This window comes from Quercus lobata, chromosome 11 (genome assembly GCF_001633185.2).
Source record: "Quercus lobata isolate SW786 chromosome 11, ValleyOak3.0 Primary Assembly, whole genome shotgun sequence".
Taxonomy (NCBI): Eukaryota; Viridiplantae; Streptophyta; class Magnoliopsida; order Fagales; family Fagaceae; genus Quercus; species Quercus lobata.
In genome coordinates, this window is record NC_044914.1 from 30,438,647 (window position 1) to 30,582,825 (window position 144,179).

At 37.7% G+C, this 144,179-nt stretch overlaps 5 protein-coding genes, 2 long non-coding RNA genes and 1 pseudogene across 7 annotated transcripts in view; 1 reads left to right on the top strand and 7 right to left on the bottom strand.

The window, feature by feature from the left end:
• The window catches only part of LOC115968941 (endo-1,4-beta-xylanase 5-like), a 3,676-nt gene extending 532 nt beyond the window's left edge, over positions 1-3,144 (bottom strand). Inside the window, exons 1-6 of the mRNA XM_031088483.1 lie at positions 2,837-3,144; positions 2,569-2,615; positions 1,971-2,193; positions 1,438-1,601; positions 1,219-1,317; positions 169-963 (exon numbers count right to left, since the gene is read on the bottom strand). Of these exons, the coding sequence (XP_030944343.1) occupies positions 169-963; positions 1,219-1,317; positions 1,438-1,601; positions 1,971-2,193; positions 2,569-2,615; positions 2,837-2,894 (1,386 nt within the window). The 5' untranslated portion in view covers positions 2,895-3,144. The remainder of the gene's footprint in view (positions 1-168; positions 964-1,218; positions 1,318-1,437; positions 1,602-1,970; positions 2,194-2,568; positions 2,616-2,836) is intronic.
• A 17,263-nt stretch (positions 3,145-20,407) lies between these two features.
• On the bottom strand, positions 20,408-20,980 carry LOC115966704. Its single transcript, XM_031085878.1, has one exon. It carries the CDS (start codon positions 20,978-20,980, stop codon positions 20,408-20,410), a length of 573 nt encoding a protein of 190 aa, XP_030941738.1.
• Positions 20,981-24,348: 3,368 nt separating this feature from the next.
• LOC115967320 (adenylyl-sulfate kinase 3) lies at positions 24,349-28,728 on the bottom strand. Its single transcript, XM_031086394.1, has 7 exons — positions 28,445-28,728; positions 27,614-27,754; positions 26,830-26,979; positions 26,641-26,759; positions 26,401-26,485; positions 25,202-25,248; positions 24,349-24,731 (listed from the first exon to the last, which is right to left on the bottom strand). The coding sequence occupies exons 1-7, from the start codon at positions 28,689-28,691 to the stop codon at positions 24,633-24,635; spliced, it is 888 nt and encodes a 295-aa protein (XP_030942254.1). The 5' UTR covers positions 28,692-28,728; the 3' UTR covers positions 24,349-24,632.
• Positions 28,729-45,596: 16,868 nt separating this feature from the next.
• Positions 45,597-65,103, bottom strand: LOC115966705 (annotated as a pseudogene).
• A 17,634-nt stretch (positions 65,104-82,737) lies between these two features.
• LOC115966706 lies at positions 82,738-83,391 on the bottom strand. The gene has a single exon (XM_031085879.1). It carries the CDS (start codon positions 83,389-83,391, stop codon positions 82,738-82,740), a length of 654 nt encoding a protein of 217 aa, XP_030941739.1.
• A 14,385-nt stretch (positions 83,392-97,776) lies between these two features.
• LOC115967622 lies at positions 97,777-98,578 on the bottom strand. The gene is made up of 3 exons (XR_004086499.1): positions 98,298-98,578; positions 98,129-98,198; positions 97,777-97,920 (listed from the first exon to the last, which is right to left on the bottom strand). It is a non-coding gene; the product is annotated as an uncharacterized LOC115967622 (long non-coding RNA).
• A 13,301-nt stretch (positions 98,579-111,879) lies between these two features.
• LOC115968271 (DNA polymerase kappa) lies at positions 111,880-129,484 on the top strand. The gene is made up of 14 exons (XM_031087610.1): positions 111,880-112,174; positions 112,734-112,906; positions 113,308-113,481; positions 113,662-113,785; positions 113,874-113,974; positions 114,090-114,176; positions 123,920-124,015; positions 124,182-124,302; positions 124,808-124,936; positions 125,392-125,483; positions 126,682-126,793; positions 126,943-127,274; positions 128,113-128,423; positions 129,186-129,484. Exons 1-14 carry the CDS (start codon positions 112,048-112,050, stop codon positions 129,301-129,303), a joined length of 2,097 nt encoding a protein of 698 aa, XP_030943470.1. The 5' UTR covers positions 111,880-112,047; the 3' UTR covers positions 129,304-129,484.
• Positions 129,485-132,369: 2,885 nt separating this feature from the next.
• Positions 132,370-134,230, bottom strand: LOC115969041. Its single transcript, XR_004086854.1, has 2 exons — positions 133,740-134,230; positions 132,370-132,668 (listed from the first exon to the last, which is right to left on the bottom strand). It is a non-coding gene; the product is annotated as an uncharacterized LOC115969041 (long non-coding RNA).
• Between the last annotated feature and the right edge of the window lie 9,949 nt (positions 134,231-144,179).

Below are 144,179 nucleotides of genomic sequence, written 5' to 3' on the forward strand. Positions count from 1 at the left end.
ATCGAACTAAAATCTTACTTAAATAGTAGTAAGAATAAAATTAGTTGGTTTGAAACCAAATATTTTAGTTAACACATTATTGTAGTTGTAATTTTAATCCATTTTTACTTGGGTGAACCAAGACAGTTTTGCATAAGTCTAATATTTTTTCTTTCTAAACTGGAATACCTGATCAGTGTCTTTGGCAACACCAACACTCACTTCGGTAAGCCATATGGGCAGTCCTGTGGCACCTAGAATGTCCAAAGAAGATCTCATGTAAGCTAGGTTTGGCTGGCCTGAACCAAAATTTCCTTGCAGGCCAATAGCTAGTAATATCTTCTCATTCCCTGGATATTGCAGAATCTCTTTTAGTTTTTTCTTGTAGTTGGCTGGGCTTGCTTTCTCATCCCCACCATTCATGGTACCATACTCGTTCATGAACATATTTGTGTTAGGGTCAAGTTGGTAAGCCTTGGAATAGAATACTGCAGAAGCATTTTCACCAAGCTTATCCTCAAAAAATCTAAAATGAAGATTCTCATTAACTACATCCCAAGCAATTAGCTGCCCTCTGTATCTTGATACCACTGAATTGATTCTTTTTTCTACAGCTTTCCATAAATCATCAGAAGAAAGGGATTTGACCCAATTAGGCTGATGATTGGGATTGTCCCACAATATGTTGTGACCTCTGATGGAAATGCCATTTTGTTTAGAAAATTTTACCATTGCATCTGGGACAGTATAGTTCTCTTGGCCTTGTATTTTCTCAGTGCTATACCACTTCATCTCATTGGTGAAAGTGGTAAATTTGAATCTCGATGCAAACCAGTTTTGATAATCAGTGCTTTCAAGAATATGGTAGTTCATACCACACCCAAAAGGAAAGTTTGATTTCAATTGCTTGATAGAGACTATAGCACCTTGAATTGCAGTTTTATTTGCATGAGTTACCTTGAACCTCACCTTGCTCTTACGTACCTGCAGGATTCAAATTTAACTAGAATTCTAAACACGATGGTGGAGTTCTAAAGTACTATTTAGATTGCTCATATTTGCAGCGTTTCTGATTATGTTTTTTATTCACTTAACAAAAAATTATAAATGTGAGGAATGGAGTGTGAGCCTAATTTTCCTCATGGACTTGCTATATGTTTGGTCAATTGTGTGGCAAGAGAGGGAAGTTGAAGCATATTTGTACTTGATGTGAGGAATGGACAGTGAACCTATAATTACCTTGCTGATGCTTATGTCTTGGTGGGATTTCCATTGCTCCTTAGTGAATGGCTGTAATGATACATTATCCACCCATATATCCACTTTTGTGTCCTTGCTCTACATTGATGAAAATGATGCATGAGTATATATATTCAGTTCCAAAGAAAACTAAATTAGTAAAATAAAGTTTAAAAGAAAAAAAATTATTGGAAAAACCAAACACAAGAAATATTTCACCTCGAAAAGGATCTCTACATGGGTTGAGAAATTTGCAATTATGCCACCTTTTAGCAGAGACCAACATCCATGCTCAGCAATCACCTTACCACCTCGAACCAGTTCATCAGTTGTTTTAAAGAGGACAGAAACTGTCTCTCTTCCTTCACTGATTTGAATCCAAGCTGAAAAATGTTCAACTTCAGTTGACAAAATCTCGTGAAAAGAGCAAAAGATCAAATTACATACACAGTAATGCAATTGACTATTGATGTGCTTCAGTTTGCTTAGGGGACATTGCCATTTCATGGTCAGGATTTAATAGTTAATAAATGGTGTCACATTATTTAAAATCAATTATAGTTTTTATTTAATTCAATTTATATTTAGAATTTTAAGACTAGATGTTATCATGTACACACACTTCGATTCATGAAGACTAAATATGGACATGAAATTTATTGGGATAATTCATTGCACTCACTATAAAATTTCCACAATCGAATCTATGTTACTCTGTCTTTAATTTCTTCACACAATGAAAATATTGTTACCTGAAAAACTATAGAGCTTTCCTTTCTCAAGTAGAACCTTCTGAGATAAACTGTCTAGTGGGTGTGTTCTACTGTGTACAACAATGAAGCTGTTGCCTGCCTTTGAAATTCGTTCTTCAATTTCTCCTTGTCCGAAGACGGTCCATCCCTCTAAGCTATGATTAAATTCTGGATTGACTATCATCCCTCCTCCATATTGAGCTCTCTGGGGCTCTACCAAGCACTGCTTTATCAAAATAGGGTCATCAATTGTGAAATGCATTTTCTAATTAAATATGGATTTAACCAAATTCTTTTGCATATATACGAGCGAAAGAGTGCATGAAAGTCATGCCTCTAACTCTATTCTCACATAAATAAAATGACAAATAAAAGAAACTTTATCCCCAGACACAAATTTCTGGAATTCATACATTTTTTTACAAATGAAAAAAAGCTCTTGTACACAGTGTTACACACACTTGAGTTTTTATAACTTAAAACATGATTTTAAATCATGTTTTCAGTTTATAAATTAAAAAAAAAAAAAAAAAAAAAGTGTGTGCAGTGTGAAATAGACACCCCCCATTTACAAAATGGAAAGCTTCATTTTTCTTGCCTTTGTTGTTGAGGAGTAATCGTAGGAGAAAGCACTGATATTCATCCCTGCATTAATTAGTTGAAATGAAAATGTTAGCCATCAATTATCGATAACCATTTTTTAGATTATCCTAATGAAATATAAAGGAAAAAAAATGGACATATTTATTATAAAATAATAATAATCTTTGCACTAAAACAATTTTTACTCTAAAAACAATTTGAAGAAAGAAACCGTATAGTATGTTTTAATGATAACACTCTGAGAGAGAGAGAGAGAGAGAGACCTGAAAGCAGTAAAATGCATGAGAGCCATAAGGTGCAAGTTTCTGTGAAAAGCTTCATCTCTTCAAGACAGAAACAACCTTTTGCTCAATTTGTAACACTGTAAGAAATAACAATCCAAATCCTGATATTGCAAGCAGTACGAGCGTTACATGTAAAACTAATAAAGAAACTGAAAGCAAAGAAACAAGGAAATGTCGGTAGGATGTAGATGTAGTAAACACTAAACAACAATGTCAAACCAGAAAGCCAAAAACTCTGTACTATCACATACTGACAACCTACTTTACACTAATTTACACACTGTAACTTTGCGAATTTCCATGTTGACCCGTGGATCATCTTCACTGCTACTTTATATAGAGTTGTTCAACTAGCTTGCAAATAAGCCCATTCCCACATAAAGGTTCATATGTGTGTGTGGCTGGCTTACATAAATCACATGTTTTTAAGAAGAGAGAAATGTAATAAATTATTAAACATAGAATAAAGAATAATTTTTTGAGTAAATTCACAAGTATTTGATTATTTCAAATAACTTAAGTAAATAATAATTTGTTTATATTCTTGATTCTGTGTGTAATTAGATTTGTTTTTATATTTTATTTTATTTTTTTATTCAATTATTGTTAAGGCAACTAAACTTGAAAAAGAATGTTAAATTCCAAATCAATTGTACTATCTATCATATGAATTTTAAAAAAATAAATATTATGTATCAATTCTTTTTACATGAGTGTTCTACTTTATGCCCAATCAATTGTATGGCTCATTCTTTTTCTCCTTATAAAATATAAACACAACTTAAAATGAAAGAAATTTAGACATATAATTACTGCATTTATGAGATCATAAAGTGGAAAACTAAGATAATTGATTACAATTAAACCATTAATACCGTTTAGAACTTTGTAATGTTGTAATTCAAAGAATTTTAGTCCTTTTCTTTCCTTAATGCACTGTCCCACTTCTTTTGTTTCTTTCGACTGGGAGATCAGAAATAAGATTGTATGCTACACAAATCAATATCAATATATATATATATATATATATATAAAAGCAGAGACCTTATACAGTAAAGCATAAAGTTCTGCTAAGTGACGCATTCTATGCAAAGAGAATTGAAATATTCTCAAGTGTCACATTAAAGATAAGAACAAATTAAATATAGAATTTTTGTTTCATTTGGTTTAATATTTTAAGACTTTTCTAATTAACAAGTAAATATTCTTTGTATTTATTTGGTTCAATATTTCAAGACTTTTCTAATTAACAAATAAATATTCTTTGTATCCTTTAATTCAATGTTTCAATACTTTTCATTCCTCACACATACACACAAAACTCTTTGCATTTTAATCATTTTCACCTCTTGCACTTCTACCTCTTTATATATACCTATCCATAACCCTTCATGCCATCCCATGTCAAATACACACAAACAAAAAAATGATGTCATTTACCTTTAATCTTTTGACAACACCTAACTAGCTCTAACATTGTTGTTTCATTTATCCTAACAACCCATATGAGTTGGCTACAACCAAGGAAAGAGGGCTTGCATTTTATATTGAATAACAGCGGCGGCAATTACGATTTTGATGTTAAGTTCGGACGTTGTAGATTTATGGGTTTTGTAATGATGTGATTGATTGTGGATGTTTGGAATATATATTTTGTTTTAAAATTAAGGAGAAAGAAAAAGACACATTCTATGTCAACTTATTCTATAATATTCCTCTAAATTTGTTTTTTTTTTTTTTTTTAATTTAATTTCTCATTACTTCAATTGAATAATTATAATGAATATGTGTATTCAATTTTTAATTGTTGCTTTTGATGATCAAAGGTTTGGCTTACCTTCAATACTTTTTTTAATTGAACATCTCATTTTTGTTTTAAATAACAATGACAAGTGGTTGTAGGTATTAATCTCCACATTTTATTTAGTTAGTGAGTGATGTGGCAATTTCTCATTAAAACAAAAGGAGATTACATTTTAAAAAGTACTGAAAGTAAACCAAACCCTATAATAAGCTCATTTCTAATTAAATTCTATAACAATTATACTATAATACATATATATATATATATATATATATATAACATTTTCCAAAATCATCTTATATAAAATATTACAATCTTATCCGTGTATCGCATGGGTAAACTTACTAGTTATTCCTAATGGAACAAGACAGAGTGTTTTGAACTTTGAAAGCCAAGACTGTGCCCAACCATGCACGAAGTTAAACACATCTTTCCAATGATCAGACTGCAAGTATTTACTCTAAATTCGAAATTACCATATGAGTAGGACTACAGGCACCGAATAAATACACTAAAAATTTCATACTCACTCTTATTACAAACTGAGAGAGATGGTGTCAAATCGGTTAAATATCGATGATTTTAGACTTTCTCTAACATTTTTATTTATTTATATATAAATTATTAGTTTTTTTTTTTTAGGGTGTATAAATTATTAGTTGAGAGATGATAATTTGCACCTTGAAATAACGAACCCACAGGGGGGGGGGCCAAGGGGGCCCAGGCCCTCCCTAGCCCAAGGAAAAAAAAAAATTTGGGCCCCCCTAGCCCAAAGAAAAAAAGAATTTTTTTAAGATTATATATATATATATATATATTTTTTTTTTTAATTTCTAGAGTTGCGCCTCACTCTTCCAAAAACTTAGAGTCCCTCTCTTTTAATTAGCCTAGCCCAACTAACAACTACCCAACTCAAAAACTTAACAAAAACAAAATTTTAAAAAATAAAATAAAAAGTCACAATCAGCCTAGTATTAGAGTACTAGCATTAGGTGTTCTAAATGATAAATATTTAGTATTTAGAACACCAAATACCAAAAACATTACTATACGAGACATTTCAAATGCTATATTAAAGTAACAAAAGTAAGTTTTGGTTTGTAAAAAAAAAAAAAATATATATATATATATATATATTTGCAACAGTTGATGCTCTTAAGAAACAATATTATTTTGTATTTTTTTTTTTTTATTGGTAAATGATTGCATCTTAATGTATTAAGAAACAATGATTTTGTGTATTGATCTTGATTGATAGTTTGTTAGTACTATATGGATATCTATTTGGATTTTTTTTTTTCTTCTTTTGCTTCGGCCCCCCTAACTTGAAATCTTAGGTCCACCCCTGCCTTGAATGTGTCTATTAAAAATACTAAAAAGTGTTAATTGAATTACAAGACTCTTGACACTCGATAATAATTGATATTGAGTATTCAAAATGTGATGCGACTTTTAGTAACAATATTAGGTAAGAGATATGATATATATATATATATATATATATATATATATATATTATGCATGAAATATTTAATTAAGATGAAATTGTTGAGTTTTTTCAAAAAAAAAAAAAAAAATGGAACTGTTGAGTGGCTTTATAGTTATTTTGCTTCTGGTGGGCATTTTTTTTTCTTCCCCAAGAATGAGAAAGTTATGGCCTAACGGGATTTTAGTTTTAAGTAAAATAAAAAATAAAAAAAAAAAATCCTGGGCTAGGCTTTTTTTGTTAGTTTAATTAGCTTGCACATTTAATTGTCATGTAAGTTATACTAATTTTTTTAGGTAACATTAAGCAAAGTGATTGGATATTGAAAGTTGAAACAATTCATTACTAACATAGGTTAATTATTAAAAACCGTAGTAATATGGGTTACACAGTGACAGAGCAACTTACTGAAACTGGTTTTGTCTTAGTTGTAATCGTGGCAATATTTTCATATTATTTATGGTTAGTGAAACATTGATTTACACATAGGTTCACGATTATCCGTTAACAGTTAACACCATATATTCTTGTACAATAATCACCACATGAACATACAGTCAAGGAGGGTCTTTCCCATCCTGTAAAATGACTAAGTAAAAACTATAATAAGTTAATGGCGAAAAGCACATTTTAGTCCCTACATTTTTAGGCGATTCCCATTTTAGTCTCTAAATTTTATTTTTACCGCTTTTAGTCCCTATCCTGAAAAACGTTTTTTCTTTTGGTCCCTGTCGTTACATCAGAAACGGAAAAGGCTGATGTGGCAAACGGTATGAATAAATAATATTAAATTAATGTCCCCGTGGCCTAAATTAATAATAAAAAATGTTTTTTGGCATTAAAAAATGCCACGTCAGCATTTAAATTAAAAAAATTAATTTATTAATTTTAACTAAATAAAAAAAATTAAAAACAAAAAATCACATTAATTAAGATCTGAGTGGATTTTGAACCTAAAAAATTTGAAACCCAAAAAATTATCATTTTTTTTTTCTCTTTTTTGGGAAGAATACAAAGAACTCTGAACAGAACATGAATTCATGTTCTTCAAGCTCTGGATAGCCCCAAATGGAAAAAATAAACAAAGCAAATATTATGTTGAAGAGCCCCATACTATCTCACCCGATTCAAACACAAACCAAATTTAAAGCCTCTCTCTCTTAGATCAAGACCCATGGCCTCCTCAAAGCCCCTCTCTCTTCAGATCAAGACCTAATCATCACCTTCATGGCCATGGTTTTCAGATCTCGTCTTTTCTTATCTCAAGCTCTCTTCTCACACAAACCCTCGGCTCTTTCTCTCTCTCTCTCTCTCTTTAGATTGATCTAAACCCTCGGCCGCTGTTGTATGGTGTTTGGATTTGAAAACCATAAACCAAACCCAGAAAGGATCCACTGCCGTTCGTGGCTATGGTTGTCAACGGTGAAGGATTAAAGCTTGAGGAGCTTCGGCCTAGGTTCCTCACGGTGAAACAAAAGTAGAAGATCGGATGGTTGTGATTGGTTTGAAGATCAGTGAAGGATTAAAGCTTTTGGATGTGGATGTGGTGGGTTTGAAGATTTTGGATCATTGGTTTGAGTTTAGTTTTGGATTGTTAGGTTTCAAATCGCGGATTGTTGTGATTTTGTGTTTGGATTGTTGGGTTGTTGCTGAAGATGGATTGATGAGTTTGTGTTTGTTTTCTTGCTGATTTTTGGGTATGTGTTTTCTTTTTTGTGTTTGGTTGACAAGAGAGATCTACTGCTGGGTTTGTGTTTGTGTTCTTGCTTGAGACCGGTTTGGTGTTTTTGTGTTTGGCTGACAAGAGAGATCTACTGCTGGGTTTGTGTTTGTGTTCTTGCTGGAGATCGGTTTGTGTTTGGTTGACAAGAAAGGGTAAGAAAATACTAGAAAATCTGGGCATGTGTTCTTATATTTAAAATCTGGGTTTATGGCCTTTAGTGTTCTTGTTAAAGATGAAAACAGATCTATGTTTTTTTTTTTTAAATTTCTGGGTTTGTGTTTTTGGATCTGGGTTTGTGTTCTTATTGTTCTTATTCAAAACACACTTAGATTTCAATTCATATGATTTTTAATTTTTAATTTTTTTTATTTAGTTAAAATTAATAAATTAATTTTTTTTAATTTAAATGCTGACATGGCATTTTTTAATGCCAAAAAACATTTTTTATTATTAATTTAGGCCACATGGACATTAATTTAATATTATTTATTCATACCGTTTGCCACATAAGTCTTTTCCGTTTCTGATGTAACGGCAGGGACCAAAATAAAAAGCGTTTTTCAGAATAGGGACTAAAAGCGGTAAAAATAAAATTTAGGGACTAAAATGGGAATCGCCTGAAAATGTAGGAACTAAAATGTGCTTTTCGCCTAAGTTAATTGTAATAATTAAATTGAAAATTTAAATTTAGATGAACAACAACAAACTAAAGTAAAAACTTTACTTGATTTTGTTGGCATGGCTTCCACCAATTCTCCATTAGTTTCAAATAAGATATTAATTAAAGAAAAAAAAAAGTATTTTAGTCACGTAAATTAAGAAAAAATACAAAAAAATTCTACTGCATCAAAGAAAAAGTAGTTGAACACTTGAAAGAGACTGAAGAGGAATATTATTTCAGTGGTTTTTAACATTTTCATTCATGCTTGCTGCCATTGGCAACTTCTAGTTTTCACTATCGCCCATTTTCCATTGACTGATAGTTTTCACCAATTAAAGTGACCATGGCATCTCTATATATTTGAGGAATATTATATTTCAGTGGTTTTTCACATCTTCTTCATTCATGCTACCTTGCTGCCATTGGCATCTTCTAGTTTTCACTAATACCCATTTACCAGTTTTCACTAAAAGTATCCATCTCTATTTGAGGAATATCGTCCTCTTCTTCTTTCACGTACTGATGTTAACATGTTGATCATGTTTTTGCAAAAGTTCCATGAGGCACGGCATATATAGCACCAAAAGCGAAATAAATATGTTTTCTTTTGCGGAAACTTATTTCACTAATATATTTATTATATTATCTAGCCTTGCCAAACTTTATTTCTATATATGCTACATACCCGTACCTACACGTTAGAAATTTTATTTTTCTCACTATTTATCTAATCTCCTTGTTTGTTATGTTATTTTATTGCCTAAAAAAAAACACGACAATAGTGACCAATAGTGAGCGACCTATTGATGTGAATATTAAATTTGACTACCCCAAAGGACCAGAGTCTAATGGCTAATTTATCAAAATGCAATGTGTATTACGATTACAAAAAGACCCCAACATTAATTATCACTAAATTATAAATATTAATTTGATATTTTATAAACTTATTTATACACTTGTATAATTTAATATCAAGTTTATATAAATTTATTCTTGTAATACAAGTATACATATAAAAATATAATATTATATATGTAGGGTTAAGGGCCCAAATCATGTATTGGGCCTTGGGCCTTGACCGAGGACGTGAGCAATCCGAGGACAAGTGAATGGTAATGAATGATTCAAACCCAAGATTCAATGAGCAAAATACAGATAGGAGAGTAGTCCGAGGAGGAATATCTCCTCGGATATGATAAATTCATCTCAAATACGTATTCCAACAATCACAATGACCTTCCAAGAAACTTCAGTGATAAAGATATGTCTCATGAACATTATTGAAAGAAGGAAACCTAAAAATATATAGGGAAAAACTACTACCACCGCATTAAATGCACTACAGCTACTTTTTTGGCTGCATTTATGAGGAGAAGACCTCTAAACAGTACTGTCTTGGCCACCACAACTCATAGAAAGTCAAAGAGGATATCTGATGGAACAGGTACTCAGGTAAGGGCTCAAATGATCAATAAGTGTAGGATCAAGATGGTCCAAAGGAGGCTATATAATGTGAGAGACCCTCCATGAGATAGGGATCGGAAAAATAGAGAGAAAACACTATAGCAATCTAAATTGTCTTTGTATCCAATTGTGATCAATTTATACAAGTGTGATCTCCTCGGACTTAAAGTCCATTGATATCAGAACCTCTTATTTGTGTTTGATCGTCATTTAATTCAGTATTAGCCGTTGTCCAACTCATTAGGACTTAGTTCTTTGAGTCACTCTCTACAAATTTATTATACTGGCTCATTGAACCAAGATTCTATACATATTGGGTTTGGGCTGTAAACCGTGTCCCTACAATAAATATATATATTTAAATTAAACATTTTTCTCACATGAATACTCACAAACACATTATAATGTGAGCTTAAACTTAAACTTAGCTCATTTACTGAATAAGCTAACCATAAACAAGCTGTTTCCAAGTTGAACTCAAGTTGTTTAACAACTTGGTTCGATTTTTTTTTTTTTTTCTTTCTTCTTTTATTAATTTTATTTATATTTATTCTTTTAGTTGTCCTATTTGTCTAATTTTTTTTTATAGGAAAAAGAATAAACCCAAGTTTTCTCTCTCTCTCTCTCTCTCTCTCTCTCTCTCTCTCTTTATTTAATTTTTTGCATGTGAAATACTGCGGGTCATACCAAAGTGATATAACTTGTCAAATTCTAAACAAATGTCAATATGTCATAGGTGATAGGTACTGCGACTTATTAAGCCGACAAATTCGAACCTATTCCATTAGCCAGGTCTTGTTAATAGATATTTTGATTGAACCTATAAGAAGTTCTGACCTCGCTAATGTCAGAATTTTTTTTCCCCGATTCTCAAAATCCTACTATAGGTACAGGTAAATAATGCTATCGTGGATGTGAAATCAAATGGAAGTTCAAATCACATTCCATCACTTCTCAAAACCAAAAAAGCAAAGAATAAATACCTGTGGCCTGTTGGTGTCATGAGTGGAATTCTAACTAAAAAGTCACAGGTTCGAGGTCCGGTACATGAATCTGAATCTATGGATTTTCCTCAAAGTGAAAATACCTCTCTTTTCCCGGAATCCATTTTTTATCCCTCACTAGCAATAATTCCTTTTTAAGTTATAAAGTTCAAAAATCCATTTCTCAGATTCTATTCTATTAAACCAATCCCCAGTTATCATTATACTGTTTCACATGTTATACATGGTCCCAGGGGCGGAGCTATAGCATGGCATCCCCCCTCCTCCCCAAAAAAAAAAAATTTATATTATATATAAGTATTAAAACTTTAAATATTTAGCTACATAAATAGAAGTTCCCCCCATATGTTTCAGTTAGTCTATTAATGCTCTTAAAAATCAATAGAATTTGTCAATTGATCTAGTAGTTATAGAAACAATATAGTTTTTGTTTTCTCTAATTCATTTTTTTATACATGTTTAATATCAAACTAGACAACTTTTGTATACTCATTGGAGTTTAAAAGATAATAAGTTTTCCTAAAAATTTATCTTGCGAATATATATATTTGAAAACTGTTAATTTTATATACAATATTGTAGGGACAAGATTTGGAGCCTAAGCCCAATACAATTAATTTTATAGAGTATGGGTCAAAAAACTAGGTCTAGATGAGTTGAGCAACGGCTAGCATCGAGTTAAAAATCAATCAAACACAAATAAAAGCTATTATTGTCAAAGGACTTTCGGTCCGAGGAGAACAGAATTTGACGTATATAGATCACAATATAAAGATTATTTAGCATGCTACAGTATTCTCTCTCACTCTTTCTCTACCCCCTTCTTCATAGGAGTTCTTCCGTATTATATAGCTCTTTTCTGATCATCTGGACCTTACACTTGTTGATCATCTGAATCTCTACTTAAGTACTCATCCCATCAGACGCCCCTTTCAGCCCTCTGTGAGTTATGGTAGCCAAGGCAGCACTATTCAGGGGTTTTCTACACATTAATGCGGCCAGAAAAGTAGCTGCAGTGCATTTAATGAGGTGGTGGCAACTTTTCCTTAGATATTTTGAGTTTTCTTCTCTCTCACGTGTTCAGAGAGCGCATCTCAATTGCTAAAGTGCACACCTGGTCTGCGTTTGCCGTGCCCGAGGAGGAGTTCCTCCTCGAACCTTCTTCCCTTTGTCTCCCATTGATGAGACTTGCAATGTGGATCATCTAAGTCGTGTTTTCCTCCTTGGACTTGTTAGTGTTCTCAGACAAGGCCCAAGGCCCAATACATTATTTTGGGCCCTATCCCCTACAATAGCCCCTCAAAACTCCGATTTTTCCCTTCCATTCGAGGAGAAAAGCGGGGTTTTGATTTTCTAAGAGATAGGACCAACTAATTTTTGGTTCACACATGTGGAAGTGGTTACTTCTAATGCGTCATAGATTACGAGGCGCTATTAATTACTCTAGGCGGCTTTGTGCCCCTGTCCAACAGCGAAGTGCAGATCCAACGGCTAGCATTCCTCCTAGTATTTTGAGCAGGAGCAATTTTTTCCATCTTCTCTTGCTATATAAAGCCTTGAAGGAACCCCCTTTGCCTTTCATTTTTATGAATATCCAAGAACTTCAGAGAACTTTAGCGCCCAGTCTTCATAAAATGCACCAAACTCTTGAGTTTCCGTAGTCATTTCCTGTAAGAAGCTTTTCTTTGAAAAGATCTCTGAAAGCTTCAGAGATTATTGTACGAATACCCGTAAGTTCTCATTCCCTTATATTACCCCATTTTCATCTCAACCTTCCTCCTCGGCCCTTTAGTTCATCTAGACGGGTAAATTAAAGCATTTAGTAGATACACCAGCCGTTATGGAGGCTTTTAGAGCTAGGTACTGTATTCCACAGGAGGTGGTTTTAGAATATTGCCCTTCGAATTGAGTACTGACCGATAAAGATGTGGGTCAAATCGTCATTCCCATGATCGCTTTTATAGAGGGAGGAATGATGCATCCCATGCATAGGATTACCTGAGACTACTTATTTAACCATAGGTTGACACCTTATCAGTGCACCCCCAACATAGGGTCTTAGGCGGCGTAGATACCCTGAACGAGCAGATGGGTTTAGGTCTCACATGGCAAAATATGGTTTACATGTACGAGTGCCACAAGCTTGCTAGCGCGGGATACTACCTTAAATCTCGGTCTGAGGTCGTTAGGCTAATATCCTATCTTCCGAAGTCCAATAAGGGTATGAAAGATGACTACCTGATTGCCTCAGGGGAATGGAGCGACGGTCTTCATTGTCCAACTCGGGCAGGAGATCCAGGTGTGGTACCTTTAGGATTAGTCCCCTAGGAAGGGGATTTAACCTTTTAGCTTTATTCCTTTTGCTTGGAATTTCATTTTTTTTTGGTAGAAAATATCCTTTTAGCGATCTGACCATAATTCCCTTCTCGGTTGTTTTACAGATAAAGCCCACGTTGCTCCTCAACTCAGCCATACCAACGATCAAGCCCTTAACTACCTTCTGAGGTTGGAGATTTTTGTCAGCGAGGACAAACAATTTTGTGCCGCTCATTTGATCTTGGGTTACGAGCCCCTGTCCCGCATTTTTGTGGACATCGGCTAATCAATAAGAGCTGGTAGTTCAAGGTTATCTCAGATTGACGTTTCTAAGCCAAGATTTTTGGCTCGAAGGGACCTTCTGCCGGTTACCTTGCCCATTCTATAGAATCTTCCATCAGCTACATAGCCACCTCCACAAGACCATCCCAAAGCTGCAGCATCTGTTGAAGAGGAGATTGAGTCATCTCGCCTTTCATTAGAGGAGGAGATTGACGAGTTTTATTTTGAGAAAGATAATCCAAAATCTCCTCTGATTGACCTCTCGGACGTTGTGGATGAGCCAAACAAAAACTCCGCCATTTGCACTTCTCCCCTTATGATTGCCTGCCCGGATGATTCCTCTAATGAAGAGCTAGATAACATGGCTTCGAACAAGGGCAATAAGAGCTTAAGGGAGCTTATGGTTGCTCGGGGCAAAGGGTCAACCTCGAAGGCGCCCACTAAGTCTCAAGCTCCCTCTAACCTTCCTCCTACCCCACCATAGGTCCCCGCCGACCTCGGCTTGAAGGTTAATCCTGATCTGAAGAAGAAGAGGCCGGTCGAGTCGTTTAAGGAAGGCAAGGTGGGTCCTCGTCATGGCATGAAACACCAAAAAGTGACCCGAGAGCCTTAGGACAAGAAGGCCCCGTCAGTGGAGAGTCGCGATGAGCTGGAAAGGGCTGAAGTGCGCGTGGCACAGCGTACTTGGAACCCTCGGCTCGAGGTTGATAGGGCATCAATTCCTTGGAATGCCTCAGTTCGGGAATACCAGAAGGGCTGAGCAGGGTACATCGCTGAAGCCCTAAAGCAGCCTATGCTTCTCCCTAGGGATATGGATGCTTATAGGCGTTTCTCGTAGAACGAACTCTTCCTGTCCCTGAAGAGGGACCTTGTGATGGTAAGGCAACTTATCCCTTTACAAGTATAAATACTGAATCATATTTTGTTCTAACTCATGTCGTTTTGTGATCTTTGGGCAGATTACTTAGCAGGTTTTTGTGGCCGAGGAGTGGTATCGCGATGCTCGCAAGCTGGCTGATGCTGAAGCCCTCTCTCGCATCGAGATAGAGAAAACGCTAGGGGCCATCAAGCAGGAGTAGTATGAGCTAACTGAGAAGTTGAAAAAGGCACAATCAGGTCATCTGAGCGCTGAAGCTAGCTTGAAAAATGCGGAGAAACAATCTGAGGACCAGGGCCAGAAGTTGCACGTGACTAAGATCAACCTTGCCACTGAGAAACAAGCTGTCTTAGATCTTAAAGCCACATTGCAGAAGGCCAAGGAGGAAACCCAGCTAGCCAAGGAAGCAGCCAAGGCTGAGAAGAAGGATGCCTATCAACTTGGCATGGAGGAGATGCAAGTAAGGCTTGCCGTGGAACTGTCAGAAGTATGCAGGGACTACTGCAGCGTTACATGGGATAAGGCTCTCAACGTTGCGGGCGTCCCAGCAGATTCTGCTTGGAGGCTACCTGAAAACATCTTCTACCCCCCAGAGATCCGGGAGGTCCCTGTTGATGCCCCTAAAACTTCTGAGTAACCTACGGCTATCCCAGATGCCATCCCAATAGTCGAAACTACAAAGGGACCTAGCCAAGTTGCCGACCAAGGTGAGGAAGTCGAGGGAGAGAAGGGCAGAGGCAAGGGCAAAGGGAAAAAACCATTTTCCAAATCAAAGGATCCCTCCAAGGAGAAGGTTGCAAAGGCTGAGGGTCATGGGGTTGACCCCCAAGCCAAAGACGTTCTTCCTTCTCAGTCAGAGCAAAAAGAAGATCCTCCTGCTAAAGTTTAGCCCCTAGGGTTTTTCTCTCTTTTTTTTTTAGTATCATTTTGAAGAAGAGTTGTATTTTATTTTTGCTTTCAAAGACTTCTTGTCTAATAGTATTGTATTATCTTTATTTCCTAACTTGAATGCTCTTTCTTTAATCCTTTGTTCTTTCGCTTGATGTTGTTTGGATTTTATTACATTGTTCTGAGTAAATGTAACTATGCTTTCAGTTAAAGTTTACAATAACATTTTGCCAATATAACTAAGTGTTAGGATTAGAACTATGCAATGAATCTTAGGTAGTGAAGGTTGACATGCAGACAGTCCGTATATTGCATGTAAGTGTAGGTTTAAATTTGCTTCGGGCCTGTTTAGGCTTCAAATACTGTTTAAAAATCAACATATATGCAATTTAAGATTATGAAACGCACCCACTTTAAAACCCGTTTGAGTTGTTTAACGCTTGAATAGATGTCATAAGTTATTAATTTCCCTTAAGCCTGTGATCCGAGGAGCCATGCAGGATTTAGGTTCTATTTAACACTTGGATAGATGTCATAAGTTATTAATTTCTCCTAAGCTTGTGGTCCGAGGAGCCATGCAGGACTTAGGTTCTGTTTAACACTTGAATAGATGCCATAAGTTATTAATTTCTCCTAAGCCTGTGGTCCAAGGAGCCATGCAAGACTTAGGTTCTGTTTAACACTTGGATAGATGCCATAAATTATTAATTTCCCCTAAGCCTGTGGTCCGAGGAGCCATGCAGGACTTGGGTTCTGTTTAACACTTGGATAGATGTCATAAGTTATTAATTTCCCCTAAGCCTGTGGTCCGAGGAGTCATGCAGGACTTAGATTCTTTTTAACACTTGGATAGATGCCATAAGTTATTAATTACAATAAAACATAGTGTAGGCAAAACTACTTTTATTAATAATAATACCTTCTTAGGTTATTTATATTCCATGGGCGGGGTACAGCTTTCTCATCTAAATCTTCCAAATAATATGCACCTAGGATGGGTTAGGTCCCAACTTTCCCCAGGATGGGTTCTTGGCGTTACCCAAAATTTTCCTCAGCACCAGGTCTCTTGGCGCTAGCGACCGTAGTTTTACGTTGGCATCATACCCCTGCTTGAGTTTCTGGTGGTAATAGGCCAATTGAATCATTGCCTTTTCTCTTTTTTCTTCAATTAAGTCCAAACCTCTTTCTAGCAGTTCGTCATTGTTGCTTGGAGTGAAGGTGCCCGTTTTCAATGTTGGAAAGCTAGTCTCCAGGAGGAGTACAGCTTCGGCCCCGTAAGTCATAGAGAAGGGAGTCTCTCCCGTTGACCATCGTGGCATAGTCCGATAGGTCCATAGGACGTGTGGCAGCTCTTCCACCCATCTTTCCTTCGCATCATCCAATCTCTTCTTCAACCCATTGACTATGACCTTATTTACAGCCTCGGCTTGCCCGTTTCCTTGAGGGTAGGCCGGAGTGGAATATCGGTTCGTTATCCCCAAGTCGCAACAGTATCTCCTGAAGGTCTTACTATCAAATTGAAGGCCATTGTCCAAGATAAGGGTATGAGGGACTCTGAATCAAGTAATGATGTTCCTTCAGATGAATTTTTTTGCATCCACGTCCCTAATATTGGCCAAGGGCTCGGCCTCGACCCATTTGGTGAAGTAGTCTGTGTCGACTATCAGGTATCTTTTGTTTCCTGCTGCTTTAAGGAAAGGGCCTACAATATCCAAGCCCTATTAAGCGAACGACCAAGGACTGGAGAGGGGATTGAGGACCCCTCCTGGTTGGTGGATATTTGGAACAAGCCTCTAGCACTGATCACATTTCTTGGCGTATTCTTGGGCCTCTTTCTGCATACCCGACCACCAGTATCCTTGAGTGAGGGCTCCGTGTGCCAACGATCTTCCTCCTGTATAACTCCTGCAAATTCCCTCATGCAACTCTTTGAGTAATAGCTCTGACGCTTCGGGGTGTACGCATAGCAGGTACGACCTAGAATAAGAATGTTTGTACAGCTTGTGATCCTCGGACAGTCAGAACCGAGGAGCTTTTCTTCGTATTTTCTCGGCTTCTGATTTCTCTTCTGGTAGTGCATCATTTTTGAGAAAGCTCACTATGGGATCCATCCAGCTCGAACTCACTCTAACTTGATGGATTCGAATCGTGTCCTTTTTTACTACGTTTGCCTTGTACAAGTCCTCGATGAGGATGATTCGAGGTAAACCCTACTCCAAGGATGTGGCAAGAGTGGCCAATGAATCCGCATGCGTGTTCCCACTTCTAGAGACGTGCGTCAAGTTGAAAAATTCAAAGTCCGATTGCAAGCGTCTAACCTTACTAAGGTACTCCTGCATTCTCACATCTCTGGCTTCTAGCTCACCCTTCACTTGGCCTACAACCAATTTGCACCATGGCCATTCCTTGCAATAAAGCTTCATACTCGGCTTCGTTGTTTGTAGACGAGAATCCTAGTCTCAATGACTTTTCTATGGTAATCTTCTTAGGGGATATTAGAATTAGCTCTACCCCAGATCCCCTTTGGTTTTCCGTGCCATCAACCTACACTTTCTAGCGTGAGGCTCTTTATGTAGAGATTGTGCCAACCGATTTTCCATCAATGTTTTCCTCCTTTACTATTGTTTCTATTAGGGGTTCGACAAATTCGGCTATTAAATCAGTGAGAACTTGGCCCTTGACGGAGGTCCGAGGCATGTATTTAATATCGAAAGCCCCTAGAAGCCTGCTCTACATGGCAATTCTTCCTGTGTAATCAGCACTCCAGAGTACCGACCTGAGGGGAAGCTGAGTTAGAACAACGACCGTGTGCACCTGGAAGTAGTGAGGGAGTTTTCACATAGCATGCACTACTGCCAAAATCGCTTTCTCCAATGACAAGTAACTCACTTTGGCCTCATGTAACGATTTATTCACATAGTAAATTGGCCGTTATATGCCATCGTCAATCCGTATTAACACCAAGCTCACAACATAAGGGGCCACCGCGATGTAGACGAACAAAACCTCGTCGGCCTCAGGGCTAGACATGATGGGTGGCCGCGATAGGTATTCTTTAAGTTGCTGGAAGGCTAAGGCACAGTCCTTGGACCACTCAAATCCTTTCCATTTGTTCATCAGGAGCTAGAAGGGTCGGCATCGGTCCGTAGATTAGGAAATAAACCGATTCAAAGCCACGATCATTCCAGTGAGTTTATGGATTTCTTTTGGGTTCCGAAGAGCTTGTAAATTGTGAATCATTTTGATCTAATCTGGGCTCACCTCAATTCCCCTGTGAGTTACCATATAGCCCAAAAATTTTCCAGACCTGAAACCGAATGAGCAGTTAGAGGTATTGAGACGTAGTTTGTGATTTCTTAAGATGCCAAAAATAACTCCGAGATCTCCCACATGCTCGGACACCACTATGCTCTTTACTACCATGTCGTCTATGTAGACTTCAATACTCTTACCCAGTTGTGGCTCAAACATTCTAGTCATCATCCTTTGGTAGGTAGACCCTACATTCTTCAAACCAGGCATCACTTTGTAGTGGTAGTTTCCAATAGGAGTCATAAATGCCGTTTTTTCTTGATCACCCAGGACTAGTGGTATTTGATGATAACCCTGAAAGGCATCCAAGAAGCTCATTCGAGGATGGCCTACAATTGCATCGACCAATTGGTCTATCCGTGGCATTGGGAACGGGTCTTTTAGGCACGCCCTGTTCAAGTCTGTGAAATCTACGCAAACTTGCCACTTCCCACTCTTCTTTTTTACCATTACTGTATTGGCCAACCACTCGGGGTAGAAGACTTCTTTGATAATCCCTACCTTTTTTAGCTTTGTTACTTCGCCTCTAACAGCATTGGCATGCTCTTTTGACAAGCGTCGGGGTGGTTGCTTTTTGGGAATGGTGAATGGGTTAACGTCTAGGTGGTGGCAAATGAAGCTCGGATCAATCCCTAGGGCCTCGTAGGCGTCCCATGCAAACATGTCGACATTTTTTCTAAGAAACCCAATCAATTCCTTTTTTTCTCGGAGGGGTAGTTCTGAGCCAATTTCTCTGGATCAGCGTCAATAATAACCCTCTCTAGACTTTCGCATTTCACCTCCTCGGCTGGCTCGTCAACGGGTATTGCCGAAGTGGTTGATTGCTATAAGTCCTTTCTAATAGATGCCGAGGACTCTGCATTGGATTGGCGTGAGATGGCAGACACCATGCACTGTCTAGCCATGGCCTGATTTCCCACAATCTCCTCGACTCGGCCTTCCGACGGGTATTTCACCTTCTGGTGAAGTGTAGAAGAAACGACTCCCAGAACGTAGAGCCAAGGTCTGGCCATTATAGCTGTGTAGGGCAAATAGGCGTTGACCACAATGAAATCCACTTCCACCATGTCCGAACCGGTCTGTATGGGCAGTCTAATCTGTGCCCTTAGTGTAACGGTTTTCCCTTCGAAACTCACTCAAAGGGAATCATATGTCGTTAGGTCTTCAGGCTTTAGGTTCAATTCCCTGTACATGTCAAAGTACATTACTTCCACAACACTGCCCTAATCTACCAGTACTCTCTTCACATCAAATCCCCCAATCCTGAGTGTAACTACCAGAGCATCGTCGTGGGGTTAGATGGTTCCAATCTTATCCTCGTCCGAGAATCCCAGCACAGGTGAGGCTCCCTTCTTAAACCTTTTGGACTCTCGATTGTTGTCCTCGGTGGAGAGCCGAGCCACAGACATCACTCTGGAGGGAAAAGAGCTAGTTCTTCCTAGAGCGGTAAGGATGACATTTATCATGCCCATAGGAGGTCTTAAAGATATGTCTCTCCGGGGTTATTGGTTTGTCTGACCCGGATAACCACTAGAAGGATGTAAAAGGTGCTTCAATTTCCCTTCTCGGACCAACTGATCCAAGTGGTTCCATAGGTTCTTGTAGTCTTCGGTAGTATGTCCGTGGTCTTGGTGGTACTGACAATACAGACTCTGGTTGCGCTTTGAGGAGTCTCCAGCCATCTTATTCGGCCACTTGAAGAATGGCTCATTCTTGACTTTCTCTAAAACCTAGTGTACCGGTTCTCTGAATACGGCGTTAACCGTCTGCGTGTTGGCTGATCCAAATTGCCCTGCGAAATCTCTCCTTAGATGGTTATTGTTGTATCGTTCCGACCTGAAATCATTCCTCTTATGAGGGATGGTCTTCTCCTTTCCTTTCCTTTGCAGTTGGTCATCTTCTACCCTTTTGTATTTGTCAATCCGGTCCATAAGTTGACGAACGCTGGTAACAGGCTTACCAGTCAAGGATTTCCTCAAACCATGCTCGGTGGGGAGACCACTTTTAAATGTGCTGATGGCGATGTCGTCATAGTTGCCGTCCATCTCGTTGTACATTTCCCAATATCTGTCCGAGTATGCTTTTAAAGTTTCTCCTTCGCGCATGGACAATGACAACAATGAACTCAGAGGCAGAGGAACCCTGTTGTTCGTAATGAAATGAGAGCCAAAGGCTTGAGTGAGCTGCTTGAAGGAATCTATGGAGTCCGTTTTCAAGCTGTTGAACCACCTCATCACCACTGGTCCTAGGCTGGAAGGGAAAACCTTGCACATCAAAGCCTCATTTTGAGAATGGATGGTCATTCTTTGGTTAAACTGGCTCACATGCTCCACAGGGTTCGTTCGGCCATTATAAATGGCGAACGTAGGTTGGTGGAAACGCCGAGATAGTCTAGCCCCTTCTATCTTATGCGTGAAGGGTGACTTAGAGATTTGATCCAGAGCTTTATTTATGGCATCATTACCCAGGCCCTTACCAGATGGGCTCTTGTGTCTCCATCTATGATGGTGCTCGTCTTCATAAGAGAAGGTTTCGCTTGGGAGAGTTCTTGATCTCTGCTTGTAACTGACGTCCTTTTCATCATTAGAGGATATGTCGGAGCTGGAAGGGGACCGCCTTCACTGTGCATGGCACAATCTCCTTTTCAAGTCGTCTATCTCTTGTTGCATGGCTTAACTGTTGTTTTGTCTCTGGGATACGCGATTGTCCACTTGGGAATGGCTTTGGCTCATCTGGGTGGTATGCACACTCCCTTCTCGATTCCTTTCATTGCCCCGATTTTGCTCAGGGTCAGGAAGATTACTCTGCTGTTGAGGCCCTATGGGTTTTGTCCGTTGGGGATCTGTTTGGCATGGATTTTCTTAGTGTGGACCTAATCCTACCATGTTTAACCGTCGCACTCACTAATACACAAGTTCTTTCCTATAGACGGCACCAATTGTAGGGACAAGATTTGGAGCCCAAGCCCAAATATATGGAATCTTGGTCCAATAAGCCCAATACAATGAATTTTGTAGAGTATGAGTCGAAGAACTAGGTCTAGATGAGTTAAGCAACTGCTATCATGGAGTTAAAAATCAATCAAACACAAATAAAAGCTATTATTGTCAAAGGACCTTCGGTCCGAGAAGAACAGAATTTGACGTATATAAATCACAATATAAAGATTGTTTAACATACTACAGTATTCTCTCTCACTCTTTCTCTGCCCCCTTCATCATAGGAGTTCTTTCGTATTATATAGCTCTTTTCTAATCATCTGGACCTTACACTTGTTGATCATCTGGATCTCCACTTGAGTACCCATCCCATTAGACACCCCTTTCAGCCCTCTGTGAGTTGTGGTAGCCAAGGCAGTATTGTTCAGGGGTCTTCTCCACATTAATGCTGCCAGAAAAGTAGCTGCAGTGCATTTAATGTGGTGGTGGCAGCTTTTCCTTAGATATTTTGAGTTTTCTTCTCTCTCACATGTTCAGAGAGCGCATCTCAATTGCTAGAGTGCACACCTGGTCTGCGTTTGCCGTGTTCGAGGAGGAGTTCCTCCTCAGACCTTCTTCCCTTTATCTCCCACTAATGAGACTTGCAATATGGATCATCTAAGTCGTGTTTTCCTCCTCGGACTTGTTAGTGTCCTCAGACAAGGCCCAAGGCCCAATACATTATTTTGGGCCCTAGCCCCTACAAATATATTTATAAATTATGACCTACTCTAGTATCAAAATATTAATGTTTATATTTGTGTATGTACGTTTACTTATGTGTACGATGATTTATCTTGATTCGAAATTAATATATTAATACCAAAATTTGGTCCCCCCAAACAAAAAATTCTAGCTTCGCCCCTGATGATGGTCCCTCCATATCTACCTCAAATCACTAAATGGACGTGAAAATACAAACCTGGGTATTCAGAGGAATTTCCTTTGGGGTCTTTTGAGGGGTGCTTCAAATATCCTTTGGTGGCTTGGGATAAGGTGTGTTTACCCGTTGAGATGGGTGGTTTGGGGATAAGAAATGTGGTGCCGTTTAATCAAGCTCTATTAGGGAAATGGCTATGGAGATATGGTCATGAAGTTACCCATCTTTGGTGGCATGTTATCTCCTCAAAATATGGCGAGGGTCAAGAGGGGTGGAGTACTAATGTTTGCACGAGGTCTCATGGGTGTGGCCTATTGAGAATCATTAATGATGGATGGGAGAGCTTTTCTAAGCATTTGTAGTGGGTGAAGGCATTCGTATCTGCTTTTGGCATGATAGGTGGATTGGTGACACTACTCTAAAAGATCTCTATCCTGAGCTCTATGGGTGTTCAGCGGTCAAGGATGCTTGTATCTCTGAGATTTTGTGGATTCCAGAAGGGGGTACCGTTAGAGTGTGGAATTTAACGTTTTATAGAGCTTTTGAAGATTGGGAGTTGGCTACATTGTATTCTCTTCTTCAGCTTATCCAAACTCGTATTCCTCAGGGTACTGGGAGAGATACCCTTTACTGATGACTTAAAGGCGATGGTAAGTTTGACACTCGATCTTACTTCCTTGCGATCCGGGGTGTTTTGAATTCTTTGCTTCCCTGGAAGGGGGTTTCGAAACCAAAGATTCCTAAGCGCATAGCATTCTTTCTATGGACTACTACACATGGTCGGATCCTCACTTTGGATAATCTAATGTTGAAGGGTTGCCCTTTGGCTAATAGGTTTTGTATGTGTTGTTGTGATGGGGAGTCGGTAAATCACCTTCTTCTTCATTGTCCTATGACCCATTCCCTATGGTCTTTTATGCTTCAAGCCTTTGGTATTCTTTGGGTTATGCCAGGATCGGTGGTGGGTTTGCTATCTTGCTAGTATCAGTGGCATGGGAAGCATAACTCGGACATTTGGAACTTGGTACCAGGGTGCTTAATGTGGATTGTGTGGTTGGAATGAAATCGTCAATCCTTTGAGGACAAAGAGAAGACGTTGGATGAGTTAAAGCTTTTATGCCAACATAGTCTTTTGGAGTGGTCTCGTTGTTGGGGTTTTACTGATTGTTCTTCTCTCTTTGAGTTTCTGTCCTCCCTTAGCTTAGTTTCTTGATTATCCTCTGTTTATTGTTCTATTTGCTCCTTTTTTTTCTTGTTGTTCATCATCATGAACTTCTTGTATTTCTCTTTTTTCTATCATTTATAAAAGTTTTCTGCTTACCTATCAAAAAAAAAAAAAAAATCAGTTTTGCAAACTTGAAGGTTGTGAGAGTCAGATTTGCCCTTTTCTTCAAGGGTACGGTTTGACAAATTCGGCTCGATAAATTAACACAGATATATCATAGCCCTTGAGCCAACAGTGTCTAGAGGTTCTTATGAGAGTACATGATGTTAACAATAAAAAAAAAAAACCAAATCTTCTCTGGTATACAAGATAGAGAGTTAAAAATGGCATAAGTTAAACCCTGAACACAACGTAATAACAACACCATTACCATAGAACGAAAATCATAAGCCAGTTTATGAGTTAACACTTCTATGCATAGTGATATTGCTCGAGCTTGTGTAAAAAAGATCAAAGTATCCTTCTGGATGTATGATTAACACTAAAATCTCCCTTCTGAGTCAACATGACAGAAGCCAGAACATTAACTTCCATGCTTTTAGACTGATGTATGGTATTGGTGCATGGTAAATTTCGCAAATATGGATGTATGTGGAAAAGCTATTACTTAAATAATTGACGACAACAAGTTTCGGACAAGCAATTACATCATATTGCTTAAACTCATGTACAAAAAAGGAAAACAAACTTCCAGATTGATTCAATAAAGGAAAAAAGAAGAAAAGGAAGAATAAGAATGAGGTTGGCAACTTAGCATTAATTAATTTATCAATAAAATAATGCAACAGACACTATTACAAACAAACCTCTGTTGCAGTTGTATGGTAAAAAAAAAAAACTTAGAAAGCCAGGATGGGAGAGCCACCATCTTGTTATGCCTCTAGGTACCCCTTCTCTTCCAGGTAAGAAACCACTTTTTCAGCCATTACACATGGGGAAGCACCATCTCCTCCTTTATGTTCTAATACTATCTGTGGAAGAAAACATTCCCATTTAAAATTTCCTTTAAAACAACAAAAATTGATAGATAAAAGACTCAAAAAACATAAGAAATAGCAAAACTTCTTTCGCAAAGTATTATAAATACTTGTTATTGTTGAAGTTATTATCTTCTTTTTATAATTATAGTTAAACAAGCATCAATGCCTGCAGTTGCACATACAACTGAATAAAACTAACACAGCATGAATATTTTTACAGTTTCATTGTTTAGATTTAAAAAGTCTAAAGTAATTCCTAGGACCTGATAGCACACAAATTTTATTTGAGTTTAAAAACAGCATCAAGAATCATTCTTCCTCTAAGTTTCCTTAAAAATCAGAAGAGAGTACACCGTAAGAACTCTTGTTAGAGACACATTCAAGCGTATGTGTATGTATTTACATCTCTTCATGTTGAAGCGTATCAAACGTGTTCTGCTTTCTCAAGAAAGTATACATACCTCGCAGTTTAATGGCTGCTCATATGGGTCATCAATCCCAGTAAAGCCTGCAATTTTTTTAAACTAATATCAGATTTTAACAATTAATAACAGACTAAAAGCCTAAAAATGGCCTGCATGCTACGGTTATTGACCACATTTCTTTATAAGTTTTTTGATAAGTGACCACAGATTCTTGTAAAAATGAAGAATGAAACAGTCCCCTACTTCTTGTGGGTTCTAATAGCAAATGCATAGTTACACAAGTAAATTATTTTCACACTATAGCCCCTCTAAAATATAAGTTAAGACAATCATTATTTAATCCACTAGGCCCGGTCAAAGCTGCTCATTAGCTATTAAATTACTGTAAAACTTCAAAGGGTGATTTAGTACAGTTTTCATAAAATCGAATGCACTTAACTATAGTTCCTCTTAGATCTAAATGACTGACAATGTGTTTTATTCTTTGGGGACTCATCCCACTAACCGAATAGCTTTTCTGTTACCCACATGCATATACCATTCGAGTGAGAAGATCCATAGCAACAAGTCCAAGTGAGAGGCAAAGATATTTCACTTTCCCTCATTGGTTGTAAAGCACCAGATGGCTGGGGCCTGATAACATAAAAAATTCCAAAACTCTTCACTACATAAACTTTCCAGGGTTCAAGTATATTATTGTCAAGTGAATGACAAAGACGGCTAAAAATAACAAGAATAAGAATAATATCGGGATTCATAAACAATTATGCAGATATCTCGTATCAATATACAATGCACAATGTCCATACCAATATATATAGAAACATCTTGACTTTTCGATTGGTCTCCCTTCATCTCTTCCAGACACCAAAACTAAACCTCCTTAATTTTCTCAGGATTTAAGTTCAAATTTTTTTAAAAAAATAAACATAATTGTGAGGATTTTGTCATTGTGAGGCCCTACAGTCTTTGCAGGCTTTTGTCACATGAGTCTATCTCTTTTCTCTCTCTTTGCTTCCTAATTTTCTCCTCTCTTTGCTCAACTACCTTATCACAGATGTTTAGCTAGTCCATAATTACATCAGAATAATTTCTTTAGGATATAATTAGGCACGAGTTGCTCAATCTCAAGAGGATTAAAATTAAAATTTAAAAATGAAAAAGCAGTATTATGCAGGCAGTCAAAATTCAAAAGCCATTAATCAATCAAAATTAGAAAGGATTTTTACAGTTACCTTTGATCTTTCCTGCACGTGCAAGCTTATAGAGGCCCTTTGAGTCTCTTGCCTCACAAACTTGGAGGGGCACATCCATGAAAACCTGTTATATTAAGCATTTTCAAGTTTGAGTAAAAAATAAGGATGTAGTTTTCATTTTGATTTTGTAATTTTACTAGAGTTCATTTACAGAAAATAACTGGAATAAAACTTCTGGCTCAAAGTTCAAGAGCAGTCATAAACTTGAGAGGCACCAACCTCAATAAAATCCCCATCAGGTAATAGCGCACGGCATGCATCCCGATCCCTTCTGTAGGGAGAAATCAAACTGGCAATGCAAATAACTCCAGCATCTGCAAACAGCTTTGCTACCTCCCCTGAAATTAATATATAAAATTCATTATCCAACAACTGGAAGAAAGAAATAGCCACTAGAGCAAGAGTTACCAATCCTCCGTATGTTCTCTGCACGATCTTCTGCTTTAAAACCAAGGTCACGATTCAGGCCATGCCTCACATTGTCCCCATCAAGAATATAACACATCTTACCCCTATGATGCAAGAACTGACTCAAAGCACACGCCACAGTGCTCTTCCCTACAAGATACATACCAAAAGATAATAGGGAAGAACAAAGCTAAATATATAAATCTCATACAATGAATACTTTCAAGCTTCAACACAACATGGTAAAGTGGCAATAAGAATCCAAATGTCTTATAATAGCCTGACTCAGAACTAAACTCAGTGAGAGCTCTAAAAAGTCAAAAATGAAAAGTTGAAGATTTAAAATTTAAGAAAAGAAAATCCCAAGACCAAGTATAATGCTCACCAACAAACTAATCTTATCGTCAGAACATGTAAAGTTAAGGGGGGAAAAAAATGATGAAGATGTTAACATTTACAAGGTTAGAACACAACAACTTAAATTACATTTAATCACCTATTCTACCAGGCTGACTATACACTAAGCCACTTCGCATAATAAGAGAAGCGAGAGTCATTCCGCGATGGATCAAATAAACCATAGAGATATTCTTCTAAGTTCAATTACATTGTTAAAAATTATCATACATCATCACTTACAAGGACATTATCCTTCGTTATAATTTGGCAAGTAAACCAACACAACATCATATGAATTCATAAAAAAACCTAAGATGCACACAAAGCACTTTTATCATAGCCAAAATAAACAACATTTGTCAACACAAAAATGATAACATCAAACCTGAACCGCTGAGACCCGTGATCCATATAACGCAACCTTTCTGTTTGAGTAATCTTTGTCTATCAATTTTTCCAACCGAACAATCCTGCCACTTAATGTTGGTCGATTTTCCAACCGTAGATAACTGGCTTCGGTTTTGCCCTAATAAGAAAAACACATCAAAAACATTGACCATTTCAATCCAAAACTACTTGCTACACATGTGCCCACATTAGAGCATAATTCACAGCAAAAATAAATAAAACAAAATCTTTCTCCCTTACTTTCTCAACAACCAAACATTCCACAAAAGCAAACTCATAGCCAAATTAAAATCAATCAAAATCATCACACCCAGAAAACAAGTTTCAATTTTTCATGATTTTCGCTATGAAGATTTGATAATAAAAATAAGTAATGGTTCAAACTTATGTTAATTTCAACTACAAAAACAAAAAAAAAAATAAAAATGAGAAAAAAAAAATTGAAAACATTGACCATTTCAATCCAAAACTACTTGCTACACACACATGGCCACATTAGAGCTTAATTCACAGTATTGAAAAAAAAAAAAAAAAAAAAATCTCTCCCTTACTTTCTCAACAACCAAACATTCCACAAATGCAAACTCACAGCCAAATTAAAATCAATCAAAATCATCACACACCCAGAAAACAAGTTTCAATTTTTCATGCTTTTCGCTATGAAAATTTGATAAAAAAAAATAAGTAACGGTTCAAAATTATGTTAATTTCAATTTAAAAAAAATATGAAAACCCAAACTTTCTCATCAACCAAACAGGAAGCCACCCAAAAAAAGCCAACAGAGAAATGGGAAAATTGCAGAATTACCAGCGTGGCCATTGTCGAACTTGCCGTCGAAATCGTCGACTTTTTCGTTCACATTGACGGTTTTTCTCGACCCCTCGACGGCCTGAATTCGCAAATTGCCCCTCGATTTCAAGTAAATTACGGAAGCGCCATTGGGCACAGACACGATCCCTAGCTTTGGCAGCGACGACAAGAATTCAGACCCCGTCGACGCAACAAGCCCTGGCGTAGGCGTTGTTGGTTTCCCTCCAATAGCAGCAGCAATCATGTCTCATACAGTTATAACAAAATAAAATAAAATAAAAAATATATATATATATATATATATATATATATAATTTTTGTTTTTACAGTAAAAAGTGCATTTAATAACAAGTACTCTATTTTATGTGTGAAAAAAAAATTGTGAGAATTAAAAATAGTTTGGGAAATTTTGGAGTTAAGAGAGAGAACTGAGTTTTTGGAATTTGGCGAGGTTGGTCGGTACTAGAAAGCTAAACGGTGGTAATAAATGTGACCGTTGGTTTTTGAAATGTGCATGAAATTAATTTACTATTTTATAAAAACATAGTATATACCAAAGTCTAAGTTGCTCTCACCGCCCCCTTTGATGTGTTTTGTCTAATTATATTATGTGCAGATACAACATCTGTTAATAGATAATTTTAGTTAATACTAATTTTGTGAGAAATATAAACAGAAGTCAAAAAATAATTTTTCCTAAAAAAGAATTTCTAAAATTATTTTATAAACTAATGTTCATTAGACATTCGTTAACTTTTGTGTATATCATTTTGTAATAACCCTATTTAGCAGGAAAAATAAGTAAGAAATGCTTTGACCCTCTTGACACGGAAGAAAAACAAAATGAAAGGCAGTCCTTTAGAAGAAAACCACTATGATACCCAAGAAAAGGGGGAAAAAAAAGGTCAAAAAACTTCCCATGAACAGTTACACACTTTGATTTCGTTTTATCTTGGACCTATTTATAGAATCGCATTCAGCGCTTACTTAGCAAAAAACCCAAAAGATAACGATACTTTTGTGTTTATCTTTCTTTTTTCGCTGAATGATACTTTTGTGTTTATAATTTTGTAATTTTTTTTTCATGTGCATTTAAATTGATAGTCTTATATTTTACACAAAATAAATTTAAAAAAAAAAAAAAAAAACCTTATGTCCTTGTACGGTAATAAAGCCATAAAGCCTCCACTATTTTTTTTTTTCCTCCTCCATCTCTTGACTTCTCATTTGTGAGAAAAGAAGGAAATTCTAAACGATAGACGCCCTGTTCAAGAATACTGGAATAGTAACTTGAATCATCCGTGGAAATGCAATGGATGGACCACTAGTTGACTAAACTCTATTAGATTTAAAATATTATACATGGTTCTCAAGATACTAAAATAAAACCAAGATTTCAAAATTATTTCACTGATTTGTGGGAAAAATAATAATAAACAAGCATTTTTCCACACAAAAAAAAAAAAAAAGGAAAAAGGTTATTGGACCCTTGAGAACTAATTTTTAAACTTTTATCTTTTTTTAAGTACTATTATTCTTCACATGAAGCAAAATATTTATTAACAAACTTAATTAACCTTTTTTTGAAATATGCAATCAAAAAAAATATTTTTGAATATAACAATGTGGTCAGCACTTATTCAGGTTTATGAATTATGGTATGTATAAAATATTGGATGTGCTGGCTCTTAGTCCCTGTACAATCCTTTTTTATATGTGTTTAAGGATTGCAATTTCTTGGAACTACTTTTTCTCGAGAAAAGGACATCTCGTGGTTTACATCACTGGATTCTTCTTCTGCGCTTGGAATGCAAATTCAGTTACGTAATTAATAATTAGCCAGAAAAAGTATAACACTCACAAATACGATGTGGTATTGGATGGATTTAACGCCCCAAGAGGGGTGGCCTGATGGTTGCGATCCGTGAATCAGATTTGTAGTCTCTAGTTCGAGTTCGGAGAGTACCTTGGGAGGAATTTGGATATCCTTACTAAGGAACCTCTGATTACTAGCTCTCTTGAGATGTTAGAGTGAGGTTTATGGTCACCTCAAATCACAGTAGTTATGACTCAATTCAACATTTCCTAACGGGAGTATCCCTATGATCACACTCAGGAGGTGAGTCACAATAGTCGCCCCGCCCCCCTTTTCGTTCAAAAAAAAAAGATGGATTTAACAATGAGAAAAAAAAATGAAAAACGACGTGTTTGCATTTTTAAAAAAGCCAACCAAACCCATTAAAAAAAGAAAAAAGAAAAAAGCCAACCAAATGGTGTCATTTCCTCGTGCTTTATATTGCAGTTTTTGTTTTCCTGAATATCCCATGCATGATACCGACATCTGTTGGACTTGGATGTTGCTTCCTAACGTGGAGGACCGCAAGAAAACATAAAATCATGAGAACAAAATACGAAGAATAAAGGACAATTGGCTTATTCAGCAAAAAAAAAAAAAAAAAGGACAATTGACTAGTCTATTTTCATAACTTGTTGATGCAGCAAATGGTAAATAACTAAATATTTTTCATATGAGTTCACTGCCAAGTGCTAACCCTATATTTGTTTCCCTCACCTTTCATGACTTATCAAATAGACGACTTATAGAAAGAAGAAAAGATTCAAAAAAAAAAATTCTTTCACACTCATTTACATTCATTATATCACAAATATATTCACAATTGATACAAAAATATTCACATTTTAACACATAAAAATGGATGTAGAATTGTCTATGTAAGAGCAGGGCTGGCTCAATGAATTTAGGGGCCCTAGGCGAAATCTTTAAATGGGGCCTTTTATTATATTTAATTATAAATTCATATTTTTTTTCAATTAAAATTTATTTTTCTTACTTTTTGAGAGGCAAAATTACTAATTAAATTTTTGCATTCAAGTTCCGCTAACATTTCATTTTTAATTGGTAATATGACTAATCCACTTAATCTTTCTTGTGACATAGTTGATCTTAAATAGGATTTTATTAACTTTAATTTTGAAAAACTTATTTATGTGGAAGTAACTGTAACAGGTATAGTTAGTAATATTCTGAAAGCAATACATGCATTTGGAAAATATTCTAGCCTTTTTATATAATTTAGTACATTAATTAGAGAGTTTTCATTTATTTGCAAAACTTATTTTAAAACTTTTAGTTCTGAAAATAAATCTAAGCCATCAATATTGGAATAAGTTTCATGTGTGAGAAAATATTCAAGATTAAGACAATTTTTTTTCAAACTATACAATTTTTTGATGGAATATTATATAATATTATATAATATATTATTACTATTTGGGGGCCTCTTTATCAGTGGGGGCCTTAGGCCACTGCCTAAGTGGCCTATAGCTTCAGCCGGCCCTGTGTAAGAGAATCAAAACCTAAAAAAGAAATATCATGTTGCAAGATTCTTAAGATTTATTGAATTAAATGCTAACATCAATATTTCACGGCGTGCGCAATTCTATTCGCATCTTGCTTTGTATTATCATAGGAAGTTTTACTTTTACCTATCAAAGAAAAATAGAAAGTTATTTTTTCATAGCAATGTGTTGATTATGGGTAATGATTATTTTAAATTCTATATCAATATCATATGTACACACCACCATTTTTCATGTTTTAAATGTGAACATCATTAAAAGTTTTGGATGTCACTTGTGAAATTGTGGATGTAATGCATATGGAGTGTACATTATTGAGTGTGTAAAAACATATTGTTTGGTTATATAAAAACGGCAAATCATTGAATAATAAGAGGAAAAATATCTTATCCATTCATTTTAACCATAAATGATTAGAATTTTTAAAATTTCATGATTGAAGTAAGAGTTTTATGAAGATCTCCTTTATAGATTATAGTATATCATAAACATTTATTCCAACGGCCCAAGTAAATGCAATCAAATTAAATTGAAGTTAAGTAACTAACCAGCCAAGTAGTACTAAAATTTACTGTATTTGAATTTGATTAGATTTTTTTTTTTTTTTTTTTTTTTGTGTGAGAAACAAGACTTTGATTATTATTAAGAAACAGGCAAGTTTGCCTAATAAACATCAAAACAATGGAATGGAACATCCTCTATCCAAACAGAAAAACCTGTGACATGATGTGCATGCCTAGCAAGGTTATGAGTTACGTTGTTACCATCCCTACCCATATGTTGAAACTTGACCCTATTAATCTGATCAGCAAAAGCTTGGGTCTCCCTAATCAGCAAGCCAAAGGGAGCAAAGGGAGGTGACTAATCTGATAGGGCTCTCATAACAATGTTGGAGTCGCCTTTGAAGATAATCCTATCAAAACCCAGTTCTAGAGCAAGTTCAATAGCTCAAGTAGCTGCCAAAGCTTCCATCTCCACAATTGAACTAGAAAACTGAACATTCTATGATAAAGAGACCATAACCGAACCTCAGTTGTCACAGATTATCACACCTATGCCTGCTCTACCATCATCCTGAAAAACTGTTGCGTCGAAATTAGCTTTGTACTAGTCCAGTGATAGTGGTGACCACCTTACACATGGTCTGATTGAAGGTGTTGCTACTATTTTCTTTGGCTATGCAGACCGATACTCCATTAGAGCTTCAAAAGCTCGTTGTGCTATAAATTTTAAGGGAAAACCAGGTGGGGCTGTTTGTGCTTTGTTTCTTTGGTACCAGATTGTCCAAATTCGCATAGCAAACATCTCAACGCTGCAACCTGACTCAAAGCCATGGAGGAGCAGTTGAGGGAAGTCCTGGAAGGTGGTTTGTTCTCTAAAACTCCATTGAGGGTCTTCATTCCATACTTGTGCAAGGTTCGGACCTGACCAAAGTGAATGAAGAACATCTTCATTATGCTGTGCACAGAGAGAGCAACTAGGGTCATTCACCACATTATGGTGCAGCAGGTTGGTCATCGTTGGGATGGCATTTTTGCAAGCTTTCCAAAGAAAATTCCTGATTTTGCACGGCATTGAGAGCTTCCAAGTTTTCTTCCATAGTGGTTTCAGCAACTCGGCTTGGGTATGGTTTTGTGGATTTGTCATTCTAGCTCTAATTTTGAGGAAGAAATAACCTGACTTGGTGGTGTACTAACCGAATTGGACATATGGCTAGAAGAGAGCATCCTCTATATTGGTTCTGCTTAGTGGGATTTGTTTAATCAATTTTTCTTCCGCATGACCAAACACATTTGGCAGCAAGGTTAGGTCCTATTGTCGAGTTGTAGGATTAATGAGAGAACTTACAGTGGCATTTTGTAGCTCAGTCGTGAGGGGGCTTTGGAGTCCTGGATTATGTAACGAAGGCAGCCAATTATCACCATAAAGTTGAATTGATTCTCCATTTCCCACTCTCCATTTTGATCCTCGCCATATGACCTCCCTACCCTTCAAAATACTCTTCCAAGCATACGAACCTCCATGTCCTTACTTAGCTTACATAATAGAACAATTGGGAAAGAATTTAGATTTAAACACTTTGTAAAACAAAGAGTTCTTATTGTGCAACTACCTCCACGTTTGTTTGGCTAAGAGAGCATCATTGAACAATGGTAACTCCTTGAAACCCATGCCACCTTCGGATTTCGGTTCACACATATCCTCCCACTTGATCCAATGAATTTTCCTATGATCTCCTCTTTGTCCCCACCAAAAACCACGAATAAGCTTTTCAATTTCATGACAAAGGCCAAGTGGGAGCTTGAAGCAACACATTGTATATGTTGGAATAGCTTGGACCACTGTCTTAATCAACACTTCTTTCCCTGCTTGTGATAGTAGACTTTCTTCCCAACCCTGAAGCTTCCTCCAAACCCTTTCTTTGATGTAATCAAAACTCACCTTTTTGTGTTTTCCTACAAGTGATGGCAAGCCCAAATATTTATCATAGTGCAAGATTTTGGGAACCCCTAAAGCTTCCTTGATTTCTATCCTCATGGTAGTAGTGGTGGATTTACTAAAAAAGATGGATATTTTGCCTCGATTTATTTGCTGCCCCGACATACTTTCATAGGAGGATAGGAAATCCAGCACCTTTTGGCATTCATTTCTGTTGGACCTGCAAAACAATAAGTTATCATCTACAAAGAGCAAATGGATTAGTTTTGGGCTTCTTCTACTCAAAGTAAAGCCGTGTATAGAGCCCTCACTTGCTGCCTTCAAAATAAGATTGTTAAGGCCTTTCATGCATAGCAAAAATAGAAAAGGAGATAGGGGATCGCCTTGGCAAATTCCCCTTGTAGGATTAATCAAACCCTTTGGTTCACCATTCACCAACACTAAGTATGAAACTGTTTTGACACAAACCATTATGAGGGCAATCCATCTTTCATTAAACCCCAATTTTCTCACTACTTCCTCCAAAAAACACCACTCCACTCTATAATACGCCTTAGTCATGTCTAATTTTATCGCCATATAACCTGATTTCTTAGATTTGTGAATATTCATACTATGTAGTGTTTCAAAAGCAACAAGGATATTATCTGAAATCAAGCGGTTTTTTGTGAAGGCACTTTGGTGTTCAATTATGATTAAGGGTAGGATTTTTTTTTAACCTATTTGCAAGGACCTTTGAAAAATTTTTATAAAGGACATTACAAAGGTTAATAGGACGGTAATCAAAGACAGCAATGGGATTTTAAATTTTTGGGACTAGAGTTATGAATGTATGGTTTAGGGGATGGGCTAGGGTGACAGAATTTATATATGACAAGATGGTTTTTGTGATATCATCACCTACAAGACCGCAATAATTTTGATAGAAGATAAGGGGCATACCGTCAGGGCCAGGAGCTGTTAACGAAGCCATTTTTTCTTATGCTACTTCTACCTCCCATTCCATGAATTCTTATGACAAGTGTGCATTCATGTCATTAGTAACCACCTTCATCATTGAATTCAAACCCATACATGGATTGGATGACTCGAAGAGATGCTGATAGAATTTTGTGAAAACTTCAGCAATGCCATCGGATTGATTAACCCATTCACTTGAAGAATCTTGTATTCCCAATATTCTGTTTTGTTGATGCCTTTGAGTAGCCCTACTATAAAAATACCTTGAGTTTTTATCACCCACAACCAAAACGCCTTAGCTCACTGCCTCCACATTTTATTTTCTTTCACCAATAGTTCATTAATCTCCATTTTCAAACCCCTCACTCGAGAATTACTCCCACTTTGCATTGCTTCCTATTTAGCCTTAACCAACCACTTCCTCTTTTTGGCAAGTTGTCTTTTAACATGGCCAAAATTCTTTCGACTCCAATGTGTTAGCTCATTTCCACACTTCTCAATTTTTTTGATCACCTGGCTTTCGGCCTCACAAGGGATTGTGCTGCTCCACACTACTTCAACTACCCATCCACACCCCTTGTCTGAAATCCACATTTCTTCAAATCAGAAAGGCCTTGAAATTGGTGGGGGATCTATACCACTTGGAACAATCCATAAAGGGAAGTGATCCGAAGTGGTACATGTAAGATGTATGACCTTGGTACTAGAAAATGGTTGAGCTAATCTGTCGTTCACAAAGCTCTATCTAGTCTCTCCCAAATTGATTGGCTAGTTGTATAGTGTTTACTCCAAGTGAATCTTGAACCCAAGTACCCAAGATCCACAAAATCACAAGCATTGATTGCATTACAGAATAGTTGCATCTGGTTGTGACTTCTTCTATTACCCCCATTTTTTCTTCACCTCTAACCAACTTGATAAAATCCCCCACACAAAGCCATGGACTTTGGAATTTTTGTTGTAAATTTCTAAGTAGATTCCATGACTTAATCCACTTTTGGGTATCTAGTTTCATTCGTTTCTTTTTTCTTATTAATGATTGTATCAATATGATTCTTGTCAAAGCCCTCAACTGAAATGTCAATTAATGATCTCCAAAAAAGAACTAACCTGCCTCCCCTAGTCGTTCTTGACGAAACAAACATGTTTCAAATTTTATCTTCCTTTTCACATCTTTTAGCCTTGCTTCGTCTACCCATGTCTTGGCTAAAAACACAACAGAAGGATCTTTTGCCCGCATCATATTAGCAAGCTCGTTCACTGTACATGGGTTCCCAAGCACACGACAGTTCCAGACTAAGCAACTCATTGTGATTGGCAAGGCTGATCGTCAACCTCCACCATTGAATAAAGGTTATCACTCTCATCTTTTGAAACCCACCTGTGCTTGCTTGGTAACTCCAGATGAACATCCCCACTCCGCTTCCCATAAATTTTTTTCCCCGTTTCCAACTTGCCCACTAACTTTGAGCAATCCCTTACCATTGGTCTCCCTCTGTTTCTCGGCTTGTTGCTGTTGTTATTTTGGAATTGGATGAGAATATTTTTTGTCATGTTGCCCTAGTCCTAGATTGTCATGACCCTTGGTTCTCAACTGCGGCGGCTTGCTGAGTTTGGAAACATATCTCCCCATTAATTACTGCCAATATTTTTGCCTTAACTTAGAATTATCCTCATACTATTAGGTTTTGAAAAGTAGTGCAGCCGTGTGAGTATATAGAAAAATTCCAATTAACCTAGTGAGCAAGTCGCATGAGAGAAAATAGAGAAAAGAGAGGCAGTCAGCTTCTATTCTTATTTTTTTCTGTGAGAGAGTGCTAGGGTGTAATTGGGATTTAGGTTTCTTGAGAGTGTTCTTGTGCACTATTGTATTTTTCCCTGATAATAGTAAAATCCCTGCAACTCCGTGGACGTAGGCAAATTGCCGAACCACGTAAATATTGTTTTGTGCGTGTGATTATTTTCTTTGACGTGTGTTTTCTCTATTTGTTTTGTTTCTCACAGGTTAGGAATTTTTGGTTAAATTCCCTACAACTGGTATCAGAGCCTAGGGTTAGGTTTGAGTGGGAGCAATGGCAGAGGAAGCAGGAAAGGCGTCTGGAATAGAAAAGTTTGACGGCACAAACTTCGCGTATTGGAGGATGCAGATTGAAAATTATCTCTATAGGAGGAAATTGCATCTGCCTCTTTTGGGGACAAAACCTGAGGCTATGAAGGCTGATGAATGGGCTCTTCTTGACAGACAGGTACTAGGAGTTATCAGGTTAACTCTGTCTAGGTCTGTTGCACACAATGTTGTAAAGGAGAAGACCACAGCAGATCTGATGAAGGCTTTGTCTGGTATGTATGAAAAGCCGTCAGCAAACAGTAAGGTGCACTTGATGAAGAAACTGTTCAATCTGAAGATGGCAGAGAATGCATCAGTAGCACAACATCTGAATGAATTTAATACTATCACAAATCAATTGTCGTCTGTAGAAATTGATTTTGATGATGAGATTCGTGCTCTGATCGTCTTGGCTTCTTTGCCAAACAGTTGGGAGGCAATAAGGATGGCAGTAAGCAATTCTACAGGAAAAGAAAAACTCAAGTACAATGATATACGAGATTTAATTCTGGCTGAGGAGATTCGCAGAAGAGATGCAGGTGAATCCTCAGGATCTGATTCTGCCCTAAACCTTGAGACAAGAGGCAGAGGTAATAACAGAAATTCAAATCGGGGCAGATCAAAATCCAGAAATTCTAATCGGAACAGAAGTAAATCTAGATCAGGCCAACAAGTACAATGCTGGAATTGTGGGAAAACAGGTCACTTTAGGAATCAATGCAAAAGTCCTAAGAAGAAGAATGAAGATGATTCTGCTAATGTTGTAACAGAAGAGGTACAGGATGCATTACTTCTTGCAGTAGACAGTCCACTTGATGATTGGGTTTTGGATTTAGGAATTTCGTTTCATACCACTCCACACCGAGAAATCATACAGAATTATGTTGCAGGTGATTTTGGTAAGGTGTATTTGGCTGATGGTTCAGCCTTGGATGTTGTGGGTATGGGAGATGTTCAGATATTGTTGCCCAATGGGTCTGTTTGGTTACTGGAGAAGGTTCGACATATTCCTGACCTAAGGAGGAATCTGATTTCTGTTGGACAACTTGATGATGAAGGGCATGCAATACTATTTGTTGGTGGTACTTGGAAGGTTACAAAGGGAGTTAGGGTATTGGCTCGTGGAAAGAAAACTGGTACTCTATACATGACCTCAAGTCCAAGAGACACAATTGCAGTTGCTGATGCAAGTACTGATACAAGCCTATGGCACCGCAGACTTGATCACATGAGTGAGAAAGGGATGAAGATGCTGCTGTCAAAAGGAAAACTACCAGAATTGAAGTCCATTGATTTTGACATGTGTGAAAGTTGCATCTTAGGAAAGCAGAAAAAGGTGAGCTTCTTGAAAACTGGCAGGACACCGAAAGCTGAAAAATTGGAGTTAGTACACACTGATTTGTGGGGGCCTTCTCCGGTTGCATCCCTTGGAGGTTCAAGGTACTACATCACTTTTATTGATGACTCAAGTAGAAAGGTATGGGTTTATTTTCTGAAAAATAAATCTGATGTATTTGAAACCTTTAAGAAGTGGAAGGCCATGGTTGAGACAGAAACAGGTTTAAAAGTAAAATGTTTGAGGTCAGATAATGGAGGAGAGTACATAGATGGAGGGTTCAGTGAGTATTGTGCTGCACAGGGAATTAGGATGGAGAAGACCATTCCAGGGACACCACAACAGAATGGTGTGGCTGAGCGCATGAACAGAACTCTCAATGAGCGTGCTAGGAGTATGAGGTTGCATGCTGGACTACCAAAAACTTTTTGGGCTGATGCTGTTAGCACTGCAGCTTACCTGATAAACCGAGGACCTTCAGTTCCCATGGAGTTCAGACTTCCTGAAGAGGTTTGGAGTGGTAAAGAGGTAAAGTTTTCACACTTAAAAGTTTTTGGTTGTGTTTCTTATGTTCATATTGATTCTTATGCTCGTAGTAAACTTGATGCAAAGTCTAAAATATGTTTTTTCATTGGCTATGGTGATGAGAAATTTGGCTATAGGTTTTGGGATGAACAAAACAGGAAAATCATCAAAAATAGAAATGTGATATTTAATGAACAGGTTATGTATAAGGACAGGTCAACTGTAGTGTCAGATGTTACAGGGATAGATCAAAAGAAATCTGAGTTTGTCAACTTAGATGAATTGACTGAAGGTACTGTCCATAAAAGGGGTGAAGAAGATAAGGAGAATGTAAATTCACAAGTAGATCTGAGTACACCTGTAGCTGAAGTCCGCAGATCTTCCAGAAACATTAGATCTCCACAGCGTTATTCACCCACTCTAAATTATCTCCTGTTGACTGATGGTGGTGAGCCAGAGTGTTATGATGAAGCCTTGCAAGATGAGAATTCAAGCAAGTGGGAGTTAGCCATAAAGGATGAGATGGATTCCTTGTTGGGGAATCAGACATGGGAATTGACTGAATTGCCAGTAGGAAAGAAGGCTTTGCACAACAAATGGGTATACAGAATAAAGAATGAGCATGATGGTAGTAAACGTTACAAGGCCAGATTAGTTGTTAAAGGGTTCCAGCAAAAGGAAGGCATTGACTACACAGAGATATTTTCTCCAGTTGTGAAGATGTCAACAATCAGACTAGTACTGGGAATGATGGCTGCAGAAAACTTACATCTTGAGCAGTTAGATGTGAAGACAGCATTCTTTCATGGTGACTTGGAGGAAGATCTTTACATGATTCAGCCAGAAGGGTTCATTGCTCAAGGACAAGAGAATTTAGTTTGCAAACTAAGAAAGAGCTTGTATGGCCTAAAACAAGCTCCTAGACAGTGGTACAAGAAATTTGACAGTTTTATGCACAGAATTGGGTTCAAGAGATGTGAAGCTGATCACTGTTGCTATGTTAAATTTTTTGACAATTCTTACATCATATTACTGTTGTATGTGGATGATATGTTTATTGCAGGGTCTAGCATTGAGGAGATTAATAATCTGAAGAAGCAATTGACCAAACAGTTTGCAATGAAGGATTTGGGAGCTGCAAAGCAAATCCTTGGTATGAGAATCATTAGAAACAAGGCTAATGGTACATTGAAGCTTTCACAGTCAGAGTATGTGAAGAAAGTTCTCAGCAGGTTCAACATGAATGAAGCTAAACCAGTGAGCACACCCTTGGGTAGTCATTTCAAACTAAGCAAAGAACAGTCACCGAAGACAGAAGTAGAAAGGGACCATATGAGCAAGGTGCCTTATGGCTCAGCTATTGGCAGCTTGATGTATGCTATGGTGTGTACAAGGCCAGACATTACACATGCAGTGGGAGTTGTGAGCAGATTCATGAGTAGGCCTGGAAAGCAGCATTGGGAGGCAGTCAAGTGGATTCTGAGATATCTGAAGGGTTCATCAGATACATGTCTTTACTTTACAGGTGCAAGTTTGAAACTGCAAAGTTATGTAGATGCTGATTTTGCTGGTGATATTGATAGTAGAAAGAGTACTACTGGGTTTGTTTTTACTCTGGGTGGTACAGCTATATCATGGGCTTCAAATTTACAGAAGATTGTTACTTTGTCTACTACAGAAGCTGAGTATGTTGCAGCAACTGAAACTGGAAAGGAGATGATTTGGCTACATGGTTTCTTAGATGAATTGGGTAAGAAGCAGGAGATGGGCATTCTACACAGTGACAGTCAGAGTGCAATCTTTCTTGCCAAAAATTCGGCTTTTCATTCAAAGTCGAAGCACATACAGACAAAATACCACTTTATCTGTTACCTTATTGAAGATAAGCTGGTAATGCTTGAGAAAATTTGTGGATCTAAGAACCCGGCAGACATGTTGACTAAGGGTGTCACTATTGAGAAGTTGAAGCTGTGCGCAGCTTCAATTGGTCTTCTAGCTTGAGGACAGGAGGATGAGTTGCAGGGATGAGGGATTGTGTTATGGAGGTATTGTGGCTGATGTTTGCAGCTTGTGAGCCCTTAAGGGCTAAGGTGGAACTGATGAAGGAGTTTACTTGTGTAGCTTGATCAATTCAAGCCAAGGTGGAGATTTGTTGAAGTGGGCCATGTGTGGCTTGAATTCCACTTTAAGTCGGTCACTATTGACCGAATGCAACTAGGAATAGTAATTCCTAAACAGCCGGCTTTGACCTTAATATATATATATATATATATATTATATTAGGTTTTGAAAAGTAGTGCAGCCGTGTGAGTATATAGAAAAATTTCAATTAACCTAGTGAGCAAGTCGCATGAGAGAAAATAGAGAAAAGAGAGGCAGTCAGCTTCTATTCTTATTTTTTTCTGTGAGAGAGTGCTAGGGTGTAATTGGGATTTGGGTTTCTTGAGAGTGTTCTTGTGCACTATTGTATTTTTCCCTGATAATAGTAAAATCCCTGCAACTCCGTGGACGTAGGCAAATTGCCGAACCACGTAAATATTGTCTTGTGCATGTGATTATTTTCTTTGACGTGTGTTTTCTCTATTTGTTTTGTTTCTCACAGGTTAGGAATTTTTGGTTAAATTCCCTACACATACCCCATTAATTCCTCGTCAATCTCCTTAATTTGAATAATTCTGATGTTGAAACCAGTTTTGGAGTTAAATTCTCAACGCAAATAACTTCCTCCACCAAATTAGGAGCAATAATAAGAATAGATATGGTTGAAATAGAATCTGTATTTATATGTCTCCAAGTCAACGTGTAACGCATCTTCCACGTTTTCAGTGTCTTGCGTCTCACATTCAATAATGCAATCAATGCTAGTTTTAGTTACCATGGCTGTTGGGGGCACCTCCACTGGACCACCATTCGTAGCTTCCCCCTCCGATGAACCTAGTTGTGAGTTGGCAACCTGAACCAAAGCTTGAGATCTGGGTTTCGTTCGCTCGTAATAACCAAGGGCATAAATCACATCCTTGCTTGCTGATGTATAAGGTTGAATCAAACTGTTGCTATTTTGGTGTGAGTGTGCCTTTGCTCTCAATCCACAATTCGCAATTCTTATCACTGTGATTCAGACGTCCACACCAAAAACAGATGTTAGGCAACCGCTCATCCTTGAACCTAATCCAAACTTTATCTCCATTCTCCATTGTAATCAACCTTACTCGGCAAAGTGGGAGAGAGATATCAATAAGGACTCGGGCTCGTATGAAAAGACAACCATTATCGTACTGGAATATCGTGAACTTGAACCCATAACAAAGTTGTTTTAAAAACCAGTTCATGCATCGGAATATCAGAGTTGTATCTTTGCAGCATGACTATGTTTATCAAAACTCCACAATTGGTTTTGCAAGATCCGGTCCACATCACCTAGGTTGTCAAAGACAAACAATACTCGCTGATCCTTATGATTACGTATCTTGAAGCCATTGGTGGACCTCCATAGTTGTTTGAAGGTTCTCGCCATGGCTTCCATATTCAGGAAATGGGCAGTTAAGAATTGTGCCACTAAAAGGAATTCCCCGGATTGTTGGTCTCGTTGAAGAACAAAACTTGTAGTCTTGACAAAGAAAAAGTACTCCATTTGGCTGCCAAGTCCTCCATAATCCTTACTGTAAAAAGAAGAAAGCCTAAATTGTGTTTCCCTAAACCCCAAAGAAACAAAACCTCACAAGCTCTAATGGCAATTTTGTTGCCTTAGAGGACAAAACTCTCCTTTGTAGGAAGGGACAAGAACACTTCTACTGCCTAAGAGAAGAGAGAAGCTCACTTTCCTAGCGACAGAGAGACCAAAAAGAAAATGATTGATAGACAAGTTTGATAGATTCGTTTTAGTTAATTGAAAATCCTTCTAGTCTTCTGCTATCTTTTCAAAAATATCAATAGATTCATCATATACCAGATAATTTAGTATCTTCATCAATATTATTTGATTATTCATATCACCATAAGAATCTTATGATAGAGAAGATTTATATAAGAGCAATACACTCGGTGTTCCTGCCTTATTCTTTTCCATGGACCACAATAGGCCCAAAACCAAAGGGAGACCCAAAATCATGGGTCCATTAAGATTTTGGGCTACAAAGCCCTAATCTAGGCCATAGATATGAAGACATAAAAAAAGGGAGTTTGCTGCAATGCATTTTTGTGGATCCCCAACCACCAGGAGCCCAATTGCGTGATCTAGTTAGCTGCTCAAAGTCTATAAAGAGCCTTACTTGTTATTGTCAAGTCCAAAGAGATGAGGTTTAATTGGAATGGGAGAGAAATTTGAATTAGTGGTTGTCTAGCAACCCCCTTAGGGGATGTGTTTGTTGGAAAACACATATATCATAAGAGATATGGACAAGTAAACTACAATTGCATGTCAACTGTCAAGTCTTTTTACAAATTCACAAGTTTGTCAACTAAATGAATTGGCCTTTATCAACATTTATTACCCTTTAACTACCCCCATGTATTTACTAAAGTCAATTGGCCTCTGTAATATGCCACAACTCATTTTTCCCTTTACAATTAATAAATCGAGCCACTTTCCTTCATTGATTATCAATCTCGATAATAAAGCTTATACCTATAAGGACAAATCGAAGACTCATTGTCCTAAAGGTTTTGAATTCAACCTGGACAAGAGAGAAAAGAGTCCCTACCTCTGTTTTAAAAGGAAACCCAACTCGGTTCCAAGAGACAAGAGGCTTAGCTCGATGCTAATCTCACAAATTTATCAGCAACACATCCTCCATCAAAAGAGCACAAGAACTACTTTGGCCATAATTCTAAGAGCACACAAAATCACAAGTCTCACAATTCCATGACAATCATGGTCCGAAGTTCCCTCTCTCGTCAAATTTGAAGAAAACTATATCTACCATTAGGCGTGCATTTGGGAAGGAATTATAAATTAAAATTATTTCATTATTTAGCTTATTTTTACTGCTATTCATAAAATTCACTGTACTTTTTGACACTATTTATGAGCTCCACTATACTATTTCAACTAATTTTTACCTTTATTTACAGTACTTTCAACAATAATTTTTCAATTTTAACAAAATAACCGATATCCAAACACACCCGGTCTAACCATTCATTATTTACCAACTCTGCGGGAGTTGATATGAGGTCAAAGCACCTAGCAACCAGGAAACATGAAAGCTCCTTGTTTTCTTCCTTTTATAACGATGGGCTATCTTTTCTTTCCTTATAAGGGGGCTCGTTGGGCGTTGGGCTTACAGATTTGTGTGTGGACCATTAGTAACAGAAAATGAACAAAGGCCCATTATGTAGGAGTATTAGATTTGGGCCTTTACTCATGAGCTCACCCAGACTAGTTGTTGTCCACAACTTTAGCGACACATGAATATGACATTCTATAGACAGCAAAAATCTTTCTCAAACGTGCAAATACCCTTTTTAAGGCTAACCAAAAATATTAATACCTTTGAGAGTAGTTATTTCATGTAAAAGCACACCAGTTTTAGGCTACTGCAAGTAGCCTAAAGGTAATTGATAGGAAAACGCACAGGAACCACAAAGTAAAATATCAATCAAGAAAAGTTTAGCATGGAATTTATCATTATCATTCAATGTTTAATGTGAGATGCATATAATCGGTATATGTAGTGTGTATTTAGCTAGCTTATTTTTTGTCAACTTATTTTATTATTCAACTTATTTTTTGTACTATTCATGGGTCTTACTGCACTTTTTGGTACTATTCATGAATCCCACTATACTATTTCAACTAATATTTATTTTTATCTATAGTACTTTCAGCAAAAAGTTTTTAATTTTAACAAAATAAATGAATTCCAAACAAACCCATAGTATGTTTATACAATTCATTTTCAGCCTTTCACAATTGTCACGTCATTATCAAAAAAATTATGAATACGAGAATATCAGTTTCTTCACAAGTATGGGTCCATTTAAAATATAGAAATATAGAGTAATAATTTGTGCTGTCACATTGAAAGCCTTGAAAGCCACAGTTTCAATACAAACATTCCTATATATTGCCTAATTATTTGTATATAATTTATCGAAAGACAGATAGCTTTTATGGGAGACTATTACTTTTTATTCTTTTAATGATTTTTTTTTTCTTCCAATGTGCTACAACAGATATTCTTCCAATAAAGAAACAAGAGAGAATCACTCATGCCACAAAGTGCCTTATAACTCAATTGAAATCTTTTGATGTTTCAAGGAAGATATTTAGGATTCAAATTACCTACTCTTATTATAACTATCGATTTATTAAAACAGAAAACAACTTATGCTGAAATTTGGAGATTCAATGTTGTTCACTCCAATATTTGGAGGTATCTGCTGATGACACCTCAAACCTCTTAACTCTGAGCCAAGGAGGAACTTGTAACATTAGGGTGACTGATTTTCACTTCGTAATCTCTATGAGATAATGAAGCCTCAAAGAATAATCCTTCACCATCTGCTGTGCCTTTCAAGCTAGAACCCCACTCTCCCAACAACTTGTCTACGACGTTCCCAGTTGGCAAGTTATTGAAGCTATTATCGATCAAACACATTTGGTAACATCCCCCTGGTTTCCATGTAGATCACATTATGATTCCTTTGATCCTAGGGTGGGCATGTAATTCCCTTAGGACTTGCTCTAAGTGCTGTGCCTGTGCCTGCACACATAGTAGAATAGTTCATAGCAAACCTTGGATGAAGACATCCATAGAGGAAGAATTACCAAAAAAAAACCCTGGAAAAGAAGGACATGGGCTTCTATAATTCCTATAGTAACTAGTCAATATATATCCCATGTAATGCACCATAAAGTTGAACAAAATATGATATATATCGTTTCTTATCACAATATATATATATATATATATATGACATTTTACCCATGTTTTTTTTACCCTTCTAAATATACAATTTGATTACTGTAAGGACACGATTCGTGGCGAACCGTAACAGTGTCGGGTTCGCACGTAAAAAGGCCCTAACAATATTATTTGTAGAGCGTGGGTTTGAAAGGCTAGGCCTTGATCGACAGGCGGTGGGTTTTTCGTGGTGTTCATACAAGGTTAAGTTTTCCTTCACCCCTGGAGTCTTTCTCCTGGAGATGGGCTGGGAGGCTCTGGTTTTTGGCCATTTTTCCCAGCCCCCTCGTTGGTGCACCTTCCTTTTTATTATATAGTCCGCCTTGGCTGATCCTGTCCCTCCACTTGTAGGTCAGGCAGGAGCTTATTTCTATATCCATCCCATCAACCGTCCCGTCTAACTTTCTATTAGTTGCATGGATCGAAGCTTACACCGTCCAAACGTCTTTTCTCATTAATCAGTTCTGGGTATTGGCAGGTGCATTTACTGAAGAGGGGACGCATTTTCCTTGGTCCAATTTCACACCCTGCTTCCCTATGGGCCCCATTCCGTTCATATCCCCTTGAGGGGGCTGTTTGGGGATTGCCTCTACCAAGATGTTGGTCTTCCCATTGAAGCTTTGGAATGCCGAGGACAGGGTAAGTTCTCAGCCGTTCCCCTTGCTACCCCAGCCACTGATCATTCGTCCTCGGCAAGATACCTCCTCGGCACGGGCCCTGGGCCTAGATAGAGTTTAGGCCGGATTGCAGACCTCTCAGACCCACAATAGCCCCTCAAAATCCTGCTATCCGCCTCCTCGGACGGATAGGAGGGTTTTGATGACATCAGAGATCCGTCAATGCCTATCAATCCTTGTCATCTATCGATTCCCGAGGTTTTTCACCTGCCCAAGGCACGTTCCTAGAGCCGTTGGAAGGCGAAACGTGGCCTCATTAAATACGGGCGGCTTTGTGCTTCCCACGTTCAACGGTGTGATGGAAATCGAACGGTGGTGATCTCCTGGCCTCTTTGGGCGGGAAAAGGGCGTGCAGTTACCCTAGAAAGTATAAAAGATTTTTTGGAGATGGATCCGTCTCTTCAGTTCTGTACTTAAGAGTTTTAGTGCGTGTATCTTGGGTTCATCTGAACTTCCGCCCAAATTCAAGTCTATCTCAAGCACATATAGCCCATCCGAAGCGTAATTCTCCTTTTATGTAAGTTCTCCACCTTCATTAACTCGCGTTTTTTTCTTTTCTGAGTTTATTTCTCTTTGGCTCCCTTTCTTTTCCGTCGCGGGTTAGGTTTGTTTTAGTAAATGACAAAGGCGACTAAATTGAGATTGAGGAAGTTGGTCGATACTGAAGAGGCGATGAATAAGTTCATCGTTGATTATAGGATTCCCCCCAACGTGAATCTGGAGCACTGTAAGATGGGGGAATGGCACTATAGGAGGGGAACGGGCGCGGTGGTAATTCCCGTCCTTGCCTTTGTTGAGGGAGGCATGAGAATCCCTATGGGGCCAGTGACGAGGGGTTATCTCAGGCATTTCCGTTTAGCCCCCACCCAATGTGCCGGCAACATTTTTAGAATTCTGGGGTGCGTGGACGCTTTAAATGAGAAGATGGGGTTAAGACTGACCCATCATGACGTGAACTGGTGCTATAACCTCCAAAAACTGAAAGGGAAAACCTACTACATGAGGTCGAGGGACGACAGGGTTCGATTGATCCAATGCCTCCCTGACTCCAACAAGGGACTGAACAAGGATTTCCTTATTGTCTCTGGGGAATGGCACGATAGCGATCCATGCCCGTAGTAGAAGGAGAACCAGGTGGGGTACTGGAGATGGAAGGGGGATAACCCTTTACGCCATTCCAATCTAATGTTGTTCGATAACTAACCATGCATATGTGTTTGTTTTTTTTGTAGATGAACACGCCTACACACGGCATTTTCACTTGGTCAATCGGGCGGACTTGGAGACCGTTTTACAAGCGGCAGTTTTCGTGAATGACAGAGATGGCCAAGTCCGTGCAGCTCACAAAATACTAGGGTACCCTCCTGTTCAGAAGTCATTTGGGGACGCAAAACACATGATCAGTGCCCGCCGTCCTTAGCTTCCAAAAATTACCGTAGTAGAGAAGGGATTTTTAATCTCCCAGGAGCCAGCTGTCCCCGAGAACATCCCCCAGGTGGGCCCCTCTTCGTCTCATCAGGCAGCAGAGGACGAAGGTGAGCCAGATCAGCCGGAGGAAGGGTTCGGGGTATTTGACTTAGTCTACCAATCCGAGGACCCTCCTGGTGACCTAGGTGACCCAGCCTTGTCCGAGGCGGAATTGTCGTTAATAGGCACCTCTTCTCAAGCCGAGATAGGAGTCAAGAGAATACCTTTAACCCCCCTTCTCCAACTCCTCGAGGACCAACCAGGGAAGGATACCCAAGAGGCACCACAACCCAATGCTCCTCCTCCACCACCTCGGCCCCTTACAATCCAAACCAGTTCATCCTCCACCAAGTCCCAGCCACAATCCACCCGCCCCGAACCTCCCACCTCCTCCTAACCAGCTCGGTCTCCTCGACCTGAAGGTGCTGATTCCAAGAGAAAGAGGAGCCCCAAGGGCAAGGACATTGTGGACGAGGGAAAATCCCAACCTCCTAAGGAGAAGGATGAGACTCCGCGCACAAAACAACTGAAGATCGGACCCCAAGGCAAGGGCAAAGGAACCGCAGTTCAAACCTCTCAAGGCAAGGGAAAAGGAATTGATTCCCAGTCCCTACCGAGCGCCTGGCTTCCTGCCCCAATGCTTCACGGGGGTCCATTACTGGAGACGGCCTCTCTGAGGGACCTTGGAGACGGCGAGGGTGGCTACGTGGCGGATGCATTAGGAAGAACCATGTTACTCCCTAATGACATGGATGAGCTGAGGAGAATAAGGATGCAGGAGGTTTTTCTTAGTACTAAGAGATACTTGGGCATGGTAAGATTTCTTGAAACCTAACACTTTATTAACTCTTGTCACCGGTTTGTCACTCACTACACGCTCATCTTTCTTGACAGGCTCTCCAAGCAACCTATAAGATGGAGGAAGAAGTGCATGACAGGAGTAAGGCGGCCGAGAACGAACGCAAGAAGCACATAACGGCCTCAAAGACTCTCTAAGCTTCTGAAAAGGAACTTGCCAAAGTCAAGGATGACTTAACAATAACTACCCGCGAGAGGGATAACGTCTCGGCGGGCCTTGCTAGTGCCCAAAAACAGGCCAAGGACCAAACAAAGCGTGCACTTGAAGCCGAGGACCAGTTACGAATAGCCAAAGACCTGATCAAGGATTTAAACAAGCAGCTGGCCACGGCTGTGCATGAAAAGGGAGTGGCAGAATATGCCCGTGATGAAGCCCAGAGGGCAAAGCAGGAGGCTGAGTTTGCCAGGAATGATGCAGAGGCTGCCAAGAATACGGCCGAGGATGATGGTTACAACCTGGGAGTAGCCGAGACCCAGGCCACCCTTAAGGCGCAGATTCCTGGAGTGTGTAGGTTTTATTGCTCCCAAGTTTGGGAAGAAGCATTGAGGCGAGCTGGGGTGGATGCGTCATCTGATTTGTGGAAGGCAGAGAGCATATTCTACCCAGCGGCCATCCGCGAGGTCGCTTCTACCAACTCCGCGGTTACGGATGATCAAACCGAGGGAGAGATCACCCCGTCGGAAGACTTGCAGGCCAGCGGTTCTTCTAGCAAGGCGCCCAAAGAAGGAGAACTTCAGGATGTGACAGTGATATCCCAGCATACGGATCCTGAGGCCCCTAAAAAGGTTACGGAGCCCGTGGTTGGCATTCAGGTGCCTAGTACAGAGGAGCCAACCACCCTTGCACAGCCGCCACAGGCCATTCCCCTTGCTGTGGTCCCTCAGAGTACCAGTGCTGGCCCTGTTCAGCCTTCCCCAGAAGGGACCATCCTTCCAGGCATCGAAGCTGAATCTGTTCCCTCCTCTCAGGACGTGACCGACAAAAAGGCAGAAAAGTAGAAGCCTTGGTTAGGCTTTTGTATTCGTTTCTATTTGAACGATTAACTTGTTTCTTTTCCTTTCACAAACTTCCTAATTTATTGATGGTTTACAAGCATTTGAACATGTATATATGAAATCTTGTTTTTCCTTTTTCCTTCTGGTTACATCGTTAGCCGCCCTCGTTGATACGCACTATTTACTTATGAACTCTGCGCTGATTCATTTTAACATGTACAAATAGCTATGCATGCAATACATTTATCATCATGTTCCCCAAACCCTAATTTACTTGCACCCACAGAAGCTTTAGATTCATTTCTAACCTTCGTTTTACGAAGATATAAGCACCATTTTTTACGTCACGCATAGCAGCTAAGTCTCGCTTAGCGCCTAATTTTCCTCATCCAAGTAGTTGGTTTCCCCAGAGGCTTGAGTCCGAGGACCATGCAATGCCTTGGTTCTGTCCAAAACCTAGTTTTCCTCATCCAAGTAGTTGGTTTCTCCATAGGCTTGAGTCCGTGGACCATGCAATGCCTTGGTTCTGTCCAAAACCTAGTTTTCCTCATCCAAGTAGTTGGTTTCCCCATAGGCTTGAGTCCGTGGACCATGCAATGCCTTGGTTCTGTCCAAAACCTAGTTTTCCTCATCCAGGTAGTTGGTTTCCCCATAGGCTTGAGTCCGTGGACATGCAATGCCTTGGTTCTATCCAAAACCTAGTTTTCCTCATCCAAGTAGTTGGTTTCCCCATAGGCTTGAGTCCGTGGACCATGCAATGCCTTGGTTCTGTCCAAAACCTAGTTTTCCTCATCCAAGTAGTTGATTTCCCCATAGGCTTGAGTCCGTGGACCATGCAATGCCTTGGTTCTGTCCAAAAGTTTTCCACATCCAGGTAGTTGGTTTCCCCATAGGCTTGAGTCCGAGGACTATGCAATGCCTTGGTTCTGTCCAAAACCTAGTTTTCCTCATCCAGGTAGTTGGTTTCCCCATAGGCTTGAGTCCGAGGACTATGCAATGCCTTGGTTCTGTCTAAAACCTAGTTTTCCTCATCCAAGTAGTTGGTTTCCCCATAGGCTTGAGTCCGTGGACCATGCAATGCCTTTGGTTCTGTCCAAAACCTAGTTTTCTTTGGCACTGGAACTTGGTTTTAAGGGAGTTAGCTCCTCGGCCAAGCCCCTAGAATTATTCGCGCGATTAACGCTGACAAACGTAGCCCCTAATCAAGAAGCATAGCCCCTAACGGAACTTTACGCTGAAACTCTATAACCAATTGTTAGAAATAAAAAAGGAACTATTTCGACCTACCGCCTATGCCAACACACAAGCCTTTCCCACAGACGGCGCCAATTGTAAGGACATGATTCGTGGCGGACCGTAACAGTGTCGGGTTCGCACGTAAAAAGGCCCTAACAATATCATTTGTAGAGCGTGGGTTTGGAAGGCTAGGCCTTGATCGACAGGCGGTGGGTTTTTCGTGGTGTTCATACAAGGTTAAGTTTTCCTTCACCCCTAGAGTCTTTCTCCTGGAGGTGGGCTGGGAGGCTCTGGTTTTTGGCCATTTTTCCCAGCCCCCTCGTTGGTGCACCTTCCTTTTTATTATATAGTCCGTCTTGGCTGATCCTGTTCCTCCACTTGTAGGTCAGGCAGGAGCTTATTTCTATATCCATCCCATCAACCGTTCCGTCTAACTTTCTATTAGTTGCATGGATCGAAGCTTACACCGTCCAAACGTCTTTTCTCATTAATCAGTTCTGGGTATTGGCAGGTGCATTTACTGAAGAGGGGACGCATTTTCCTTGGTCCAATTTCACACCCTGCTTCCCTATGGGCCCCATTCTGTTCACATCCCCTTGAGGGGGCTGTTTGGGGATTGCCTCTACCAAGATGTTGGTCTTCCCATTGAAGCTTTGGAATGCCGAGGACAGGGTAAGTTCTCAGCCGTTCCCCTTGCTACCCCGGCCACTGATCATTCGTCCTCGGCAAGATACCTCCTCGGCATGGGCCCTGGGCCCAGATAGAGTTTGGGCCGGATTGCAGACCTCTCGGACCCACAATTACTATGCTAGTTATAAATGAATATTTATTATGATTATATTTATATGACATTATCTTTCCAAAATATGACATGGTAATTAAAATTCTAATGGAGAATGTAAATATATGAAATTTTATAAGAAATCTTTACTAGAATTTAAACTCAATTAAAACGTATGATAACTTGAAAAATTGCAAGGCTTCAAAAATTTTGGGTGAAGTTTCGCTAGTTATGGGGCTGTTATTCGTAATGAGAATGCTGAAGTGATGGCCGCTTTTTCTGTCCATGGTTCAAAGGCTGTTGATAGCAGTGAAGCTAAGGTACTCGCATATCGGAGGGCTATACAGTTTGCGCTTGAGGTGGGTATTACTGATGTTGTAATAGACGATGCTATGATCATGGGGTCCATTGCCAAGAAGGATCTCAGTGGGGCTCGGCTGGGGCATATTTTTACTGATATTCAAGCTTTGTTGGTGGAGTTATCATGGTTTTCTATTAGTAGTGTAAAACGAGACACTAATTATGTGGCCCATTCTTTAGCTCGCTATGCGCCCGACATATTTAGGAGGGTGTTTTTTGGATTGAGGATTCTCCACCCCTGCTTTGGAAGCTTTGTATTTTGATTTTGCTCATATTCATTAATGAAATTCTGATTTCCTTTTCAAAAAAAAAGACAAATATCTTTGGTCTTAATTATACTGCAAATGATATTTTGAAAAAAAAAAAAAAAAAAAAAAAGTTTCATGTATACTTTTGCCTCTTGAACTTCTTAATTACCTGTTGACCAAGGGCACTTGCAATATCAAGTTCTGTAATCCATATGGGAAATCCTGTGGAAGCAAGAGTATCAATAGAAGATCTCACGTAAGCAAGATCTGGAGCATTGCGGAAATGAGACTCAAGCCCAATTTCTTGTTTCAGATTGTTGTTTCCGGGAAAGCTTTGAATCTGTTTCAACTTCGCTATGTGCTTAGACGGCGTTGATAAAGGGTCGCGGTTGTCCTCTATGGTATTAAACTCATTCATAAAAAAGGTAGTTGTTCTATCAATCCCTTTAGCAGCATTGTAAAAGGTTGCCGAGGCCCGAGGCATCTGATCCGAGCTTATCTTCGAAGAAAGAGAAGTGCAAATTTTCATTCACAACATCCCATGCAATAACCTGGCCTTTGTACCTTGACATAACGGAATTGATCCTTTTTTTTTCAGCCATGGCAAGATCAGTTAGTGAAAGTGAAGAAACCCAACCCTGTACCGCCTAGGGAAAATCCCACAAAACATTGTGGCCTCGGACCGGAATAGAGTTTTGTTTTGCAAATTGAAACAATGCATCAGCGGCTGTGTAGTCCTCTTGGCCAGGGGATGGTACAGTGGTAGACCATTTCATTTCATCCTCAAATACTGTGACTGTGAACCTTGAGCTGAACCAATTTTGGTATGCTGTGTTGGTGAGGATGTTTTATTTATGGCAGTGCCAAATGGGAAAATTACTTTCTTCTGTATAATTGAGATTGATGCATTAGGTAAGGGGTTGCCTTGTTCATCAATTGCTTGGATCCTCACCTTTCTTTAGGGTGGCAAAATAAGCCTAAACTCATTTACCCATCGAAACTCACCCACTCTAATTAAATCCAAACCCATCCAGTTATTAATTGGATTAAATAGACATTAACCCAAATAGACCCAATGATTATTGGATTTTAACTAAAAACTCATTGAACCCAAAAATAATAGACTTAAATTTAACCCAGCTCTTCCCATTAAAAAAATAAAATAAAATAAAACATAGTTTTTAATAATAAAAAATATGGACTAAACAAATGAAAATTAACCATCTTGTGATTTTCTCGGTAACCAAATAGAGTCCAAATATTTAAGAAATTTAAGAGAACATTTGAAACTCAAATATACAAATTCTCTTTCTCTTTTCCAGCATTTTCTCCCCAACCAAACAGAATATTACTCACAAATAAAAAAACAATTAAAAGAAGAAGAAGAAGAATAAAATGTAGTTTATAATAATAAAAAATCTGGAAGCAATCGTTATCTGATTCGCTAGTTTCGCGAATTGACCTTTTCTAGTGGCACCCATGTAATTAACTTTACCAAGGAGGGCAAAAAGTGGACTCAAACGTTTCACCACCAACTCATCCCCTCCGGCGAATATCGCCAACCTTCCGTTTTTAGCCCGAGATCACCGCCAGATACTAGTGCGTTGATGGAGAAGCAGTCTTTGGAGGAAGCGGCAGCGAATATCTCGGCGGCAAGGTAGGGTTCGAAGGTGGTCATGTCGACGAGTATGCCACTGTGGCGGAGGCCGGAGATGGCGCCGGAGGTAGGGTTGAGTAAGACGAAGCGGACACCGATTCCGATCCAGATCATTCCCTCTCTCTCTAATCCCAGATCATTCTCTCTCTCTCTCTCTCTCTCTCTCTCTCTCTCTCTCAACCCAGATAGAATATCTGATTTTAAGATTTAAAAAATTAAATTAATTAAATTTAAAAAAATTATAAATTCAGAATTTTGTTTTTAATTTTCTGACGTGGTTTTTTTTTTTAAATTAAAATGTTGATGTGTCAAAAAATGTAAACTAAAATATTTTGGTACTTTTTACTTTAAGGGTATTTTGGTAATTTTGATAATTGGGTAATTGGAGTTTACCCATTATAATTGGGTTGGGTTGGGTTTGGGTTAAAAACAATTAATTAAATGGGTTTTAATGGGTGAATGAGCTTTATATACCCAACCCAATTATGTCCACCCCAAACCCACCCATTTGACACCCCTACCTTTCTTTTACGTGCCTGCAAAAATTGAAGTGTTTTTACTGATATGTAATTTCTCTTTTTTTTTTTTTTTTTTGGTAAACCATGAACTTTCATTAAACTAGAAAATAAATATTCTGTTACAAAATACATTAGCTCTATCATGAGCTAGAATACTGTCCACCACAGGCGGTGTAGTCCAAAAAACAACAAAAGAAGTTAGCGACGCAGCTCCTTTTTTGCCAATGCATCAGCGCATTGGTTGGCCTCTCGATAGGCATGGACCACTTGCGTATTAGGGAACGCCTTTAACAGGTTCCTACAATCAGTTAGTAAAGGCTCCATTAGCAAATTACAAGTACTGTTTTTCATAAGCAAGACCACACTTAAAGCATCAAGCTCAACTATAAGATTATTAAGGCCCAACTCCTTAGCCAATAGTAGCCCATCTCTCAATGCCTAAAGTTCAGCCATGCAGCTATTGGTTCGCCCAAGTGGTCTAGCAAAACCAGTTATCCACTCTCCTTCTTAACCCCTAATCACGCCTCCACCTCCAGCCATCGCGGGGTTCCCCATAACTGATCCATCTGTATTAAGTTTAGCCCAGCCCTCAGGTGGCTTTGACCAACCAACAGGTATCACAGCTCTATTTCTTTCCACTTTAGCATTGAAACCTATGGCGTAAAATTCTGCACTCTCTCTAATACATTCCCTGAACCATAAGCGCTCAACCTTACTTGATTTAAAGACATAATTGTTCCAATGCAGCCACAGATGCCAAACCCCCATTGGAAACAAAATTTTCCATGGAATGCCCATAAACAAGGAGCTAGCCTCACTCCGACAGTTGGATTCAAACCATTTTCCAATAGGTAAATTAAAAGTGTCCTTCATACAATAAGGCACTTTCAGCTCTTGCCAAAAATCTTTTGCCACTTCACAGCCCCTCACAAGGTGCTCCACGGATTTCATCTCCTTATTACATAGACTGTAGATGGGTTCAAGGTTTAAACCCCTTGAACCCAAAACTTCTCCAATGGAACACTATTATGGAGGCACAACCAAAAAAAGAAATGTACCTTTGGTGAAGCTTCCACCTTCCAAACCCAACCAATTGAATCAGTTTCCCGGTTCAAGGGATTTAAACCCTTTACCAACAGATAGGTAGACTTTAGAGAGAAGAATCCATTCTTGGAATAAACCCAATGTAGCACGTCCTCTACATTTTGATCTATAGATAATGGAGTAGCTTTAATAACGTTTAGCAACTGATCCGGTAACTTAAATGATATGTTATAAGCCCTCCCACCAGTCTCATTGTCAAGGTATTGCCTTACTGTGATATTCTCCTCACCCCGTTTTAAAGGCCCTTGAATGAGACTATGCAAAGTACCTTCATGCAGCCAGAAATCCATCCAAAAATTAATAGTTTCACCACTCCTAACAGCCCATTTGAGCCCTTTAACATAGATTGGGCCTCCCTTCTTACAAGCAGTCCAAATACTAGAACAAGGTAATTTCTTCCCTTCCTCAGTCATTCTATTGGGTGTAAGATACTTGGTAGACAACATGTCAGCCCATGGGGAACCGTTAGCACTAGCCAATCTCCAGCAAAGTTTTGCAAGAATCGCTAAATTCCTATCCTTCATTGAATGCAACCCTAAACCTCCGAGTTCTTTTGGGAGAGTTACAGTACTCCATTTGACCATATGCATTTTCCTCTTCTCTTCAGTTGAACCCCACAGGAAATCTCTTATTGTTTTATCCACCGCTTCACACACTTTACTAGGTAACGCTTGACATTGCATGAAATATTCAGCTATAGGGGCAGCTACAGACTTCACTAAAACAAATTTCCTAGCTCTAGACAGCAGCTTAGTCCTCCACCTAGCAAGCTTATTTTGCACCCTTTCCATGATAAAATTCTAGGCATCTCCTGATCTTCCCTAAGTTAGTAATGGGAACCCAAGGTATCTTCCTAAATTGTTTGTAACAGTCATGCCCATCTTTCTACAAATATACCTCTTCTGCCTTCTAGAAACATTAGGAGAAAAAAGAATCTTAGACTTCCCGAGGTTAACTTTTTGGCTAGCAAGATTACAGAAATTATCGAGCACCTCAATGACAGCCTCACAGTTCTTATGATTTGCCTTAGCAAACAGCATCAGATCATCAGTAAAGAACACATGAGAGAAGCTCGGCCCATTTCTAGAAGCTTTCATCCTATCCCACCTTTTTCCTTCACACATACTGGTGATCTGGGCCCCAAGAAATTCCATACACAACAGAAACAGGTATGGTGAGATGGGATCACCCTGTCTTATACGTCTTGAGGGTTGAAATGCTTCTAATTTTCTACAATTAAACAACAAGGCTGTAGTTGTTGTGGATATACAACTCATAATAAGGTAAATCATTTCTTGAGGAAACCCAAAATGTTCTAAAACCATTTTTACAAAACTCCACTCTAGGCGGTCATATGCCTTTTCCAAATCAATCTTAATAACCATGTACCCATCCTTCCCTTTTCTACTTTTTAAGTAGTAAATTAATTCTTGCGCTATAATAACAATATCTGAACTCCTTCTACCCTCAAGGAAGTCTGCCTACATGGGGGAGATAAGAGAAGGCAGCAAGGGTCTTACCCTCTGAACAATAATTTTTGAAATAATCTTGTAAACGGTACTGCACAAGCTGATTGGCCTAAAATGACTGACAGTCTCTAGCCCAATTTGCTTGGGAATGAGGGCAATAAGTGTCTGGTTCAAGTACTTAGGGATCTTTTGGCTTAGAAACACTCCTTTAACTTCTCTCTTCATTGATTCCCTAACCACAAGCCAAAACCTTTGAAAAAACCCGGCATGGAGACCATTAATGCCAGGGGCTTTGTAAGGTTTCATAGACTTCAGAGCTAACCAAATCTCACCATCCAAGGGAACCTGGATCAACCCATTAGCTTCATCCTGATTAAGTTTGGCACACCAATCTGAGTTCCATTAGGGGTTTATAGGACAGAAACATTGTTCCGTTTGATAAAGTTGTTTGTAACTCGACAAAAACATGTTCTTCACTTCATCAATGTCATGAATCCAATCCATCATCGCTTTCATTGCCCAAATCTCCTCCTTCATCTGGAGAATAAGATTATACTCTTTAGTAAGCTGATTTTGAAGGTTGAGCAAAAAAGTGTTCGGCCTCAATGCTAAAGCCTTTTGAATGCCCAACAACCTTGCCATTATCTGCTTCTTCCTAACAAACACATTACCAAACACTTCTTAATTCCATCTTAAGGCTTTAGCTTTGAAAGAAGATATAGCACCATCCAGTCTGTCATCTTGCCCTGCCCAAGCCTCTCTAACAATAGCCGAGAACTCCTTGTGATTGAGCCACACCGGTTGAAATCTAAATGGTCTATCCGACACATTACCCAAATTGGGACTTAGCTTTAGCAACAACGGGTAGTGATCAAAGTTAACTCTCGCCAAGTGAGTAACATTAGCCTCTTCAAAGAGTCCTTTCCACTCCGGATTAGCCCAACACCTATCGAGTCTGCATTGGATTAGATCACCGACCTCTCTCTTGTTGGTCCAAGTAAACTTAGGCCCTGAGAATCCTAAATCCATCATATGACACACATCCATGCACTCTTTAATGGCTCTCACCCTTCTTTGGCACACCGAGTTCCCCCCATATTTCTCCTCTTCTGAAAGCACCTCATTAAAATCACCCATGAGAGCCCAAGGGAGGCCATCCATGGAAGCTAACAATTTAAGATTATTTCAGAGAATACACCGTTCTGCAAATCTGGGACTAGCATAAATTGCACTAATTAGCCAATGAAAGGTTTGAGCTCTTACCCGAATAATGGTGTGAATCTCCTGCTCAGTTGTTGCCAAGACATCCACTTGCACCAAGTCTATGCGCCAAAGTAACCAAATTCCTCCAGCAAACCCAATTGTATCCGCCACAGTAGCACCATCAAATGGAAGTAACTCAATAATTTCATTGGCCTTGGCCCCACTCATTTTGGTCTCTGTAATCACCATGAGTAATGGTGAATGCCATTCCACAAGATCCATAACTTTCTTCCTAAATTGGGGTTTCATTGCACCCTTGCAGTTCCATATCAGTATATTCATGATTCTATTTGGATTTAATGTAGAATCAAAATGAGTCAGTGAGGAAGCATTTTCACTGTCCCTCAACTTCCATGCTTCCAAAAGCTCCATCTGAAGTCTTACCTATCTCCCTATGAGACGTTACAGGTTGTGTGTGCGTCGCCTTACTCTTGTCGTCTCTCTTGTACTGCTCAGCCACCTTAGGCATGGCTATGGAACTAGCTTTAGGGCTCACTTCACTCATTTGACTCTGGTCTAGTTGTTGTGGTCTACTAACCATCCTACCCTTAGACTTCCGCCGACTAACCACCATCCACTCACCGTAATCCTCAAGTTTATTCTTCTCCGTATCTTTCCCTACAACCATCTATTCATTGGAAGTGTCTCCAATACTAGCATTTTGCTCCATGTTTGGCCCTGTGGCATCCTCCCTAACTACATGAGGGTATGTTTCCATCTTGTGCCCAATCCTGCCACACGTAAAACATAAAGCATTGATTCCCTCGTATTGTATACTCTGCACAATCTTGCCAATATGTATGGTTCTTAGCAGTGGTTTCTCCAAATTTACCTGTACACAGAGCCTGGCAAAACGACCTTTACCCCAGTAGCTATATGTGAGTCAATACGTAATACCGGGCCTATGGCTCTTCCAATTTTAAGAAGAGCGTTTGTCTCATAGAATTTGATGGGCAATTCAGGTAACCTGATCCAAACTGCCACTTAGGATAAAGTTGTAATGGATGCTTTAAACTCAGGCTCCCACTACCTAATTGCTAGAAAGTGTTGCCCAATGAACCATGGGCCACCCTTCAATATATTATCCACATCAATCGCTAACTCGAACTTAACCAAGAAGAAGTCAAAGCCTAAATCAATACAATCCATATTCCCTGTCGACTTCCACATACTACGGATTTTTTCTACAAGAAAAGAGAAACCCAATCTTCGCCCAAACGTTTTGATGATGATAGCCCTTTTTCCATGGATCTCTCATGTGAATTTTTTCTTCTTTAGAGAAGCAAACTTTGGTACTACCCTCCTGCTCCTACTCTTCTTCATCATCAGAGACAATATTTTCCTGCATAAAACTTTCAAAGCCAAAGGCTTGTTCAAAGGCTCCGGGTATTGCTCCCACTAATTTGTCCTTGTAGCTTTTCCCTCTGTTTTGCACGTCATGCTCATTCCCTCCTAGATCTCCTATTGGCATATGGCTGTCTTTGAATTTCTTGGTGCTACAGGCCAGCACATCTTCCTCTTCATCAAAGCATTTCAGTCTTTCTCTCTCCATCCTCTCCAACTTCGAACACCCCATTAATTTCTCGTTCATATTGTCGTTCTATTTTTCTAAGTTGATATATTAGTGACTTCAATGATGGGAATATATACGAAGTTCCCAGACTTATGAGATGCAAAAGTAGAGAAAAAAAAATATACGCTAAAGAGAAATAATCACACATAAGATAGTATTTACATGGTTCGGCAATTTGTCTACATCCATGGAGTTGTAGAGATTCCACTAGTTGTAGGGATTCCACTATTCTCAGGAAAAAAATACAAAGTGTAGTAGTACAATTTTTCTCTCTAAAAAACGACATCAAAACGCTAATCTCCAAAACAATGGTTTTTATATCCTACGCACAGGATTTACAATGGGCTATTGCTATGGCTTGAGCCCTATGGACTAAGTCTCAAAAAATCTCACATTAAACACTGTAACAACATTATTTCGGGTCGGGTCATAATCTAAATCAAACACAACTAGGTTCCACAAAACCCAACATTCAAAAAGTGGAACCTTTTGACACTGTTATTGTTATACATTTACCTTCTCAATGCTTTGATCTTGATGGGAGTTCCACTGCTCTTGGGTGAAAGGTTGCAATGAGATGCTATCTGCCCATATCTCCACCGATGCATTCTTGCTCTGAAGAGATTAGCAAATGTTAGATGCTTGGAGAAACTATTAAAAAATAAACATGGGACTTTAGTATTGTATTGAAAAGTTAGGATTAAATAGACAGCCTTAACCTCTGTTTCATTTTTTTTATATTTAATTCTTTACTTCTAGATACTAAAAATTCTTCCGAAATATTTTATAATCAATAAGTCTAGGAGAATTTTTTTTTTTTTCCAACAACGAATGAGTTGGAATATTTTTATACCTAAAATTCGTGAAAACTTTTGTGTTCCTAATATTACTTGATTATAAAAATCCAATTTTTAATATGATTATGAGACCACATATTATCATAAACTAATAATGAATAGATAAAGTTTTGCTCTTAGCAAACTAGTTTAATTAGGCATGGCCTTAAAAAAGGAACCTATATAGGGAAGGAGGGTATCAATTTTAAATTCTTATTAAAGTTGGATCATCATTGTTATTTATAGAAGGAAACACACATAATAGGCACAAAAGAGAGAGAGTGAAAAGCACCTCAAAATAGAGCTCAGTTGGCCCTGATCCACCCTTGAGCATGGACCAGCACTTTGACCTCGCAAAAACAGCACCAACATGTTTGAAGCCAGTATTTGTTTTTAAGGCAGCTCTAACTAGAAAATCTCCATCACTGACTTGTATCCAAGCTGTAGTACACCAAGCAGATTAATGAAATTGCAAAAAGATTTTGTCCCATTTTTAGAACAATGTTGTGAAGGTGAGAAGCAGTTTTAGTAGAGAAGCCTTAAAAATTATGTTAAAGCAAGAAAATTTTGGCAAAGTTAATTGATGCAAATTTGTATTGATGGTAACAAGTGTTTGGGGAATTTCAAAATCAATGTGAAAAAGACAATTTACCAGAGAATGTGTAGAACTTGTCCTTTTGCAAATAAAGCTTCTGAGAGATGCTATCTTCTAGATGATTTCTGCTATTAGTGACAATGTATTTGTTGCCTTTTGATATTATTTGCTCAATTTTTGCATTCTCAAATATAGGAATACAAATCTTTTGTACCACTTTTTGTGTACTACTCTATGTTTCACCAATCATTACGTACCATATTTTGATTTTACTTTCCTTATAAAATAACTAAAGTTTAAAATGGAAAGCAATCATACACATGGTAAGTAGTGATTGGTGGAACATAGAATGATACACAAAAAAAAGTGGTATAAAGGATTTGCATTCCAAAAATAGACTATCCTCTCATGCCATAATTCAACTTAGGGTTTATGATAATTCCTCCACCATACTGAGGTTTATGAGGATTTGCCAAACACTGAGGTTATGAATAAAGAAGAATTTTATTTTTTTTAGATTTCATATAATACATATATCTTAGTGTCCTACATTCATTAATGAATTTACAATATAGAATAATAATTAGGGCAAATTACAACTTAACCACCTATGGTTTGGCTGGAATTTAAGTTGCCTACCTACGATTTAAAATTTGACACTTTACCCACCTAAGGTTTGATCAAAATTTAAGCTGCCTACTTGTAGTTTGAAATCTCATGATGCAAGTGTTTCGTTTGATTCTTTTTGAACCAATTTGATCTTGTATTTTTATGTTTTTTTTGTTTTTGAAGGAGAGAACCATAAAGGTGAAGCAAAATCACATATTTAACCATGTTTTTAACATATATGGGTTAAGTAAATCTAACTGAACTAACTTCAGGTAGGTAAAATGTCAAATTTTAAACCACAAGTAGATAATTTAAATTTTGGCCAAATCACGGGTGGATAAGTTGTAATTTGCCCTAATAATTAATTGCAAGAAGCTTACCTCAATGCTGGCAATGTAATCATATGTTAAAGCATTAGCTCCAAACCCTACAAAACATCAACCAAAAAAAAAAAAAATCCCCATCTTTTTTGGTTAACAATGTGGAGGAAAAAAAAAAAAAAAAAAGCTAAGAACTTTAACAATTGAAAAGTAAATGGAATATTATTATGCTTTGATATACCAAGATGTTGCAATCAATTTTTGAAAATTAACCTTGCACTTGGCATTGTTTTGTTCTTATCTTTTAAGTATATATATATTTTTCAATAATTCCCTTTTACGCACTAATTCCTCCTTTCTTAATATTATTATTCTTAGTTAAAGAGTCCTTTACTTATATTATTATTCTTAGTTAAAGGGCATAGAGAGAAAATGTTGTTATTGTGGAGAAATTATCAGGTCCATCAGAAAGACTGTTGACGTGGTCTTTCTTGACCTCTCAGCCAATAAAATGCTATTATTTATGCAAATGTGACATAATCTGGTACTTTTTACTTTTTATTCCTTGTGTTGATTACAAAGCTCACACATATATTTGCATCGATGGCATCATTTCATTAGTTAAGGAGGACCATATCAGCAGTCCTCTTAGTATAAATAATAATTTCTCGTTATTGTGACACCTAAAATCCTATTTATAGGAATTTCTACCAACTGAGTTGTATAAAAATTTTGTCAAAAAAGTATTTGTTAATGGAGAAATCCTTACGTTACCTTAAAAAAGAAATCATTAAAGAAACCCTGACAGACTATATAAATATATATATATATATATCTATACTACTATTTAAGGGCTTCTCCTGTTTGGATTCCTCATTTTTTATGCCTAAAATAGCCTCATTATACCCATTTACAAGTTTTCGTCTAACGAGGATAAATATGTAAATTAAAACTCTTACGCTTTAAGACCCACAAACTCACATATGCTATGCAGTTTCTATCTCACTTTCTATCCTCATTCTTCTTCAGATTGAAGACATTTAGTTTAGTTCTACGTCTTTCTTTATTTTTCTTTAGATTAAAGACATTTACTGTCAGAAGCTCCAACAAAGTTTCAGGTTCTATCTTTTGCAAGTTCCTCTTTGTTTTCTTTTCTTTTGTTTATGATTGACTTTCTTTGAGTTCTTTTTTTTTTTTTGTTTTTTATGTGTATCACGTTAACTCTTTTATTTTTTTTTTAATGTAATTTTGAAATGAATGGTTCCTTCACATACTCTACCACTGTACTTCTTAATGAATTATAATTTCATGTTGTAGGTATTGTGATCCAAAGACAGGACTGCTTTATGCTACAAAAGAAGCATTCAAAATCATTTGTGAACAATTAAACAGTATGGCTTCCCTTACCTCCTTTAGTAGCTTTTATTTACATTTTATTTAAATATTTTGAATTGAAATAAAAATAGTTACCATAATCCCAGCAGTTGGTTTCAAGTTTCAACATTCAAACTTCAAAAGTACCCAACTTTGAAAACAAGGAAAAAGAAAGTAAAAAGCAACCATATATTTTGGTATGTTCTGGGTTACTTTCTTTATTTTTTTTTTTTTTTTGATGAACAGTTACTTTATGGGTTACTTTTTTTTTTTTTTTTTTAACTCCCTCCTTTCTTTTTTATGTATCACAAATTTCCATTCCTTCTTCATATTTTTTTTCCTTTTAAGAATTTTTTTTTTTACCATCATTGTATATGTTTTTGGCATTAAATTTTTTTATTTAGGTATGTAGCAAGCTTGAGTTCTACTTTTTTTTCTTTTTCTTTTTTTCAAAAGTACCCAACTTTGAAAACAAGAAAAAAGAAAATAAAAAACAACCATATATTTTGGTACGTTCTGGGTTACTTTCTTTTTTCTTTTTTCTTTTTTTTGTTTAACTCTCTCCCTTCTTTTTTATGTTTCACAAATTTCCATTCCTTCTTCGTATTTTTTTTTCTTTTTAAGATTTTTTTTTACCATCATTGTATATGTTTTTGGCATTAAATTTTTTTATTTAGGTATGTAGCAAGCTTGAGTTCTACTTTTTTTTCTTTTTCTTTTTTTCTTTTTTTTATGTATCACATTAACTCCTTTTTTTTTTTTAGATCTCCATTAGTTATTTATTTAAATATTTATCACTAATTTTTTCCTCAAAATAAAAATTAGGTGTTGACAACACATTTCATGGTACTGCACATGTAATAAATTGTATGCGAGGCAGATACAATTGTGCAAAGGATTTTAAAGAAGGTATAGAGACCATTAGGTACCAACTACCACAACCAAGACATGTTGCTTTTGTAATGCCTGTTTGTTCCATCGAGAGACATTCTCGATGTGTTGCAAAGATGGAAAAATATCCTTACCCAACATACCAATTTGTTCTGAATTTAGGGAGCTCATTTGTGAGCAAACACCACGGGGCAGACATTTCAGGCAATATATACGGTTTTGCAACAACTTGTTTGCATTTACCTCAATGGGTGTGCATGTGGATGAAAGCATGGCCTTGAATAGTCGAGAAATATATACATTTCGTGCCCAAGGTGCCATCTATCATAGAATTGGTGGTCTTTTACCACATACATCTCTAACTTTGTAGCATCTACAATTGTATATCTACGACACCGATCTTGAAATACAACGCAGAATGTCTCAATTTGTAGAAGCTCACGAAGATATTATGTGACTTATTCAAAGGATCTTAGACATGCATAACCCATTTGTGGAGAAATTTTGTCAACTATCTCGAAGTCCAAATTTACATCAATGTAAACTCCTCATTAAAGAACAACATCTAAACCAACTTCAATATTGCCTTCCCAGTGCTTCCCAAGTGGCAGCTATTATTGTAGGAGGAGAAGAAGCTGGTCATTTAAGTGGTAGAGAAATTTTGGTTCAAACGTTTGGTGGTAATTTGATCAATGTTCAAGATACAACAGGATATTATGATCCATTGCAATACCCAATACTTTTCCCATTTGGAACATATGGTTGGAATATCAACACACGCGATGCTAATAGAAATAAAGTGTCATGTCATGATTATTATGCATACATCTTTCAGGTAACAGTTTTATTATTTTCAAATTTTTTTACTTCAAAATGCCACTTACACTATAAAATGACTGAACCTACATCTATTTTTACTAATGTCCAAGGTTCGCGACGATGCTCTATCAATGATTTGGTATGAAAGACGCCTTTCACAACAATATGTTGTTGATAATTATGTAAAAATTGAAACACACAAGCTTAGGTGATTTGAGCACAATCAAGATTCTATTAGGGCAGATCTGTACCAAGGCCTACAAGATGCTTTCCATGAAGGAAAGAGTGATACTAGTAATGTAAACTTTACACTTGAAATTTACATTACTTTATTTATGGAAAATTGGTATCAATATTTATTAATGATCTAAATTTTTCATCTTATATTTAGAAAATGTTGGACATAGAACCATTCTACCTTCATCATTTATGGGAAGCCTGTGCGATATGATCCAATGATTTCAAGATGCAATGTCATTGGTTCAAAAGTTTGGGAACCAGATTTATTCATCACAATGACATGTAATCCAAGATGGGAAGAAATCCAAAATGAGCTTTTATCCACACAAACCGCACAAGATCATCTAGAATTGCTTGCCAGAGTTTTCAAATCGAAATTTGAATAATTGAAAGATGATATTGTGGTTAAGGGGGTTTTCGGAAGAGTTATTGTCTATGTGCAGGTCTTCGAATTCCAAAAAAAGGGTTTACCACATGCACACATGCTTATAATTCTCAATGAAGATGATAAATTGCATAATCCAGAGGATTACGATCGAGTTGTTAAAGTTGAAATACCGTGTAAGGAGGAACAACCTCAGTTACATAAAGCTATACTGAAGCATATGATACATGGTCTTTGCGGAGTACAAAATCTAAGATCACCGTGCATGAAAAATGGGCGATGTAAAAAATGATACCCAAAGCCTTTCTCACTAGAAACCTACCAAGGCAATGACTCATATTCTGTTTACAAACGATATGATACTAATAATCCCATGCCATTGAATGATCATTGTAGGATTATGGTAGACAACACATGGGTTGTTCCATATAACCCTTGGTTATTGCTGAAATATAATTGCCATATTAATGTTGAAATATGTTGCAGTATCAAGAGTGTAAAGTACTTATATAAATATAAGTATAAAGGCCCAGATCGTGTCTCTATGGAAGTTAGACCAGACCCAAATTATGATGAGGTCCAACAGTACATTGATGCAAGATGGGTATGTGCTCCAGAGGCATGTTGGAAGATATTTTCTTTTCCTATGTATTAAATGTACCCTGCCGTTTTTTGTTTGCAAATTCATCTTCCAGATAGACAACAGGTACGTTTTAGACCACATGAACCTATTGCTAATGTTTTGGAGCAAAGTAAAAATACAATGCTCACTAAATTTTTTTTATATGAATATGATTGATCATGATGCACGAAATTATCTATATAGAGAGTTCCCTGAGCATTATTGTTGGGATTATAAAAACAAAACATGGACACGAAGAAGATCTCATAAAAAAGTAGTGGGCAAGATATATACTGTTTCACCATTTGATGGAGAGAAGTTCAATCTGCATGTTCTTCTTAATCATGTCAAGGGGCCAACAGGATTTGATGATTTATTGACTGTGAATGGGATAACATATCCAACTTTTAAGCTAGCAGCTAAACAAAGGGGTTTACTACAGAATGATAACAGCATACGGCAGTGTCTGCTTGAGGCAAGAAACATTCAAATGTCGTCCGCTTTAAGAAGATTGTTTGCAACAATATTGGTATTTTGTTTACAAATTGGAGTAAAAGAATTGTGGAATGAGTTCTATCCATATGTAGTAGAAGATTACCCATCAACATCTGTTACAACAGAGACACAAATAAACTTCTCAATGATTTAGAGGCATTACTCTTGCAACATGGAAAGCATATAACAGAGTATGATTTGCCGATTTCAACTGAAGAATGTGGCAATAATTTAGCTGTACCAAGACTCATACAAGATGAGCTAACTATTCCCAATGTAGATGAAGAACTCACTTTAATTGAGAAGTTGAATAATGACCAGAGAGTTGCATATGAGACAATCATGACAGTTATTGATCGTAAGGAAAGCTTGATATTCTTCATCGATAGGCCAGGGGGAACTGGGAAAACATTTTTGTATCGCATAATATTGGCAACCTTGAGAAAAGCCGGTCACATTGCAATTGCCACAGCTACATCTGGCATAGCAGCAACATTACTCCCTAGTGGAAGAACAACGCATTCCAGGTTTAAGATTCCTTTAACTCCCGATGCTTCATCTACTTGCTCAATAAGTAAACAATTGAACTTAGCTGAACTTATTAGACGCGCCACCATAATTATTTGGGATGAAACCCCAATGGTAAATCGACATGCACTCGGATCTTTAGATAGAACATTTAGAGATATAGCCTCTGAGCACGCGTTCACGCACGTACTCAAAGGCTCTTTTATTTTTTGTGTAAGGATTAATTTAGAGCATTTATTATAATTTATGATTACTACATTTTCCAATCACAAAAAAAAAAAAAAAAAAAAAAAAAAAAAAAAAAAAAGGGGTGTGATGAGTATTATGTGCAGTGAAATAATTTTTCATCACACCCCTAGGTTTTTTTTGTGATTGGAAAATATAATAATCTCAAATTATAATAAATGCTCTAAATTAACCGCTACCCAAAAAATAGAAGAGCCTCTGAGCACTAAACCGAATGCTTATAGTATTACAAATTTAAATTGAAAAATTAACATAAATTTTAAAAAATAAGAACTCTCTACTCCAATGACTATAGCTCATCACTGACACCCTTCCATCTCTCTCACCACTATTAATGCTAACAACTATGTCGTTGATGATCAGCTACAACACTGCCCGGGCTCAACATCTTTGGAGACAATGTTAGCCTCATTTTAAAAATGGGTCACTCACCTGAGAAATAATAAGAAAAATTTTAGACGTTTGCAAACCAAATATTTTTTACAAACTCCTAGAACACGTATTTAACCACAAAAGCAACAGACTCAACTCACCACATTCCCCAAATTATGAAATGCAGAAATATAAAAGAAAAAAAAATGAAGAACAATTAGAGAAAAAAAAAAAATATATATATATATATATATATTTAAAGCAAGAACCAATACCGTAAAATTAAAACAAAATAGATATTAAAGAGACTAAAAAAAATGAGAAGAGGTTGTTCGGTGGGAGGACATTACAATTACCAAAGTCAAGTAGATGAGCGGATTCGGAATGGCTTTAGATCTAGACTCTAGAGTGGCAATAGAAAAGAAGAATGGCCTAGATCTGCTTTCTCTCCCCACTGGCCAAATCTCTTTTTGGCAGCCTCTTCTTCTCTCCACGTAAAAACAAAATAGATACAGAATAAAAAAGAGATGAGAAGAAAGTGCAATTTTTTAAATAAAAAATTTGTTAGAGAAGAAAGTGCAGTTATTTTGCAGTATAGCTGCATAATAACTGATCAATAGTGGCTAGTGGAGAAAGTGTGAACTGCGAAGAAACTGAAAAGGAACTAATGACAAATGTATTTTACAATGAATTTGGTTTACAATTTGTTGTAAAAGGAAAAAAAAAAATTTGAGTTTAGTAATTGTATAAGTGGAAAACGTAGTTGGCAAATTAAAAGCAATTTTTCAGGAGTGAATCATGGTAAATCTAATCGGTTAAAAAAAAGGGGAAAATGATTTTGTTAATTAAAAAAGTTGAAAACGTTCAATCAAAATAAAATAAAATAAAATAAAAAGTGGAAAGTTATCAAAAAAAAAAAAAAGGAAAACTAATGTGAGAGAGAAATGGGGAAGTGGGAGAAAAAACTTTTTTTATTTTAATTTTTTAATTTATCTAAAAATTAGGGTTTTTTAAATTACTAATTTTACATGTTTAACCCTATAATTTTAGCCTTAGAATGAATTTGAGGGTATTTTGGGTATAAAAATTGAGGAATCCAAATAGGAGAAACCCCTTAAATAATAGTATAGATTATGGAAGTAAATTTACCTTTTGGTGGGAAGATGCTAATTTTGGGTGGAGATTTTCATCAAGTACTTCTGGTTGTTCCAAAGGGTATAAAGGCAGAAATGATTGATGCATGCATAGTCAAGTCCCCATTATGGAAAGATGTTAAAGTGTTACATTTGAAGCAGAATATGAGGTCTATCAACGATGAAGAGTTTGCTGAGTATATACAACACATTGGTGAATGGATTGAACCATATATAATGGATGATTTGATTAAACTACCCCTTTCAATGGCAATGCAATGGGAGGGTCAGCATTCTATATACAACTTGATTGATCAAGTTTTTCCAACTTTGCAAGAACATGCCAATGATGCAAGATATATGGTTGATAGGGCTTTGCTAACACCTATAAATGATGTTGTTGAATAGCTTAATGCAAAGATAATTTCACAGTTTTCAAGAGATGAGTTTACGTTACATTCTTTTGATGAGGTTGAAGGAGATACTCAACATCTATATCAACAAGAATTCCTAAATTCTATATCTTTAGGGGGTTTACCACCACATATACTAAGGCTAAAAAAGGTGCTCCAATTATGTTGCTGCGTAATATAGATCCAAAAGCTGGATTATGTAATTAATGGTAAAAGATTGATATGCCGGGGATGTTTTAACAACGTAATTGACGCTGAAATTTTGACTAGACAATATGTGGGTACATGCGGTTTTTTGCCAAGAATCCCTTTGAAGACAACAGAAAATGTACACCTACCATTTGTAATGATCAGACGACAATTTCCTATACGTTTGAGCTTTGCACTTACAATAAACAAAGCGCAAGGTCAGAAAATTCCAACTGTTGGAATTTATCTTCCTGATCATGTTTTTAGTCATGGCCAATTATATGTGGTCTTGTCAAGGGAAGTCTCCCAACCCACCACAAAACTATTGGTGCAAAAAGAAAGGATACTTGAGGAGGAAGGTGTTCACACAAGAAATATTGTGTATAAAGATGTTTTGTTCCCTTCATCATAGGTATTAATTAACAATTGAAAAGAACTGTCTTACATATAGATTTAATTTAATAATTTACAAATTTTAATGGTTATGCTATCTTCGTTTTAATATTTCATTTCTTGAAGTTTTTTATATATGCAATTAATTGGTAACAGGAAGGATGCCCAACTCAAATGTGAGGATTGAGTCCACTATGCTAAATAATGGAGTGCATGCTATTCCTACTGCTCATTGGGAGAAGTGGAAGGATGATCAATCAATATCGAACATGGAGGCCATTGATAACAAGGTATATTTCATTTTAATGATATCTTTAATCAGCATCCCTTTCTATTGTTTTATCAAAATTAATATTAAAAATGTCATGCTACGTATGGGTTAGATTTGAAAATTGCAAATTTATTCACCTGGTTGGGGATTCACTATTCGAGCTGACAAGAAAAAGCTTTGGAAAGAAGTGAAACGAGTTTTAGAGTCACAAGAATTGGAAAGGTGTGTTACGCTATTTTTTAAAATAGGAGAATAACTAAATGATAATCTTAATATACAAACATTTTTTTTCTTCATTTTGAATTTTCAAGAACAAAGACAAACAAAAAATCACTGTCAAGAGCAATGAGTTTTCCAACATCCATAAGAGTAAAGACAAAGGAAAAATGAAGGATGATATGATCTCTAACACTTATGCCAACAAAGACAAACAGAGAATGAAAATCAAGGACAATGTGGTTTCCAACATCCAAGAGCAAAAAAAGATATGAAGAAAAAAAAACCAAGAACGATGCAATCTTCAACACCCAAAACAGTAAAGACAAACAGAAAATGAGAGTCAATTATGATGCGATAATAAAACAAGTACAAATCATTACCACGTCTACTTTTTCTTTTCTTTAAAAAAAAAAAAAAAAAAACTTCATTACATAGTTTTTATATAAATTTAAAAAAAAAAATTGGAAATTAAATGATAGTTCTTCAAGTCCCAAGCTGAAGTAGACCATTTCACATTCATGGAGCTATGCAATATCATAACAAGGTCAGTTCAAATATTTCATCTTACAAGTTTATGTTTAATGTTTATTGTGGTGATCATTATTATGTACGTTTTAAAGTCTCTATTAATAATACAAACTAACACATTTTGTATCATAGGTTCATGGCAAATATTGCTGGAAAGCAATTAGATTGTGAAACAAATAGCATTGCCCCACCAACTTCTCCACTGTAGCCGGCATAATATTAATAAGTTCACTTATTCCAGATGTAGTGCATTATTTTACAGTTTTACCTGATGTAAATATTTCAGTTTTCTACATTGATCCATCAACTTCTTCATAATAGCTTTTGTAAAGGTCATCACATGTATTTTGTAAATAGTTTTATTGTTACAATTTTATTATGCATTTTCAATATATGCACTATTTATAAGATTTATTCAAATGATCTTTTTTTTTTCCTCCCCCTAAAGGTTAATACTAAATTATTGCATCAGCTTCCAATCAATAACACGTTGGTTACTACAAATATATAATTAAAAAAAAAAAGTTGGCAAAAATGGATAATAATTACGGAATACGCGCGTGCTCAGAGGCTTTTCTATTTTTTTGGGTAAGAGTTAATTTAGAACATTTATTATAATTTGGGATTACTACATTTTCCAATCACAAAAAAAAAAAACCTAGGGGTGTGATGAGTGTCATGTGTGGAGAAATAATTTTCCAATCACAATAATTTTTCATCACAAAAAAATCTAGGGGTGTGATTGGAAAATTATTTCTCCACACATGACACTCATCACACCCCTAAATTTTTTTTTTTTTTTTTTGATAAGAAGACTGAAAACTTTATTAAGAACTTGATGAAATTGTAACATCATGGATAAGAGCTTGCTCTAGAAAGCAAGGAGTCTCTTGAATCCAAGCAATAAAATCAACTATGCCACATGCATGTTTTGCTAATAAATGCGCTGGTTGGTTGCCCTGTCTCCTAACATGAGAGAACATTACCCCATGAAATTCCCTACACATTTCCTGCATTCCTTGTACTACAGCAGCCACAGAAGATGGTGGGTTGGATGATTCACATAAAGCATGGTGAATAATGAGAGAATCTCCTTCAATAATAAAGTTGTGAATACCTACATCTCTTGCAAACATCAGCCCTTGCTCATACGCCATATCTTCTGCCTCCACAGCGCCCAGCGGAGCAAATATCTTTTTACTCAGAGCCGCTTCAAGCCTACCTTTTTCATCTCTAATGATCACTCCAACACCCACTGCTTTTTGATCCGCAAAGACCGCACCGTCAACGTTAATTTTAAAAGTGATTGGAAAATATAGTAATCCCAAATTATAATAAATGCTCTAAATTAACTCTTATCCAAAAAATAAAAAAGCCTCTGAGCATGCACATGAGCGCGTGCTCATAGGCTAGTATATATATGAAACTCTTAAAAGTAACCCTAATTCTTGTTAAGCAAGAAATAATGCTAAAAATGGGAAAAATCCCACAAAAACTGTAAAATTGATAAACTAACGTAAGCTAATACTAACGGTAAGCTAATATTAAGGGATTTTATTCTGACTTTTTATTCTAAAGTTAATAAAAAAAACATTATCCCAAAAAAAGAAAATATTTAGAATATCATAGGTTACGACCATAATGCATTAGTTTTAAGCTCTACTGGCTATGAGGATTTCTATTATATTTTTTTTTCACCATTCGAGCATCTTGGATGCCTTGCAATTTAAGAGCTTCTTGGGTTGCCCATTCTACGATATATTTCTATGCTATTGCAATATATTTAGACCTAACTAGATGGGTTTCCAACCTATTGATGCCTTTATTAATTGTGGTAGTAGAACTACTACGAATGCAACATAATTGCAGCTATAGTTTAAGGTTTGAGAAAATAAAAATAATACCTTGTATCTGATTAGGGTTTAAGAGAATTAAATTAGACATTTCAGAATGAAAAACCACAAAGAAAAAAAACCTTTTGCATAAAAAAAATTAGTATAATAATCTGACAACATGTTGGTGGTTTCTAACAAGGTTTTTGGTAAAATATAAGCAGAAGAAGAAAAAAAGGAAGAAATTTTATTTTATTTTATTTTATTTTGTTAAAAAGAAAAGGTGAGCAAAATGATACTGTTGGTACCTAAAGTTTATTTAATTGCTGTTAGTGGTGTTATTTATATGGCTAACAGAATAGTGACCTAGCAATTTTTTTAATAAAAAAGGTACAATATTTTTTACACGTAAGAACCACGACCCAATTCCAAATTAAATCTGAAAATTGATATCCCAACCCGGATCCAAATTAAATCCCATCCTTATCTAATTCTGAAATTAAAACTGAAACGTACGAGAAGGTGGCCTAGCCCGCAACACCGCCTCCCTCTTCCAGTGAAAGTGGCGTCCTCACTCCACACCCTAGCTTTTCTCTTCAAGTTTCCATTTGTCGCTCAAATTATAGTACCGATTAATTGAATGCATCTCATCTGTAGTTTAACAAAGTGATAAGTAACGAAGAACCTTATGACTCAATGTCCAATCCCAATATTGGTTTTTGTGTGAAACTTATTAACTTTCCAAGAACAAATAAACACCAACTACCATAGGATTAGCAAAACTACTAGACAAAGGACACCAACTAAATTGAACCCCAAATAGATATTGCCCCACAAAAAATTAAAGCTTTAACATCATCAGCAACCAAATATTAAATTGTATACGCTTGGTCCCAAAAGTGTCCAACCTATCAAAGACACAAACACAAACAAAAAAAGAAATTCATACACAATCATACACATTGGGTCTAATTGGGTTGCACAACTACTAAGAGAGAATAAAAAGTGTAATAGTTGAGATGAGTTGGCTAGAGCTGGGAGGAGGGAGTGGTGATGAGTGTGTGGGAGAGGCTTTGCCAATAGTGGCAGTGGTTGTCGCTTGGAGAAGGATGGGTCGCGTGGAGGGCGAGGCCACCTCTTCGGTTGAGGGAGGTAGTGTTGCGGGCTAGACCAACTTCTCTCTCATGAGTTTCAGTTTCAAAATTCGATTAGGGATGGGGATATTTGGAACCGGGTTGGGATTTCAATTTTCAAATTTGATTTGGAACTCGGTCTATTTGGTTCTTACATGTAAAAAATATTGCAACTTTTTATTTTAAAAAATTGCCACATCATTAAAAGAATGCTAAGTCACTATTCTGTTAGCTATATAAGCACCACCACTAACAGCTGTTAACAAAAAGACTAATACAACTCATTTTTAAAACTTAAAGCAACAGTAGTGCTTACTTGAAACTTCACGGATTGATTGCGCTCATAGGATAAATTTTAGAGACTATCAGTGTAGTTTCACATATTTGAGGAAATTTTTTTTTTTTTTTGGGAGGAAAACTTGAAAAAAAAAAGGTCTTAATGAGTTTTGATTTATTATTATTATTATTACTACTTTAATTCAATTAATAAAGTCTCTTATGGTCAAAAGTCTTTCTAAAAAGGCAAATTATTATTTTAATTCAAAAATTGAGCCTGAGTGCCAAAGGTCTTGTAGCTGAATTGGCACCTCCCCATGTACAAAATGCTTAGGGGTCTAGGGGGGAAAGGGTTCAAACTACGGGGTTAAGCATGTTGTAATTATTTCTCAAAAAAAAAAAAAAAAAAAATTGAGCCTAGGTGCAATATCAAATGTCTTCCACCAAAAAAAAAAAAAAAACAAACAGGTATTGAGATTTAATTAAGTTTGGGATTTAAACTCTTCATACTACATAAAATATAGTAGAAGAAACTCATGTTATTTGCAAGAAAGAATCTCATATAAAAACACACATAGAGAGAGAAAACCTACATAGGGAAGAGTAAAAAAGAACAGCAGCAGAAGCATATTGTTGCAAACCCTGAATTCAATAAGAACCAGAGAATGAAAACCATGTAGTAATAAAATGCATGAGAGAGAGAGAGAGAGAGAGAGAGAGAGAGAGAGAGAGAGAGAGAGAGAGAGAGAGAGAGAGTACCAAGGGATTTGAAACATTGGAAGAAAAAAATAACGAAAAGAGATTGAAAAGCAGTATCATGAGTAGAGGCAAAACATAAATAATATATGAGTCATGCTAAAGAGTGCCCTCATTGATAATCTATTTTAGGAAAGTTTTGTTACAACTTTTATGGAAAATGAAAAAAACTATCAAAATATTAATTACTTTTTTTTTCACTTCCTATAAAAACTTTCTTTAAATGGATTATTAACTAGTTCTCTTAGGACACTCGTTAGCATTTCCCATAATATGTATAGAATGAGACACTCTTTACATTTCTTTCAAAACATTTTTCAAAATATAACTTTTTTTTTTTTTTTTTTTTTTTACAATGAAAAGTGCATTAAGTACTATTTATATGTAAAAAAGAAATTGAGAATTAAAAATAGTTTGGCAAGGGTTTTGAGAGAGAGATTTGGGAATTTTAATGGTGGTGAGGGATTTTGGAATTGGAGGTTGGTCGGTATAGATAGAAAACTAAACGGTGGTAATAAATGTGACTGTTGGTTTTTGAAATGTGCATGAAATTAATTTAGTATTTTATAGGAACATAGTATATCGTACCAAAGGCTAAATTGCTCTCACTGTCCCCCTTTGATGTGTGTTTTGTCTAATTATATTATGTGCAGAGAGAGCCAACAATTTTTGTTCAAATGTAAAAAATTTTGGGCAGAAGAAATGAACTTGTATCTCACTTTTAATCGCGTGTTGCCATCGCAATGGGGCAAGTGTGCAATGGAGGCATTCAATCTGAGTCGAGTTTGTGAAATTTTTAATGATAAGGCAGTGGCGGCTATAGGAATTTTGTTTAGGGAGGTCATTAAAAAACTTAAATGAAAAAAAATTAATAAAAAGAGAACTTGAATATATCAAGTTATCGACCAAAAAAAAAAAAAAAAGCTTTACAATTTTTTTCTACAAGTTTTCAAATTTTGAATTGTTACATGATAATTCATTATGAGTATTTATTGCCATTATGGGTAGCTATGACCATTTTATTTTGTTAAATTTGTCTAACATTTTTATTTTTATTTTATGCAGTTGTTATTATCTATTTGTCTTTGTTTTTATGAAAATATTTTAAACTAAATGAATAAACTCAACTCATTGGCTTTGTATTAATTATTGACTCACAGAACCTCACTCATTTATACATAAATAATATACTACGTGTTTATTTAACCAATCAAATACTTGAACAATCACTAACTTTACAATTTTTTTTTCTTGTATTTTTCTAACTTTTTAACAAAAAGTTATTATAACATAATAACAATACACACATATGCAACAAACCCTCTCTATTTCCTAATTACTAAATTATATAAAGTTATATTATATTTAAGGTCATGTTAATGAATGCCTTTAAGACAATTGTTATATTTCCCATGGAAGTGGTGTCAAAACATTTTCCTTATATTTATACTATACACACAAACTTCCACACACATCATTATTTACACAAATAACATTATAAAAAAAAAGTAATGCACACAATCAATATTCGACACACACACATATAATATAAATTTATAATAAAGAGTGACACTTTTTACAATTCACAAACACTTGAAACTCGTTTGGTAATGTTGTTCTAGTAACATTGTTTAAGTATTGTGGAAATACATGTTATGTTATTTAAACAACGAAAACTGTTATTTAAATAACATAACCAAACAGGCCTTACTTTTACTCTTAGAGTTGAAAATACTTGTAATAAAGGTGTATAAAATTTAAGTCAAGGTGTGCATAAATAATATTTTTAAAAATAAATTAAAGTATTAAACTAACAAAAAAATTATGTTATATATATATATATATATATATATATAATTGAAGTCATGAGGTTCATTTGAACCCCCTGAACAAAGTGTAGCGCCGCCCCTGTGATAAGGAAGGGTCCTATTAATGGATACCCTTATTAAAGCATTTGTTAATGGACAATTTTAGTTAATACAACTTTTGTAATAAATATAAAAAGTTGTCAAAAAAACTTCTTTTCCTAAAAAAAATTCTTAAAAATTTTTATAAATTAATGCCCTTAGGATATACTTTAACTTTTTCCATAAAAGAAATATATATACATATATATCATACACATTGATATATACATACATATTTTTTTTAAACAATATTTTAGTGAAAACCAGAGGAGGAACTAGGGGCAAGAGGGGGCAATTGCCCTCTAACTCCTAAAAAATTCTCATATATGCTAGAATTTAGGAAGTAATAACTCTATTCAACCGGAAAAATAAGGAAGTAGGAAATGCTTTGATCATCTTGACACGAAAGAAAAACAAAACAAAAGGCAGTTCTTTAGAAGGAAAGCGTTATGATACCCAAAAAAAGGTCAAAAAAAACTTCCCATACACAGTTACACACTTTGATTTTGTTTTATCTTGGACCTATTCACAGAATCATATTCAGCACTTAGCAAAAGCCCAAAAGATAACGACACTTTTGTGTTTATCCTTTCGTATTTTTTTTTTCTTTTTTGTTTCAAGGGCATTTAAATTGATAGTCTTATATTTTATACAGAATTTTTTTTTTTTTGGAAAAAAAAAAAAAAAAAAAACTTATGTCCTTGTACGGTAATAAAACTATAATAAAGCCTCCATTATTTTTTATTTTCTCCTCCATCTATTGACTTCTCAATTATGAGAAAAGAAGGAAGGCCTTGGCGCCAAGTTGTTCAAGAATAGTGGAATAGAAATTTGAATAATCCGTGAAGAGACAATGGATGGTCCACTAGTTGTGTCCCTTGGATGGCCTTTGAAACAAAATTTATCAACTTTATATCTTTTGTAACTTAGATGAGCATCTTCATACACAACTAAGCAATGTGAGATTTGTGGCTCTTTTATGTGATTTGTATGATTTGATTAATTTTTTATCATTCATATCTTTATCACTCTTTTTGATGGGAAGGACTAAAAAATCCTAATAGAAATGTATAAATAACCATCTCACCACTAAAACTCATCAATCATAAAACACCTGTGTGCAATTTATAAAAGCTGTGCTCGGTAAAGTGTAGCACCTGCACAGCAAAAACAAGAAGTTTGGTTTACATAAATGGGTAATTCTTTTCTCTCTTATATACCCATGCATGTTATGTCATTTTTTACCTAAAAGAAAAATATGCAAGAAACATGAAAAACAAAAAGAATTCGAGTGTTTACAATGAGACACTTATGATCTCTTGCAAAAGTTTCACAAAAATATGCAAGAAACATGAAAAACAAAAAGAATTCGAGTGTTTACAATGAGACACTTATGATCTCTTGCAAAAGTTTCACACACAACACACATACTCTTTGCTACTCTTGATACTATTATATAGGTACAATGCGATTTGATTATCACAAGGAATACATGTGGTAGTATAAACTTACTAAATTGTCTTAACTTGTTTTTGAAAATAAAATTGGTTATACTTGTTTAGTGTGTGTTTTGATCTGGGAATGTTTTGCATCTAGGGTTGTTGATGTGTTTGAGTGATTAACATGCTTCTTTGTTGCTTGATTTGGTGTCTATCTTGGTTGCATTCATCTTATATTGTTCTTCCTCCTTGAAAAACCTTGTTTTTGGATGCTCGATAGAAGCTTAATAGTAGCTCGATAGATACTTGATAGTAGCTCGATACAAGCCTCTTCTATCAAGGATTTCTAGGTTTTTCTCAATACCTCTCGATAGATAGCTCGATCCATCGAGCCTTTTTCTTGAAGTCTTTGTCTAGTCGATAGAAGCTCGACGCCTCCTCAATCTATCAAAGATATTTTGCCGTCGCTACCTCTCGATCTATCGAGATTTTGTTCTCGACACCTACTTGATACATTCTCAATCTTTTTTTTTTTTGATAGATAACGAAAAATTTTATTAAAAAAGTAGCCAACCTGAGTACATTGGGGATGTACTGTGGGGGCAAAAATTAAGAAACAAAATTACAATGATCAAATAAAACTGGAATGGAAGAACAAGTAAAATGCGATAAAGTTACACTCCAAGCAAGGAGAGTGTGACAGAAAAAAGATTTAATCTCTAGCAAGGACCGTTCACATCCCTCAAAACATCTAGCATTCCTTTCACTCCAAATGCACCACATCAAACAATGCGGCACTAGTCTCCAAAGGCCTATATTGCGGTGACATCCAAACTTACCTTGCCAAGATTCAAACACCTCAATTACCTTATGTGGCATAACCCAGTGAATTCCAAACAAACAAAACAACAAAGACCATAACTCAAAAGCTATGGGGCAATGAAGAAGAAGATGATCCACCAACTCCCCACACCTCTTACACATCTAACACCAATCAAGAACAATAATACACCTTTTGCGAAGGTTATCTGTTGTAAGGATTTTATCTAAGGAAGCAGACCATGAGAAAAAAGCTACCCTTGTAGGAACCTTCGATTGCCACACCATTCTCCAAGGGAAAGAAGTAAGAGTAGGAGGGCAGAAAGAAAGATAGAATCCTCTAACCTCAAAACCTCTACTCCTAGCTGTTTTCCAACAAACTTTGTCAGGGCCAACCCCCCTCACAGTCGAAGAGTAGACAATGCCCATAAACCGATCAAAAGATTCTTGCTCCCAATCCTGAGGTGGATGACGAAATCTAACATCCCAATGAATCCTCCCACCAGACCAACCCATCACCTCTGCCACCGAAGCATCTCTTGCCCTACTAAGACAGTAAAGTTCTGGAAAAGCCCCTTTGAGGGTACAATCCCCACACCACACATGTTTCCAAAACTTCCCTCTAGTACCATCCCCCACCTCATACCGTAGGAGTTTAGAAAAGATCAACCAGCCACTTCTAATATACCTCCAAAGGCTAACACCATATGCACTTGTCACCTTTTTCATGCACCAACCACCCCAAACATTCCCATATTTCGCCTCTATAACCTTCCTCCATAAAGCATCTGTCTCTATACCATACCTCCATAACCACTTGCCTAACAAGGCAGAGTTAAAATTTCTCAAACGTCTTATACCTAGCCCCCCAACCTGCACAGGCCTACAAACCTCAGCCCATTTCACCAGGTTTAATTTAGAATCACCACTAATACCACTCCAAAGAAAATCTCTTTGTAATTTCTCAATGCAATTAGCCACCTTCCTTGGAATAGGAAGAATGGAAAGAAAATAAGTAGGTAAGGAGGAAAGAGTACTTTTAATAAGAGTTACCTTACCCCCTTTAGATAGATAAAGCCTCTTCCAACCTGCTAGTCTCCGCTCCATCTTCTCTAAAATAGGATTCCATACTGAGAGCTCCTTGAATTTTGCACCTAAAGGAAGGCCCAGATATTTAAAAGGAAGGGAAGAATGCGTACACCCTAATAATCCCACTAGATCATCTAGATTGTGCACATCTCCAACTGGAATCATCTCAGATTTCCCCAAATTAATTCTTAAACCTGAAACCTCCTCAAATCTAGTCAATATCTCCCTTAAAATAACTAACTGATTAGGGACAGCATCACAGAAAATAAGGGTGTCATCTGCGAATAAGAGGTGAGTCACCATCATCGAAATACCAGCCGTATTACCTACATAAAATCCCGACAACTGTCCAATATTTGCAGCCACATCCAACATACAGCTCAAAGCCTCCATGACAACATCAAATAGCAACGGGGATAAAGGATCCCCTTGCCGAATCCCCTTAGAGCTGCCAAAGAAATCTGAAGGACTACCATTAATCAAAATGGAAAATTTAACTATAGAAATGCAATACACTATCCATTTTCTCCACTTCTCTGAAAACCCACAACATTGGAGCATATACATCAGAAAACCCCAATTCACATGGTCATACGCCTTCTCCACATCCAACTTACACAACACCCCTAGAATCCCTGTCTTCAGTCTACTATCAATACATTCAGCAGCAATTAGGACGGAATCCAAAATTTGTCGACCTTTCACAAAGGCATTCTACGAATCTGAAATAAGCCCATGTGCAACCCTTCGAAACCGATTAGCCAACACCTTTGAAATAATCTTGTAAATCCCACCAACTAAACTAATTGGCCGGAAATCCTTAACCTCCATAGCATCAACCTTTTTAGGAATAAGTGCAAGAAATGAGGCATTAAGACTCTTTTCAAACACAGCTTGAGTATGGAAATTTTGGAACACATCCATAATCTCTTTCTTCAAAACACTCCAACAAGACTAGAAAAAAGCCATGGAAAAACCATCCGGACCAGGAGCCTTATCACCATTGAACCCATTAATCACTCCAAACACCTCATTCTCATCAAAAGGCCTATCTAACCAAATAGCATCTTCCTCCGAGATTCTAGAGAATTCCACATCATCTAGGACAGGTCTATGGGTCACAATTTCATAATAAAGCTGCCTATAAAAACGAGAGATACACTCTGCTATGGCCTCCGGATCTAAAGACAATTCTCCATCTACCATAAGCCTATCAATGGAGTTAAATCTCCTGTGAGAATTGGCTACACGATGAAAGAACTTAGTATTCCTGTCACCTTCTCTAATACAAAGAACTCTAGATTTCTGTCTCCAACAAATTTCTTCCAAAAGAGAAGCTTTCTCTAACTCCCCTCGGATCCTTTCCAACTCCAACTTTTCCTCTTCTGTTAGACCACGACTATCCTCAATAGTCTCTAGAACACTAAGATCCTTCCACAATTGTTTCCCCCGTTCTTCTACATTACCAAAAACCTCTACATTCCATTTTTTCAAATCATGTTTCAGAAGCTTTAGTTTGTTAGCCAACACAAAACTTGAAGCCCCATGCAAATGATAAGATTCCCACCAAGATCGCACCCTTTCCACAAAACCCTCATCCTTAAGCCACATATTTTCAAATCGAAACGGCTTCCTGCCCCTATGAAAGGATCCACCTTCCAAGACAATCGGAAAATGATCTGATAAGAGCCTCGACATTCTTCACTGGCAAACAGTAGGGAACTTATCCTCCCAATCTGGAGAGAATAAGAATCTGTCCAGCCTAGCCTTCGATGCAACTTCACGAGAATTAGACCAAGTAAAAGTTCCCCCTTCCAACGGGATATCAATCAGACCTTGCTCTGAAATAAACTCAGAAAACTCAGGCATAGCAGCAGTAAACGCAGTAGCACCAGCACGTTCGGAAGGGAATCTTACCACATTAAAATCACCTCCCACACACCATGGCACATTCCACCAACTGCTCAACCCAGATAATTCCTCCCATAAAAACCTTCTGTCACCCGCTAGATTAGGACCATAAACTCCAGTAAATGCCCATACAAACTGATCTACCACACTTTTAAACTTACAAGAAACTGAAAAACGTCCCACTGCTTCCTCCACTTTGTCCACAACCCGTGTGTCCCACATTAGTAACACCCCTCCAAAAGCTCCACAAGAACCTAAATATGACCAATCAACATGTTGGCCACCCCACAGACTTCGAATCACAACTTTGGTTATCAATTCCATTTTAGTTTCTTGAAGACATACAATATCTGGCCTCCAACTCCTAATCAAATTTCTGACCCGAAGCCTTTTATCCTGCTCATTCAACCCTCTAACATTCCAAGAAATAATCTTCACATTCATTGATACAACACCACAGCCCGCTCACTACTAATACTCCTTCTCTTAGCTGACCCATACTCAACGTTCAAAGAAGTCATTAAGTTTTTCAATTCTCGATGACCCTTTTGCCCCGATTTAACCACCTTCTTCTGACTATCTACCTCATGCCGTTTTTTATCCTTTTTCCTGGCCTCTAAGGCTAACAACAGACCCGTAATTTGCTCCTCAAAGCCTTCCAATGAAGTCCCCACAGATTTCCTAAACGCCTTAATCCGATTGGTTACCCACTGTGATAACTGTTTGCTATCAACTTTCTCCTCACACCCACACTCCTTCACTGTATTGTGTTTATCCTCCAAAGGAATTTCAGTGGCCAAAGGTACCACAACTAGAGGCTCCCCATCTCTCTCCCAAGTCATTGACCTTACATCAACTTCCCACAACTCATCCTCTGACCCAGTAACAACAGACAAAGAATCTAACACACCATCACACTCATCTGCCCAACTAACAATTTGGCCCTCAGTGGCAATAGAGTTATTACCTGGTACAACTTCTCCTTCAATGATTGAGCACTCCGACCCGCTATCTAGAGACCCACTATCTGGAGACCGATAAAGCGACAGTGGAATCACTATCTGCCTACCATCACACAATTCCAGCATCCAATCTTTAGAATTACCCCATGACTTATCCAAATCTCCAACCAACTCCCTAATCGTAGGACGAGAATTAAGGGTCCCCTCCTCGGAGAAGACATTTGGAGAATCAATTTCAACAATTTCTGAAGCAACCTTTCATTCACACCCCACTTGTGACTCAACCGGAGAAGACCAGGACTCCACCGCTGTCAAAACCGACAAAACAGGAAGTTGGGCCTGGCTGATTGACATCTCCTGAGCATCACCGTCACTATTGTTGAGTTCCGCTGGCACCGATATGGACATCTCTGCTACCGTTGTAGACATTTCAGTTGCCGTTGACCCAAAAACAGAGCTCTCATGTTCCGTAAGAGACTTTCCAAGTATGTCTGGCTTTGGGGCTGAAGGACACAATATATTTTTAGCCTCAATCACTTTCGGGCTTGAAAGATTTTGGCTGAAACCAGGCTCAGAGCATTCACCAATTTCAAACACTAACGGGTTAGTCTCACATGGGCCCAAAGAGTCCTTAGTCTCACCAATTAAGGTGTTTTGGGCTTCCAAATCCTTTAGGCCCAAACTGACATACTCAGGAGGTGGAGCTTTAATTCCCCGTGCTACCCATTTAAAGCTACGAAATCCTCCCCTGGCACAATCCCATGAAACACGCCTTCTTCCATTCTCCTTCAATTCCACAACCAATCCTTCCCCTGTCCAGCGTGAGTTCCTGATTTCTCGCCCCTTCCCAGCATTAATGTCATTTGAATTCAAATTAAATCTTAAAGGAAATCTGCTTTTATTCATTGCCGGAATTTTCTCCTATAATTTCTTCCCCACATTAATGCTCTGAAACCTCCTTTTCGCAGCACCCACGACTGTCAGCCAAGCTTTACCGACTTGAAAATCATCTTCCACCACCTAATCACGTGGTTTGCCAACCGGATATTCTATTGCTAACGACTTAGTATGATCGAATCTCGGAGTTTCCGCTATCTTCTCCACTATTCGAGGCTTCTCATGATCATTGGTAACAGGGTGCTGTATCTGCTTCATATCCCTCGCCGGTGCATGACCTTTCACTGCTTCTACAAAAGACCGAGAGGATTGAATCTCTGAATTTCGTTTATGTGGCTGAGCTATAAATTTCGAACCACCCGAAGCATATTGTGTGGGTGCCAACATCCTTTTTAATTCAAGCCCAAAAGCCCTCCAACCTTGTTGAGCTTTGCCTTCAGGGATAATGATAGCTCTCCTTTGCCCGCCTACTTTGAGTTCTGTCACTGCTAGGAATTGACCATAGGTGTTGGAACCACATTGCAACATGTAAGTAGTATTACCTTCTCTGAGTGTAAAAAACTGCTTGGGATTGACTCTGATCACAGAGTGTTCAATATTATTCATAAGCCATTGTGCCGCATTCTTGCTCATGAAAACAGATTGCATGAAATATTTACCCCTTTCAAAAATCCTTAGAGAGAAAAAATTTCCCCCTTCCTCGACCACCAACTGAAAAAGCTTTGATTCAATAAAAAAACTACAGGAACCACCCATACTAATCAGAGAAAAGAAAGAAGAGAACAAAATTTTTCTGGCTAATTTGAGGTAGCCGGGCCTCCTCCTATGTCAATAATCTTGTAGAAAACAATTGCATGCACACACATCATGCAACTTCTCTTGAAGTCTCTTGAAACCCCATATGGTCAATCTCTTGAAGTCAACAGCAACAATTCACCTGGTACGGTAATGCTGTTCTTTTCGGGTTTCTTGCTGAGACTTGTCCCATTTTGTTTGTCCCCATTCTCAATCTATCGAGATACCTGTTTCTATTTATACTCGAAGTTCAACCCAGTTCACTTCTTACTCAAATATTTCGATCTTTCTCTTTTCTCTCTCGATCCAAACCCTTCTTTTCATCACAACTCCTCTCTTCAAGATTTCGGCCTAATCCAAGCTCCAATTCATTGGTAAAAAGTCTAAATCCCTTCTTTTCTTCATTCTTCATGCAATTCATGCATTTTAGACCTAGGTTTTTGATTTTGTTGGGATCTTTTGGGTTTTGTGGTTTTGCTAAAATTTGTGGGTCGGGTCTTGTGAAATTGTTATCATATGATCATGCATTGCATTCTCTTTCATTATAATCACATTTTCATGCATTCTAGAATTATGTGCTTGATTAATCAATGTGAGTGTTGTAGTTTGGATTGGGTTTTTGCCCATGATGCAAATTGTTTTGCATGTCACATGCTCATGCATTTCCATGCATTACACTTCTCTTTCTCTCTTTCCTGAGCATCTTCTCTGCTATGTTGTTTTTCTTCTTTTTCTTCTCTTTTAGTTTTCTGACTATAGCACCCAAGAAATCTGCACCTTCAAATAACCCGATCTCTCATCGTGGTTCTTCATCTTCTTCTTCTCTTCCCTCTGTTACTGATAGAGTTCGATTTTGTGATGTGGACTCCTAAAAGGATTTTGTTGAGAACTTTTGTGACCAAGCAATTCATTCAGAACGCCAAGTCATTCTGTCTGATTTTCCAAACACTCTTCTTCCAGGTGCGTTTAGCTTTCAGGATGGGAATCTCTTTATAAGAAACCTTTGAGGTGTCCCGGCGTGTTTATTTATGAGTTATACTCCAACATACATGCCATCAATACCTCTGCTCCTTAGTTTACCACGGTATTCAGAGGCACACATATTGTAGTTACTCCGAAGTTCCTTTTCGGTATACTACATGTCTCTAGGGTGGCTCATCCAGACTATCTTAGTCACCCTCGTCTATGTACTATCTCTCATGATGAGCTGGCCTCACTATTTTGTGAGGAACGCCATGGTATGGGTAGATACTCTTAATTTCTCCATAACCGAGTTTGCTAATGGTCCAAGAATCCTTAATATGGTGATAACTTTTGTTCTTACACTATGGTCACATTCTAACACTATCACTGAGCCTCGTGCTCGTTTTCTTCTTTCTCTCTTGGAGAATCTTTCTATAGATTTTCCTTCACATATGATAGTATGTATGATAGATATCTATCGAGACACTGCCACACGTGATAAGCTTATCTTTCCTTTAACTATCACATGTATTCTCACACACTTGTACGTCCCTATTCCTTCCTCCCTTCTCTTTTACTCCATAGGTACTATTAGTAAGGAATCTATACGAAGGAGTGATGCACAACTGGCTGCTAAGTGGCCTCGTGTGAAGCCTACTCCAACCTAGTAGGAGGATGTTGCTTTTCGTGCTACGAAGGATGCTGCCTATGCCTCTCGACTTTCTTCATCTTCTGCTCCTTCTTCCTCTTTTGGAGTATAGGCATCTCTTGTTGCCATTCTGGATTAACTTCAACACATGCGTGCCAATTTTGGTAGTTGTCTTGACCATCTTTCTGATGAGATGTGTCAGATGAACACTAGAATTGGTCGCATCACTCGTCGACAGTCTTGTCTTGGCGATTTTGCTTATTCTCCCTCTCCCGAGCCTATTGAGGACTCTTTTGATGGTGGAGATGATGATAATGATGCTTTTGGCTCTTCTAGCGATGATGAGATGACTGTTTCTTAGTGATTCACCTTTTATCACTCAAGACAAAAAGGGGAAGTAGTTTTGGTTATGAGAGAGTAGTCATGTTGTTATGGGGAGAGCTAGCATAGAGTTACACTAGTTAGGGGGAGAGTGTTTTGAGAGATGTGGTGAGGTTTTGTTGTATTTTTTATGGTCTTGTGACCTTTACATACATTATTGTACTTCTTCTCTCTTTATATATGATGATGTATGTTGTTTCACTTTTATTTCATGTGTTGTTTCTTTTCTCTCTTTATACACATGTCTATTCTTTTATATAACTTGTCTATATTTCACACTCGATGCCTTGATGGATCTTGTTTTAGTGTTTCAGTTAAGACAAGTTGCAAGTCTTTCATGCCGTAATCTCTTTTCTTGCAAAGTTGTAAGGTTGAATTTATTCAACCATCTAATTGGCTTTATTCCGTGCCAAATTTGCTTGTAATTCAGTATTTAGTAACCCTGTATTTAGGTGGGTTTGATGTAAGGGTAGTGAGTGAGATAGAGTGAAGATTGCTCAAGAGTGTGCAAGAAAACAGAGACTCGCGGCTGGGACTTGCACGTGACTCGCGGCTGCAAGCCGCCAGAAGCAGCACACGTGCCAAGCATGCTGGAAGATGAACAGTCATGCTAGCTGGAGCACTACAAGACAAAACAGGACAACTGGCCATACGGTCATCTCGCGACTGGATCTCGCGACTTAGTCAAGCCGCGAGGTCAAGCCGCGAGCCACCCCTGTTTTTGTAAAACCTGACGTTTCACATTCCTCTCCCACTCCAGTATAAATACCCCTTTTACCCACGATTGAAAAAGAGCTTCTAGAGAGAATTTTGAGAGAGAAACCCTAAAGAAAAACCAGATTGTTTCACCTACAATCTCTACCTTAGAGACTCTTCAAATTCCTCAACTCTCTTCCTCTCCATTGTAAAATCCTTGAGAGGCATTATACCAAACCTGGTTCTCACCATCATCATCACTGTGAGACAGTTGTTTGGGTTTCTAGGAAGCAGTTAGGAAGGAACCAATCTTCATTGATTGATGCTACGGTCTAGTAGCGGAATCCGGAAAGCTAGAAAAGAAAAAGGTTCGGCGCAATCTCGTTGGAGCAAGAAGCTTGGAGGGCTTAGGTGCACTGGGTAGATTAGGCTTGGAGGGTCTATTGCTGTCCTTGTATCCCAACTGTATTTTCTAGTGGATTGTTTACCGCTTGGAGGGCGGCGAAGAGGTTTTACGCCGAGGGCTTCGGTTTCCTCTTCGATAACACATCGCGTGTTGTCTTTGTGTTTGCATCTTCCTTCCTCTCTATCTTTGCCTTTTTATTATCTGCTGTGGTTTTATTTTGTTATGGCTTAGATAGTTTTTAACCAATTTCATATTATAGCATATGTTAAGTTTCCGCACACTAGTTGTTTGACATATTGCTTGAATTGGTTGAGTTGTAATTTGGGGGTCTAAACGTTCAAAAGTGTTTTTACACGTTTTTGAACTTTCAATTGGTATCAGAGCGGGTACACTGCTATTGGTTTCATTACCATTGTGAGATCCTTGACTCCCTTTTTGAGATGGATAGGTCTCAATCCCTAAATGCACCTCCATATTTTGATGGTAGTAATTATGCTTTTTGGAAGGTTCGCATAAGAGCTTTTCTGTGTTCTATTGATGAATCCGTTTGGGATGCTGTTGAGATAGGTTGGACCAAACCTGAGGCAGCCAAATCCACATGGGATAAGGCAGCACTTGCTACATCTAATGCTAACAGTAAAGCACTCAATGCTATTTTCTGTGGTGTGTCTCCAGATGAATTTCACAGGATTTCTCATATTACCGTTGCCAAAGAAGCATGGGAGATTTTGGAAACCACCTATGAAGGCACGAAGAAAGTGAAAGACACCAAGTTACAAATGCTGACCACTCGGTTTGAGGAGCTCAAAATGAGTGAGGATGAGTCTTTTGACTCTTTCTATGGGAAGTTAAATGAAGTGGTTGTCAGCAAGTTCAACTTGGGGGAGAAAACGGAGGACTCAAAGATTGTAAGGAAGATCCTTCGATCATTGCCGGAAAGTTTTCGTGCTAAAGTGACAGCAATTGAAGAGAGCAAGGACCTCGATGACATCAAAGTGCAGGAGCTGGTTGGTTCTCTGCAGACTTATGAGATGTCACTGCCCAATCAACGGAAAAATAAATCTCTTGCTCTAAAGACCATTAATGAGAAGGTGGAAGATCAAGACTCATCGGGAGAAGATGTGGTTGACAAAGATGTTGCATACCTTGTCAAAAATTTCAGAAAGTTCTTGAAATTCAAAAATAATGGCAAATTTGATGATAAAAGAAAATTCCAAAGTTCTGGAAGGGAGAAGAGGGAATTCAAAAAGAAAGATGGAAAAGAATCCCAACCCACACAAGGTGTCACTTGTTTTGAATGTAACGGACATGGACACTTTAAGAAGGAATGTCCGAATTATTTGAAATCGAAAGGTAAAGTGTATGCCACGACCTTGAGTGACTCGGATTCGTCTGACTCAGAATCTGAAGAGAGCTGTGATGGAGAGGGGAACTATTCAGCTTTTATGACTATTGCTCATGTTGAGTCTTCAAATGAGTTGAATCTGCTTGTACGAGACCTTGGAGAACATAGTGATGATGAATCACTAGGAATTGTTGAAGAATCGGATGCTGAAGAAGATGGAAGCACAGCAAATCTTCAGGAGAATTATAACTCACTCTTGGAGAAGTCGGGGGAGTACACAAAGGTGGCCAAAGCTGCTGTGAGAAAAATGAAGAAGGCTGAGGAGGACTACAAAAGTCTCCTAATCCGATATAGGGAGGCCAAATGTGAGATAGAAACACTGAATGGTGAGTTGTCCGAAACTTACACAAAAGTAAGATTTCTTGAGAGTGAGGTTGTGCAAGCAAATGCTAAACTAGAGAGGGTCACCACCAAGAAGCTAGATGATGTTATCTCATCTCAAAAGAGCTTCTTAGACAAATCCGGATTGGGATAAACCGGAGGAGGTAGTTCATCTGGAAATGTCACTAAAGAAGTGAAGTTTGTAAAGGCCAAAGATCCAGTTGTAGCTAACCTTACTGGTGAGAAGCTCGAGGTGGAGGATAAGAAGAATGTGGTGAACCAACGGATGTTAAATCCCCGTAATCAGTCTGTGGGCAGGTCTGAATCTCGTGCCAAGTCACGTCCACGACCACAAAGAGGTCCTAGAGGAACCTATGTGTGCCATTATTGCGGACTTTAAGGGCATACTCGACCAAATTGCCAAAAGATGAGAGCAAAGAACAGTGCAACTCCTCAAAGGTCAGGAGGACCTAGAAATGATAGGAGAATTTGGGCAGGAGATCAATCTAGAGATCAAAATGGAGATCCCGGAATGATGAACGTGATGAAGATGATTGGTGCATTTACCAACTGCTTGGAAAGCTTATCACGAAGGTTTGAAAGCCCTAACTCCCGTACCCAATCCTATATAGAAATCACCCCAAACGCAAGTGACGTGTGGGTGAAAAAGGGTACTCATGCATAAGCATTACAACATGTCCATGCATTAATACTTCCTATGCTTTATGACAATGTTTGTTTGTTTTGCTTGTTATTTTTGATGTTGGTTGTTTGCTTGTCTTCTTGTGAATACTATTTTTTTTGTCTTATCAATCTTTTTGTTTCTTGTGTCAAAAATCCAAAAATCACATAAAAAAAATTAGAAAATCAAAAAACTTGATTGACTTTGTTGAGTTTTTGTCTCAAAACTTGTTTTGCCTTGTACCTTTGTGCTAATGGCTTTGTGTATTTTCGAACATTGCTTGTTTTCATGCACTTATATCACTGTGGGAAAAATCTTGAAATCTATGTAATTGTTGTAAATAGATTTTCAAACTTGTCATGAATGATTAGTGAATGGTTATGTTAATCTTGAGACATGCATAGACTTGTGTCTATATATCTTCCCACTCTTTATTTTTGTTTTTCTAAAAATAGCTCACCAAATGTAAATCTCCAAATGAAAAGAGATTTTGAGCTGCAAAAGCCTGTCGCACATTCTAGTATTCGACTAGGAAAAAGGGTAAGCGACCTTATATTAAAGTGAATGTTTATTCAAAAAGGCCAAAGGCCTGTTCTTTAAAGTGAAATGTCATATATCACTCTCACAATGAGAGATGATTGCATCAAAAGATCAAAAAGATCAAATGTTGATTAAAAGTGGAGTCAAATGTTAAGCTCCAAGTTATGTTACCAAGTTTTGTGGGAGGTCATATATACATATTTCTATAATTGAGATGGGTCACATGATCTAGTGCTAACTGTGTATGTCTTGGTTGAATTGATCATTGAAGCTTCACATTAAACTAAGGACTATCTCATTATTGATATCCACACACAACACACAAGTTTATGTTCAATAAATGCCATATTCATTTGTGTGATTGTACTTGTTGAAATGTGTTTTCACATGCTCAATCTTTATTAATTCAAGCACAAAAAGATTTTTGAATGCTTTAAGTGTTTTTGGAAAGTATTTTGTTTGAAAAATCTAAAAATCTTAAAAATCCAGTTTTGCCCTGTTTTGGCGGCTCAGTCGCGGGTATGTCAAGTCGCGAGCCTCAGTCGCATCTTCGCTGGTCATTTTTGGCGACTTGTTCGCGAGTGGAAGGTCCAGTCGCGAGGTTCACTCAGAGAGTTTCGCGGCTCAGCTCGTGACTCACTCGCGGGTAGACCTTCCAGTCGCGAAAAACACTTAGAAAAATTTTTCAAATTTTTGTTCTTGAGTGCTTTGGCAGCTTGATCTGGCGACTGTGTGGCGACTTAATCAAGTCGCGAAATTCGCGTGTTTGGCAGAAACAGGAGCAGTTTTTAAACCTTTTTCAGTTTTCCCTCGAACTTTTGGTAACTGTTCACCTTCTCTCTAAACTTTCTCCTTTCCAAACACTTTGTGAATCCATTTTCAAACCTCATTGGTGCTTCATTTCTTATCCAAATCATCAAGAAAAGGTATGGGTTTTTGCTTTCTCAATCTCATTTTCCCTTTTCCTGGATATTCTTGCTACTGTTTGGATTGATATTGTGTTCGAAATACTTCTCTCTTGTGAAATGGGTATGGCGTGTCTTGTTTGATATTGTTCTCATCTGTTTTCATGTTGAGCGGTCACAATGTGATTTTCATTGTTCTGATATTTGCCTATTATTGAGTCTGAAAATCTTTTGTTAAATGGGTTTGGTGTCTATTTGACTTACTCATTTCACTTGCTTGAGTATTGTTGTTGATGTTCGGTATTGGTTACTGAGTTTTTTTTTAATGTTTGTCTCTCAACCATGTGCTCAAGTGTGGATGATTGGTTTCTTCATGTTGAAATATTTTCCCCTTGTTCATATCTCTGGTGGAGTGATTTATGTTATCTGCTCTAAATGTTCGAATGCTGTATCTGTTTGCATATCATGGTCATGATAACCTGTCTCATTGACAGTTTTGTCAGTTGTGTTGTCTATCTATGTCTCTATGCACTATCACCTTTTTGCTGCACCTGTTATTTTGTGCTTCTTTGTATTGATGGAAGTTTGGTTGGGTTTGCACTATCTTCAGTTTGTGTTTATATATTGAAATTCTGTTTACACTGAATCATGTTGACATTTATCTTGTGTGGTATTATTGTTTGGTTCTTTGCTATGGGCCTGTTATCTTGCAGATGTCTCGTCGATCTTGCAGGGGTAAAGACATTGTTGCTAACGAACCAGCAACACCAGTTGCTAAAAGGACTCGACTATCATCTCAGGCATCTCAAGATCCCAATGAGAATAGGTTCAGACTTCCGATTAACTCACACATCTACTCAAACGTGTTTGACAAGTCAACCACTATAGTGGAACGGGTGGTAGAGTTCAACACCTTAGGAACCACTTTCATCCCTCGAATCTTTGAGAACCGAGATTAGGCAAACTTGTTCGGGAACTTTGATGATCCAATGGATGAGCTGGTCAAAGAATGCTTCTCCAATGCAACTGATCTTGGACCTGAACTCATTTTCTGGGTCAGAGGAACAGAGTTTAGTGTTACTCCAGACTCCATCGCAGATCTTCTCGGCATCACCAGACCTCAGAACGTGAATATAACTCCTTACGATGAACGAAATCCAAAAGTTGGAGAAATCTTACAAATCCTAGGATACGATCATGAAGTATCCAGTGCAGGAACATCCATTAGTACCGCAAAGTTTGCACCTGAGCTGACCACACTAAAGTTGATCATGTTCACCAATCTCTACCCACTGTCCAACACTACATTCATCAATCTTGGGAGAGCTCTGTTTCTTTGTGACCTTATTACAGGAGCCCCCATTGATATATGTGCTCACATCTACTACACCTTGAGGAAGACCGCGTGTCGATCTGCAGCTCGAGAAGTCATTCCATTTTGCAGTCTCATCATGAAGCTCATTCTTCGTGAAGGCATTATTCCTCCTGCAGATGGAAAAATGTTGACTCGTCAACGTCCCATTTCCCTGTTCACTCTTCAAGCTAGCAAAAGTCACTCCTCTAAATCACCAAGGAGTGCTCTCATCTCTCCGGTTACTCCATCTGCCCCTGACTTAGAGACACCTGCACATACCACATCTACATCACATGCTGTTCCTGAAGCTTCACCGGCTAATATTCCGCAAGCACAGACTGCTTCTCATACTGATAGAGTCAGCAGTGTACTTGAGCATATTCAGAAACGCGTTGATGAGCTTGTGGCACTTCTCTACTCCACAAACAACCATGTCCAAATGCGTCTCGAGACTATGGAGAATCAGCTAGATGATATTCAACGAAAGTTGGACGAGAGCCTTTAGCTATTCGTGACAAAAAGGGGGAAAGCATTCAGTAAGGGGGAGGAAGTTTCAAAGGGAAGTGTGCATAGTGATAGGGGGAGTACACACACACACATACTTTTGTTTTTAGTCTTATCCTCTAAACTTATGGTTTTAGATTTATGTTTGTTGGACTATTTAATGCTTTTATGGGTTTGATACACTATGTTTTTTGTGTATAGTTGTTTCTAACTCTTAATCTATACTCTTGGTTTTATCTTTAATATATTTTGATGATGTTATTCAGGATGTTTTGTGATTTGTACCCATGTGCTTTTGTAAACTTTTAGAGTTTATGTTTTATGCATAGTTTGTAGGCTATATGGTTTGTACCTTGCTTAGTGCAGCCTTTTTGCTATGTTGAAATCAGTACTTTAATCTAAATGTTCTGCATTTTGGTTTATGTACTGTCACTCTTGTGCCCTTGTAGGATTGTTCCTAGATGCATATACTTTGTGTGTTATGCATTGGTTGAGTGTTGAGCATACAAGTGTCTTGCCTTGTGCTTGTTAACTTGTATGTCCTTGTGTTCATTCCAAGTGTGAATGAGCACTGTGATCACTACCTTGTGGTGTTCACTTGGTTAATCAAGCTATGATTTGTTTCTTAAATCCATTTTTGCTTGATCACATATTGTCTGTTTCATATGCATTTATAATTTTCTGCTTACAATGATCATGGTGTATTGTTGTGTTTCAGGAGTATTATGTTCATATGATTCAAGTGCTTCACAGCTTCTAGAGTTAGGTGTGAGTGAGTTTTGTTCAACTGTTCCCAACTCACATGTTAAGTCTAGAGTCTGTTTTAGGGTTTTGTCACGGAATAGCCAAAGGGGGAGATTGTAAGGTTGAATTTATTCAACCATCTAATTGGCTTTATTCCGTGCCAAATTTGCTTGTAATTCAGCATTTAGTAACCCTGTATTTAGGTGGTTTGATGTAAGGATAGTGAGTGAGATAGAGTGAAGATTGCTCAAGAGTGTGTAAGAAAACAGAGACTCACAGCTGGGACTCGCAGGTGACTCGCGGCTGCAAGCCGCCAGAAGCAGTACACGTGCCAAGCATGCTGGAAGATGAACAGTCATACTAGCTGGAGCACTACAGGACAAAACAGGACAACTGGTCATACGGTTATCTCGCGACTGGATCTCACGACTTAGTCAAGCCGCGAGCCACCCCTATTTTTGTAAAACCTGACGTTTCACATTCCTCTCCCACTCCAGTATAAATACCCCTTTTACCCACGATTGAAAGAGAGCTTCCAGAGAGAATTTTGAGAGAGAAACCCTAAAGAAAAACCAGATTGTTTCACCTACAATCTCTACCTTAGAGACTCTTCAAATTCCTCAACTCTCTTCCTCTCCATTGTAAAATCCTTGAGAGGCATTATACCAAACCTGGTTCTCACCATCATCATCACTGTGAGATAGTTGTTTGGGTTTCTGGGAAGCAGTTAGGAAGGAACCAATCTTCATTGGTTGATGCTACGGTCTAGTAGCGGAATCCGGAAAGCTAAAAAAGAAAAAGGTTCGGCGCAACCTCGTTGGAGCAAGAAGCTTGGAGGGCTTAGGTGCACTGGGTAGATTAGGCTTGGAGGGTCTATTGCTGTCCTTGTATCCCAACTGTATTTTCTAGTGGATTGTTTACCGCTTGGAGGGCGGCGGAGAGGTTTTACGCCGAGGGCTTCGGTTTCCTCTTCGATAACACATTGCGTGTTGTCTTTGTGTTTGCATCTTCCTTCCTCTCTATCTTTGCCTTTTTATTATCTGCTGTGGTTTTATTTTGTTATGGCTTAGATAGTTTTTAACCAATTTCATATTATAGCATATGTTAAGTTTCTGCACACTAGTTGTTTGACATATTGCTTGAATTGGTTGAGTTGTAATTTGGGGGTCTAAACGTTCAAAGGTGTTTTTACACGTTTTTGAACTTTCAAAAGTTTTTCAAGAGCTCATTGTATTAGTTAGGCTTATGTAGTTCTTTGTGTAATAGTTATGGAGATTGTTGTTTTATACTTCTCTCATAATTATGCTTGTGGTTTTGTCACGGATTGCCGAAGGGGGAGATTATTAGGGTCATATTTTCTATTTAATTGACTAATCCTTTGACAAAACGTTCTTTACTTGTAAATTGGGTAGATCTAAGTTGGGTTTGATATATATCAAGTAGTTGTATTAAAGACATGAAAATTGATCCAAGAAACAAGTGAAAAAAAGCTATTTTACTGAAGTTCAACAGATAGCTCGACAAAAAGCTGCTATCGAGATTTATTGGGCAACTCGACATAAGCTCGATCTATCGAGCTTTATGAATTCAGAATTTCCAAATCTGAATTTCGGCCCATGTTGATGTATTTCTTTAGGGTTTCTTTTCTCACAACCCTAGACATATATAAGGCTTATTTTAAGAGCCGTCACACATGAATACAGTGACTAGGAATTCAGTTTTCTCTATGAGAAACTATTACATTTGTAGGCCATAGAGTTTTGTAATCAAGTGTTTCCTGATCTTTATCATCTATGAAGTGAAGAACTTTGCAACCAACAACAATCATTCAAGTTGTTGGAGTTAGTTACGTACTGGGATATGTGCAAAGGAGTTAGTCATAGATTGGAGATTTATGCATCAAATAAAAGAAGGCTACTACAAGATCAAGTCCAATTGGGCATTGGAGCGAATGTTCAACTATAGGTTGGTATTTTGGGATAGGCTAGGGCAGTGGTAAGATTCCTTATACTTGTAACCGCTTGATTACTGATTAGTGGATTTTTGAGTGGTGATCTTAAATTTACCCAGTGAGGTTTTTGCCTTGCAAAAAGTTTTCCCCATTTGTCAACAAATCACCGTGTCAATTTAATTTCCGCTGTATTTAGTTTATTTGGTGATTTGTTGGTGCCTCCACAATTTGCATGTAATTTGACTTAATTAATCAACTTGGATAATTGAATTAATTTACCAGGGTCAAGCTATCTTAACTTAACAAAATGAATAATTAAGGTAGAACTTAGCAAGAGCCTAGAGGAACCTTATCATGACATTCAGGTTTAATTACACATTCATTGCACTTAATGACAGCATGCCTATCTATGAATTATCAGTCTACACACACATATATATTCCATAACCAAATAAGGGATTATGTTCTCCGTGATAATCTTGACGGATCTATTCCTTTACCAACTATTTTTTTATTAATTTGTTTTTATCTAACATAAAAAATAAACAAGGGAAAAAAAAAATCAACCATGTAATAGAATATGTAGAAAATTTCTATATGGGTTCATGATTTAACTATAATTGAAACAAAAGCACCAAAATTCTTCAAATTTTCTTGACAAAAGAAGAAGGGAATATGAATTTACACATATGTTGCATAATATTTACACAAGAGTATACTTATCAAAAAATATTTACATTGAATACAGATGAGAGGATTTCACTTTAAATCATTTCAAAAGCACAAATCCAACTGATTCCTCCCAGTTCCCACCAAAGCTGGTGAAGTAAAAGGTGAGGAATAATTAGAAACAGGGTCATATCCATAAAATGCAAAAGAACATAATAATGTTTGTCTATTAGCTGAGCGGCACGCAAAGTTGGGAAACTCAAAGGGACTATAGCTAAGAAAAACTGATGGGAAATTAGAGGTGTAAAAGATTGTGACAAATTAGAGTGAGAAAGTGAAACTGGATGTAAATCTTACCATAAGGTAGTGATGGAACCGAAGAAGAGCATCCAACACCAACCCACATATGAACAGGCGAGACAAGCACCTTGAAAACACAAACAAATAACAAAAAAAATAAATAAATAAAAAAAGCTCATTCAGACATTTTCACAAACACATCATATGCACTCATTAACGCACCAACCTGAATTTTCAAGTTGACAACCACTTGCGGTTGCAGCAACCTTGATTTACGCTTTGCTCTTGACTTTCCCTTCTCCCTCGTCTCTTTCCTCCAAGTTCTTGTCAAGAAAAAAACTTATATGGTAAGTGATATTGAAGCAGCTATCTCTCTCTCTAGGACTGGGAGAGCGGTCGAAGCAATTTTCTTCTCTCGTGGCAGTGAGAGTAGTTGCACTAACTTACTATTAAGTAATTTTAGTATCGGATGAGAGTAAAGATATGGCTCTTAATTTTTTTATTAGAAAAAAATTAAAAATTATTCATATTTTTTATATTGTATCCTATTTTTTCTTTGTATTTCTATATACAAAATGACCAATTGAAATATACACAAATTTTAGTATTTTTCTTTTCAAGAATCCAAATTCTAGTATAAAATAGTGTTTTAATTTTGAAAATAGGTTTCTCAAAATTTTTTTTTTTTTTTGGAAAACTTACAAGTTACAACTTGTTTGGAAGAAGGGAATTAATAGGAATAAAAAAAAATTTTAAATATTCTATTTTTTCCCTTATTCAGAAATTTTAATGTCTTGCTTGGAAGTTTAAATGGGAGGGACTATAATGGGTAGAGCTTAAGAGGGAAAACTCATTCTTCTCTATTCACACAAAATCTCAAATTTTCATTCTCTTTAAATTGGAGGGAATAAAATTAGATTTAATGAATTTTATTACTAAAACTCACAAAATACTCCTATATATTCAACCTTTTATTTTAAAATAAGACTTTAATAGTAATAGAGTCATAAAATGATATTATTCCTTTAACTTTATGTTACTCCCAAATAAGATTACTTACCTTTCATTCATTTCCATTCTTTTATTTTAAAATATCCAAACAAGATTATCTAATTTATTTCCATTTCTTTCTTTTCCATTCATTTTCTTTACTTAAATGCATTTCACTCCATTCCTTTATGATTATTCCATTTCATTCCTTTGTGAACCCCTAAATGTAGGCTTAAACTTAAAGAGAGTTAGGGAGAATCCTTTCATAATTATAAACTTCTGTAAGATTAAGACGTACAAACAAACATGTAAGCAAGAAAACATAAAAAAGAATGAGTACTAAAAAAATTACCTTTGCTAATGCCTTAAAGAGAGAGAGGGAGGGGGGGGGGGAGAGGAAATTTATTTAAGTGTTTTTTTTTAATAGAAAAATGGAACTCTTATTAAATCAAACAAAATAAAATTACATCTGATAGGGGAGCAGAAAATTAGTCTAACTCCGGCTCGTCCAAAGTGGTCATCCAGATCCAATTGAGCAAGTTCGACCTGGAATCACCTCAGAAGAAGTAAAAGTGTTCATAGACAATAATACTACTCTTGATCAGTGAAGTCTCCCATGGACGATAAAGTCGTCCATGATGAAGGTCGTCCATGGACGACCTTCAGACGTCCATGGACGACCAAACAGTCGTCCACCAGATGGACGAATACGCAACACTCATCCATGGACGACCAAACAGTCGTCCACCAGATGGACGAATACGCAACACTTGGAACTTTTAACTCTCTGTAGCGGTTACTAAACCCGCAACTATCTCGACGAATCCATCAAATAAGTTAACTTCCGTTAGCGGTTATAATTTTAGTAGCCGTTGAGGAAGTTAACTCCGGACTCGTTGGCTTCCACAAATCTTGGGGAGGTTATTGGACAAATAACCGTCCAATAACCTCCCCAAGATCCCTATATAAAAGACCGGTCTGAACCCGACAAAGGTAAGAATTTCTCTGAGACATTACCCCCAAATACTTGGAACTCCCTTCTCTGCGAGACTAACTTCTTCATCGAAGAGGGTTTGGCCGGTATTCTCCGGTTTCCTCTTTGACTGTTTGTTTCTTGTAGGCCTTCCACCACAGAAGTAGCCCACCGAAGCCAGATCATCCACTTTACTGATTCGGAGCGATATCAGTTGGCGTCATCTGCGGGAAAGAGATTGTTTTGCAACTTTCTTTTCTGCGACAAAAGGTTAGGATGGTCAGGACCAGGTCGAGGGCTACTAGCCCGGGCCGTCAGGGAAGCAGAGGCGCTTCAAGTGATCCCCAACGCGATCGCCAATCCGCACCAGTCATGCAGACATCGTTTGTTCAACATGTGCAATCTATGGCGGCTACAATGGCGGAGTTGACTCGCCAAAACCAAGAGATAAGAATGGAGATCAATCAGAGAAGACAGACACGTGAGGAACATGAAGGACAAACACAAGGTCACGGCGATAGAGAAAATCCTAAGATTGGAAGTCAGTTAAGAAGCACCACTTCACGGACGGTAACACACTTGAAAGAAGAGATGGACCAAATGAAGAGAGTCATGGAGGAAATGAAAGAGAACATAAGGAGAACGAATCCTATAGAAGATTTGGTCCACAGAACCGACTCTCCCATTACGGCTTCCATCAACGATCATCCTCTACCATCAAAATTCAAACTACCTTCCCTGGATTCGTACGACGGAACGCGTGACCCGTTTAACCACATTGCTACTTTCAAGACAACTATGCACCTTCAAGGGGTCCCTGATGAAATCATGTGTAAAGCCTTCTCTACCACCCTTAAAGGCCCGGCGCGAGTTTGGTTCAGCAAAATACCTCCAGGTTCTGTAGGTTCTTTCGAAGAGTTAAGAAAACTATTTGTTAACAACTTCATCGGGGGACAAAGACATAAGCGTTCCTCGTCCAGCTTGCTAACCATAGAGCAAGGGGAGAACGAAAGCCTGCGGTCATTCATCACTCGCTTCAACAGGGAAGCCCTTAGTGTGGACGAGGTGGAGGACAAGCTTCTACTGGCAGCCTTCCACAACGGGATTAATTCTGATTTATTTATCCACAAGCTATATGAGAAGGAGCCTCAAACTATGGCTGAGCTCGTCCATTCGGCTCAGAACTTCATGAATGCAGAAGATGCGATCATAGCCAAGAAGAGGAAAAGAGCTAAAAGGATGGAAGCGCATCCAGCACGTCACTCAGAATTAGGCCCTCGTCCAAAGAAGGGACGAACGGAAGATAAGAAGGAACGAGATAACAGGAAGACAGGTCCTTTGGGAAGAAGCCAAAACTATACGCCCCTGAATGCTCTACTCGATCAGGTGCTCATGCAAATCAAAGACGACCCTTCCCTAAAATGGCCAGAGAAGATGAAGGGAGATCCCAATAAGCGTAATAAGAGTAAATATTGTCGCTTCCACAGGGACCATGGGCATGACACGGATGAATGTTATGACCTGAAGTAGCAGATTGAGAATCTTATTAGACAAGGAAAGCTGAGGCACTTCGTTGGAAGGGATCATAGAGATGAAAAGTTGAAAGGAAAAATGGAGGAATCGTCCCGACCCCCACTAGGAGAGATAAGGATTATCATTGGAGGAAACTCGATGGGGCAATCTTCCAAGTCAAAGAAGACATATCTCAAAGTGGTGCAAAACGTCCAGCTCTCTGGACGATCACCACGGACGAGATCAAGGGACGAGCCGGCCATTTCCTTCACCGACGAAGATGCTGAGAGGATCCATCACCCGCATGACGATGCGATTGTCATTACTCTGCTTATTGCAGATTATATGACCAGGAGAGTCTTAATTGACAATGGAAGCTCAGCGGACATATTGTACTACCCTGCCTTCCAACAGATGAGGCTTGGGCGGGAACAACTTCGTTCAGTCTGCTCACCACTGATAGGGTTCGGAGGAATGAAGGTGCAACCCGTAGGCACCATTACATTACCAGTTGTGGTAGGGTCATACCCGCAGCAGATAACTAGGGAAGTCAATTTCCTCATGGTGGACTGTTCGTCTTCATACAATGCCATTATTGGAAGACCAACTCTGAACAGTTGGAAGGCGATAACGTCTACCTACCATCTATCAGTCAAATTCCCTACAGAGTACGGGATAAGGCAAGCACAAAGAGATCAGTTGGCAGCTAGAGAATGCTACTTAGCCATGATGGCTTTGGACGAACAGGTGCAGACAATGAGTATCGAGGAAAGAAGGGTTATTGTAGAGCCCACAGAGGTATTGGAAGATGTTCTTTTGCAAGAAGATGATCCCGAGAAATTCACCAGAATTGAAACAGGTATGAAGGAGAAGGCAAGAAAAGACCTCATCCAATTCCTGAGAAAGAGTATCGACGTTTTTGCATGGAGTCATGACGACATGCCAGGAATCGACCCAAGTGTGATCACTCATCAATTCAATGTGTACCCCTTTTTTAAGCCTGTTCGTCAGAAGAAGAGGGTATTCGCTCCCGAGCGGGATAAGGCGATAAAGGAAGAGGTTCAGAAACTGACCACGGCACAGTTCATTAAGGAAGTTTATTACTCGGATTGGTTAGCCAATGTGGTGATGGTGAAGAAAGAAAATGGAAAGTGGAGAATGTGCGTAGATTTCACTGACTTGAACAAGTCATGTCCCAAGGATAGTTATCCTTTGCCACGCATTGATCAATTGGTGGACTCTCCAGCTGGCCATCAGTTGCTGAGCTTCATGGACGCCTTCTCAGGATATAATCAGATCAAGATGGATGAAGCTGATCAGGAAAAAACTTCCTTCATTACCAGTCAAGGCTTGTTTTGCTACAAAGTGATGCCCTTCGGTTTGAAGAACGCAGGGGCAACTTATCAAAGGTTGGTGAATCACATGTTTCGTCCACAGATAGGGCGAAATGTGGAGGTTTATGTCGACGACATGCTTGTGAAGAGCATAGACGGGGGAAGCCATCTAGACGACCTACAAGAAACCTTTGAAACACTTCGGCGATATAAGATGAAGTTGAACCATCTTTTTTTCAACAATGTCTTTGTCATTTGATCCAATAGCGTTCCGTTAGATAGTAACAGATTTGATAAATACTGATAACTCTCGGATGGAGTATTAGAACGGAAAAATCCATTAGATAATGAACTATTGGTTCTAAGCCATCTCTGGCGATAAATCAACAATTCGAAGTGCTTTTCTTGCGTATTCTTGATAAACCAGCGTTTATATATAGATGTAGGAAGGTCTGTTTGGTAAGTAAGAAGCCCCTTTGGCATCTCTTCATCTGCAAAGAATTCTCGATGTGAAAACACAGAGACAAAGGGCGGATCTTTGAATAGGAAAAAAAGTGGATCCGCAGGGTCCCAAATGAATTGGCTTATTAGAAAAAAGCCTTGTTCTTTGGAAGATCTATCTCTTGTCTGGTACTGCACGGTTCCACTCTGCAAGAACTCCGAATCATTCTCTTGAAGCTCATCCTCTTCATCATAAATGATCTGCTTGCCCCGAAATGACCTAGCCCAATAGGGAAATCCCAATTCATTGGGCCTTTCGATACAATCAAATAGAAAGCCCCAAGGGCACCATATTCTAGGAGCCCAAACTATGTGATTGAATAAATCCTCCTCTATCTGTTGCGGGTCGAGGACTCCTTCTCGTTCCCCTTCTTCTTCAAACTCCGATTTGTATTGTTCATAGAGAAATCTCTGATCAACGATAGAACAAGATCCAGTTTGCATCATATCTAAGGGATTCCTTGGTTCGGGCCGAAGAAGCAATGTCATTCGATCGTTATCAAACTGAATGCAATCTTTTTCTGTCCGTGAGGATCCCACCAGGGCGCCTTCTACTTCTAACAAGTAAGTGTGCATTCGGAGTATCGTCGGGAAAGTTTCTGGGTTCATGGTTTCGCAAAGAGGAATCGAGGCGAATCCAGACAAGATCCAAGCTATATTGGACATGGAGCCACTGAAGAGTATCAAGGAAGTCCAATCCCTCACAAGACGAGTTGCTGCTTTGAACAGATTTATTTCGAAAGCCACAGACAAATGTTTACCTTTCTTCAAAGTCCTCAGGAAGGCATTTGAATGGACGGATGAATGTCAAAGGGCCTTCCAAGACCTGAAGGACTATCTCACTACTGCCCCATTATTAAGTCCGTCCGTGCAAAGAGAAGAACTGTACCTATACTTAGCGATGTCCCCACACGCCGTAAGTTCAGCTTTAATCAGAGAAGAAAGGAAAGTACAAAAACCTGTGTACTACACTAGCCGAGCACTCAGAGGAGCAGAGGGAAGGTATCCGCTTATAGAGAAATTGGCTTTTGCACTGATAACAGCTTCTAGGAAGTTAAGACATTACTTCCAAGTTCATGTCATCAATGTCATGACGGACCATCCGCTTAAGAAGGCAATGAACAAGCTGGAAGCCGCAGGATGGCTGATTCAATGGGTGGTGGAACTTAGTGAATTCGACATTCATTACCAACCGAGAAATGCAATAAAGGCTCAAGCCCTAGCAGATTTCATCGCAGAGTTCACTCCGAGTCATGAAAATCTTGGGGAAGGAGAGTACAACAACAAATGGGTCGTCCATGTAGATGGATCGTCTACATTGTATGTTGGAGGAATAAGAGTTGTTTTGCAGTCGCCAGAAGGAGACAAATTAAAGTACAAGGCCCGTTTGCAATACTAGACTACTAACAACGAAGTGGAGTATGAAACCCTTCTAAAGGGGGTTGGAGTTGGCCAAGTCTGTAAAAGCAGACTCAATACTTGTTTTGGGAGACTCTCAATTGGTCATAGGCCAAGTAAATGGGACATGCGAAGCCAAGGAAGACAAAATGAAGAAATATCTAAGGAAGGTGGTACGCCTTGTAAAGAAATTCAAAAAAGTTGATTTTGTTCAAATCCCGAGGGAAGAGAATATGGAAGCAGATATTCTGGCAAAGGAAGCATCTGCAAATGAAGCGTTAGACGAGTTGGATGAAGTACACTACATGCCAAGTATAGACTTTCCAGAAATGCTGCAGATAGAAGGTGACGGAAATTCGATGACCCCAATAGTGTCATACTTAAAGGACGGAAGGCTTCTAGAAGAGAAGGACGAAGCTAGGAAGCTCAGGGTCAAGTTAGCCAGGTATGTACTTATAGACGAAGTGTTATACAAAAGAGGTTTTTCCCAGCCTCTCTTAAGATGTTTGGCTTCGGACGAGGCAAATTACATGTTGAGGGAGGTTCACGAAGGAGCATGCGGAAACCATTCGGGAGCCAGATCACTCATCCATAAAGTCATCCGTAGCGGATTCTATTGGCCAACCATCCAAGCTGATGCTAAGGTATATGTCAAAGTATGTGATCAATGTCAACGCTTCAGCAACATTTCCAGACAGCCAGCAGAATATCTCACGCCAATGATGGCCCCTTGGCCTTTCGCGCAATGGGAACTAGACATTTTGGGGCCCTTTCCGACTGGAACTCGGCAAATGAAGTTTCTGGTGGTAGGAATAGATTACTTCATAAAATGGGTGGAAGTCGAACCCTTAGCAAAAATTACGCAGCAGAATGTCAAGAACTTCGTCTGGAAGAACATTGTATGCAGATTCGGGGTACCTAGAGTACTAGTGTCTGACAATGGACGACAGTTTGACAACACACCTTTCAGGGAATTTTGTGAACAGCTTAGAATGAAGAACCATTACTCCTCACCCTCCCACCCACAGGCCAATGGCCAGGCAGAAGTAGAGAACCGATCCTTGCTGAAGATCATCAAGACTCGGCTCGAAGGGGCAAAGGGAATATGGCCGGATGAGTTACCAGGTGTTTTATGGGCTTATAGAACGACAGCGAGAACTCCAACAGGGGAAACTCCTTTTAAACTAGCCTATGGAAGTGAGGCAGTTATACCGGCAGAAGTACACATGACAAGCCACAGGGTGAGGAAGTATCAAATTGAAGAAAACGAAGAACAGCTCCGTCTTAACCTTGACCTTATGGACAAGGTCAGGATGGATGCAGAACAGAGGACAGCGAGGTACAAAAATCTCATGGCAAGGCAATATGACGCCATGGTGAAGCCTAGGCGTTTCAACATCGGGGATCTCATCCTGAAGAGGATTACCTTGGCAACAAGAAACCCGGCCTACGGGAAACTTGGGCCAAATTGGGAAGGACCTTATAGGGTTATCAACTGCAAGAGGCAAGGATCCTATTATTTGGAAGTTTTGGATGGGCGGAAGCTGGAACACCCTTGGAATGTTGAGCACCTAAGAAAATACCATCAATAAGTGCTGCCTCTTGACAAGTGTCCTTGGACGAGATACCTGGACGAGCAGAAGTGTTTGTTTACTACTATCATGTGTTTTAAGTATTTTAATAATCCCCTAGAAAGTACATTAGTGTTTTCACTTTTGTGCTATTCATGGACGAGTTGGTTTGTATTTTTAATTCAATAAGGCACTAGCTCACGAGCATGTGCCATGCCTGTGGACGATTGTTTACATAAGTTTGGATTTTCAAGTATATATATATTGTGTTTTCAAGTATATTATTGGCATTCTTTGTATGTTCATTCAGATTGATCCACAAAAAAGAAAGATAAGCATGGACGAATGAAATCCTTGGACGCAAGGATATATCGTCCATAAGCTTTCCTCCAAAGGAAAAATGAAACAAGGTACATCCGTCCAAAGCATGAGACGAGATGAAACCTAAGCAAAAAATGAAGCTAAGGTCCATCCATTCGGAGCATAAGACGAGATGAAACCTAAGTTAAGGGTATATCCGTCTAAAACTCAAGACGAGATGAAATCCGAGAAATGTCTGTCCGAGACACGGACGAGCAAAGACCTCAACTAGCTTAACAATCCATTGCATTGGACGAGAAATCGCTGGGAAGTCTAATCATCAAGGACGACAAAATGATCGTCCATAATTTTGAATGATGAAAAAATCTAATCAAAAAGGAAGTCATTCATAGACGAACTATACATAAGCTGAAAGGAATCAATTTACTCTATCATGGTGATGTAATAAAAAATTCACCCCCATACTCAAGACGAGGCGAACTGAATTCCTGGGTGGACGAACCACATAGTCTCGAATGATATGACTTATGAAAATAAAAATTTCATACATAAAGCTGGAAATGTATATGTTCAAATACAATGGAAGATGAAAATAGAAGTATTCATTTTTTTCATGAAATTCAAGGAAGGGTGGACGACCCATGTCCAAAAACCCCTAAAGTTGTGAAAATGAAACTGTATATAAAACTCGTCCACAATCTTGGACGAGACAATTGTACTTATATGAACTGGAATAAAAAAAAAAAAGGAAAGAAGAAACAAAGCCCAAAACAACGGGCATTTCCAGATAAAAGTAAAACAAATTTTCAAGGAAATTGCAAATCATTTAGGCAAACTAGTCTTGGGGTCGTCCTGAGTAACTTCAGTATTAGTGTCGTCCATGATGTTGACGTCCTCGGAACTCGTCTGCAACAAGGAACTCTCTGTAGCAAGGGGAAGCTTGAAGGAGTTGAAGTCCAAATCAGGATATGCCTCCTTGGCATCAGCACGGAAGTCTTCATAGCCAGCTGCATAATGACTGTCTAGACGATTCTTATACTCGTCAGACTTCTTGAAGGCCGCAATAGCTTCTTCACGTGCCTTCTCCAAGGACGAGGTAAGCTCTGAAACTTGTCCTTCAAGATGGACGATGCGGGTATCCTTCTCTAAGTTGTCAGCCTTAAACTCTTCCACCTCGTTCTTCAGCTTCGTCTCACTTCCTTGTAGACGATTAAAATCCTCGGTCAACCTGAGGACCTCCCTCTTCTTTAGCAGCACTTCATTGTTCAACTCCTTGGCTTTATCATTAGCCGTCTTAGCCTCTGCAGCGAGCTCCTTGGCTTGGCAGGTTGCTGTATAAAATTTTGACATAGCCTGCATATGGACGAAAGGGAGTTAGACAAATTACAATTAAAAAAAAAAAAAAAGTTTCACAAGGACGAGGGAAAGACTTACCTTAAAAAGGTCATGGATGCCAGAACGTTCAAACTCCTTCACTGACATGTTATAGCACTCATTCACTTCACGATCAGTGACGAGTCCTTTAAACGTCCGCCATGTATAACCCTCGTCCAGAACTAGATTGGAAGGACGATTAGAGGTCTCCGACGAGCTGGGCTTGCGAGAAGCTTTGGGTGGAGGAGGAGGATCACTCTGGATGGGATGGACTGTTTGGACGGGCTTCACATCCACCAAAGGTTCGTCCAAGTTCACGGTTGGAGGTACAAACTTGGGGACCTTGGGAAGGGAAGTCTTAGCAGGCTTTTGCTTCTTAGGGCCTCGACGGCTTGGGAGGTCGTCCAAGTCAACAGTACTGGATATTGATTTAGACTTCCTCTTCCCAGCCTGGACGAAAGCCACTTGGACAGACGGAGGCGCTACAACATCCTCGTCCCCACTAGTTACAATCTTTTCCTTGTTTTCCCTCATTGTAGTTATTCCTGCAACGAGGAAAGCCAATTAAAAAAAAAAAAAAATAGAAGAGAAAGGTAAGTGAAATGAAGTGGACGATACTTACTTCGACGAGTAGTCTCCTCGTGACTAAGGTTCTCTGCAGTAGGCACTGGGCCAAGTCCCCAAGCTGCTAGACGAGTGAGAGTAACCAAATCATGGAAAGTCCTCCCAGGGAAGGCACGAACCACGTCTATCCGGTCCAGGTAAAATTTGTCCAAACGTGGACGAGCAACAGCTGCGTCATCAAAGAAAAAGAGTTAGACGACTGAAAGATGGAAAAAGTAAGGAGAAAGGAAATAAAATGGAAAGAAAACATACCCTCAGGACGAAGACGACCTAGAGGGCTGGTAAAAGGTGGGAAGGGGGAACTACCCACATCAGTTGGGTCCCCAGCCCAATTTCCAAAAATAATAAAAAACTCTTTTTTCCAAAGCCGGTCAGACGAGCTACGACCCTTAATTAAACTGTAATAAGAGCCTCTAGACGAGAACTGGTAAAAACCAGCAGATTTCTTTATCTCCGAGGGCTTATAACAGTAAAGGAACTCTTCCACCGTTATTGGATGGTTCCCTTCCAATGCCTCACGCCATAACACTTGCATGACAACTATCGTCCTCCAACCATTGGGGTTGAGCTGGTTAGGTCCAATACCCAACCTTTGGAAGAGGTCTCTACAGAAGGAATTTAGAGGAAACCTAAGGCCAGCTAAAAGGTAAGAAGTATATACCCCTAAACCAGAGGAAGGAGAACAACACCATTCTCCAGCCTTGAGTAGACGAGGGTTAAGTTCTTTTGGTATCTATCTACAAGAGTTTTTAACTTGGCAGCGTCTAAGGTAGATGCTACCTCTAGGGCACAACTATAAATGACGTCCTCCTCGTCCTCTTCCTCGTTTTGAGGAGGGCTAGATGGCTGTCTGGACGAGCTAGCCCCAGATCCAAAAGCCATCCTACGTCGTAGTTCCTGGAATTCCTGCAAAGGAATGCCAAGAACCCCAGACGAGTAATGCTCGTCTGAGGAATCACTACAGGACAAGCTATCTACACTATCCTCACTACCCTCACTCCCAGAAGAAACGTCCTGATACTCGTCTATCTCCCTCTCTATACTACTAGACGAAGACATATTTAAGATGAAAACCTAAAAAGAAAGAAGAAATACCTGATAGAACTAGGACGAGGGCTAGACGAGGCTCTTGGACGAGATGGCAAAGGAGAAAATGAGAGAAGAGTAAGGGGCATGAATGAGAATGCACTATTTATAGGCCCCAGCAACCGGGTCACTAAAGCGACGTTCGCCATTCAAAAGTTGACACGTGGCGATTCTTTGGGGAAATGGATTCAACACGACTGGCCAACCAACAGCCTTGCGACACGTGGCTCGCAAAAAAACAAAATTTTATTAAAATCACAACAATATCCTGGACGACCCTTTGAACAAAGGGGCAACTGATAGGGGAGCAGAAAATTAGTCTAACTCCGGCTCGTCCAAAGTGGTTGTCCAGATCCAATTGAGCAAGTTCAACCTGGAATCACCCCAGAAGAAGTAAAAGTGTTCATAGACAATAATACTATTCTTGATCAGTGAAGTCTCCCATGGACGATAAAGTCGTCCATGATGAAGGTCGTCCATGGACGACCTTCAGACGTCCATGGACGACCAAACAGTCGTCCACCAGATGGACGAATACGCAACACTTGGAACTTTTGACTCTCTGTAGCGGTTACTAAACCCGCAACTATTTCGATGAATCCATCAAATAAGTTAACTTCCGTTAGCGGTTACAATTTTAGTAGCCGTTGAGGAAGTTAACTTCGGACTCGTTGGCTTTCACAAATCTCGGGGAGGTTATTGGACAAATAACCGTCCCCAAGATCCCTATATAAAGGACCGGTCTGAACCCGACAAAGGTAAGAATTTCTCTGAGACATTACCCCCAAATACTTGGAACTCCCTTCTCTGCGAGACTAACTTCTTCATCGGAGAGGGTTTGGCCGGTATTCTCCGGTCTCCTCTTTGACTGTTTGTTTCTTGTAGGCCTTCCACCACAGAAGTAGCCCACCGAAGCCAGATCATCCACCTTACTGATTCGGAGCGATATCAACATCATTTGAGAAAGTATGTTTTACGAAGTTCTCCTCAATCGAAGCAATATAGTGCTCAACACTTTGGGCATGTTTTGTTAACAAGGAGGCTAGTTGGTCACCATTCCTTCTTGTGTGTGACACTTGAAAAGTGCGGAGCTCGTGTGACTATTGAAGATGGTAGATGTGATTTTTCTACAATACAGATTGCAATCACAAGAGAATTACCCTCAAGGATAATTTCTTGAAAACCAATGTCTCGAGCAAACAACAAACACTCTTCAAAAGTTTTAGCCTCAACCTCCAAGGTACCTAATGGTTGTAACTTTCTTGCTTATTGCAGCAATCACCATTATGTGACAGTCATGAACTATAACCCCAATCCTAATCTGGCGTTGTGACTGAAAAATTGGTTGTCAAAATTTTTTTAAGGTGGGCCAAGTTGGGTGCGGATTAGCAAATTCACAAATTTGCCTAACCTAACCTGACCAACCTATATTTAATATATATTTAAAAAATATTAAATAATTTTATTTTTGATTTTTGATTTTTATTTATTTATTCTTATAAATTGAGTTAGGATAGAACTACATGATATCTTACTAACTTTGAAGCACTAATAAAATAGTTCGTGTTTTTTTTTTTTGAGGGGGAAAAGAGTTTGTGTTGGTTTAGTGCTATGCTCAAGTTTATTAAGTTATAAATTTGCTTTTATTTGTATCGATGTTGTTCTAATGCTCAATTTAAAAAAAAAAAAAAAAAAATTATCCAACTCATGGGTTTAGCCCAACCCCGGTGAGTTGGGTTGGGTTAGGTTGAATTTTTTTCAACTCAACTATGGTGGGAAGGATTGCAAAAACCCCTTAACCTGATCTAAGCACACTCCTAATGACAGTTAGTAGATTGTTAATGATAGGTAAAAAAAAAAAAAAAAAGTAACATTAAAAGTAAGCCAAAATAAAAAAAAATCAGTACAAGCATGTGTCAAAAAATTGTGAACTGTTTTTTTGTGTGTAATCTATGTATATCAGCATCTTATGATTGGGTTGCTTGGGACTTGTTTGATATTTCTCCGCAATTTAAAAGCCCTTTTTCTGGATCTTGCATTTGGCCCAAATAATCTACAATTGTGTGCACTCACTCCCAGTCCCAGACCCAATAAGATCTGGTAAACCTTGTTGGAACTTGCGAATTGGGCCGAGTGTTTGTTTTCCCATATTTCTATTGCTGCAACGAGTTCAAAGTCAGATCGACGTTCAAATGTTGAACAATGACAATGTGGCCCATAACAGTCGAGCATTTCCATTTTTAGCACTCCGTGGCTTGTTGAAGAAGCGTTTGAAGAAAGTGGAAGAGAGAGATGGAGAAGGAGAAGGAGAAGGAGAAGGAGAAGAGCGAAAAAAGCATTTGTTCAGGCGATATTGATCACACTGAAACGCCTCGCCCATGGCAGTCTTTTCATACTGTTTACACCAACGCAAAAGCAGGTAACCATTTCTTTCACACCCAACCCATCATAATCATTGCAATTCTCCATACACAATTGAACCTAAAAATAATAATTTCCGTCTATTAAATTTGTTAACCATTTTTAAGGCTAGTTTGATCATTTACTTGATTATACTACACAGATAAAAGTTTGAACTTTTGATTCTCGTATTCACACAAACTGAAACCTTTGTTTTTGGGTTTAATTATTTCATATATATATATATATATATATGTATGTATGTATGTTTGTGTTGAAATAGGTGGTCTTTGTAGAAAATGATGAATTTAACCATTTAATCTAACATGGGTTTATCTATTTATTTATTTATTTTTATAATATTTTTCATTAGGAGTAAGGTGGAGACAGGATTTGAACCTACGAACTTATGCTCCGATACCGTGATAAATTTAATCATTTAGCGTTTGTTTGGGAATTGTTTATTTCCGGTAGCTTATTTGTATACTTTGAGACAAATTTGAAAAAAAGTGAAGACAAAAAGGTAATCGGCAAATGCACACTTAATCTAACATATTGTGTTATTTGTGGGATTCTAGGTATGGATGGAGTGGACAAGGAGAAAGTGCAAAGAATAGTGTATGACATGAGCAAAGGCTCTAAGTATTTCGAGAACGAGGAACGGAAGGAGGCCTTTATGAGGCAGAAAATTGACAACATGCGTGCTCAGTGCGCAAAGCTCACGCCAACTGCTATATCTCAGTATCAGAAGGTATGTAGCATGTGAAGTGGAGAATGCTTGTAAAAAGAAATGGGGAGAATCTATTTTAGATATACTGACTACTTAGATATGAGCTCACTTTTTTCATGTGTATTAATAATGTATGAAATCTATTGAAAATTGGAGAAGATTTTATATTATTTTGCTGAAATGTTATTGTACAAGAATTATAATTGTTATGAGTGCTGACTTTATGGGTGCAAAGTTACAAACTGGAACTCTTCCTTCGTGTTCTCTGATACAGCGTAGAGTGCAAAAATCATTCCAAGTGTTTACTTTTTATTTTTTTATTTTTTTTTTGTTAATTTTTTTTTATTTGTTAGCTATCTGTGTGAGATACTCCTATTGAAGAAGCACGCAGTATTTTGGTTTATGATTTATCCTATTTACAGGTGGCAGATAGAAGAATATTAGAACTAGAAACTAAACGTGACTTGTCAAGAATTTGGCTGCACGTAGATATGGATGCTTTTTATGCAGCTGTTGAAACATTAAGTAACCCATCCTTGAAGGGCAAGCCAATGGCTGTTGGTGGCATGTCTATGATTTCTACGGCTAATTATGAGGTTGGGAATGCATGATGTAATCTTTCAATTTTCAATTGGTGTATGTCATTCTGGACATTTCCAATCATGGGATTGATTTGCCAATTCCATTTCAAAAACTCCCTTCTAAAATTTTTGATTACCTTTAACTTTACTTGGTTCCTTAATTTCTATTTGAAACCTGATCTGTTCACTCTGCAGGCACGGAAATTTGGTGTTCGTGCTGCAATGCCCGGTTTCATTGCACGTAAACTATGTCCTGAGTTAATTTTTGTTCCCGTAGATTTTAAGAAATATACTTATTGCAGTGATTTAACTAGAAAAGGTTAGATGTCCGAATCTTGAGACAGATTCTTTGTTAGAGCTTTTTTGTTAATCTCTGATCATTGCTTTGCTTGTAATCTTGTTCTTAGTTTTCCAGAAGTATGATCCCAATTTTATGGCTGCTAGTTTGGATGAAGCATACCTTGATATAACTGATGTCTGCAAAGAGAGGAGCATGACCAGTGGAGAAGTAAGTTACCACATATAATAAATTTATGCCTACACATTTGGTATTTTTACATGGGTTCATTGCATCAAGTGGCTTTTAATGTTAAACTGCTTTTGTTGGTATTGTCTTTGTGAAGATTGCTAAAGAACTTAGAACCACCGTTTTTGAGGAGACTGGTCTTACATGTAGTGCTGGAGTGGGATCAAACCGCTTGCTTGCTAAGGTTCTACACTCTATTCTCTTGATATTGTCTTCATATCTATTTTGCATCTTCTCAACACCATAATTTAATTTGAGGCATGTAACTAATAAACATAATGGGTGTATCCATTCTGTATTGTTTAGAGAACTTCATATTTTCTGTAAGAAGCCATGTCATCCATGTCATTTTAGTTCATGGGAAGACAAGTTGCAAGGAATAGATGTGTTGATATCTTGCTTGAAAAAGTTATATCTACTAGAAATAAGTCTGCTTATGAATCCTTCTCCTCCTCTTCCTTTTTTTTTTTCCACCACAGTTTGGTTTTTTCGCATATCCTCACTTTTATCCCCCTCCTTCAATTTTGTCTACCCCATCCCCACCACCTCAGGTGTCTAACCTTTCTTTGCCTAAACTACCTAACCATGTACCCGTCCCACACACCACACCAAATATATCCACTGTAGAAACCTCACAAAAGATCTCTCCTACATCTCGATCTTCAGGTCAAGGGGGTAGTAATAGGTCTTTTTGCATTGATGCAAAATTATTTTCTTTTTCTTTTGATGGGGGCGGTCTGATTCATATGCCTTGCATGAGACACACCGGAATGTTTAGAGCTATATTTGGGTTGGACGTAGAGGCATGGAATGGATTCTTAATTGTTTTGCCGATATACGTGATTGGGTGCTAGGACATGATGTCCATTGTAAGACACTCAGGGAGGATGGGAAGTTGATAGAGTTTTGTGGTAGATCAAATAAGGCTGGTCTCTTCATTGCTATATTGATATTTTATGGTGAGGCTTGGAGAGGTTGCGTTATGATACCAGCAAGTCTCAATCGTGCTGGTTGGTCAGTGATCCATAAAAAACTAAGAAATTTTTTATATGGTGCAAAACTTGCAACTATGGCCGGGGCACTTTCCAAGAATTTTGGTGGTGATGGTCAAGTAGCTGGGAAAAATTTACTTGTTTATGGTAACTAGCAGAAGTCAAGGTTTTTTGAAAATATGGGAGCCATTTTTGGAAGTAACGTGATTCATGGAGATACTACAGTAAATGTTTCAGTTATAAGGCCCTTAGTTGGCCCAATGTTTTAAGTGGTGGGCTGGAATTCTTTAAACCAACAGGTGGGCATGCAAAAGCCCAACCCGTGGCTTCAGCTAGCCCAAAAGGCAAGGGCCACTTAGACTTGCCCAACCCAATACTTCTAAGTGTTGAGAATACACTTTCTACGTATACGAAGGTGTTAGGCAAGTGTTCGAGAGATAGTGGATTGCTAGCAAGTGGTGAATCCGAGGCATCGGTGATTGAGGTAGTGCCGGATCAAGGTGGAAGCTCCTCTACCTTCACCAATTCACAATCTATCAGGATGGAGGGAGGTCTCCCCGACGAAGAGGCGAAAGTGTCGGAGGTTAGCTATTTTGGGCTCACTAGCGATGTGGTGGGTAGTATGGGTATGGGGGCCGAGAAATTGGCTCCAATGACTGTGGGCTTGGTCCAGCGGTAGCGAAGGAGATGCCGATTGAGTCTAAGGCTATCAATTCTCTTCGTCTGAGTCAATGGGTTGATCAAAATCGGTTTTTTCCTCTTTCGGATATGGGTAATGAGACGGGTTTTTGTTCTGGAGAGAGGGATGCTTTCACAGAAGTATCAAGTGAAGGCGGAGATCAATGGTGTAATCCCCAAGCTGATTTTGTGTCACCGAGGTCCTTGGATGGGGCTGAGTTGCTACAGGATGGTTCGGAGCCTCTGCTTCTACAGTGGAAACACAGTGGTGTCAATTCTAGTGGTTTTTTTCATGGGGAGGAAGAGAGTTGTTCTCTGGATTGTCCACCATTATCTAGGTGGGATTCTAACGAGCAGAGTGAGTTGGTGGCAACCCTGGAAGTCGAAGAGGGTGAGATTTTGGGGTTAGAGGTGATAAATTCCAAATTGGTGGTGAGCTTGATGAAAAGTTTCTACAGAATTGTGGATTTTCCTATTGTAAAACATGAAGCTCAATGTTTGGCTTTGTTTCATCTTCTAGAACAAGACTGTGTTGATGTGGATAATTCTGGGTCTTCTAAGGGACCAGTAAACTCAAGGCAGAAAGGGCTTAGAGAACTTAGAGGTCTAATTTCTACAGTTAACTATGACTGGGGTCTCTTCTAAAAGGAGGAACTGAGGTTCTTCAGCTAGTTTAGGGGCGATCACTAGTTTTAAATGAGTTTACGACTTTTATCCTAGAATGTTAGGGGATCAAATAATCCTCAAAAGCGAGAGGTATGTATGAATCTTCTTAAGGAGTGGACTTGTGATATTGTTTGCTTCCAAGAAACCAAATTGGCTTCTTTAAACTCTTCTGTAGTTCGGAGTCTTTGGGGTAGTCAGTTCCTTGACTGGGCTGTTTTGGATGCAGTTTACACTGCAGGGGGGGTTCTACTTGTATGGGACAAAAGGGTATATGAAAAAATTTATGTTTCTATAGGTCATTTTTCTGTTAATGTTTTACTAAAGGGGGTTGTGGATGATTTTGTATGGGCATGTACAGGAGTTTATGGTCCTAATGATGATAACCAATGGGGATGCTTTGTGGGAGGAGCTTGCAAGGGTGCACTCTAGGTGGAATATGACATGGTGTTTAATGGGGATTTAAATATCATTCGATATCCGAGTGAGAGATTTGGTTGCAAGTCTTTTATCCCGACTATGTTTGCATTCTTAGATTTCATTAAGGCTAACTATCTTGTTGATTTACCCCTTGAAGGGGCTTCTTTCACCTGGTTTAGAGATTCAGGGGCAGATTGTATGTCAAGAATTGATAGGACATTGGCATTGTTGGGTTGGGTGGATCATTTCGGGAATGTGTCTTAAAGGGTACTTCCTCAGGTAGTTTCGGATCATTGTTCACTCCTAGTGGAAGTTGGTGGAGTCTTTAAAGGTCGTAGTGCCTTTAAGTTTGAGAATATGTGGTTGAAAGATGAGGGTTTTGTGGAGAGAGCTCAGCAATGGTGGAATGGGTATTGTTTTTTGGGTTCTCCTAGCTTTATTCTAGCTCAAAAATTAAAAGCTCTTAAGGATGATTTGAAGAACTAAAATAAGGAGGAGCTTGGTGATTTGGCATTTAGGAAGAAAAGCCTTTTGTTTGAGCTTTTGGGTCTGGATGCTAGAGAAGACTTGTTGGGTCTTTCACATGAGGAACAAACTCGTCGTACTCAAATTAAAGGTGATATTGCTCATTTAGCTTCTTTAGAGGAGGTTTCTTGGAGACAAAAGTCGCAGGTTTTGTTTGTGAAGGAGGGTGACAATAATACTCTTTTCTTTCACCGAATAGCGAACTCCCATAGAAGAACTAATCACATTAGAGGTATAGAGGTGGATGGTGCCCTTTATGAGGATGAGGAGGATGTGCGTTCTTAAGTGGTTCAATTTTATCAAGGTTTGTACATGGAGTCTGATACATGACGCCCTACCATGGATGGTCTAGAGTTTGCCAGCATTGAAGAAGATGAGCGACTTTCTCTTGAAAGGGATTTTTTTGAGGAGGTGGTACAGGTCCTCCAAGAGATGGAGGGTGACAAAGCTGCTGGTCTTGATGACTTCACTATGGCTTTTTTTCAAAAATGCTGGAGTGTTGTGAAAAATGATGTTATGACCTTTTTTTGATCACTTTCATAGGAGTTCAGAGTTTGAACGGTCTTTGAATGCTTCTTTCCTATCTTTAATTCCTAAGAAAAATAATGCACTGAATATTAAAGATTTTCGTCCTATTAGTTTAGTGGGCAATGTTTATAAGCTTTAATCTAAGGTGTTAACAAACAGATTGAGGAGGGTGCTAGATAAACTCATCTCTAAATCGCAAAATTCTTTTGTTGGTGGAAGACAGATTTTGGATTTAGTGCTTATTGAACAAATGCCTTGATAGCGGACTGAAGTTTCGTACTCCAAGAGTTGTTTGTAAGTTAGGTATTGAAAAAGCTTATGATCATGTGAATTGGGATGCTTTATTTTATCTGTTGGAGAGGATGGGTTTGATGGAGGAAATGGTTAAAGGCCTGTGTCTCTACTGTACGTTTTTCAGTTTTGGTTAATGGATTTCCTGTTGGTTTCTTTGGAAGTTCTCGAGGTTTAAGACAAGGTGATTCATTGTCTCCTCTTCTTTTTCTTTTGATCATGGAGGTTCTTAGTAGGATTCTAAAGAAAACTGAGGAAGGTGGTCTTCTTCGGGGTTTTCATGTAGGACCTGTTAATTCTACTGGTATTCGTATTTCATATCTACTTTTTGATGATAACATTCTCTTTTGTGATGCTTCTAGGGAGTAGTTGCTCTCAATTAGGTTGGCTTTGACTTGTTTTCAAGCCTTTACTGGTTTGAAGGTGAATGTGGGGAAAAGTGAGATTGTCCCTATTGGAGAGGTGAGTAACATTCAATCTTTGGCTAACATTCTTCAATGCAGGGTGGGTAGTGTACTTATGACATGTTTGGTTATGTTCCTGGGTACTTCCTATTAGACAGCCTCTATCTGGAACCCTATTTTGGAAAGGATGGAGAAGAAGCTGTCGGGCTAGAAGCATCTTTATTTATCAAGGGGTGGTAGGCTCACCTTGTTGAAAAGTACCCTCTCAAGTCTTCCAACTTATTATCTTTCTCTATTTACTGTTCCTAAAGCCGTGGCTATTAGATTAGAACGCATTCAGAGGAATTTTTTGTGGGGTTCCTCAGAGGAGTGTCTCAAATACCCCTTAAAGGCATGGGAGAAGTTATGTTTCTCGCTTGAGCAGGGTGGTTTGGGAATTCAGAAATTGGTGCCTTTTAATCAAGCTTTGTTCGGGAAATGGCTTTGGAGATATGGCCATGAATCTACTCATCTTTGGCGGAGGGTTATTGCCATGAAATATGGGGAAGGAAAAAGGGGGTGGAGAACTAGAGTTTGTCTGAGGGCTCATGGGTGTGGGTTATGGCGAAGTATTAGTGAAGGGTGGGAGAGCTTTTCTAAGCATTTCACTTTTGTGGTGAGAGATGGTTCTCGTATTCTTTTTTAGCATGATAAGTGGATTGTGGATAACTCTTTAAAAACTCTTTATCCTCAGTTATTTTTGTGTTCAGCCAATAAGGAAGCTTCTATTTCTAATGTTTTGAGTCCTTAAGTGGGTGACAGTCTTTGTTGGAGCCTTAATGGAAGTGGGAAGTTTGACACTTGGTCTTTTTATCATAAGATTTGAAATGTTACTCCTTCTAATTTCCCTTGGAAGGGCATTTGGAAAGTAAAGGTTCCTAAAAGGGTAGAATTTTTTATGTGGACAGTAGCCCATGGTCAGATTCTCATTTTAGATAATCTTATGCTCTGTGGTCACCCCTTGGCAAATCTTTGTTATATGTGCTGTTGTGATGAGGAATCTATGGATCATTTTCTTATTTTTTGTCCGTTAGCTCATTCTATGTGGATGCATATGATTCAGCTGTTTGGGATTGATTGGGTCATGCTAGGCTGTTTGATGTGGACTATTTGGATTGAACGTAATTGATGTTCTTTTGAGGATATCGAGAAATCAATAGCCCAATTGTTAGATTTGTGCCAACAGATTCTCTTCCATTGGTCTCGGTGTGGGGGTCTTTTGAATTGTTCTACTATTATTGATATTCTTTTCTCTCTTAGAATAGGATTTTGATTCCTACATTTCTTTTTGTTGCTATGTTGTTCTTTGTTCACTACCGTGAACTCTATGTATCTTTTATTCTTTTCTATTAATAATATTACTTTTTAACCTATATAAAAAAGCAACTAATATCGGAAAGGCAAGATTAAAAAAGAAAAAAAAAAAAGAGACTATACAAAATTTTTAGGAACAACCCAAAATTAGATATATTTTTTTTGATAAGTAATAAGTTTATTGATATCAAAAAAGGAACACCCTAGTACACAGGGAGTGTACAAGGGGTTAAACAATTCAAGAACAAAAATTACAAGAATCTAGGAAATCAAGAAAAAAAAAATGATTGGTTTTGCAAAGCAGCCAACTAATTTGTTAAAGTTCTAAAGAAAAATAAATTTAGGTCTGGTATGGATCCCTCATTATCTTCAAAGCACTTACTATTTCTCTCCCTCCAAAGACACCACAATACGTAATAGGGAACAATTAACCATATATACCCATTTCGATGACGACCAATCCGCCTTGCCAACATGCTAGAAGCCCCACTATAGATTGCGGTATAACCCAACTTACTCCAAACAAACCAAACACCATAGACCACATATCCATAGTAGCCGGACAATGAAGAAAAAGATGATCAACCGATTCACCATTACACTTGCACATGTAGCACCAATCGAATATCCAAATCTTCATTTTTTGTAAATTGTCAATCGTTAAGCATTTCCCTAAAGCAGTAGTCCAAACAAAGAAAGTTATTCAAGAAGGAATCTTTTGTTTCCAAATACTTTTCCAAGGAAAACAATAGTCATTGGAGCCCACTAAAAGACTATAATAATCCTTAACCATGAAACCCTTCTCTCTATCAGGTTTCCAACACATCTTATCCTCACCAAACCCCTTTATTGAAGCACCATATATGTAATCCATGAAACCCGACAGAGCCTCTAATTCCCGAGCATGCACACCCCTGAAGAAACTTAAATCCCAAAAGAGGACTCCATTAGCAAACTTCATAAGCTCAGCCACACTAGCCTCCTTATCTTGGCAAAATCTAAACAATTTAAGATAGCTGACGGCAAGAGATGTCTCACCACAATGGTCTTGCCAAAAATTCATCCTAAACCCATCCCTAATATCATATAGAATGTGGTGAGAAAAAGAAGGCCATCCCCGACTAATGTATTTCCACAAGCCAACACCATATGGACCATTAACAGACCTAGTACACCAGCCACCCCATCCACAGCCATATTTCACCTCTATCACTTGTCTCCAAAGGGCAACCTTTTTCGTCCCAAATCTCCATAGCCACTTCCAAGCAAAGCTTCATTAAAAAGTCTGACCTTCCTTATCCCCAAGCCACCCGAAGAAATGGGGGCAAAATTTGTTGAACAACATCTTTTTGGAAAAATATTAGCAAAAAAACATGCAGATGAAACATTTTAGTAAGTTGGACTATTTTTGGAACTCGAGTTTGTTTCCTCTTGTGCGAAGTCTGATGTGGATTAAAAAAAAAAAAAAAAATGGAACTCAAGTCTATGAAACTCGAGTTCCATTAAAATGTAACTCGAGCTTCCTAGACTCGAGTTCCAAGCGGGTACAAATTATTCACAAGGAACTCGAGTTCTATTCAAATGGAACTCGAGTTTCCTAGACTTGAGTTCCACCCAAGAGTAAATCGAGTTTTTCAAACTTGAGTTCCAAAAACAGTCCAACTTACTAAAATGTTTCATCCGTATGCTATGTACCAAATTTTTTTCTAAAAAGCTACTATTTGGCAAATTTTGCCAAGAAATGAGAGTACAAATAGTAGCCCATTTAACCAAATGAAATTTTGGTTTGTCACCAATGCCACCCCATAAGAAATTCTGCTGAAATTTCTCAGTTCAGTTAGCCACAACAGCAGGTATAGGAAATAAAGATAGAAAATAAGTGGGTAAATTAGATAATGCTTTTAATTAAAGTGACTCTACCTCCCTTGGAAAAATACAAACGTTTCCATTCCGCTAATCTCCATTCTATCTTCTCCAGAATTGGGTTCATATTGTCTTATCCTTAAATTTAGCTCCCAAAGAAAGACCCAAATATTTCATTGGAAGAGTATCTTGTTTACAGCCAAGGACATTCAACAATAAGTCAAAATTATGCACCACACCAACAGGAACCAACTTTGACTTGCCTAAATTTATCTTTAGACCAGAGACCGCCTCAAACCAAATAAGGATCATGCGGAGGAACAAAATCTGATCCAAATCAGCTTCACAAAAAATTAGAGTGTCGTCCGCAAAGAGAAGATGAAACACCACCAAGGATCTTCCCTTTTAATTACCCACACCAAAGCCTGACATGTGCCCATCATGTGACCATCATGGACAGCTTTGTCTCAATCCCTTGGATCTCTCAACCCATCCACAAGGAGAGCCATTAAGTAGAATAGAGAAGCGAATTGTAGATATACAAAAGAAAATCCACCACCTCCGTTTAGCAGAGAACCCACCTCGTTCTAGTAACTGCATAAGAAATTCCCAGTTTACATGATCAAAAGCCTTCTCAACATCTAGTTTGCAAAGTAGCCCTAGCAAACCAGTTTTCAATCTACTATCAAGGCATTCATTAGCAATAAGTACAGGGTCAAAAATCTGTCTGTTCCTCACAAAAGCATTTTGTGAAGCTGAAATATATCTTTCATGATCGTGCGAAGTCTGGTGGCTAAGACCTTAGTAATGATTTTATAAACCCCCCAAAAAGACTAATGGGGTGAAAATCCTAGATTTCAATTGTTGCATTGTTTTTAGGGATGAGAGTGATGAATGTTGCATTCAAACTTTTCTCAAACTGACCTTTGGCAAAAAAATGATGAAACACAGCCATAAGATCAAGTTTGAGAATCCCCCAACAAGCTTGGAAGAAAGCCATTGGAAACCCTACCATAGGGACAAGTCTGATGACCAGTTGCTCGCTTACTTTAGTGGCTCTCTTTTTGACTGGTCTAGAGCTTGGGGACTCACCTCTAGTGATTCTATCCCTATGTTCCTTAGTTCTCTTCTCTGTTATTAATTTGCTTTTTGTTGTCTCCATTTGTTTTCTTCTTTTTTTTCTTTTTCTTCACTCTTTTTGTTTGTTTTCTTCTCTTTATTCTCTGTTCTGCCTTGTGTTTTCATGAGGTAGCTTTTAATATATATCTTTCTTACTTATCAAAAAAAAATTCTGTATGACATCAAAAATTTCTGCCTCCTCAAAGGGTCAATCTAGCTAGTTTGCATTATCGCCGGATATCATTGGAAATACCAGGACTTCTGGAAATGGTCGATCAACTTGCTACTCAGAGTATAAATTCATGAAGAATTGGGTAATACAATCAGCAATCATACCTTGATCGGAAGACAAGTTGCCATCAACCATAAGGCTTTCAATACCGTTATTTCTTCTATTGGAATTAGCCACTTTGTGAAAAAATCTGGTGTTGGCGTCTCCTTCCCTTAAGTGCAGCACCCTGGACTTCTGCCTCCAACTAATTTCTTCTAAAAGAGTGAGCTTTTCAATATCGGTTTAGAGATTAACTTGTTCTAACTTTTCCTCAATTGTTAAAGGATGAGTCTCCTCTCTATCATCCAAATCATTCAATTTGTTCCAGAGTTGTTTCTTAAAAGTGACATAGCCAAACTCCGATTCGTTCCACATTTTTAGATCCAACTTCAAAGCTGCCAACTTCTTAGCTAGCATAAAACTAGTTCCTTGGAGCAAATAAGATGCCCACCAAGCCTTCACTTTATCAACAAAATTCTCCACCCTCAATCACATATTTTCATTACGAAAAGGAGTTCTACCTCACTAATGACTCCCCCTCCAATAGAATTGGGAAGTGGTTTGGAAGTACTCTGGACAGCCTTTTTTGGGAAAACAGAGTGAAGTGATCTGCCAAGAGTGGAGAGAAAAGAAACTGATCTATTTAAAATGAGGTTTTAATCAATCATCCCTGGTAAAACAGGGTGCAGTCAAATTTCTAGATTTGTGTTATCTTTTAGCTGTACTTTAACTTTCCATGGCAGTAATACAATCAAACCAAAGTGATTAAGGTCCTTTATGTTTGTAAAGTTTGAAACTCTTCATATTCCTGTTTTCTCAGGTTTGCTCAGATATAAACAAGCCAAATGGACAATTTGTCTTACCAAATGATCGGATGGCTGTCATGACATTTATATCCTCACTTCCCATACGGAAGGTATATTTAATTATTTGTTAATTATGATCTGCTGCAGTCAACTTAACATGGTTTTTTAATAAATAAAGATAGCTTGCAGAATGAGAACTTGCTCTCTTTTGTAAATGTTTTTGATGAAGTCCTCAATTTGATTTACATTTCTTATCATACACAACTTTCTTTACAGATTGGGGGCATCGGTAAGGTCACTGAACATATTTTAAGGGATGTTTTAGGAATAAATACATGTGAGGATATGCTTCAAAAAGGTGGTCTCCTCTGTGCACTGTTTTCTCGTTCTGCAGCAGGTTAGAGCAGTAGTCAGTTCTTTCTACCAAGGTTTTATTGTCAACTGAAACACATAGCTTTTATGTGCGCCTGTTATATTGTCATATAAACTCAGAAATTATACTCTTTACATTTTATCATTTCTTGCATTTTATATGATTGCAGCTACTTGTTTCAGTTCAAGATCTGCATGTCCTTTTTTCTCCCCTTTGCTGGTGTTTATATTCTTGTATTTTCTTCTTCTATTCCTTTTACCCTTTGGGGAAAACCCCTGGTGTTGGGGGGGGGGGGGGGGTGTTGTTAGGGGAAGGGGATCAGTCAACAGTGGTTGGTCAGAGCAGTAGTTATTCAGTTTATGATGTCCTTATTTTCTTAATCCTGTACATGTTCTTGCCTTATCTAGTTCTCTTATTACATTTTGACTTACACTGTTACACACCATTGGTTTTTTTCTTTTTCTTTTTGAAATTTTTTTATTGTTTATTAGTATATCACCACAATGATTATATCGTATATTCATTGCAGATTTTTTCCTCTCTGTGGGACTGGGGCTTGGGCAAACTGAGATTCCTCAAGTCAGGTCACGGAAAAGTATCAGTAATGAGAGAACATTTTCATCCGCAGAGGATGAGGCATCATTTTATCAGAAATTAGGTAGGTGGTCCCTTTTTTGCCCTTTTGCTTAACAAATGTGTTATATATTGCTTTGTAATACCCAACTGGGCTTAGTTTGGGGTGAAATGTCTCACTCTAGAACCCTGCCCAGCCAATTTTATGAGCCAGATAAACACATCTTAAATATTTAGACCAATCCTCAAGACTTCAAATAATAAGATGTGGCTGAGTTCAGTTCACCCAAGATTAATTCATTTATTGTTCCAACTACTTAGGTTGTGCTTAAACCTTTAGTCAAAGCCTAGTGAATAAAATGCTGACTGGCATTTGAAGTTGTTTTTAAAGCTTCTAAAATTCTTACAATTTTATGTGTACGTATATCAATTCTGTGGATTTTATGGCTAATATGGATGACATTCTTGGTCAAAAGGATATGTAGAAAATGAATTATATTTTTTTTTATTAAGTAAGCCTTGTTATGGTTATGTTTGCAGCTGATCTTGCAAAGATGCTATCTGTGGACATGCAGAAAGAAGGTCTTTCTGGGCGAACATTGACTCTAAAATTGAAAACAACTACTTTTGAGGTGCTTTTTGTTGCTCCATTATGGTTCTCTGTATAAATAGAGTCAATATGAACTCATAAGAGATTTATTCATGTACAACCCATATCTGGTGTATGTAACCCCAAGTAAAGTCTCATAAATTCCATGAGGTATGGGTTCAAAACCTCTAGTCAGCATCTTGGGATCACCTCCATGAGATTCCTTGGAGATTAATGTGTGTGGGACAAGGGGATTACACACGCTTGGGAGTTGGGTCTCTAGACACCCTTGTTTAAAATTTTTAAAAAAAAAAAAAAAATCGCGTTCTACTTAGATAGTCGTTATTCTTAATTGTGAGAAAAAAATAAGAGGGGAAGAGGGGGGGGGGGGGATGCATTTTATTCCCACCTTGTCTTTTACGCTCCATTTGAAATATTTTACATTGAAAGCATTTTATTGAAAAGGTCTTCATTTTACAATGTTTGGTTGTGTACCTAAAAATGCTCAAGAAATCATTTTTAAGCGTTTGTTTCATAGTAAAATGATAAAACTCTCCTAAATCTCACAACCCATCAAATCCAAACAACCACCACTAGTTCGGCACAAACAAACCCACCACCTAAATCCAGGCAACCACCACCAGTTCGGCATAAACCCACCCACCTCCACTCTAACCAACCAAATCCACAGATCAGAGGGAAATAAAAAACAGTCAGCCCTTTACCGCAACCCACAAACCCAGCCACCATCACGATCCACAAATCATTCCGAAAACCCAAATCAGGGGGGAAAAAACCAGTTTCAGTTCTCGATCTGAAATCCCATGCGGTGGCGAGATTGGAGCAGATCGAGATCAGAGTGGTGGCAAGATGGGAGTAGTGCAATTCAAAGCTTCTCCACCACAATTGTGAGCCCACCTCTTTGCTGACCACCTTCGTGAGCAAGAAAGAGAGAAAGGAGGGGTGGGTATGTGAGAGAGAGTGGCAGAGGAGGGGGGGTCTGCAAGAGAGAGTGGAAGAGAAGGGGCGGGGCTCTTTTCCATTTTGTAAAATGTTTTACCGATTTTTTGGCCATAAAACATTTTACAAACCAGAAAATGTTTTACAAGTTTGACTACATTTTACAATGGAAAAAACACTATAAAACACTGAAAATATTTTACAATGAAATAAATGGAACGTTAGTCATCACTAATGTGTATTTTTTGTGCTTAAAATTTTACGGACTATGTGACAAACAGGTTAGGACCAGAGCTGTGACTTTGCAAAAGTATATTTGCTCAAGTGAGGATATTTTGAAATATGCATCAAAGCTGCTAAAGGCTGAACTTCCAGTCTCTTTAAGACTGATAGGTACCACTCAATTTGTGCTTAATTTTCTTCTTTATGAAAATAGCTCAATATTTATTAAATTTTCCATGGAGAAGGGTCCATGTTAAAATTTAATCTTGCACCTTGTGTACCTTTGTGTATGACATTGCAGCTATATATGCTTATTTCAGGCTTGCGATTGTCCCAGTTCAATGCAGACAAGGTTGTTGCTCCTGCTGATCCTACACAAAAAACTCTCACCAATTTTTTGATATCTGGAGATGCGTCTAGGGAAAGTATGGTTGATAGTAGTTCCATGGGCTCAATTGTTGATCACCACTTCATGAATGATACAGAAACTGGTTTTTCTATGGGTAGCCATGAGGCCTGTAGTTATGGTGGTAGGGATTTATTGGACAGCAGCCACTTTCCAGATCTGGAAGATGATAATTGTGCTATTGGCAACAATGATGGAGAAATGCAGAAATTTCATGAGCCTTTGAATGATGAAAATGGAAACAAGGTATGCGAGAATTCAAAAGACTAATTCATAATCTTGACTCAGACCAGAATGTAATTTTTTTTAATTTCCTAGGGTTGAATCTCAGTAATAACGCTGTCCATAGAATTCAAAGAACCCATGGGGTGAATCCACCATGTGCAGGTTCAGTTCCCATCATTTCCAACCAACAACAACTAAGAATTTAAAGTGTCAACCTTAAATAATGGGATGGTGGACAGCAGTTTTTAAGTCCTAACATTGCAGGTTGCTTGAGTTAAATTACCAAGCAAAAAAATGAAAGGTGTCAACTAATTCTAAAAGCTAGAGTGTTATAGAAGAAAACCAAAGTCCAAGGAGAGATTGCGCAAAGCAGCCCCTTTAGCTCAACTCCAGAAAGCTCTTATCCTTAAAATATTCTGAGTCTGCTCCATCCATAAGCACCACAACAAACATATTGGAGCCATTCCCTTGTTATAGAATCTGAGTTACCAATTCTGGAAGAACCTTACCAAATGATGAGAACAAAAGGCACCAATGCAATAACAAATGCTTGCTGATTCTCTGACCTGTTAACATAGCCAACAGTTCAAAAGGAGCTTATTTTTCTAATAAGATTACATATGGTGAAGAACCCAGCTTTCAAAATAGCCCAAATCTCTTTCCAAGGAAAAGATTATTGCTAGAACCCTGGCTATAATTTGAATTTTGATTGATAATGTAAATTCAAATGATTTCTTAGTTACTCTTATGTGTAGTTTCTGTTGAGATCTATATTTAAATGCTTTCTATTTTATTCTTGAGTTGTCGCTTTACTCGAGTTTTTTCTTGTTCTCCGTTTCTGGATTTTGCTTTTGTCTAGGTGAATACCCCAGAACGAAAATCTTATCAAAATGCAGTGTCTGAGTTGAAAGCAGATTCTTCTTCTGTGCCATTTGCATTTTGTAGCCTAGATGAAGAGAACAAGAGGGCTAACTTGCCGGATGATGATACAGTCTCTTCATCCAATCAGGGAGAGCTACTTCTGTGGGTAAATGATTACAAGTGTTCACTATGTGGGATTGAATTACCACCTTGTTTTGTTGAGGAAAGGCAAGAGCACTTTGATTTTCATCTTGCTGAGAGACTTCAGAAGGAGGAATCTCACTGTGACACAAGAATGCTGAGACACAGGTATTTTGAATTCTAGTTGTTATGCTGGTTATAGGGTCCTTGCTTGTTAGCCTTGGAAGTGATTGATAAACAGGTTGGGTTTGAGTGGTATGCGGACAGTTTAAATGCTTTGTGATAAAATATTCAACTTAGTTAGATGACTAAAATCAATGATACTAATATTTACCAAAAAAATGATTGCCTAATTAGTTCCACTAGATAATTTCCCAATTTATTAAATATGCATGCTATATGGCATGATAAACTAGTATCCTTCCTGATAATTGAAAACCTCTTCCATCTGTGTAACACTGTAACTTGCCTTACGTCCATGTGCAAATTATGGAGATCAGCAAAAGGGGGAGTTGAATAAGTTGTGAAATTGAAGATTACGGCTAGAGTTATGGCATTTGATTTGTAAATGTACAAACTAATTTTTTCTCATAAATGTCATTACTCTCTCCCAATTTATAGTTGGACATTAAGCTGATTTTTTTAGCAAAGTCCCCCCCCCCCCCCCCCCCTCCCTCCTTCTCTGCTTGGGACATGGATTTGTGCCTTCCAGTGCTGATAAGATCTTCATGCAAGATGCAACATCTTTTGTGTTTTTCTGAGTGTCAACTCTCAGTTTGATATTGTTAGCAAATAATTTGTTCCTAGAGCTAATGAGTCACCATTGTTAATTACATCTCTATGATAAATTTATAGGTTTGCTTTTTTCATCTTCAGTCTATATATAACAAATATTTGATTTGACAATTGACAAGTTTGAAACCTCATCAGGCTTTCCCCAAAGGATAACATCGCAAGCCAAAGAAAACGAAAAAAGCAGAGGGCTTCTCCAAAAGATAAGGGACATATTCCAATAGATCTATTTTTTGTTAGTAGTCAGAATTTTTAGCATCGTAATCTATATGTTGTTGTCCGTATATAGTTTTCTATGCTATAGCGAAAATCCAGTGTATTAGTGATTAATTCTTCTATTCATTTATTGCAACATGTGCAATATACTTATTTCAGCCCTGTGTCACAATATGTACAGATTTCAGCTCTGATAATAAAAATCTCTGGTCTTCCATACATCTTTCAGTCTTGTAAACACATCTTTTTCCCCCCTTTATAGTATGTAAGGAGATAATGAAACTCTATATATTCACTCGTCTCCCTAAAATTTTAGTTTCCCATTTGTTTTAATGGATATAAATAATTTAAATTCTCTTTTCTTTCCTAACCCCACTTTGCCCAACTTTGCAAAAATAGTTTTAGGTAAATATTTTTGAGTCTTCAAGAAATTTTATGAATAATTTATCTTGTTAATTTACAGTTTTACACAACAGTTTTTATGTCAAAGGTTACAAGAAATATTGAATAATATATATATATATATATATATATATATATTAAACCTTTAAACAAAAAATGAGAAATAAATTTAAGAAGGTTACATGAAATATTGAATAATAATTTAAAAAAAAAAAAAAAAAACAAACAAACAAACAATAACAAAAACAAACCAACCAACCAGCCAAACAGCAACAAAAAATCCTATGTTATGGACTTATGGGCCTTCCAAGGTTTGGCATTTGAATGGTAATTTGAATGGTAATTATTGTGACAACAATGTCGCCTTCTTAGGTGACACTATTTGCTTCATTAATAAGTTTTGGTAAGTGACACTACCTTTGTAGAGAATATGCTGTTGCAATGGATTTTTGAGGACAGGGCCGGCCCTAGAACTAGGCCACTTAGGCAATTGCCTAGGGCCCCCTATTAGAGAAAGACTCCAAATTTTTGGGCAAAAATTAATATATATTTTTGAAAAAAAAAAATTTGGAGATCTAGGGAAATAATAGTTTTACATTTTTTTTTCTACTTTTAAGAAGTCCCAAAGAATTGAATAATGTTAGAGATAACACAACTTTAAATAAATGAGTCTTACAAATATATATATGTCAGTAATCACAAGAAATAATTCAAATAGAAAAATGCTAGAAATACTATAAGTTTTAGTTCGAAGCCTTTACAAATTGATGTGACGTATAATATGATTTGTGTACATTAACAACCTATTAAATGCATTTTTGAATTACTTTTTGTGATTAATGATACATCTTTGTAATTTTCACGTTGTAAAATTTATCATATTCCTAACATCATTCAAATATTTGTTTATTATTTTCTTGAGGTGTCACTAATCACATCATTACTATATCATTTGTAAGTGTTATTGTAGTAAAATTTGTTATACTTTTAGCATTTTTCAAAAAAAAAGAAAGAAAACATATTACAAATAAAAAGAATAGATTTTTGTTTAAAAAAAAATTATGATATTAAATATTACTTAAGTGATGACAAAAAGGCCCCATTTAAATATATTGTTTTAGACCTTCAAATTTGTTTGACGCCCTGTTTGAGGAGTTTATTCCTTTAATTGATTTTGGTCAAATGTGAAACCCAAACCACATGGAAGAATGCATTGCCGTTAGTTGTTGGAGTAATACATCATTTGCATTATATTTTGGCGTTCACTTTTGAAAATTGAGTGAACACTAACCTTTGTAAACTTATTTAGAAGTCGTACTTGTGAGTTTGATGTTTTCCTCAAAACTTTTTAGTGTTGTTGACTTTTGATATTGTTGCATGCCATGTGTTTGGTGAAATTTCTTTATGGTTTAGAGCTCATTTTGCCTCAATCTGATGGCTTAGAAGCCCTTTGAATCCTTTTCTTGAGCATAGAAAGTAGAAACCAAACATGAAAGAACTAAATGAGCTTCACAAGTCATACCAATATGATATAATCATACAAGGCAAGATCTCCTCCTTCCTCATGGTCTTGTTCAACCCACGGGGTAAAAATATCCTCAGATCAAAACTGAAGTTGAACACTAAGGACATACTTGCTGGGAATTCAGCATGGTCACATCTAGGTTGCACAAACATGCCATTTTTGGCGTCGTGTCCGCGTCCGACATGTGTTGGACACCGAAACGAGGACGACACGCCAAATTCCGGTGTCCGGCGACATCCCTCTTTTTTTTTTTTTTTTTTTTTTTTTTTTTTTTTTTTTTTGACACGGCTCCGACACTGCACCGACGCAATTCCGACACGCCAGCAGTGAAAAAAAAAAATCACAGATTTTGACCGGTGAACTTACCAATACCATTGATTTTGTGATAACCCTAAAATAATATAGCAAGTTTAGAGTCTCTTAGACTGAAAATTGAAACCACATCTCAAGTTCTTCTCAACCCACACTCCCTCTGTCGCTGCCGCTGCCCTCTGTCCCTCGCCGGAGTTAGATCGGGCCGATCGGCGAGCTCTGACATCGACGCCGTACCCTCTGTCCTCTGTCCCTTCCGATCTCTCTCTCTCTCGGCGCGGACCGATCTCTTCTTTGTTCTCTCCTTGTTTGTTTGTTTGTTTGTTTTTTTTTTTTTTTTTTTTTTTGCTTCTTTCTTTCTTTCCGATATTAACTTGAATGTACTGTTACTTACTTCTTATAACGCATTTTGTTTTTGTTTGTGTTTTTTTTTTTTTTAACTGCTGCTATGGCTTGTGTGCCCTCTGTCCTTTTTTTTTTTTTTTAGTTATAACTTAAATTTGTTTTTGTGTGTCTTGCTATAGTTTTATTTATTTATTAAAGTTAAATATTGTAGGTGATTTTACTAAAATGAATATTGAAAGTGCTTGAAGATTTTGTGTATTGTTGTAGTACTTTAGGTGTTAGTTTACTTATTTGTAGTTCTTACATAATTTAAATTCTAAACATAAATGTATTTTGTCTAAAAATATTAAAAAATATGCCTAAATATAAAATTTAATTAATTATTTAACCGCCATGTCCCCACCGTGTCGTGTCCTTATTTTTCAAAAATTGTTGTATCCCCGTGTCCGTGTCCGTGTCCGTGCAACTTAGGGTCACATACACACCATAAGGAGTAGTACTTAGAACCAATGCCACCAACCAAACACACTAATTTTCCACCTCAGATAGCAGTTTTTAATGACAGTAGAATTTCTAGTCTGTGCTTCATAGAATTAGAAGAGACGTTGCTCAATTTGAAATGGATTGAGAGAAATTACTCAACCAGTGAATCACTTCCGAGGTTTGAACCTGGTACACCATTTTACAAGAAGTTCTTCAACATTAGCATCCATTCGAGTCCCAACTCCTCCCCAGACCAACATGTGGGCATAATCTCCAAATCCTGAACCTGTTACTTCATGCACAGCCTTAAATCCAATTCTTGTGTAGAACCTAACAAGCTGCGAGATTGAAAAAGTAAAATCTATTATATTAATAGAAGATTCAGTCATCTGAGTAACTGTTTAATACATTATTTCAAAGAGAATTTAACTAAAAACACACATTACTGGACGAAGGACAGGTGCCAAAGCTAATTAATAGGTATCTTCTGTGGCCATTTAATGGCTACTAAACGTATTTAATTGAACAGCAATGCTACAGACACAATATTTTTCATAATATATTTTGAGATTACAATATATTATTGATTTTCACATAAGATAACTATTAGCATGATTTAGGGGCTGTTTGGATTGCAAGTTTCCATAACTCAATTCTCAGTTTCTATAACTCATGACTCAAAAATAGTGGGACCCATAGCAAAAAGGTTGTTTGGCAACGATAACTCTGTTTCCATAACTTTGTTTCCATCACTCAATTCTTTGATTTTTGAGTTATGATTTATGGAAACTGAAAACAACCAAAGGCTGTTTTCAGTTTCCATAACTCATAACTCAATGGCATTTCCATAAATAAACACACATGGAGGGACCCACAGCTGCAACTTTTGACTCTTTTTTTTCACTTGTTCGGTCTTCAGTTCTGTTTTTTTTTTTTTTTTTTTTTTTTTTTAGTACCCAAACTCATCGAAGCTAAAAAAAATTTAAAAAAAAAAAAAGTTGCACCGGCTGACAGGTATGGGCCCACAAATAGTGTGAAAAATATTGAGTGATGAGTGATGAGTTATGAGTGATGAGTGATGAAAATTGAGTGATGAAAAAACCTTGGCCAAACAGCCCCTTAATTTTCTATAATTCATAACTTGTTAACTCAGCAATTATGAAAGAAAAAAAAATGTGTTCCTATAGACACTAACTTATTGTTACTAGAAATGCAAAGGAAACAACCGAGTAACTCTGGCACTGCTTGCATTCGACACATTATACTTTTAAACAAAGGGAGACCACATAAAAAGAAAATATCTACTGGCTGCGAATAGATTAAGGTAAGTATTGCTTTTCCACTAGCATTTTTTTTTCAATCAAATGGACAATCTAGATTAAGGTGAAGATTATAGGGTAGACAAAAACCTTGGAATGGTAAAGATCAGAATCATTGATTGCAAGTAACTCGGCTGTTTTGCAACCACAATCATATCCATATCGAATAGCAACAGCTCCAAGGAACAAACCAATACCAAAGTGAAGAATTGTCCCTTGCAATCAGACCCTTATTAGCCCCTCAGCCTTCCCAAGCTCTTGGCCGTGATTCTGAAAAAGGGGCCTAGAGTTTGGAGCTGGAGGTCAGGGTTTTGGGCTTTTGATGGGTTCAATATCTCTGACATGGTTGGTACAGTGTCTTCAAATTTATCCTTTCTGTGTTCATAGTGGGTGGTGCTTATTTGGAGGGAATTCAAATGTGTTTTTTTTTAATATGGTTTGGGATGGAGAATGGAGATGTAGGATTAGGGATATTGGGATTATTGAAGGAGAACTGACTTGGGTTCTAAGATTTGGTAAAGGAGATGCAGAACATGAAAGTTTGTCTGTAATTGCCATATCTGATAATATGTGGTAGTATTTGTGGCCAGCGACAGAGCTATTGTTGGACGTGGGCAGTGCACTCCGGATTTAAAAAAAAAAAAAATTTAGTATATATATAATATAGAAAAAAATTGCACTTTACTCACTTGTGGTTTGGCCCATTTTAACAATGCCCACCTGTGGTTTAAAAGTTGTCACTTAACCCACCTGATGTGGGCTCCGTTAGACCCCCATTACCCACCTCTGCCCTTTCTGTTAGAAAATCTCATTTACTATATAAGCCAAAATTAGAATGCAATTAGAACCCTAAAAAAAGACTGAGCTCTCTTCCCTCTCTCTACCTTCGAACCCCCAAAAATCCCTAAACCCATAATCCCTTTCTCTCTTTACTTTGATTGCCAAAGCTTAATTTCCGAACACTTGCAAGCAAAGAGGAGCTGTGCTGAAGCTGAAGCCTGGGTTTTCCTCTATATCAGGTATGAAATGAGTTTCTAGGGTTTACCATTGTTGTGTTTATTCTTTTTCAATATGTAACGATTGATGAAGGTGATTCGGATTAAAGTTTTTCTGTCATAAAATTAGTGGTTTACCATTGTTTAGGTTTTGTTTTTTTATAGTTGACATTGATGACTGTAGTCCCTAGGAATATTTAGGTTGTCTATGGTCCCATGGAGACAAATTGTTTAGTTGGTTGTGTTTCTTGTCTCTGACCCCACGTTACCTGGTGTTTGCTGTGCAACTAAAATTATTTTGCTTTTGTCATTGGTGCTCTCTATGCGTGTGTTGGTTATGTATTTAATTACTATTGTTTGTGTATGTGTTTTAACTCCTGCAGATGGTTGCTGGAATTCGTTTTGATTTTACCATTCACCATAGTGGGAATTTTGAGTGGAACCCTGGTTTAGAGTATGTAGGTAGTGAGGTATCTACAATAGCTAATGTTGATCCAAATCTACTAAGTCATTTTAAGATACAAGACATTTGTGCTGAGACTGGGGGACCTATTAATAGTAGGATTTATTATTTAATACCTGATGGTGACTTAGAGCAAGGGTTAAGGTTAATTACTTCAGATGATGATGTGACCTACATGTGTGAACTATATGCTGAATGGCTAACAAATGAAATCACACTTTATGTAGAACCTGAAGTTGAACCAATTGCTATTGAAGAACCTATAGTTGAACCAGATCAACCAGTTGCAATAGACCAGTCATGGGAAATGAATGATGAAGATGATGATACTGATTGTGAGGAGGTGACCAATACTGTTAGATCATCTGTGATTGACTAAAATGATGTTAGTGAAGAACCTATTGAGGGTTTAAGGAATGGCAGTGTTGGTGGAGCTATGCATGTGGATGACCATGCTACCCATGGACAAATTGTTGGTAATGATCAAGCTGTTCATGTGGATGAACCTGATTGGCTAGAGGAAGGGTATGAAGGACCAAATTATCCTGATGACAGATTTGGTGCTCAGAACAATGAGGTGCCCAATATGAGAAAGCATGAAAGAGATATTGAAAATGTAAATGAGGGAGATGATGTGAAAGAGCCAATTACAGATAATGGGAAGAGACCAGAAGCTACTGCCAATAATCAAGCTACTGCCAGTGATCAAGCTGGTGATAATAATGATTGGGTTGAAAAAACTCTTGATGATGATGACACTAGATGCATAAACAGTTCAGAGGATGAGGATGAAATGATGAGATGTCTAGAGTTTAATGAGAAGACTGGCATGAGTAACCCAGAGTTATGCAAGGGTATGAAGTTCCAAAATGAGAAGGTGTTTAGGGCTACCTTGAGGGAATATGCAGTGAAAAAGCCTGTGGACATTAAATTCAAGCTTAATGAGAAGACCAAAGTTTCTGTGCACTGCAAGTATGAATGTGGTTGGAGGGTATATGCATCACAGATTGCAGGGGAGTTAACCTTCCAGATAAAGACTATGGTTCCAACTTATACATGTGGGAGGACATTCAAGCATAGCCAGGTCACTTCTACATATGTGGCTAGAAAATACTTGGATGATTTCAACAGAAACCCTGATTGGGCAGTTTCTGGTGTGAAGTATCGAGCTATGCAGGATGTGTCTGTGGACTTGAGCATAAATCAAGTGTACAGAACTAAGAGGAAAGCTAGAGAGTTCATACTAGGTGATGAGATGTTGCAGTATGGGAAGCTAAGGGACTATGTAGAGTGAATTAGGGTTAGGTTGATGACTAGAATGTACAGTAAGAGGTCTGGGATTGAAAAATTCACTAGTGACATATGTCCAAACATAGTACAGAAGCTTGAGCATTTGAAAGTTGATTCTAAGTCATTTTCTGCTATTCCATCAGGTTGCTATATATATGAGGTTGATAATGAGTATGAGAGGCATATGGTTAACCTTACAAGAAAGTGTTGTACTTGTAGAGTTTGGGATTTGATAGGAATCCCATGTAAACATGGTGTTGCAGCAATTTATAAGAACCTGGAAAGGCCTGAGGATTATGTGCATGCATGCTTTAGAAAGGATGCCTATGTGGCTGCATATAAAAAGATTATTACTCCACTGCCTGACCAAGATGAATGGGTTGAAACCAACCTTCCTGCCCCTGTTGCTCCAATTGTGTACAAGCCTCCAAGCAGGCCATCAATGAAAAGGAAGAAAGATGCAGATGAGCCAAACAACTCATACAAAGTTTCTAGGTCATATAGTCCTATAAAATGTGGGTTTTGCCATCAGGAGGGGCATAATTCAAGGAGGTGTAAGGTTGGAATAACTGATGAGACACCATGACAAAGGAGGTAGAGACTTGAGAGGCAAAAAAAATTTCTTAGTAAAGCAAGAATGTGTTCACTATGACAATTATATTACAAATCTATTTCTGTTGCAAGGCAATTCTATTTGTAGCGATAAGGAATAAGCAACCAGCCAGCCAGCCAACCAAACAACCAGCCAGCTAACTAGCCAGCCAGCCAATCAGCCACCTAGGCAAACCACCAAAGAGGTTTGCAAGGCAGCCACCCTGGTTTGCCAACCAAGTAGCCAACCAGCCAAGTAGGCAGGCAAGCAGCCAACCATCTAGCCAGCTAGCGAGCCAACCAGCCAGCCAACCAGCCAAACAACCAACCAGCCAGCCAACTAGACAGCCAACAAGCCAGCCAGCCACCTAGGCAACCACCAATGAGGTTTGCAAGGTAGCCAACCACCCAGGTAGCTAACCAAGCAACCAATGAGCAAGTAAGGCAGACAACAAGATTAGCAAACCAGAAGGCCAAACAGGCAACCACCATTCAAGCAAGGCAACCACCTAGATCTGCAAATAAGGCAGCCAACCAGCAAGCAAGACACCCACCTGGACCAATAAACAAGAAGGCCAAGCAGACAACCAATCAACCAACAAGTGGGGTAGCTAGTCATTCAACAAGAAAGCCAACCACCCATCAAGCAAGTCAACCAGTTAACCAGCCACATTGGCAGCCACTAAGGCAACCAACTGAAACATCTGCTTCAACTTCAAGCAGACCACCACCAAGTAAAGCACCTACAGCTCAATGGTTTTCATGCAGCCAGCCCTCTCATACTCGTAAGGAAACACGGGACATAAGAAAACATTTATCTCAGGTATATGCATAAACACAAACACCACCCTTTATACTTACATAAAACACTAGATCAGATCTTGATATGGAGTTTCTGTGTATTTTGCAGCCTCGAAGGGGGTTGGTACCACCAAGGGTAGTTGGGAATAGTCATCTGTTCTCATATGGGAAAGGAGGTGGATTAAGAGCTGAGACATTTGGTGCAATGTTCTCAACAGGCAGAGGCAAAGGAAAGGACAAGGGCAAGGTCTTTGGGAAATAAAGATTGGAGAATGTGGATATTTATGATATGGTCTCACATTTGATTCCAAAATTAAGAAATAAAACTCTCTCTAAAAATAAATAATTTAGGACATATGGCGCAAAATTGGACTTCAGTTATAAAATCTAATTGGATTTTCTCTAAGTTTTGCTTATTAATTAATTAATATATATATATATATATATATATTGATGACAATATAAAATCATTTAAACTCTCTCTTCCTCTAATTTTATATATAGTGTTAGATATATAATTATGTTTTTTATGATTTATTTATATTGGACTTTTTGTTTTCTACTCTAAATTATCTCATTTAGCACAAAAATTAAAAATTTCGATTAAATGGAACACGTGGCATAAAATTAAACTCTAATTGAAATCCAATTTTTACACTGAACTAACTAACTTGGTTCAAAAATTTTTAATTTTTAATTAGATGAGACACGTGGCACAAAATTAGACTCTAATTGAATTCAAATTTAAAACCTAATTAGATTTTGTCTCAGTTTTACGTATTAATATATATATATATATATATATATATAGATGACTTATAAACTTGAATTGTTTTTAGTTCTACAAAAAAAAAAAAAAAAAAAAAAAAAGCTCATAAATATAAAATAATTCAAAATTTATGTTTTTTTTTTATGGTTTATTCATATAGGGCTCTTCTTTTTTACACTAAATTAACTCATTTTGGTACAAAAATTAAAAAACTTAGATTAGATGAGACACATGTCTTAAAATTAAACTCTAATTGAAATCCAATTTTTACATTGAATTAACTCACTTGGTTCAAAATTTTAAAAACTTAGATTGGATGGGACACGTAGTGTAAAATTAGACTTTAGTTGAATTCCAATTTGAAATCTAATTGGATTTTCTCTCAGTTTTACCTATTATTATATATATATATATATATATATATATAGATATGTGTGTGTGTGTGTGTGTTATCTTTGACATATCTTTTGTGTTCTTTTTAATATATGCTTTTTGTGATTATGTTTTGGGATTAGGACTCTTTTAATAATGTCTTTGACAAAATATGACCTATTAACACATAATGAAGGCTAACTCACAAGCCAAGCAGGTTTAGGTGCCAAACATCTTCCCATTTTCATACCCTAATCCCGAACCTAATATCTGATGCATAGACCTCTCTATAAGAGCCCCAAGAGGGCCAAGTTAGTTCCTAGACCTAAACCAAGTGGTAGGTTTGATCCATTAAGCAAAGGCTTACTTCCAAGGGGTAGAACCATGTATGTGTGTTCTACTCAGGATGATACGCTCACAATCTCATAATAGTATGAATCAATTTTTTTTTTCCTTTCAAATATAGTTTTTTTTTTTCCATTTCATTTACCATACACACAAGTTTATAGTATTAACTTTTATAGGAAAAACTGTAATTTATGTTGACTGTCCATTAATAAATAAAGGCATGATTTGAACTCCATACACTCTAATATAACTTGTCTAGAATTCTTTTTGAATCAATATTTTTGTTCTAAACCTTTAGAATGACCTTTATATGAATGTATAAGGCGAAACTACACCATTAGTCTTTGAAGTTTACCTTATAAGCGCATTTGGTCCCTTAACTTTCAAGTGGGTGCTATTGATTCCTTAAGTTTAAAAAATAAACACTATTAGTCATTTTGTTAAATCTGTTAGGATTATTGTCTACATGGATCTAATGACAAAAACTGATGGGTATGTAATGACATGTCAGCTATTTAATTTTGCTTCATAATTTTTCATTAATATTTATATATTAAAAAAATTAAAAAAAAAATAAAAGAAAAGAAAAGAAGAAAGATTGGCTTCAGCCCCTCCCTCCCTCCTCTTTCTCTGCTCCGCCGTCTTCCAAACCTCCAATCCAGTCACCAAATCACATCAAAGGCAACCCAAATCTGCTGGCAAAGTAAGTAGATCCACCTTTGACCATGCAAAGTCTTATAAAAAACTCTCTCTCTCTCTCTCTCTCTCTCTCTCTCTCATATCAAGATTCATTGGACACAAATATTTATTGATTGGGTGCACGAAACCCAACAAAAGGATTCAATGAATACAATATTCCTTGTTAAAAGGCAACCGTTGATCCCCACAAAGATTGGTTGGGCCGAGGAATAAAAAACAATCTTTAACATTTTTCAAAAGAAAACAAATCTAAATATAATACTTAAACCTCTTTATTTTATTTATAGATCCATTGGAAACAAATCTTAAGAACAAAGATACATAAAGATCCTTCAAGATTAGCCGTGGAGATCCGTGGTGATTGGCGAAGGACATAGAGATGTTTTGTGCTGCTGATTTAGTGGCAATGACAACAGTTTGAATCCCCAGTGGCTAATCGCAGTGGGAGTGGCTGAAGCTGCAACAACGGTAGCAACAGTGACAGCACCACCAGCTGGGAGAGGAGGAAGATAAAGCTTAGGGGGAAGTCACAGGAACACGTGTGGAATTTTTTTAACAAAAAAATAAATAATAAATAATGATTTACATGCTAGCCTGGCAAATTCATCGTTTAAGAGAAATTAACTAAAGGATTAATAGTTCTCATTTTTTAAACCAAATGGACCAATAGCACTCATCTGAAACTTAAAAGAATTAATAATGCTCACAAGGTAAACTTTAAGGACTAATAATGTAATTTCGTTAATCTATAATAACTATTTAATCTCGCTTCACACATGTCCATTTTTAAATTGTATTCTTACAAGTGTACTTGGCTTTTGTAAAGAATCATATGTTAAAATAAACTATTATGAAACCTTAAAATCGTAATTAAAAGACACAATTAATTTAAAAATTCTCATACTTTTAAAGTCAACTCTTAGACAACTCTTATTTAAAGAAAAATATTTTTAACAATAAACAAATATTAATCTTGTTTCATCTTTATTTTAAAGGTGCTAAATCATTCAACCATTATAACACATAAGGGTTTAAGTCCCAATTATCTTTTTGAATTTAATTTCAAAATAAGAAAATTTTTATAGTAGGAGTAACTTGATGGCTATAAAATTTATGGCAATACTTACGATGGTGATGATTGATCTAGTTCTTCTTGTTTTTTTGATTGTTTTGAACACTGCATAAAAGAGCACGAGATGCATATAAAACACCCAGAATTTAATGGGCGGCTCTAGGTACAATTCAGGGGGATCAAAATCAGGGACAGACCCAGAATTTTAAGGTAGAGGGAGCCATAATATAAGGGGGAAAAAAACTCTAAATAGACATCACTATAGTGTTAACATCTTTATACTTTAAGATGCAATCATCTACCAAAAAAAAAAAAAAATTTTTTTTTTTTTTTTTTTAAGTTAGTGCAATCATAGTAGAGGTGCTAAAAAATTTAGCTTTTACCACCTCAAAAAGCTAATTTATCTATTTTACCACCTCACTTTACAGTACACCCAACATCAAATGTTTTTTTTTTTTTTTTACCACTTCATTTAAAATAATATAAACAACTCATTAAAATAATAAAGGAAGAGAGAGAATTAGAGTTTTTAAATTGAAGGTAGAGAGATAATCTTAATAAAATATTGTATTTTATTTTTAACAACTTACTACAGTCAACTGGTATTTATACCAGTTTATTGTAGTTATAAGAAAATTAGTTTTAGCTTCTCCAATAATACATAATTTTTTGGTGGTAAAATAGTTTCTTTCTGCTAAAATACAATCACCATTGTGAATGTTTTTATTGTTTTTGTTAAGTTTTTGAGTTGGATAGTTGCTAATTGGACGAGGCCTAATGTTTCAGAAGGGGAGCAACTATATAAATTTTATATATATATATATAAAGTATAAAAAAATAATAATAATTTGGACCAGGGGGCCCAAGCCCCTTTGGGCCCTTAACTAGGCCCGTCCCTAGATCAAATGAACCCCGTAAGCTGGGCCAAAAAAAAAAAAATTTATATAATTTTTTTTATTTGACGCTCTTAAAATAAAATTTTGAACCCCTAAACCTAATTGTTTTTAAACCCAACTAAAATAAACTTAAATATGATAATCTTGACAATATCTTAGTTTTTTTAGAACACAAAAAAAAAAATAAATAAATAACCCATCAAAAACTAGTTTGATCTAAAATATGGGAAAAAAATAGTAAGCCCAGTTTAATGTATTATAAACCCGGTTTAAAACACTAGTATTACTATTTTCGTGTGTATTCTAATAAGTATTACTGTTCACTAAAAAAAAATAGGGATGTTTATCCCACATTGGTTGTGTGTGTCTAGTGTTCGCTGTTTATAACTACAGTCTACAACTACAAAGGTTTGACTATTTTGTAGTTGTACTCTGGTTATATAATGTATTATAAACTCAGTTTAAAACACTAGTATTATTATTTTCATATGTGTTCTAATAAGTATTACTATTTACTCAAAAAAAATATTTTTTCTTTCAAATATGTTTTTTTTTTCCTATTCCATAAACACAAGTTTAGAGTAATAACATTTACAAGAAAAACTGTAATTTATGCTGTCTTTTCATTAATAAATAAAGGGATGATTTGAACTCCATTCACTCAGATATAACTTGTCTAGAATTCTTTTTGAATTAATATCTTCATTCTAAACCTTTAGAGCATTCACATCAAACATGTCAAAAAATATAGTTTTTAACAACTGAAAACACTACTTTATTAATTTTAACACCCGACTTTATAATACACCCAATATCAAAGGTTTTATTTTATTTTTTTACCACTTCATTAAAATATTATTTATTTAATATTTTTAATTCTTTTTTATTCTCCATGAGACATCTCTTTCTCTCTCTTTCTCTATGTGCATCTCTCTTCTCCAAGCAAAACAACCAACACACCACTCACAATCACAACCATTAGAAAACCCAAGTCACCACCCACTCACCCTCACCACCCAAGCCACCACAAACCCACAACCAACCACTGAACCCACCATCGTTACCCAGCAACCCACGGCCTTAACACACGACACAACCCACGGCCTCAACCCACAGCATAACCCACAACAAACCACTACAACCAACCACTAAATCAATCAACCCACACCCACAACCCAAAGCCACCCCAATCAACTCAAACCCACGACCTAGCAAACCACCCAAGGCCGCTGAAACCCACCCATAACCTAGACCCACAACCACAAAACAACCTAGCCGCTGTAATCATGGTGGAAAACCTCACCTTTTTCACAGGTTGCGGAGGCTTTCCAAGTGAGTTAATTATCAACAACCATCCATTGATGGTTTCGCCTGAGAGGATCTGGCAAGCGGAGATGGTGGTGATGCTGATTAAATTGGAGCCTGATATGTCATTGTCTTTGAGAAAAAGGGAGACGGAAAGAAAAGAGAAAGAGGGAGACGGCCAAAGGTAAAGAGGCAATGAGAAAGAAAAAGAAAAAGAGAGACTTGGCAGTCTGGCACAAGAGAGAGAGAAAAAAAAATAGTAACTTGCTATAGTAAGGTGCTGCCTCAGCAAAATAAAGCTCTGCTCTATCAAAAGGCATCTCGATGGCCTCAATAACCACTTGCTTGTTCCTCCAAACGGCCTTCACACATTGATGATATGTGGAAGCCATCGCTTTATACGCCTTTAACCATGGACAACCTAAAATGATGTGGTAAGATGTATTCCCTTCCATCACATGCATAAGAGTGGGTGGTCCAACCCTAAGATCCAAAGACACATACCCAAGGGTACTCTGTTGTAAGGCCCCTATTCTTGCTACTTGCATTGGCTCAAGAATAATTCTTTCCCTTGGAATTCCCAAGGCATCAAAAGTTGGTAGAGGCAAAATATTGGTGGATACCCCAGTGTCTACTAATGCCCTTTTGATTTAGGATGCTTCAGAAAAGGAAGTAACATATGAAGGCTTGTCGCCATCAACAACTCAGTTGATTAGATCTTTATTAAAAAAGGTGACTGAATCCTTTGCTTCCTGATATGCCACTTACATCAAACTTCCTTCAACGACGGCCACTTCATGATTCCTTTCCATCACCTTGGTCAAGGTTTGTGCCTTCTAGCCATTGGTCTGAGACCTATTCCTTCAAGAAATAAGTGTATTTTATCTTCTTGCTGAATTCTCATTAACATCTCTTCATCTACCAAAGGT

What these genes read in the sequence shown, in the direction of transcription:
- LOC115966704 (XM_031085878.1), bottom strand. Translation starts at nt 20,980, where the DNA reads ATGACCATCCATTCTCAAAATGAGGCTTTGATGTGCAAGGTTTTCCCT.
- LOC115967320 (XM_031086394.1), bottom strand. Translation starts at nt 28,691, where the DNA reads ATGATTGCTGCTGCTATTGGAGGGAAACCAACAACGCCTACGCCAGGG. An exon ending in GTTCGACAATGGCCACGCTG is followed by an intron (nt 27,755 to 28,444) that starts GTAATTCTGCAA and finishes TTTTCTTATTAG; the next exon opens with GGCAAAACCGAAGCCAGTTA. An exon ending in ACGTGCAGGAAAGATCAAAG is followed by an intron (nt 25,249 to 26,400) that starts GTAACTGTAAAA and finishes AAAAAATTGCAG; the next exon opens with GCTTTACTGGGATTGATGAC.
- LOC115966706 (XM_031085879.1), bottom strand. Translation starts at nt 83,391, where the DNA reads ATGAATGTGAAGATTATTTCTTGGAATGTTAGAGGGTTGAATGAGCAG.
- LOC115968271 (XM_031087610.1), top strand. Translation starts at nt 112,048, where the DNA reads ATGGAGAAGGAGAAGGAGAAGGAGAAGGAGAAGAGCGAAAAAAGCATT. An exon ending in GTTTTCTCGTTCTGCAGCAG is followed by an intron (nt 124,303 to 124,807) that starts GTTAGAGCAGTA and finishes TATTCATTGCAG; the next exon opens with ATTTTTTCCTCTCTGTGGGA. An exon ending in TGAAAACAACTACTTTTGAG is followed by an intron (nt 125,484 to 126,681) that starts GTGCTTTTTGTT and finishes TGTGACAAACAG; the next exon opens with GTTAGGACCAGAGCTGTGAC.